We start from the raw sequence: 144,179 nt of genomic DNA, 5'->3' as shown, positions 1-144,179 counted from the left end.
CATTGCTTGATGTGTTTGTGGGTCCCTTGGCAATGGGACCAGGACTTATCCTGGGTACACAAACTGTCTTTTTAGAGTACATTATCTATAGTGCCATACCTTACTCAGCCTTGATGCAGGGGGGAGGGACTAGGTCCTGCCCCAACTTGGTATACCAGCATATGTTGACTAACCTACCCAAGGGAAGACTTACCTGCTATGAGGAGGGGATGGAGTGGGATGGGAAGAGATGGGGGAGGGGAGCAGGAGAAGAGGAGGGAAAGGGAACAGGAGTTGGTATGTAAAAGGAAAGAAAAAAATTTTAAATAAAATTATAAAATTAAAAAAAAGACTTAGAAGGTATACGTATCTACAGATGCTTCCTCAAAGGACCACATACCGCTTGGTGGCAAGCTCTGACCCCCAATTTCAGAAGAACTGAGTCAGAGTAGAAAGTTTCCTTGCAGAGATATGTATTCTACCCTCTGATCCACCATGCACATGTCATGTCCCCTACTAGCCTAAAAACTGAAGCAGCAGAGGCCACTATGCGAGGTTCTCCAGCTCAAGAAATGTGCAGCTTTCAGGATTCCTGTACTGACCAAGATGATCAGCCAAAAACTTCAGCATCAAGATACATGGGGATGTGGGATACCTCTAGTTTCAAATCACAGGACCATCTTCTATTTAAAGGCTCTGATTTTGCTACAACATTGTCCTATGGACGTCAGACAATGTAACTTGCTAAGGTAGGTTGTGGCAATACATTTGGGCTGGTGAACTATAATTCATTTTTACCTACAACATAGGCTTGAATCTGAAAAAAATTCAACAGATACCTGAAAGGATCTAGGACACAAATGGTGAACTACATAATGGGTATTAACCCTTTCTTCTACCTTTCACAGGGTTAGGAAGTAGGTATAGTTTCAAGTTTCTTGACTGTAGAACCTAGACAAGGGTCTTAATCCTTTTCCATCACAAAATTCTCAATAGCAAGCAAAGCCTTTAATACAGAATATACATTTAATGTGTTTAATAAATGTTACTGATTATGGTGGTTTAATTATGAGTTTCTTAGGTTGTTTCTCTCTTTTTTTTAAATACAAATTATGTTTTATTTGCTAGGTTGTTTCTCTTGAATAGAAAATTGCTGGTACCATGTCACAACAAACACCAACTCTTAGACCATGTAGTTTCTCTTGGTAAATAAACACAGGTAGAAGCACAGTTGAGGGAGCCAGTTTTCTGGAGCTTTGACTTAAAATCTGACCTGCAACCTAAAGTCCCCATTCAGCAACAGGTCCTTTCTGGTGCAGGACCCAACAGTCTTAGCCTGAAATTACAAAATGATTCTAATCTGCATCATTTTAACTTTAAAATAAAATAGAACAAATATGAACTACCAGTCTTCAGATGATTGGTGATCCTGGGGAAAATGTTCCCATATGGGAACACATAGAAAGAGATCACAGCCGGGAGAGAGGTGCTCACCAGCTAGGACACAGAACCTGGATACATCACAGGACTATGCAACAATCTAATTGGTTCCTCAAGAAGACAGTGGTTCGGTCAGACAAGCCCCTCACCCTCTCACCACCGTATTGGCTCACAGAGACATCAATGATCTGAGCAGAGAACTTGCTGTAACAGCCCTGCTAGCCCTCATTGTTCCATCAGGCACAGTCTGCATTTATTCTGAATCTGCTCTTTTAATCCTCTGTGAACCATCCACATGTGTAAGGCCTCTGCTCTATTAACAGACTGTAATCTTTTCACTTTTCAAAATAGCTTCTCTGTGGAGCTAGAAAGCTTAAATAGGGCACCAGAGTGCTATTCAGCTCCTGTTGGGGTATGGAGTGGCAGGCATCCATGTAACAGCCACAATACAGCAGCAAAGAGAGATTCCCTTGTTCTGACCCAGGGACACAGTAATGCTACCTTCAGCTCCTTTTCTATAGGCATTGGCCTGTATTATAAATAGTATAATAGGCAGAAAATGGCGGTGAGAAGATGACATACACTTCAGTAGATTTTGTGCCCTTTAAGTTCCAAGTGGAAGTTTCTAGACCAAACTTCTCATTGTGACATGCAAGAAAAGAATTCTGAAATACCTATTTTTTTTCTTGCTATGGAAACACAGGTTCATTTTCCTGGAATGTTTTCCATCAGGATTTATGTGCCCATATTCATTTAATGATCATACAAGACTCTAAGCATCAATCCCATAATCAGGAAAAAATGCTACATATGTCTATAGAGTTAATATTGTTTTCCTTAGATTGATACACATTTCAAAACATAATGAAAGTCATTTAAATTAGAACTTATTTTAAGACAGAAAATATATCTCTAATTCTGTAGCAGAATTGGAAAAAGCCTAATAGAGGCAGTAAGAAGGCAAATGCCACAGTTCGGTACCTGTATTCTTAGCAGAGTCAGAAGAGTTGGCCCCCAATGTGTTCAGAAGTAAGTAAAAGCAGAAGGTAAGGAAAACTGTGTGTCAGAGGGCTCTGTTGGCTCCTGGCAGGAATGTTCAGTCTCCACTCTATACTCCACATCGAATCTAATAGCCAGTCCCTCCAGCCATGTAACAGTCAGAATGGCCTCTCTTGCTTCTAACTCCACTCCTTCAACCTGGCCTAAGCCACAGACAACTCTTTCCCAGTCTGCTTGTCTACTCTGATTTACTCCCAGCCTCTTTTCCTTCTTTTAACTTTATCCATTTCCATTCCAAGCTTAGTCTTTATATGACAGTCCACAGTAAGCTGTCAAGTCATACCAAATCTTATCAGCTGATAGCACTTTCCTGCTCAAAACCCTCCAAGATCTCAGTCTCAAATTGAAACCAAGGCTTGCAAGCTGTACATCTCATGCTCCCCAACCTCTTATGATCTCTGATCATGCTTCTTTACTGACTGTGTGCTAGCCTAGGCAATGTTATTACTCTATACTGGGCTGTCCTTCAAGCCTGACACAGCACGGCTCTCACTCACAATTCCTTCCATTTCTGTTCAAGTGTAACCTTATTTTAGATGACTTCCCTGACAACATACATAAAATAACCTCTCAGTACCCCATCTTTCCTATACTGATTTATCTATCTTCACCACACTACTGAACACCACATGTATTTGTTACAATTTTGTCTCTACTATCATGACTAGTACCAGAAGTTCTATTCTGATAGAAACTTCTACTCTCTGATGTAGCCCCAGAATCTAACATTTGTTGAATGAATGAATGAATGTCATATTCAGCATTGTATTAGAAAACAAAGTCCAAATTATAACTAAGAGACAAATCTAAGCACTAGAAGCCACAGAAACACCTTAGCAGCATGACGAGGCACTAGAGCAGTGGTTCTCAACCTATGGGTTTTGATCCCTTGCTAACTATCTGTCTCCAAAATTATTTACATTGTGATTCACAACAGTAGTTATGAAGTAGTAACAAAAATAATTTTATGGTTGGGAGTCAACACGACATGACATGAGTAATTGTATAAAAGGGTCACAGCATTAGGAAGTTTGAGAACCACTGCTCTAGAGCAATGCTTTAGTTTCCTTTCTGTTGCTGCGATAAAACATCCTGAGCAAAGTAACTTGGAGAGGAAAGGGTTTATTTTAGTCTACACTCCCAGGTAAGAGTCTATCACTGAGGAAAGTCAAGGCAGGAACTCAAGCAGGAACTGAAGCAGGACCATGGAGCTAGGGTACTACTGACTTTCTTTCTGGCTCATTCTCAGCTAGCTTTCTTATACAGCCTAGGTCCATCTGCCTATGAACGGTGCCACCCACAACAGGATGGGTCCTCCCATATTAATTACCATCAATCATGATAATCTCTTATAGACATGAGCATAGGCTAATATAATTATGGTAATACCTTAACTGAAGTTCCCTCTTCCCAAATATCTCTATAGTTTATTTCAATAAAGTTGACAATACAAACTAATCTGTAAAAGCAGAGTAAGTAAAGAAAAAGAATCCACTATCCAAAAGTCTAAATCTCACGTTTACTGTCCACCAGAGAGTTGATATGGACTGTGACTCCCAGTTTGGAAACTTCTTGACTAAATCTGAACCTATCCTCAATTCCTGGATCAGTCACTGTGATTCTTCAAGCTTCCAAAGAGATTATCTTGTATTTGTTTCCTATGTATGCCCAGTGTCTAAATGGTATTAAGAACAGGGCATGTAAGTTAATAAACAAGGGCTGAGTGACTGAACTTTAAATATGTTATGTTTGTAACTTCTAGGAGTTGCAAGCTCTAATAAATTGTGGAATATAATGCTGGGGCTCTATGAAGGTCATCCCACACTATACCTTTGTCATCTTCCCAGGGTCTTTATAACATGACATTGTCCAGTATTTACCTGAGAAGAGATCATGCTGAATCAAGAGAAAGAGGTCTACTCTATGTTCTAGAAAGCACTAAACCTTGTAGGTTAAAAATAAAGCATCCCACCCTTTTCACCACACAAGATTTTTTAGCAAATACTTGAATGTAACTTTTCTAGACAAAATTCTTATATATTTTTCTTTCATTTCTATTTCAGTTGCATAAGTCTGTGGTGATATTATGTTCCCCAAAATATTGTGCACTCTAATAAACTTATTTGGGGTCAGAGAACAGAACAGCCACTAGATATAGAGGCCAGAAAATGGTGGTGCACAAGCCTTTAATCCTAGCATTCCAGAGGCAGAGATCCACCTGGATCTCTGTGAGTTCAAGGCCACACTGGAAACAGCCAGGCCGTGGTAACAAGAGTCTTTAATCCCTGGAATTGATGGCAGGAAGCAGAAAAGTATATAAGGTTAAGCTTTTAGGCTTTTGAGCAGCACAGTTCAGCTGAGAGGCATCCAGTCTGAGGAAACAAGATCACCTGAAGAATTGGCAAGGTGAGGAAGCTGTGGCTTGTTCTGCTTCTCTGATTTTCCAGTATTTACCCCAATACCAGGCCCTGGGTTTGTTTTTATTAATAAGAACTTTTAAGGTTTGTGCTACATCTGGCGCCCAATATTTGTGGTATGAATTCTTGAAAAAGCTACTTTCCTGTGGCCTTTCGGGCCCCTGCTCAGACCTGAGCTACACTTTGCCAGTTGTGGTGGCGCACACTGGTAGGATTTACTGAAGGAGGCAGAGGCAGGAAGATCCTGACTTTGAGGCCAGCCTGGGAGGCTTTCTAAGAAGAAGCTGTGGCCCAGGCTGGTGGTGGTGGTGGTGAGACCATGGAGGCAGTGGCTATTGCTCCTCAGCTGCTGTTCCTCGTTCCTGGCTACTTCTCATTGTGTTGGTGACTGTGGTGATGCTGCTACCTGGGATGAAGGGTTTACTGCTGCTTGTTCAGAGACGAATTGCCAGGACCATTGTGTTACAAGAAAGCACTGGCAAAGGTCAGTTTGGAAAAGTTTGGCAAGACAAATGGTGGGGAGAAATTGCTGTGAAGATATTCTCTTCTAGGAAAGAATATTCATGGTTCCAAGAGACAGACAGACATCAGACTGTGATTGCTCCAAACAACAGAGGAAAAAAAAAAAGAACTAAACAGAGAATTTTCAACAGAGGAAACTCAAATGGCTGAAAGACATTTAAGGAATTGCTCAACATCTCTAATCATCAGGGAAATGCAAATCAAAACAACTCTGAGATACCACCTTATGCCTGTCAGAATGGCTAAGATCAAAAACACTGAAGACACCTTATGCTGGAGAGGATGTGGAACTAGGGGAACTCTCCTCCACTGCTGGTGGGAATGCAAGCTTGTACAACCACTTTGGAAATCAATATGGCGCTTTCTTAGAAAATTGGGAATCAATCTCCCCCAAGATCCAGCTATACCACTCTTGGGCATATACCCAAGAAATGCTCAATTATACCACAAGGGCACTTGCTCAGCTATGTTCATATCAGCATTGTTTGTAATAGCCAAAACCTGGAAACAACCTAGATGCCCTTCAACTGAAGAATGGATAAATAAATTGTGGCACATATATACAATGGAATACTACTCAGCAGAGAAAAACAATGACATCATGAGGTTTGCAGGCAAATGGATGGATCTAGAAAAAATCATCCTGAGTGAGGTAACCCAGATTCAGAAAGACAAATATGGTATGTACTCACTCATAGGAGGATACTAGATGTGGAACAAGGATGACTGGACTGCTACTCACATCACCAGGTAGGCTACTTGGAAAACAGGACCCCAAGAAAGACACGGGGATCGCCCAATGATGGAGAAATGGATGAGATCTACATGAACAACCTGGACATGAGTGGGAGCAATGAAGGGTGAGGGTCGAGGGAAAGAGAGTGGGAGATCCCAGCTGGATCAAGAACAGAGAGGGAGAACAAGGAATAGGAGACCATGGTAAATGAAGACCACATGAGAAAAGGAAGAAACAAAGTGCTAGAGAGGCCCACAGAAATCCACAAAGATACCCCCACAATAGACTGCTGGCAATGGTCGAGAGACAGCCGGGACTGACCTACTCTGGTGATGGGATGGCCAGACACCCTAATAGTCGTGCCAGAAACCCCATCCAAGGGCTGAGGAATCTGGATGCAGACATCCACGGCTAGGCCCCGGGTGGAGCTCCGGGAGTCTAATTAGCGAGAAAGAGGAGGGTTTATATGAGCGAGAATTGTTGAAACCAAGGTTGGACAAAGCACAGGGACAAATAGCCAAACGAATGGAAACACATGAACTATGAACCAAAGGCTGAGGGGCCCCCAACTGGATCAGGCCCTCTGAATAGGTGAGACAGTTGATTGGCTTGATCTGTTTGGGAGGCATCTAGGCAGTGGGACCAGGTCCTGTATGATTTGGCTGTTTGAAATCTGGGACTTATGCAGGGACCTTGGCTCAGTCTGGGAGGAGGGGACTGGACCTGCCTGGACTGAGTCTACCAGGTTGATCTCAGCCCTTGGGGGAGGCTTTGCCCTGGAGGAGGTAGGAATGGGGGGTGGGCTGGGGGGAAGGGAAGGGAGGCAGGAGGGGGGAGAACAAGGGAATCTGTCACTGATATGTTGAACTGAATGGTATTGTAAAATAAAATAAAAGGAAAAAAAAAGTCTACAGGGAACTATGACCACGCCTAACAGCAACTTTGAAATCTTCAAAAAGATGACAGGAACCCACAGTAATGATTCCACATGGACTATGATAAAGCCATTAAGCTGATTAACACCACCAAAGATCAACTTTGGACTACAAACTACTCCGGGCAATTTTGGGATGGCTAGCTGAAATGATCCAGATTCATAGACTACTCGAACAAAGACTTGAAACAAGCCCTGCACTTTCCCCTTATGCAGAGACTGGACAAATGATGTAGCTAACTCTCTTAGGACTTGACAATTAACCCCAAAATTTTTTTCTTTTCAGGATTTCCTAAAGATGCCTTCACCCCCAGAAAGCAGGAAGTAATTTTAAGAAAATGATGGTCACATTCCCAAGAAGTGGGGTGGGTGTTTTTGGTCATTCAATGGCTTATGGATATTGTCTTTGTTTATGATGGTTGGTTACAAGTTGTTAATTGTTAATGGTGAGGAAAAAAAGCTGAACAAGGAGATTAGATTAGAGTTTTTGTTTGAAGAAAAAGAAAAAGAAAAAAGAGAATATAGATATGAGGTAGATCACTGAATCTACTGAGGAAAAAGACAAATAATAGGATAAATGGATAGATCATTAAATCTACTCAAAGAAAAAGGGGAAGATATAAAAATGACAAAAGGTAGATTGAATCTATTATAAAAAGAAAAAAGAGAGAATATAGATATGGTATGATAAACAGGTCAATTATTGGATTTACTTTTAAAAAGGAACTACTTGTTTTAAATAGGATAAATAATGAAATTTTTTGTCTGAGTTTATCAAATATTACTGGACTGGACATTGTTAATATATATATAATGGAGGTTTTCGTCTGAATCTGTCAAATGTTAATGGACTAGACATTGTTAATGTATTTCTTGACTGTATATATTGTATATACTTATTGGATATAGTTTTTCTTGTATTAGTTATAAGCTTTTTTTAAAATTTTAGACAAAAAAGGGGAAATGTGGTGATATTGTGTTCCCCAAAATATTGTGCACCCTAATAAACTTATCTGGGGTCAGAGAACAGAATAGCCACTAGATACAGAGGCCAGAAAATGATGGCACACATGCCTTTAATCCTAGCATTCCAGAGGCAGAGATCTGCCTGGATCTCTGTGAATTTAAAGCCACACTGGAAACAGCCAGGCATGGCAACAGGAGCCTTTAATCCCAGGAAGTGATGTCAGAAAGGAGAAAGGTATTTAAGGTGTGAGAACCAGGAACTAAGCTGGTTAAGCTTTCAGGCTTTTGAGCAACAGTTCATCTGAGATCCACTTGAATGAGGACCCACAGGCTTCTAGTCTGAGGAAACAGGATCAGCTGAGGAAATGGTGAGGTGAGGCTGTGGCTTGTTCTGCTTTCCTGATCTTCCAGCATTCACCCCAATACCTGGCTCTAGGTTTGTTTTTATTAATAAGAACTTTTAAGATTCCTGCTACATAAGTCCTCCTTCAAGAACAGTGTAGTTTCATGTTTTTTCTTCAAGTTGGTCTTTAATATCTGAGCTGATCAGACAGCTCCCTCTACAGTCTCCCTGGCACCTTCGTATCTTTCTTCTTTTATTTTTTCTTCTTTTGTTCCTGTAGTAGTATATTGTATATTTTTGGAACAACAATTTTCCAATACATTTAAGGTCAACTTTCCATTTAAAATCTCATGTGGCAGAACTGTCATCATCCTGTTTTCTTGCCTTTCCATTACCTACTATATTATAAGAACTTATCTCTTGCTACTTTCAAATCTAATATAGCCTTTTCAACCTTTTCTAAATTTTCATATCACTAACAAATTTCTCTTACTGGAAAAAACTGGGTTCTGTATTTGTCAGATTTCTGGAGAAAAACAAATAAGAGAACATATGTACATATATTTTTATATATGCATATATACAGGATATGGAAATGTGTGTGCATCTGTGAACAGATTCAGACACAAATATTATGGGACAGACACACAAAAATGGGGACAAAGAGAGAGAGAGTTCTTGGCTCCCCTCATTATAAGGCCAGACAGTTACAAGGTCTGCATTGGCAAGCTGGAGGGAGACCCATGAGAGCCAATTGTGTATTCTCCAGTTTGAAAGCCAGCAGCTGTTGAGATCCAAAAACTATGTTTTAACTGGAATCTGAAGGCAGGAAAAGCTGGTGTCCTAGCTCAAGTCTTAGAAGTTCCTGCTTGACCACAGCACTTTTGTTCTTTTCAGGTATTTAAATTGAGGGGCACAGACCGATCCACAAAAGGAGAGTGTGTTTTACTCTGCCTACCAATTCAAATGTTAATTTCACTCACAAGCATCCCCACTTACAAACCCAGAAAAATGTCTCACCAGGTATCTGGACACCAGAAAAGCAGTCTGGAGGTAGCTGCTGAACTGAGTAGATTGTTAGAGAATCTATAGGATGTGTGTGGTGGTGGTGGTGGGGGATCGGCGGACGGGACAGGGGCCCCAAAGCAGCTTGAGCACACAGCTGCCATGACAGATTTAGCAAGTTTAGAAGCTGAGACACAGCTCTTGTGACAGGCTTACTGGCAGGCAACACCCAAATCCAGGAAAAGCTATAATCTCACCCCTCCAAGGGAGGTCCTGCATCTAAGGAGAAATACCTGACATTCCAAACATCCCCAGCACACACTTATACTCCTAGACAAATTTCAGTTAATCAGAGTCCTGAACCCTGGAAATCTCCTATCCTCAACCTCTGCTATGATAAAAACCCCAACCTGCCCGGGCTTGGGGCTCTCTGCTCTCACCACCACTATATCAGACAGAGAGACCAAGCTCTGAGCTTGAAATAAAGGCTCTTTGCTTTTACATATGGGATTTGTCTCCATGGTAGTCTTTTGGGGGTCCCCTTGATCTGGGCAAAGGGACAGAATTTGCAAGGTTATAGGTGGCTTTATTTACGTTCAAGGACAAGACCATGGGTTCTGAAAAGAGAAGTCAAGAGCAAGGCCTGACCTTGCTGGTTAAGAATATACATTTTGAAGCCAGAGTCTGGGGCCCAGAGTCTTGTGGCCTAAACCAAAATATCTAGAACCAAAATATCTTGTATTACTGATTTTCTCTTCACTCTGGTTTCTTCATGTATAAAATGGACAGGGTAATACTTCTTATTTCATAGGACTGTTGTAAACCACAAGTTAATTTATGTAAGTTATAATACATATACTAATTAATATAGAAAGCAATGCAAAAAGTAAGCTTTCCAATGTAGTTGATATTTTCCAGATTATCTAAATAGAAAACAATGCAGAAGAGTAATTACAGGAATAATTCCTTCCAAGATCACTATATCTTAATAAATCTTTGGCTTTCCTTCCAAGATCACTATATCATAATAAATTTTGACTTGCCTTCCAAGATCACTATATCATAATAAATCTTTGACTTCAGAAAAACAAAGTCTGATTTTTAGAATAAAAGAGCTCTCTTTTTAGAGTAGGGTAGATGGCTCAGCGGTAAGGAACACTTGCAAGAGATGCAGAGATCCACGGCTGGGCGCCAGGTTGAGCTCCAGGAGTCCAATCAATGAGAGGAGGGATTCTATAAGCAAGGGACTTCGAGATCATGATAGGAAAACTTACAGAGACAGCCAGCCAAACTAGTGGAAACTCATGGACTGTGGACCAATTGCTGTGGATGGAACTGGACTAGGTCCTCTTGATACACAAGACAGTTGTTTAGCTTGAATTGTTTGAGTGACCCCCAGCCAGGGGTATTGGGATCCATCCCTGGTGCATGAGCCGGCTTTTTGGAGCCCAGTGCTTGAGATGTGACACTTTGTGCAGCCTTGGTGCAAGGGGGCGGGGCTTGGACGTGCCTCACCTGAACGTACCAGGCTCTGCTGACTCCCTAAGGGAGACTTTGACTTGGGTGGTGGGTTGGGGGTGGGAAGGCTGAGAGGTGGGAAGAGGGAGGAGGTGGGGGGGGGATCTGTGGTTGGTATGTAAAATGAACAGAAAATTTCTTAATAATAATAACAAAAAAGAACACTTGCATGCAGTGCCCCCAGGGAGGGAGAAAAGGGTGATGGATTCCCAGGAACTCAAGTTACAGATGCCTGTGAGATGACATATGGGTACTAAGAATCAAACCTGGGTCCTCTGTAAGACCAACAAGTACACTCCTTCTCTGAGGTCAAAGATTTATTATGACATAGTGATCTTGGAAGGACACTTTGGTCAGGGGCAAGAGAGATTTCACCTTTCATCATACTTTCTCTTCCTATCCCTGGTAACAACAGTGATTATTCCCTCAAGGCCACTTGCATATAAGACTGGAATAGTCAGCACCACTAGTCAATTCCTAATTGAATTCCACTATGTGAAATGCAGAGAAAGGGATCAGTCCTCCTGGGAACTGGGATTCCATAAAACATCTGATTGCTTAGAGGATGAAGAAAACTTAGAGAGAATGGAATGACAGCAAGGAAAAGACAGTGAGCCCATTGGCAAGGCTAGAGTGAATGAGAGCCAATAGCCCAAGAGCTCTCTTGAGCCCATAGCCTACATTAACTGTTTCTAAGTGCTACACATTAGCAAATACACAAAAAAGATACTATATTAAAGACTTGAAGTTCAAAACAGCAGACTGATCCAGTTCCATGGGGGCTCCAAAGCCATTGGTTCACAGTTCATGCGTTTTCACTAGTTTGGCTATTTGTCCCTATGCTTTTTTCAATCATGGTCTCACTCATACAATCCTTCCTCTCTCTCACTGATTAGACTCCTGGAGCTCTACCTGGGGCCTGGCCGTGGATCTCTGCATCTGCTTCTATCAGTCATTGGATGAGAGTTCTACCACGACAGTTAGGGTGTTCGAACATCCAGATCACCAGTGAGATAGTTGATTAGCTTGAACTGTTTGGGAGGTCCCCAGGGAGTGGAGCTGGGACCTGTCCTTAGTGCAGGAGGTTTTGGAGCCTGGGACCTATGCTGGGACACTTTGCTTAGCCTTGGTGTAGGGAGGAGGGGGACTGGACCTGCCTCAGCTGAGTCTATCCAGCTGGACTTACTCCCCAGGGGAGACCTTGCCTTGGAGGAGGTGGGAATGGGGGACATGGATTGGGGGGGAGGGCTGGGGAGTGGGAGGAGGAAGGACAGGGGAATCCGTGGCTGATATGTGAAATTAAGTTAATTATAAAATAAAAATATTAGAAAAAGATATATATATATATATATATATATATATATATATATATATAGAGAGAGAGAGAGAGAGAGAGACAGCAGATTGAACTCATTTTTGCCTTCTTTATTCTCTAAAGTTCATAAAAAATCAGTGTGTGTGTGTGTGTGTGTGTGTGTGTATACTTTATGTATATATATTTAAAGATGATGAAAATGGCAACAAGAACAAAAGGAAAGTATGAGGATGGTGGCCCAACAAAAAAGTGTTGGAACGTGCTTCTCCAAATTCACACAGGGAGAATTGTGCTCACATACTATGAGGCACTCAGTCTGCAGACAGTTTTAAGGAAACACTAGACTAATACACCTAGGCTTGACAAAAGCCTATCCCCAGGGGGTAAGGGAAGTGAAGGTTTAAAAAAAATTGAAGATTTGTATAGAGAACTGTCTCTCAGCCTTCCTTATCATAGGACGGGGTCTGATAGTCCAGTACTTACTACCAGGAAAAGATGTGTCTAAAGAAATTAAGTGAACTGGCAAGGGAGAAACAGAGTGCCTAATAAAACTACCCTAATGATAATGTTAGGCTCTACTTGGTCCAAAATTTGGACTTTCTAAAATTCCTTTTAAAAGAAACCTTCCCATCAGCAAGCTGACCACACACAGAGAGTGCCTATCTATTTTTCCCAATCTCCCCTAACCCATCCCGGTTCTTAGCTAAGAGCAGGTGCTTCGGTTGCCTGCTGCTATATAACAAGTTATCCCCAAACTTACAAGAAACAACAGAAATACATATGAGGAGCTCCTAAGTTAATTCAGGGAAGTGTGAAGTTAACTCTTAAAACTGATGCTGTAGAAAAGACAAACTCTTGTAGCTATGACTCCCCTGGGAGAAAGATGCTGTGCTCCATTCAATAGTTCCTACCATGTGCCCTTGTCTGGCCCATCAGAGTAAGTACATTATGTTTTCAATATTATTCGACTAAGCCATGCCATTATTGATGGCCTAGGACATGCCAATGAGGTTATTCCCAGAGCTTTCCTAGGATGCATATTTGCCCCATTTGTAATGTTTTCCATAATTTCCAGAAAGCTGTTTGAAAACACACATTTTAATTACTTGCTATGGTTTGGATGGGGTATAAATGTGTAATGATGAATAGTACATGTGGCTGTGTACAATTACATTCTGTTCTGACTTTACTAACCCCTCCTTTGCTATGTAAGGGTAACGATAGTGCAGAGGCTAGAAGCTTGGTTCGTGTGATAAGGCTGAGGTGGTGGAGCTTTTAAGAGATGGGACCTAGTGCAAGGGAAGAATGCTGATCTCACAGAGAGATTATTTGAAAGAGGCCATCCAATACTTGCTCCTTTTGAATGTGGCCGATTCTCCATCTGTTTCTCTGTCATGTTTGATGCAGCAAGGGGCACACCAGTGAGAAACCAATCAGATGGGGCCTGATCTTGGGATTCTTCAGCCTCCAAAACTGTGAGCTAAATGGGCCCTTTTTTCTTTATAAAATATACATCAGGTATTCTGTCATGGCAACAGCAAACAGACATCATTTAAAATATTTCAGTGGCTTCCCATTGCTCTTCTAATAAAGGTAAGTTCCCATATCTAGCATGCCAACAAACTTCATTTCTCCCACCATCTGACACCTCTATTTGTTTTCATTCTTAACCCTGATGCTGTAGAAAAGCTGCACTCTTGTCAGCTCTGACTCTTCCAGCAGAAAGAAGCTTTCCTGGGGAAAGGACCAGCTCTCGCTTGGCCTGTGGTGTTAAATGTTTCTAATTTTAGCAGGTGTTTCATAGGGAGAATAGTAAGATTCGCTTCTGGGAGAACTATACACTGAATTTTAAGCTCGTTTTAATGGTTTCTACAGAGGAAGTCAGAATAATCCTGACCAAGACTGAACCAAACTACACCAGATGTGTTAATTCATGTCAAAACATGATCATCTTTAAAAGGTTGTTAGCAAAAGCAACCTAGAAAAGAGAAAGGTACATATTTATAGTTTTTAAGAAAAATCATTTCTACAGTTACAGTAAAGGATGTCTTGACTCAGTGCAATGACCACCAAGCCAGAAGTGTAACCTATAGGGGATATGCACTTAGCTGTTTCCAGGGCTCAGTAACACCAGACAACTTCCAGCTAACTTCTTTCCTAATTAGACTCACTAAACAGCTTCTTTTTGGGAAAGTGTTCCATTTTCATTTGCTAACAAAAAAAAAATCAATTAAGTCAACCAAATGATTAGCTTTCTTATTTGAAATTATTTAAGCAAATTGGTATTTACTGGACATGAGTTCATTATGAGATTCATATTTAGCTATAATCATGCTAGACCATCAGGTCCATCATGAATTTGATGATGGAGGGCTACCTCAAGAATCATTCTAGATGTTAATTAACTTCCCAAAGGGATATGTCAGAATGATCTTAAAGTATATATTGCATTAAAATGGAAACACTAATAGAAGAGAAGCCTGGACTTCTACTCCCACCAGGTACTTACAAGTTGTTCTCTTCCTACTTCTTTCAGAGGACAGAGGAAAGGAGCAGTGGACTCAAACAGGAATAGAATCACCTAATTGGACAATGGGGGGAAGTTAACCAAATCAACCAACAAACAGCACCTCAAAGACCTATGAGACCATAACTAAAGAACATGTGTTTCATTGGGGTTACAGAGAAAGAGAAGAAACTGGGAGGGACTGAAAAAGTCCTCAAGAAGCAATGGGTGAACTCTTCTGAAACTGGGAAAGAGAAATTAATCATCAGAATCAAAAAGCTAAGTACCCAAAAAGATAAAATCTGAGAAATCTACCCCAAACTTAAACTTCTGAATACTAAAGATACTGGAAATAGCCAGAGGGAATGATGCTTTCCTAAAGGAAGAACTAATTCAAATGACAGTGGATTTTCACTCAGAGACCACAAGGTCAGAGCAGTTCACTAAATACTTGCCACTTGCCTGAAAGGTCAGCCTAGAGCTCTGTTCCCTGTCAAGGTTTCCTTTAGGGAGGCAAGAGAAATCAACATTCCCAGATACAGAAAAACAGACTGTTGCTAACAGACCTATCTAAAGCAAAAGCTAAAAGTTCTGTAGACAAAAATAAAATGATACCAAAGAATCTTGAGAGATAAGGAAGAAGCCAGGTAAGCAAAAATATCAGTCACCAGGCTCTTTCCCCTCACACATTTTCTGCATCTGTTTGAAAATTGAAGCAAAAAGCATACTATTGCCTGAAATATGGTTGTAAGCATATTCAGATGAAATGTTTAAGACAATTACAATATAGAGAGTGGGAAAGGGATATAAGAGAAAGTACTTTATACTTTATTCAAACCGGCAGTAAAATCTCAGTAGAAAGTTTCAGGGAAGCACATCTAAGGAAATATGTCTTCGATTTCTAGCATGACTGAGAGGAAAAAAATCAATGACTTGGACTTGATGTCATTGGGATGGCAAGCTACAGAATAGGAGAGAGGTTTTGCAAGTGATATCTCTGACAAAGTCCTAACATCCAACATATCTAAGTCAGTCAGGTGTGATGGCTCATGTCGATGACCCCAGTACCTGGAAGGCTATGGGAGGAGAATGACTGAGAACTAAAGTCCACTATGGTCTGTGCAAAGAGCTTCAGGCCAGTACCTGCTATATCACCCAGGAATTCCACTCTTGAGCATTTATCCCACAAAAATGAAAACTTGTATTCACATGAACACATCAATCAATGGGTGAGGGTTATTGAGATGGTTCAGGGGGCAAAGGTTTTGCAGCCAAGCCTAATGAACTGAATTCAATCCTTGGGGACCACATGATGAAAGGAGAGAACTGATTCCCACAAGGTGTTCTCTGACCTTTGCCACACCAACACTATGTCATGTGCATGTACACATGAGTACACCTGTACACACACACACACACACACACACACACACACACACACACACACACACGAGTAACAAATTGGAGCTATCCTAGTTGGCTTTCTATTGCCATTATAAGCACTCTAACCAGAACTTGGGGAGGAAAGGCTTCATTTTATAATGTCCATCATGGTGTGAAGCAGGCAGGAAGTCAAGGTGAGAACCTAGAGACAGGAACTAAAGCAGAGGCCACGTAATAACACTCCTTACTGGCTTGTTCTCTATGGCTTGCTCAGTCAGGATTCTTATACAACCCAAGACCACCTGTCTATGGGGCTGGGCAGTATTTTCTCAACTGATGTTCCCTATTCTTAGATGTCTCTAACTTACGTCAAGTTGCCAACAACAAAACAAAATCAACACAGCCAGGAAGAAACAATGGGTGAACAGTTCAACTGTGGTATATCCACACTTTGAAATGCTATTTAGCAATAAAATATAAGAAACCATTGAACCATGCAACAAAACCTGGATTAATCTCCAAAGAACTGTGTCTAGCAAAAAGAAAAGGAAAAAATAAATAAAAGCCAGCCCTCAAAGCATACATATTATGTGTTTGACTTCAACTATGTGGAATCCTTTGTCATTTTGTTTGTTTTGATTTTTCAAAGCTAGACTCAACCTAGGTACTCATATGTTTGCTATTCTACAACATTACAACATTCTTTAAAATACCAAACTACAAAGAGAACAAATTAATGCTTCCAGAAGCTGAAGACAGGGTTCTCTAAACTGACTCTAGGGAACAGTGCTTTAAATGGGGCAATTTCTCTATTATTCTGCAGGTATGTTTACAATTATAACAAAAAGAAAACAAAGAATACAAGAATATTACCCATCAAAGATGAATGGAAATTTCTTACAAATTTTATCAATTGTTTCCTTATGTTTTCTATTAAAATAAAAATAATAGTTACTGAACACATCATGAGCATTTTAATACTGTCTCACTTGATGTTCACAGAACACCCTGAGGCAAACAGCATCATCCCATTTGTACTTGTATCCAGGGTTTAGAGAAGCTATGCAGCTTATCTAAGGTCACACAGTTGGTTATCAAATGACAAAAATGAAGACTGACATGAAATTCCTGGTTCTGAAACTGTGGTCCTGATGTCACAGTATCCTTTAAAGGTAATGTGTTGAACATCACATGGGCAGGACTTTATTTTGGAGTAATAGGGAGGAACCTCAGATTTTAATTGTTTTCCTTTCAGGTAGTTTTTTTTTTCTTTTTTGAACATATCCTTTCTATACTGCTCACATGCTTGAGTACGGATCCATTTCTTGTATTCCAGAAGCATCACAGTCAAGTTGAGCCTTTTTGGCTTCACCAGCTGTCCTGATAAAATCCAATGGTTCCTAAAGTAAGTTTCTAAATAGTTTGTAGAAACACTGGCAGCCCCTGCCTGCAGTATCCAGGCATGTTCTAGTCTTCTGACTCTCAGGAAAGAATATCTGCCCCTCCCCCACTTCCATCCTCCTTGCTGCCTGGGGTTTCTGGGCAGTGAAGGCAGAGGGGTTCAAGTTTCATGAGCAAGGAACACATTCATTTTAAAATTCTCACATTGTGTGACTCCTTAGCCTGCCTTACCAAACATCTCACATTTTCAAGGCTTGGGGTTCTGCATGGATATAGAGAGTTTTCTAGACTCCTTAAACACTGGAAGCATCACAGATATTCCAGTAAAGAAAAAGTTATACAAATCAGCACTTATTCACTAGGAATCTTTCTCTCAGTCTTTTTTAAAAGTTTTGACTATACCTTAACTTAGTTATTTCCTAGGTACAGGCTAACTGAATTCAATACGCTAAGTGACTTAATCTCACCCAGTCACAAAGTGAGCATTTTTATCATTTCCATCTTCTATGAGACACAGACATGTGGAGTTAAGCCATCTGCCAGCTTTAAGCTACACATGGTATGGAATTTCAATCTAAACTAGTTTTGACTCAAGAGTCAAAAAGCTTAACCATCATACTTCACTACTGCTTCTTCATTTAACTACAATACCTATTTTATAAAGTTATTTCCATATGCTTTAGGGAACATTAGAAAATAGCTGGTCAGAAAATAAATGTAAAAAATGTCAGAGAAATAGTGGCTTAAGTTTTTTATAAAATAATTTGGAAATTACAGAAAAGATGCAAAAAAAGTAAAAAGAACTCTCCTCTGCCTCCAGCTTTGTTCCCCACTGGTTAGCTTGATGGTTACTGTCTCTCCTGTGCTCTTTCTTTCCTCTGTCTACACACAAATGTGCACACACACTTAACTTACACATTTTTTTCTCAAAACAATCGAGAAAAAGTTACAGGCTTGAGAATCCATTATTCTTATTTCCTAAGTAAAAGGACACTCTCCTTATAGGAACTCAAAATTGGTAAAATTTATACTGAAACTATATAATTTATAAATCCCTTTCAAAGTTGTAAAGGGTCCCAATAACATACCTTAAAGCAAAGCAGACTATAATGCATTCTGCTACAAGGCATATCTGAAAGCAAGGGATACATTTCACTGACATTAAAATTTCTTCAGTCTGAAATAGTTCCTCAGTCTGCTCATGATGTTCAAAAATGTTAAGAGCTGGACTACTTATTTTGCAGAGTTCACAATTTGAGTTTACTTGTGCTTCCCCAATATTAGATGCTGTTACTTTGGCAAGAATAACATGAAATTATGTCCTTGTCTTCTTGGAATATCAAAATTACAATGTTGGTGTTGGCAAGATAGCTCAGTGCATAAAGACACTTTCCACTAAGCCTGATGATCTGAGTTCAGTCCCTAGAATCCAAAACTGACTCCTACAGGTTGTCCTCTTTTTTTTTTTTTTTTTTTTTGTGTGTGTGTGTGTGAGAGAGAGAGAGAGAAATACTTTTAAAAATTAAAAAAGAATACAATGTTGATGTGTACTGTTCTTACTTATGTTAATTTTCATCACTAAACTAAACTGGTAAGTACCAAACTTTTCATTATTAGTTTACATAGTCCTCAATTTATAATCAATTAACTATTTTATAGACAGTATGTGAAATTATGTAAATATTTTGTTCCACAAACTTTGCCTATTTTATTTTTATGAAATGATGCTTGATATCTAACTTTCTATAATTCCTTCCATTTTTATTGGTTGGTATTATTATATTAGAGCAGTGTTTCAGATATCCCACATATTAGATATTTATATTATGATTCATAACAGTAGCACAATTATTATTTTTATGTATTAATGTATTAATGAAATAATTTTATGGTTGTGGGTCACCACAACATGGGGAACTGTATTAAAGGGCTGCAGCATTAGGAAGGCTGAGAACACTGTATTTAAGGGAGCTTATCCTGTATTTTTTATTTATGTATCTCACTATTGACCATTAGCCCTCATTTAAATCAATGGGTTGTGATCCATTACTGTCATTGAAATCGAGGGTCAAGTTGTCCCTCAAACTAGCTACTGTCACTTCTTAACCAAATCCATAATTAAAAAAAAATCACTTCCTCACTTTATGATAACCATGATTTTCTGGTTTACCTTGTACTTTTCTTGCCATTGCCTGGAATCAAACTTTTGTTTTGCTAAGAAGTTTGTATGTGTGAGGGTGTGAGGGGATATGGGTGCATGCTTGTGTTCGTAGGAAGCCAGAAGTCAATGTCAGACGTGCTTGTTAATCTTATGCCACGCTGTTTTCTGAGACAGCGTCTCTCAAATCATAGTTGGCTAGTCTAGCCAGCTGTCAAGCACCCATCATCCTGTATCCACCTTTATAGCACTGGGATTGCAGATGCACACTGCTACACATGGCTTTTATTTGTATTGGCTCTAAGGATCTGAATTCGGTCTTGATGCTTGGAGAGCAAGCACTTCATATATGTTGTCAAGTCACAGGTTACTCCGTTTCTCTTACTGAAGAAAACTATTGGTTTCTCAATAGATCCTGGGTACTCGTTACAACCATTGCTATTAGGGCTCTGTGGCTTTTAGGTTCTCTTATAACAGAACTAGGAAATATAGAAACAATATATAGAAGTACTTCTGTCCATCCAACCATATAATACAGAAGGTCATGTCCATCTTTCCTTACTCCATGGTGTGTGTGTGTGTGTTAAAACCTCTGAGTTCATCATAACTGACTAATTTCAATTTAACACCACTCTATTCACACTGAACTCTATTTTCTCATTCTTCAAGACCCTTCTCTGACAGTGAGAAACTTGGTTCTCATTACCCTTGATATATTTCTTGTGTGCACAGGCACAAACATGCAGTGTGGACACACTTGAACACACATACAAACATACCCAAAGTGGGTGCGGGGGAGGAGGGAGGAAGAGGAAGAGGGACATTATCAGACCACCAAAGAGTATCAGGTGAATGAGAGAATGATGACAAATTTAATTCTTGTGAGAACACTGTGTCAGGGCTGTGCATTGTTCTTTTGGAGATAAACCAGGCTTTACATGCCTAAGACAGGATTCAAGACAGGACACTTTCTTTGTTGCTTTTTTCCTTATGAAATCTTTGGGTATTTTTAGAATGATGTAGAAAGAAAGTGTCAATTCTTTAATATCTCCTTACATTTTTTTTCTGGAGTAATAAGACAGAATAAGGTCAGGAGCAAATATTTTATATTAGGCTATAAGCTTTTAAGGAATAATTAGAGTGAATCATGGACTCCAATAGTTTGAAATCCAGCCTTACCAGGAAGTTAAGGAGTCATGAAATGTGTGCTATTGGTTACTGAGACAGGATCTCATGACTCTTTGGCTTGTCTCCAACTCTATATAGCCAAAGATGACCTTGATTTTCCAATTTTCCCTTCTCTACTTCCGGAGTGCTGGGATTACAGGCTTGTACCACCATATCCCGGCTTATGGAGGTGCTGGCGATCAAACCCAGGGAGTCTACTAATTGAGCTTCATCCTCAGCTCAAAATTTAAGATTTTAATGGCAAAGGGAACAAGAATTTGCTTGGAAATCTTTGCTGTTTATTCTCTATGGGAAATCTTATTTCTTTAATGAAACTGTAAGTAACTGAAGTTCAGATTTTTCCATTCAAAACTAGTTGATACATACTGTAAAGTTCTTATTTGTTTACATAAAATATACTGAGCAGCAGCAAAAGCATAATGCCTAAGATAGAGTGAGAATAGCAAGATACGTCTGATGTAGGCTCTGCTCTTATATGCACTCACTATGCTGAAAACTACTAGAGTGTACTACTGAATTCCAAAACAGTACAGTAGTTAAAATTTACTAGCTCTGGGTTCAAAGTGACTTGAGTCAAATCAGCTCTACACTTTTGAAACCACTGACTTCCAGTGCTGAATATGTTTGTTTTCTTATCAGCTAAGTTTTGGTAAAAAAAAAAATATATATATATATATATATATATATATATATATAGTACACACTGTAAATTTAAAGTAGTTCATAGACTTTTGCAATGTTACGTATAGAGGTTGGAGGAGGTCCATTCCCATAGTCATTAGTTTAACCAGAATTTATTATTCCTATTTGGTGATAATAAAACCAATATTTTATAAAGATTTAATAACTTCTAAAAGAATTCATAAATAAAACCAAAGATGGAGCTGAACATTTATTCAATTTTCACATTAACAACAGTGTCACGGAATTTTCTGGGGTTGTCACTTTTCAGACATTCTGTCCCATTGACACTGTCCCAATTTTGGGTCTATAAAATATAATCTCCACAATCCTCACTGCCTCTCATGAATAACTGGGATTTTTAAAATTCACACTCCAGAAAGTAATTAGAGGAGGAAAATTTTGGGAAAAAACTCAATGCCTCCCTCTTCTGGGGACAGTGATGAGATTTTCAAAGGCCATATGACTACATTCTCTTCAGTCCACAGATCTGTCTTACACCATTGATGTCACTTGGTATGGCTTAAGGGGAACCTCCCTGCACCAAACTTCTTCCCTAGAAGAGTCAATGGACCAACACTCCTGGAAACTGTAACTGGATTTCAGAAATTACTCCCCTAGTGTGACTTCACTTCAATGAGCCTTCCTAATGCAAAGCTGAGCTCTGTTGGAGTAAAGTGATAGATGAGAGTAAGGTTAGGACAATGGCATTATTGAATATAAGAATCAAAATTACAGATGTGTGGATGATAAGAGGAAATGAGTACAGACCACAGTGAGGGTGAAACAGACACCAGTAGAGAAATACAGAGGCAGAGATTAAGGAGAACATACACAGGCAGCTGTGGTGCATACATATGAATAGATGAGTGAGAGCTTGCACATGGCTATATGACTGCCACTCACTGACTGCAGGATTAAGCCACAGGGCATCGCCTGGAACTTGTTAGAAATGCAGTAACTTGGACTCAACCCATAATTAAAATCTGCATTATATCAGGACCTGAATGATTTGAATATGCATTAAACTTGAGAAGGGATTATAACTGTATACAAAGTGATGAGAACATGTGGTTGGGTGGTGGAAGGGGGCTGTCTAGTGGATGAGATAGAGATGTGAATTCATAGTCAAAAAAGCCAGGAGAGTGTATCTACAGAGTAGCCTGGGGATAACTGAGCTGATTGTGAGTTTCATATTAGTCTCCATTCAGGCTCAGTGCTATGAGACAGAAGAGTTTCTTTAAAAAATGAGGTTGTGATAGATTACTACAAAATTCTAATATTATTGTATATTTGTTTTAACTTTAAGCTTTTGGCACTAAATGTATATTTTTCTTCCCTTGGTGCTGTTTAATTCATCTAGGAAAAATACAGGAAGGTATCCAGAAATACTCTAGGGTAAGAAGCCAATCCAAGGAGGTTGGCATCTGAATATCCTTAGTTTTCTTCCATATTCTTCAGTAGTTTTCTCATTGACCCCTTTACAAGCTCCACTGTTTTGGAACATCCTTTGGATATTTTTGTTCCAAGGCTGTCCTTGAGCACAACTATATTACTTAAAAATAAACTTCTATTATTAAAATTCAGAGAAAGCAAGAACTTAATTGTTTTTAAGTCAAGAAAGTGGTTCCATCCAGGAAGAGAGAGTTGCTGCATTGGGAGAGGTAATTCAGACCTTCTGGGCTTGCTTTGTCTAGTGATTACACATGCATCCATATAATACTTTTAATTATTAGACGTGATACTGCTTCTGAATGCATAACTGTTTTTTAACTAAAAATAAGAGATACCTAAATGCAGATGATATTTGAGGAAGAAAGAGATAGAGTACTGAGCCTTCCAACTTTACTTGTCACAATAAATACAAAAACCTAGCTTTGAGCACCAACACAGTACTTCCTGTTTTTGGCTGCTTGTAATATTAACTGAGCAATCTTCACAGCCAGAGTCATCAGAACTGATTAGAAAAAGACTATACCTATCTTGAACACAAGATGAGTGCTTACTGCAATAGTCCTGGATTAACCTAGACAGGGCAGTGCTCTACTAATGTCTTAAATTTAGTTACTATTCTGCTTGGCTAACAATTGTGCCCTTGTAGATTGGGGGCTGGTTATCTTCATCTTGCCTGTGTATCAGTGCAGATTTATGAGCGTGGACGTTTATAAAATGAACATCCATAAAATCCAATGTATTTTAGCAAAGCATACCCCTCCCCCAAGGCTCATGAATCTAGCTTTGTTGCTAATCCTTTCCAAAACAAATGAAGTATAGGTATTTAATCCAAATATATTAGTTACATGTTTACCCCGATGAAAATAATAAAGATGAATACAGCAGTTTTATCACTGAGGCTATAAAATCCATTTGGTAAAATCTAATTTTTTTTTTAAAGATTTATTTATTTATTATGTATACATTGTTCTGTCTATACATATCCCCACAGGCCAGAAGAAGGCACCAGATCTCATTACAGATGGTTGTGAGCCACCATGTGGTTGCTGGGAATTGAACTCAGGACCTTTGGAAGAGCAAGCAGTGCTCTTAACCTCTGAGCCATCTCTCCAGCCCTAAAATCTAATTTTCTGCTGAGCAGTGACGGCGCATGCCTTTAATCCCACCCCTCAGGAGGCAGAGACAGACGGATCTCTGTGAGTTCGAGGTCAGCCTGGTCTACAGAGTGTATTCCAGGACAGGCTCCAAAGCTACACAGAGAAACCCTGTCTCACGGAAAAAGAAAAAAAAAAAAGAAAAAAGAAAAAAGAAAAAGAAAATAACTAATCTTCTTAGTTTGCAATTTCAGTATATCAAACTGTTCATATTTATTTATATATTTTGTTTTTCTAGTCAGGGTTTCTCTATGCAGCCCTGGCTGTCCTGGAACTTTCTTTGTAGACCAGGCTGGCCTCAAATTCATAGATCTATCTGCCTCTTTTTCAATTTTCCATTATGATGCATTTTTAGAGTTTTATATAAAAATATTGTATTGCACATAAAAGAGAAAACACACAAGTTTATCAAACTCCTAATTCACTTTGCATTCTCTTTAGGCTCATTTTTAGTTTTCAATTTTTCTATGACAAAGCAAAAGCTTGTTTCTGTTGCCAGTGTAAGTGTTTTCACTTGTAGTCTTACATGCAAGCTGAAGTGCAATTTTGTTGTAGTTTCTCACTGGGATGAGAAATACTAAAATGGAGACCAAATTAGTCTTGGCTGCACTCCTGCCTTTTGAAGAATGGCTGTATAAGGAGCTAATGTTCACTAAATGAGTGGAGAGTGGCTAAAGGTAATGCTAAACACACATTTGGCCTCCTGTCAAAAGGCCCCTGGACTCTGTTCTTTGGTAGGCTGGACATTTTCTTAGAAACCAATGAGCATCTGAGAAGTAGAATTGTATTCCTAAACTACATAGACAGCTAGAATGATTACTATCTCAAGAATAATGCCCACAGATTGATTGATGGCTACAATGATAGTCTCTTCTTTCTCTCTGTCTCTCTGTCTCTCTCTCTCTCTGTGTGTGTGTGTGTGTGTGTGTGTGTACAAGCACTCTTGTGTGGTGAATGCATGTGCATGAGGTATTAAGAGCTCAAATCTATGCATGATAGGCAAGCAATTTACTAAATGAATTACTTTCCCAGGCTGAAAACCACACACTACGTGTGGCCTCAATATTGAGATAAAGCACAAAAACAAGACTGTTGTTGTAAAGATTGAATTTTCTGGCACAAATTCAAGATTGGAGGCAAAACTGTTTTATATGTAAATGTTACTGAAAAAATATGACAGTAGATAACATGAGAGTAGACGGTGTCTTCACGCAATGGGGAAACTAGGATATATCTTATACAGACTGGAGTCAATAGGTTGATGTCTATGAAGTAGTTTGAAAATTCAAATATCAGCATGATTGACTTAAGGAACAGTAAGAGAAGTTTCAATTTACATTCAGACAAATGACACCAAAAAGCAGTCATCATAAAGGCTGTGTTCACCACATCGTAACAAATATGAACTTGACTCTGGATTTGGTAATAAAAATTCACTATGTTCTTTGTTTACTCATTTGAGACATGTCTCAGGTATCCCAGAGGCTAGCCTCAAGCATATTATGTAGTGGAGTGCTGGGATTACAGGCATGTGTCAGCAAACTCCATTTGTACAGTGCAGGCAATGGAACCCCAGACTTCGTGTGTGGGAGGCAAGCACTCTACAAATTGAGCTATAGCCCTAGCCAAAAAACACTGTAGTTTTAAACATATCAGCTCCAATTCAAGATTTATTGTGAGATTTCTTAGTCTAAGATGCTGCCATGAAGACAAGATTGAAACCATGAAGAAGTTGTTCATGATAAACAATCAAAAAGAGGCTAGGGCCTGTGATGCAGCTCAACAGGTAAAAATACTTACATAAATTTGACAACCTGCTTGACTTTGGATCCTTGGAACCCATATAAAAAGCCAGACAAAGAGGCTGGTGACTAAAACCCAGCATACCTACAGTTGATAGGGGTGGAGACAGAAAAATGCCATAGACACTCACAGGCCAGCTAGCTTGGAGTACACAGGCAACTTAAACAACAAGAGACCCTTCCTCAAAAAGAAGGTGAACACTGACAGCTGAGGCTGTCCTCTGACTTCCAAACGCATGGCAGAGCATGGCATGAACATACCCTCACATACAAAGATTAACATATATGCATGCATGCAAAAATAATTTAAAAATAACAGACTAGACCCAGCTAAGGATGTCATCACTGATACTCAATGTCTTTTTACTCCACCTATTACTGTTTCCATGATGTGCGAATTACCAACACTTTTTGGAAACCAAGTATTGTGTGGGTCAGATATTTGTTAAATTAATCTACTTATTAATATTAAATGTATTTCTGTCTGTTCAATTTTTCTGTAATTCTATCAATGCTCTTATTTTGGAAGAAGATACTTCCTACTTAGAGTGAGGAACTGAGTTATGTGCATGGATATAAAATAGAGAGCTGGGGGCTGATGGTATAACTGCTCTAGTACAGGTGGCTTCTGGTGGAATAGCCAACCAAAACTCCAGGCTCTAGAGACCAATTAATCAGATTAAAATCATTAGTTTACTAAATTAAGAAGAGCTTCAGCTCTGGGAAAATTATTCACTTCTTTGGCCCTAAATCTTATATGTAATGTAGGTATAAAAATGACACCTATTTCAGTCATTGTGAAGACTAAACTAGGTATTTCCTCATTGCCTGCTCCAATTGTCATCAGAGAGGTTTCATCCAGTAACTGATGGAAACAGATGCAGAGACCCACAGCCAAACATTAGGTCAAACTCAGGGAAATCCTGCTGAAGAGAGGGGGGAAGGATTGTATGAGCCAGAGGGGTCAAGGTCATCACACACACACACACACACACACACACACACACACACACACACACACACACACACACACACAAAAAAAAAACAAAAAAAAAAAACAAACAAACAAACAAACAAAAAAAACAAAAAAACCCAGAGTCAACTAACCTGGGCTCAAAGGATCTCAGAGTCTGAACACACAACCAGGGAGCCTGCATGGGACAACCAAGGCCCTCTCTATATATGTGACAGTTGTATAGCTTGGTCTACTTGTGGGATTCCTAACAGTGGGAGCAGGGGCTGTCCTCAAAGCTTTAGCTAGCTGCTAGATACCTATTCCTCATACTGGATTACCTTGCCAGCCCTAATATAAGGGGAGGTGCTTAGTCATACAGCAACTTGATATGCCATATTTTGTTGATATCCATGGAAAGCCTGCCATTTTCTGAACAGAAATGGAAGAGGAGTGGATTGGGGGTGTGTGTGAAGGGGGCAGAGAGGAGGTGGAAGAAGGGAATGGGATGAGAGGAGGGAGGGGAAACTATAGCCAGGATGTAAAATAAATAAATTTAATTAATAAAAATAGGATATCCACATAGTGAGTTTAATGAACTTAATTTTAATGAAAAGGTTTTTTTTATAAACAAGTATGTCACTATATAACTCTCATGATTCCTTTCCTGTTGGATTACAAAAATCTTCTCAAACTTGATTATATAAAATTATACCTATATCTTCTCAACTTTCTGGGTTTTTTTTACATTTAAGAAAATACATTTTCAAGATGAAATAATTTTATGAATGAATACATGGTGGTTAGCATAAAAATATGAATGTTTTAACGTGACTAAACTTGGTCTTGAAGAATTTAAAAAAATAAAAGAGGGCTGGAGAGATGGCTCAGAGGTTAAGAGCACTGACTGCTCTTCCAGAGGTCCTGAGTTCAATTCCCAGCAACCACATGGTTGGCTCACAACCATCTGTAATGAGATCTGGTGCCCTCTTCTGACCTGCAGTCATATATGCTGTATACAAAATAAATAAATAAATCTTTAAAAAAAAAAAAAAAAAAAAAAAAAAGCCGGGCGGTGGTGGCGCACGCCTTTAATCCCAGCACTCGGGAGGCAGAGGCAGGCGGATCTCTGTGAGTTCGAGGCCAGCCTGGGCTACCAAGTGAGTCCCAGGAAAGGCGCAAAGCTACACAGAGAAACCCTGTCTCGAAAAACCAAAAAAAAAAAAAAAATAATAAAATAAAAGAACACAAGTACTGGGCAAAAAAGAGGAAAGTGAGTTGGGGTACTGGGCTAAATGCAATCAAAATATGTTGTACGAAACTCTCAAAGAATGAATTTTCAAAAGTTAATGATTATGGTAGTAAATTTTGTCACAAAAAGAAAAAATCTATAGGGGTTATTAAGATGGCTCAGCGGGTAAAGGTACTTGCTGTCAAGTGTGATGACCTAAGTTTAATCCCCATTACTAATATGATGGAAGGAGAATATTGACTTCACAAGCTGTCTTCTGACTTCTGTAGGCATTTCACAGCACATACATGTGTTCACACTGAATAAATGTAATTTTTTTAAAAAGTTATTTAAGCCAGTAAGAGATCCCTAACTAAAGCAAAGCTTCAAACAATGATGTTTACATGTGCTTTACTATTACATACTACTTTTTTCAAAGGCGTTAGCCAGTTTAATTAGCATAAATTCCCACCTTTTCCTATTAATTTTAATATTTATATATACTTAGATATATTTCCATTTTCCAAGTGACACAGTGTTCACCTCAGGTGAGTTGAAGATTCCACTTGCCTCTATTTCATCTCATCCAATCTAGAAGGAAGGTATCTGTACCATCCCAGGCATATGCCTCAGGCCCTGTCTCCACAATTATGGTGCAGGTGCATGGAAGGAATTGTTAAACTTTTGGTGACATCTAGTGGACTATTCTTGAAGGGCAACCTTTGTTCAGTGTCGGGAAGCACACCTAACTACTCAGCTTCTTCAGCCTGTAGGGCAATTTCAAACAAAATCTAGCCCTTACTGCATACAAGATAGCTCTCTACCTCCAATCATCCTCTGGTCCATAGTTCAGGGGCCAGCGATAAAACACTTAGGTGCAGCTGACACTGCCACACCTGCCTTCTGCCACTGAGTGCTGGGAATACAGGTATGTGCTACTGTGCCTGCATCCATTCCGTTTTTTTTCTCACTGGCCCTCATTTGTTGATTTGTATTTTGGCATTCCTCTTTTCTGCTTTCCTGGTAATCAACCTCAATGTATGTCCTTAAATTAAATTAAATTAATTACTTTTAGTGATTCACATACATGTCTTTTAGCTTCATCTCTAAGCTCTCAGAAAAATTATTCTCGTGTTCAGAGCTAGAGAAAAGCAGTAAGAAAACTTCCTATGTGCTACATTTAAAATGTATTCTTGCTGGGCGGTGGTGGCGCACGCCTTTAATCCCAGCACTCGGGAGGCAGAAGCAGGCGGATCTCTGTGAGTTCGAGGCCAGCCTGGGCTACCAAGTGAGTCCCAGGAAAGGCGCAAAGCTACACAGAGAAACCCTGTCTTGAAAAACAAAAACAAAAATGTATTCTCATTTAATTCTCATAGCTATCTGGCACTCATCTTTACATCTTATTTCAGTTACTACTTCTGTAAGGTAGCACTTTCTGGTGTCCTGTGCCAATCTCTTACTGCTATTACCTCATAGTTAAATATAACAATTAAATCTGTATGTATTTGTATAATTTAATCAGTCTATAATCCCTTTTGAATCTAAGTTATGGCTACCAGGTTAACTCAGTTGGTAGAGTGCCAGCCCAGCATGCTCAAAGCCCTGTCTCATTGTCTGGCTAAGGATTACTTTCTCCAGAATGACTCCCCAACAGATTGGCCTTCTAGAAGACACGATTTTTGTAAAGTTTCGTAGGAAAACTGTTAGGCTCACTTTTTAAGACAGTTCACAACTCACTCTGTTTTAACAGTTGCTCACAGCTCTATCAGTGTGTTCCCAATATTGAATGCTGATAAGAGGGACAAATTTCTAGACTGAGGATGGCACCAGTGAGCAAATGTTGTCTCCACTAAGCAAGTGGCCTCCAGGCAAACAGGGGAAGCTGTACTGCTGCTCCCTTGCACTGCCCCCTAAAACTTCCCAACAGGTCTCTTCAGCTCCATGGGGTCATTGCTCACTGTAGTTCCTCTAGAATTAACTTTTGCACTGGATAATGACATTCCACATACATATAAATGACACATATATGTGTGACATACATATTTATTGTTGGGTCTTTTAAAAATTATTCTTGAAAGGGCTATCCTGGGACAGAGATTATCTTTAGAATCAGTATCACTGTATATACAACAGGCAGATTCTAAAAAGAACTTTTTTTTTTTTTTTTTTTAACCTCCACAGGGAATGCATGTATGTATGCAATCAAGCCTGATTCTGCTTGGTAACTTCTACATTCTGCCCCAAGGAGGAAAACATTGAGAGCAGAGTTATTGTCCCTGAAAAGGAGTATTTTAAGAAAATGAACAACACATTGCTTTTAAAATAGAAGCTAAAAGGAGGGTGGGTGTGGAAACCGTATAATTTAAAGAAAAGTTGCAGGGGCTCAGCTAGTTATAAATGGCTTCAACATTAAGATAACTATTCATTAAGTAATATTAACTGTGTAAGTTTTTCATTGCTTCCAGAATAAGTCTGGACCTAGCATGGGTAAGCATGCCTGTAGCCTAAGCACATAGGAGATAGTGACAGGAGGGACAAGGAATTCAAGGTCTTCCTAGTCTACTAGTGAATTTGAGGTTACTCTAGGATCTAAGACACTGTCTCAAAAGACAAAACTAAGCCCTAAAGGGGAAAACCTGCAACTTCCTAAGATTTGGAATTCAGATATGCAAATTATATGAGATTATGATAAACTAGCTGTAAGCCCATCCAGGGCAGGAAGGTTCTAGAAACTTAGTCAAATGCATCACCTCTACTTGAGAACAAAGGAAAATCACTGTAAAAATGTTTCATTTTATTGTTTGGTTATACACCATGTATTGTGCAATCCTCTAATTATCATATTAAAATTTCTACTGTGAAATGTTTTAAACTTGTATGTTAATAAATAAACCATAGAAATAATGTTTTTTTTTTTTTCTTTTGACTTGTCGAGGCAGGGTTTCTCTGTGTAGCCCTGTCCTGTCCTGGAACTAACTCTGCAGACGAGGATGGCCACAAACTCAGAGATCTGCCTGGCTCCACCTCTGCCTCACAAGGGCTGGGATTAAAGGCCACCATCACCCAGTAGTTTTTTTCTTTTGAATTGGACAAAAAAAAAATTTTATACACTATATTCTGATCATGATCCCCACTCCCAATTTCTTCCAGACCCTCTCCAACTCCCCATATATCTTAATTATTAAAAATTTAGTTTTGAGACAAGGTCTATGTAAAACTAAGGTGGCCTCAATTCATAATCCTCTGCCTCCACCTCAAGGGGGGTACCATGCTCAGTAAAATGTCATTCAGAAAAAAATCATAGAGCTAAGATTGACCTGAAACTTACTCTTTATCCCATCTCCTCCTTTTCCTCTGCACACTAAATATCCCTATCTTGTGTTATCACTCCAATAATGCTTTTTGGGTTTTGTATATTTATGCAATTTATACTTGTGCAATTTCCCCCTTCTACCACATACTTTATACTTACCCATGTTGATCATGTGGATCTGGTCAATTCACCTTTGCCTCTGGGTGGACCTTCATCCTCTGTGGAACCATTCCTGATAAGCTGTTTACACCATTTAAACGCTCAAGAGGGCTCTAAAACACCAGTTTTGTGCATAATTCCTTGTGTACTTGTACGTTTTCTAGGGTCTTGTCTTGAAATTTCTGGATCATGAGATACACACCTTTCAGCTTTACTAGGCACTGTCAATTTACTTCCAAAGAGTCTGTGTCAACTTCTACACCTACCAGGAAAGTATGAGTCCTTTTGCTCATTTATTCCTTGTCATTTTTTAAAAAGTATTTCCAAAGCATTCTTTTGGAAGTTATTTCAATATAAAAACATGCTTCCAATTTATTTGACATTTCACTGTTAATAGTACCTTTTATCACAAAATATCTTAATAGTGTGGAAATTATATCAACATTTTCCTTGTAGGTTTGTACTTTTGTCTTTAAGAGTTCTTTACCCACCTATGAATGCATTTAATTGTTTCACTTTTCCTCTTCAGAATTGTTTTCAAACCATCTAGAACATATTTCTGTGTATTGTGTGAGTTAAAGAATCTGACTTTATCATTTGCAAATCAACAGTCATTTTTAAAATGTCCATCCTTCCACCATTGACTTATAAAGCTACTTCTATCATACAACAATGCTTGTATCTGTAGGTGGGACTGTTTCTAGGCTCATGATTTTGGTCTATTGGTCTATTTTTGTCTGTTGATAGTAATATACAGCTTAGATTGCTAGAGCTTTGTAAGAAATCTTGATATCTGATTATACTTGATATCTCCTAATACTTTTCCTCAAAACTATTTTGGCTCTTCTTGCTCTGTACTCCATCATGTAAATTTTAGGATTAGCTATATCTTCCATTATCTTAAAAAAAGTTCCTTCATAATTTGTTGATAAAATAAAGTTACTGTCTTGTTTTGGGTTTGGCTTACCAAATATTAACATTGCATCAGTGATCAACAATGAATGGTGTTGTTATTAAGGAGGGGAGGGGAGCTATGAGAAAAATATGTTGTGACTTCAGTTCAAGTTGTACTGCTTTTTCAAATTAATTTGGCAAGATTGAGAAATTATGGTAAGTTTTCTCAATCATGAGATAACATGACTTTCCATTTGTTTAGTTCTTCTTTTTTTCTTTAGTAAATAACTTTTCCCCATAAAGATTTTAGGTAGTTTTGCTAGAATTCCTGGATTTAAAATTTCTATTTGCTGTTTCATCTTCTGGGCCACTAGGTGGCGCATCCTTTAATTCATCTACTACATTGTCAAAAAACCCACGCTCTAGGATTGTGTGTGTTGCATTCAGAACTCAAGACTTTTGTTGTTGTTGTTCAGGTGTCCAGCTGTTTCCTCGAGCAATATTACACTGAAAGTAAGTTCTACACCTTTTTCTCACATAAGCAGGGGAACTCCACGGGTATTTCTTGACCTAAGTTTAGGGTGAAAAGAGGAGACCTATGTCTCTCCTGAAGTATCTTCAAAGAAGCCTCTCTGGTCTTTCTCTGCCCAAACCCCCCCTCTTCAGTGGGGAACACTCAACAAACCCTTTGCTTTTTTCAGAGAGTTGACCCTGCCCCTTCAAAGCATTTGAGATTCTCAGATGTTGAAATGGAATCTTTCGGGGATTCTCTGACCTTTGTTCCTGAGAGGCTTCACCCCAGGGGGAAGAAGCCCAATTCTCTCCACCTGAACCAGTATCTATCTCAGGAATGGAAGTCATTATAATTCCCAAATCCACCACTGGCACATTTCTTTCTTAATTTGTTAATGGTAAAAATAAATGCTATCAACAGATAATTTTGGGTTGTTTTGTTTTTCAGCTTTGTGGTTGGCCAAATTTTAAATTTAGTATTCCATCGCTGTTCCAATCAGGTAAATGCTATTTTGGGGAGTGAGGAGACAGGAGATTCTGTAGATCCCCAAAGAAAAGGCAAAATTGGCAAAACAGTCAAACAAGTTAAAATAAAGGCCAGCATCCATTTGCTTTAGACTCATTGAGCATTGAGTGAATGGCACCTTCTTTACACAGCGTCTGGTCTAAGTGGGTTTGGTTGCTGTTTGGTTGGCTTTTAGTACTTTTAGTACAAACAGAGATTCAGTTTGAAAGACACTTTGGAATCCAGTAGCAAACACCAATTCCCCCCAACGCTTTCTCCCCGAACCCCAGTTTGGTCTGAAGGGGTAGCACGATCCTTTTTCCACTTTAGGTGGGCAAGATTTCTGTGAAAACACCTTAGAACCGCTTGCCTCATTTATCAGGCAAATTTGAAAGGGAAGAAGCCTTTAAGAGAACTATTTTGAACGACAAGGAAGACTACTACTCAGGTTCAAGTCATACTTTTAACACGAGCTTGTTGAAACGTTTAACAATTCCAAAATGAAATTAAACGGGTTTTAACTTTTTTTTTTTTTTTTTTGCCTCTCAAAAGCATAAAAATGCAGAGGAAGTTAACAGGGGTGCAAAAATCTTAAAACGGTAAAAAATAAGAAAAACAACTCTTCTTAGCACTAGTCCTTGGGTGAGTTACCAGGAAACTGATTTCTTCTTTTCTTGACTTCGGACGTGAGTCCTGAGCCCCAGCGGCCTCAGTACCTGCTCCGACCTCCCCCTCGCTCCAGGCGGCTTCCCACTCGGCCTCCTCCCCGGGGGGGCGCCCGGCGGCCCGAGCGGCTGTAGGAGTCGCGCGGGGTCGGGCAGCTTCGTTCCACAGACGGCGGCAGCCCGCGCTCCGGCCTGCCCACGCGCTCGCGGCCGCTCGAGTAGCGCTCGCTGCGGTAGCTGTCGCGGCCGCCGTAGCCGTCGGGCGAGCAGCCGCGGTACTCTTCGTAGCGGCCTCCGCCGTAAGATGGCGGCGGGCCGCGGGCAGGGCCGGCGCCGCGCGGGTCGCCGTAGCCGTCGAAGGGGTCTCGGTAGGAGCCTCCGCTAGGGTGCTCGGCGTAGTCGCGCTCGCGGGCCCCGTAGCCGTCGCGCTCGCAGTAGCCCCGGGAAGGGCATTCGTCGCGCGCGCTCGAGTGGCCGTAGTCGCGGTAGGTGTAGTCGCGCGGCGAGGGCGCGAAGTCGCGCGGGTCCCGGGCGCTCGGGTAGTCGCGGCTCGAGTAGCTCTCCCGGGGCGAGTAGCCCTCGTCGCGCGGGCCCAGGTACGGGTCGCGGCGCGGCGGCGGCAGCTCCCGGCGCGGGGGGCCCCCGTAGCCGTCTCGCCCCCGCGAGCCCGCGGCCCGCCCGCGAATTCCCGCGCCGCTGCGCGCCGGGCCCGACGGCGCGGCTCTTTTTGGCGGAGGCCCGGCCCGGCGCGGCGGTGGCCCGCGCTTCAGCGGCATCGGGGCCCGGGAAGGGCGCAGGTCGAAATCGCCCGTGTAGCCGCCTTCGTCGGCCGACCCGCCCCGGGAGGGAGGGCGCCGCGGGCCGCCGCCGCCGCCGCCGCGGCTCCCGCGCAGGCCCCTCGGGCGGCCGCGGCTGCGGGGAGGCGGGGGCCCGCGCCGGCTGCTCTCGAACACCGGCTTGGTGGCCTGGGCCACCTTGATGGCCTTACCATCCAGGGACTTGCCATTCATGTCTCGGGAGGCGGCCTTGGCGTCCGCGGGGTTCTCGAAGGTGACGAAGGCGAAGCCTCTGGACTTGGAGGTTTCCCTGTCCTTCATCAGGAGCACCTCGATGATGCGGCCATACTTGCCGAACGCCGCCTCGAGGGCTTTCTCGTCGGTTTCGAGGTTGAGGCCTCCGATGAAGAGCTTCCCTGGACGGTCGGCTTCCACCATGTCGGCGGTGGCGAGGGCTGTGGCGAGGGCTGTGGAGACACGGAGCGAGACGCGGCGAGGCACGGAACTCCCCGGCTGGTCGAGACCGCCTCCTACCGGTCGGGTGGCGCTGTGCGCAGGCGGGAGGGCGGAAGGATGGGCCGGGCGGCCCCTCAGCCACGGGCGGCTCCTGGCTGTGATTGGTCGGCAGCTCCGCACCTCAAGCGGGTGTCGCGGGGATGCGGAAACTGGTTTGTGGCCTCCGCAGACCCACTCAGCGGGCCCTGGGGCTGCCCGTCTGGGGCTCCCTCCCTGAAGCGCGGCTGAGTAAGGAGCCGTTAGGGGAAGGGAAAAATAAAGTTCCATTGCTTTTAATGAGAAGAATTCCAAAGGCATTCCAAGCCTAGTGACCAAAACGATTTTCAAAAGCAAATAAACACAAAACTCTGGGAAATGAAATTAGTTTAAAGATTTAGAACGACGTGTATATAAAAAGTTTATTAATAAGATGACAGAGTTCGGCCTCATTTTTTTTTTTAATCTTGTTTTTGCTTTTGCCCGCATGGGAAGGATGTGTTGAAATACGTGAAATAGCAGTGAGAGGAAGTCATTATATGGATTTACTCTTTTTCTTGTTTTTGACACAGTCTGCTATTTTGTTTTGCTTACCTTAGGCTGTTTGGTCTCATATGTATATGCTAAAGTAGTTTTCACGTTCCTTCTTGCCAGTTTGTAATATACTTTGTAGTAACTATGATTATCTTTTCTATTTTTCTTACTTATAGAATGATTTGTCTTTATTTTTCCTCAGCAGTGGAAAAAGTTATTCTTCTATTCTTTTTTTTTTTTTTTTGATTTTTCGAGACAGGGTTTCTCTGTGTAGCTCTGGCTGTCCTGGAACTCACTTGGTAGCCCAGGCTGGCCCTGAACTCACAGAGATCCACCTGGCTCTGCCTCCTGAGTGCTGGGATTAAAGGCGTGCGCCACCACCGTCCGGCCATGCTTCTATTCTTATTCTGTTTTCTCTTAATGTTCTCTAAGTTTATAAATTTGTTTACCAAGCATTAAGTTTATTGCTTAATCTTTCGTGTATGTACCAATATAACCATGACCCACACATCATGATGCCTAACATTCGCCTCACTGAAGCCCTCTCACCTGCTCCTGTCAGGATAGTGCCTTCCTGCCTCACAACTAGCGTCACTAATTTTTCATCTATCACAAATGAGTTTTGTTCATAGTTGATGTAGTGGTTTGAATGAGAATGGACCTATAGAATCATATATGCTTACTCACTAGGGAGTGGAACTGTTCGAGAATGATTAGAAAGTAGCCTTTTGAAAGAAGTGGAGCCTTGTTTGGAACAGTTGTGACACTGGGCACGAGCTTTAAGGTTTCAAAAGAGACATGCCAGCTGTCTCTCTCATTGTCTGCTACCTGAGGATCAGAATGTACTGTCACCTAATTCTCCAGCGCCATGCCTGCCTGCCTGCCACCACACTTCTCAGCCATGATGATAATGGACTAACTCTTGGAAGCTGTAAGCTAGCCCCTCAATTAAATGCTTTCTTCTATAAGCTGCCTTGGTCACAGTGTCTCTTCACAGCAATAGAATGGTAACTAAGCAGCTGAGTTTCTGCTAATGAGATAAATGCTGGTGGGAACCTGGATGACTATAGTGTGAGAGCTGACCACTTAACCAATGCAGTGATAAGAACTGGAGAACTCCTGAGGAGTAGGAAAGGATCAGAGGTTGAGCTACTTCTAGATTTAACTCATGCCAGGGAATGAAGAGAACCTTGTGTACCTGGAGCTTTTGTTCTCAGGCTTCTCTTAGGTAGACTTGTTTGGGTGCCTCAGTAGCCCCAAAGAGGTCATTGTAATTCGGTAGTCTTTACTAGAAATTTAGTGAAAAAGAAAGCCAACTGATTCTATAGGGGCCAAGGTGGTCAAGGTTATATATAGCCTAGAAGGTTGTGAAAGAAATGGCATCTTGCAAAAAATTCTTCTAATGGTACAGACTTTATTCCTACCTCAAGAGTGTACTCAAAATTTAAAAATCAAAACGTGTTTGTACTGCTTTGAGAACACTGGTTCAGGAGTTGGACTCAAATGGCCAAGCAGCCTAGAAGCAGAAGAAAGACTTACGGGATCATTAAGGTCTAATGCTTGTTCAAATCGGAAGCACAGATTTAAGTTTAAACTATATCAATTGAGCTCAACTCCAAGGAAGACAGAAGTGGTAAAATTTTAAAAGAACAGAACTGGTAGGAACATAAGTGAAAACCATTTTTGTATGATTTAGAATAATGCAATGCCTGTAAGATAGTCGCTTACCAAGCAGTTCAGATAGGCTAGCAGCTACACCCCCCCCCCCCCCCCCCCCCCCCCCCCCCCCCCCCCGCTCCCAGCCCTGCCCCAGGCAAGCTCTGTTGTGTTAATGGACCTTCCACCGGGCAGCTCAGTTACAAGGGAAGCTCCAAAACAGGTCTTGATATGCTAATGAACTAACCCCAAGGTGATGTTGATATGTTAGTACAGCCACAGCCAATTGAAATAATAGAATAATTGTAACTTTTAAAAGTGGCCCCTATGATCACATTACCATGTTCCCCAAACATGGTTTCTCTAATCTTCTGTGTTGATATCCATTGGCAAGGAGGCTTTGAGACTGGCCACTGTGTGTGGCCCTGGCTTTTGTGACCCTTGAACTTCCAGCACCACTGCTGGGCTTGTGTTGCAGTAGGAATATGGAACTGAAGGAATACATACTTGCTTAGTAGGCTTACCAAGAAGACTCTTTTCCCTTAGAACTGATTTTGGAGTAGTATAAAATAATGCTCGATTATATTGCATAGATAGTGCCTTGTACACAGAACTCAATTGACCAGTAAAGAGTTGTATAGTTATATTTAGGAGTTCTGAGGCTACTGGACAGCATCCTGCTTAGAGAGCCATCGCTGTGTTTAAAGAAAGGAAAAACAGCTCTGGGTGTATGGTAGTTTGAATAAAAATGGCCCCCATAGGTTCATAGGGAGTGGCACTATTGAGAGGTATGGCCTTGTTGGAGGAAGTGTGTTTCTGGAGGTAGGCTTTGAGGTTTCAAAGCTCAAGCCAGACCCACTGGTTCACACTCTTTTCTGCTGCTTGCTGATCTGGATGTAGAACTCTTGGTTCCCTCTCCTGCATCATGTCTGCTTGCATGCCACCAAGCTTCCCACCAATGCTGACAATGGACTAAACTTCTGAACTGTAAGCCAACCCCAATTAAATGTTTTTCTTTATAAGAGTTGCTGTGGTCAGGGTGTCTTATCACAGCAATAAAACCCTAACTAAGACGGGGTGTCTAAATAAAATGCTGTTTTCCTAGCAGTCATGGAAGAATTTTAACAATGGCAAAAAGTCTTGTGTGGGTTTTTACTGACACCATGATGCTAGTCAATAGCCTGGCTATATGGTTAAGTAGAGGAACAATAAAAACCTGGGGACACCTTTAAGGTAAACATTACCATGGGAATTTTGAAGGTAAATTAAATTAGAACATGTTGATATCCATAAGAGGAACTTACATGAGAGCCAGTTACAGTGGTATAGACCTGTAGTCTCTGTTTGGGAGGTGGAAGCTAGAGAATCATGTGAAGCTTACCTCAAAGTGTGGGTGTGTGTGTGGGGGGGGGCTGAGGGGGGCACAAAACTACCTGTAGCTTCAGAAGGTGGCTGGAATTTACCAACAAATATAGCTATATATGTGTTTGAAGTGACCATCTAAACTGTGAACTGACTCAAATGAGTGGGGGATTATGTTATAGGGAGCCCACTAGAGAAGATGACACAGGCTTAGTTTATAGCCAATTGAAAGGCTTTATTCCATCCAATTGGCTGGGACTACACTCAGATATTTGGGACCTAAGCATAGTCTGGAGCATTTAGAGCAAGGGGTTTTTAAAGGCAAAACCCACATCTTGGTATCTATTCTGCTGTTGCCACCAGGGGAGGTTTTGTACAAACAAGTAGTTTAACAGATGCAAAGATAAGCAGTTAGCCTGAGAAGGAGTTTTGCACAAGCAGGCAGTTTAACAGAAGCTAAGGTAAGTTACATGGGGCATCTTGAACTAGAGTTTCTACAATAGAGTTAGGTAAATTTTCCATGGGAGTCTCCATCAAGGAGATCAAATTCTACTTAAATCTGAAATGACCTCAGCAAGAATACAAGAAGGAGAAACCTCTGCACTGTCTTGCCCTGACATAATTACAGTAATGTAGAAATTGGAGAAAGCTAGATCTTTTTATCTTGTATTGCTGAGATATAAACTACTGCTAAAGACTCTTCTGCCAGTAGAAGAGACAGAGCTTACCCATGGTATATGGGTATATGCCACATTCCATGTAAGGAGTACCAGAACAGTTCATAGGTAGGATTGATTTGGGACAGAAGTGTTTTTTTCTTTCTTCTTGTTTTTATTTTCCTGGTGTTTGAGAATCCAGAGCCTCACACATGCTCAGCATGGCCTTTACCACTGAACTATATTCCTGGCTTCTACCAACTTGTCTCTACAGAAAGAGATGCAAATTCTGAGAATGCTATCAAAAAACTGAAACGTAAGACCTTAAAGCAATGAGGACCTTCAAATTGCATTTCTTCAATCAAGGAACATGCTTACATCACATAATTTCTACAATGAACAGAGAGATGCTCTTTTAGAAATACCAGTTTAATAGAGATTAAAAACAGGCATTTCAAATATTGTGTAAAGCAGAAGATAAAGACATGAAGAGCTGACTTATACTTATATGCTTAAGCAAGGCTGATGGAGAGGCCACACAGAGATTCCACTGTTTTGTGGGTGGATATTTTAGAGAAGGATGGGAACACTTGTTATGCTATTCCCCCACTCCATCTCTTCAACTTTGTTTTCACTATTTGATGGTCACAGGGATGCAAAACCAAGTTTTGGAGGATGGATGATTATGACAGAAGTCACTGTAAATGTATTTTAAAATTTTGTGTCAGAATTCCCGATGGCCCAGTGAGCAGGTTGTACCTTCATTCTACTTAATAAAACTGGGACAAATAACAAAAATAGCTGTATTTTCTAAAGGAATTTAAAAACTAAATATTTACTACCTGTGTGCATATATGTCTTTGTGTGTGTGTATGAGGTATGTGCATGTGAAGGCAGTATCCATACAGGCCAGAGGAGTTGGATGCCCCTGGAGCTGGAGTTACAGTGGTTGTGAGCCACTTGATATGGGTGCTGAAAATTAAACTTGGTTCCTCTAGAAGAACAGTATGTTCTATTAACTACTGAGCCATCTCTTCATCCCACAGCTATATTTTCTGTGGGTAAAAATGGCCTGTTGCTGCTTGTTATGTATGTAACCCTACTTTACTGTAGTACCTTGCCAATTCCTCAGCTGATCCTGTTTCCTCAGACTGGGAGTCTCTGAGGCTTCATCCAGAATGAATCTCCACTGAACTGCTGCTAAAAGCCTAAAAGCTTAACCAGGTTCTAGTTCCTGGTTTTCACGCCTTATATACCTTTCTGCTTTCTGCCATCATTTCCTGGGACTAAAGGCATATGTCATCATGCCTGGCTGTTTCCAGTGTGGCTTTGAACTCAGAGATCCAGATGGACCTCTGCCTTCCAAGTGATAGGACTGAAGGTGTGTGTGCCACCATTTTCTGGCCTCTATGTCTATCTAGTGTCTGTTCTGTTCTCTGATCCCAGATAAGTTTATTAAGGTGCACAATATATTGGGAGACACAATATCATCACACTCTACCTTTAATAGGAATGGATTGAGGCTGAGTGTTTGCTAGTCTAATATTTTTCACTGAAATCTAGTCCTGAACAGTAGTTGGTTTCTTTTTTGGAGGAGGGAGGATTGCTGGGAACCAAACCCAGGGCCTGGTGCATTCCAGACAAAGACTCTACCACTGAGCTAAATCCTCATGTCTCTGCACAGTGGTTGAACCTCAGGTGACTACTACTAAAAGGGGGAGACCTTAACTGTGAATAGAAGAATGGATAGTAAATGGGGATAAAGGAAGGAATAAATGGGTTCTATTATGTTTTGGATTGGGGGCTTAAGAGAACACTGGGGTTGGGGATTTAGCTCAGTGGTAGAGCACTTTCCTAGCAAGTGCAAGGCCCTGGGTTCGGTCCTCAGCTCTAAAGAGAGAGAGAGAGAGAGAGAGAGAGAGAGAGAGAGAGAGAGAGAGAGAGAGAGAGAGAGAGAGAGAGAGAGGAGAGAGAGAGAGAACACTGAGATGGATGACTGGACAATAAGAACTTTATTAAAAGTTATTAAAGCCATGGACACACAGACAGAGCAGGCAACATAGTACTAGATACTCCGATGAGAGTTCAGGCCCAGTGCTAGAGATGGACACTGTGGTAGGGTATCTGGAGAGGATCAGGCCCTGATGGCAGAGGAGGGACCCTCTTCTTATTTATACCTTTTAAGGATGGTGTGGGGGACCAGCCCCACAATTATTTACCCCAGGGACTCTTGAGGAATAAGGAATAAGAGACTTAGTTAGAAATAGAGGGGAGAGAAACAGAGAGAAAACACGGGACAGACTCAGATGGGCCTGGATCCTTATCCACTGGCCCTGACTGTCTGTGCCCTAGGGTATTTATAGAAATGCCAAGGGTGGAGCAAAAGACCTTCCCCCAGCACAGCCAAGTACAGACCATCTCAGACACCTGCACTAAGGCCCATGATCCAATCACCCCTTCTATACAGACCTGCTGGGTAAGCACTAGGAAACCTGAAAATGGGCTCCCACAGGATGGGATGAGGTTCTTTGATTTCTAGGAGGAACTAGTGTGACATAACCTTAACATCAATACTCTTTGATGCTAACTCTCTCCAGTGCAGTGTACCAGTGAGGTGCATGTTGGTATCTGTGAGATGGGGAGAGCTGCTGTAAAGCAGAGGCTAGATTCTAACATTACCTTTATAGGTTCTAAGATGGAGAAAACCTGTAGTATCCTAACAGCCTGAGAGGTTTGGAGCAAGGGATGATATCGTCTTTATTTAACTGTACCAGAAAAGATGAAGTCATCTGTTTCTGAGACCACCCATAGGATCAAATGTGAACCTGTAAACTGGAGTGGGTACAGATTCTCTCACCATCCACACTGGCCCCAGCATCCTAAAAGGAACTCTAAGGTACAGAAGCCCCAAGATGAGGAAAGAAATTTAATCACTATCAAAAACAGAGGTAATACTTCAACATTACTCAAGAAAGATTAATTATCCTCCCTAAACACACACACACACACACACACACACACACACACACACACACACACACACAGAGTAGTTGGGGGGAGGGAACCTCTGTAGCAGGCTGTATCCTGACAGGAAAAATTGGAGAACACATGGAATAACCTGCCAGGTTATTCCTGGGTTGAAAGCCCCAGGACAGTTAAAACTCCACCCTTCTCCTGTGATCTGGAATCTGCTGCTTCCAGTTTATTCTGGGACTGAGCTGTGGTCTAACCATCTAGACATACAAGCAGTATGGCCCATTCTGTGCCCCAAGTTCACTGACAAGGAAGAGAGCAGCCCTTCCTGTTTAAACTTAATTTTTAAAGTTCTAAAATGCCCACCGCACAATTTACTGGCTTACTCATTTTAGGTATAAAGTCCAGTAAGATTAAGTGCATCCACATTGTGTGTACTTTTGAGAACTCTACCTTGCAAAATGAAAAGTCTGTCAAACAATTTTCAACCCTGGACCCCCAGCCTCTGTCTACTCCATTTTATGCTTATATATTTGACTACTGAGCACTAATGAAAACTTTTAATGTTTCCCTTAGTCTGAATACATTTGTGTGTTGTCCGTGAACACACAAATGTTGTCTACCTGCCTCTAGGAAATAGCTTTAGACTGTTTTAAGTGGCAAGCTACCATTTAAAACTCCTGGGGAAAACTGCAAGCGCTGTCCAGGGTCCTGCTCTCTGACAAAGGCAACCCAGCTGGGGCCACCTGCTCCTCAGGGGCATCCCCACTCTTTCCAAGTGCTCCTTCTGAATCTAGAGACTCAAGGCAGCAGCAAACCTGCCAGTGACTGGCTCTCCTCTCGCCAGAAGCAGGCCGTGCCCCTCCCTCTCTGAGCTTCCCTTCCACAAGGGCTGCGGTTTGCTCAAGGCTTGTGAGCCACCTCCACAGCCCTGCCCTTGGCCACCTCCAGGTAGGCTCTGCTCTACAGGCCCTCCTGGCTAGTTACTCCCTACTCCCCTCCAGGCTCAGCTTTGACAGTGCTCCCAGGGCAGAGCTTAAACTGTTCTAACTTGCAGACACAGAGGCCTTGCAGGCCATCCAATTTCCAGCCATCCTTGCCAAGTGGCCTTCAGAGCTTTCCCACTCAATACCAAGGAGCCACACGTGATACCATGCAGAAAAAAAATGCTTGGCTGAGCCCTTCCTGAATTCTTGTCTGCCATGTCATGAGTTATTAAGATAGGGTCTCATAACTTTTTTTGAGACAGGTTTTCTCTGTATAATAGTCCTGACTGTCCTGAACTCACTTTGTAGACCAGGCTGGCCTTGAGCTCACAGCGATCCATCTGCCTCTGCCTCCCAGGTGCTGGGATTAAGGGCATGCACCACCACCTGGCCCCACTCACCATATAACTCTTGGTGGCTTGGAACTCAGACCAGGTTGAACTTGAACCTAGAGATCCACCTACTTCTGCTTCCCAAATGTTGAGGGTTAAAGGCATGCACCACTACACCTGGCTCACTACACCTGGCTCCAGATCGCTAAATGGTTGGGGTTTTTTGTTTGTTTTGCATGCCACAGTTCTGGGATGGTTCTACAGCTTTATTAAATAACTCCTAACAATCTTTCAATCAAATGAATCTTTTTAGTTTTAACCCCAAAAGCCTTATGTCCTTTTTAAATTAGCCTTTTTTTTTTTTTTTTTTTTTTAAATCAGGAGGCTACAGGATATTCATTGCAGAATTGCATTCCCACATCTACTGGAACTAGTGACTCAACTAAGAAGTTATTTAAATCCTCACATCCTCACTCCTAGGGAGCCTCACCCCAATATTCTTTATTGAATCTAGAAATCTACATTTAAAGATAGACACAAGTGACTGACATTGGCAGTACTCAGTACACATGTGGATGCCATTCTAATAGGACAAGCTAGAGCACAGCTATGAACTAAGCCAGGGTTGTGGGAATGTGAAGGGAAATTGAGGCTCATGAATCTTCTCTAGTGCTGTGCTGCCGAGTTTGTCAAGTCCTCCTCTCTCCACCCCCACCATTTGAGAAGAGGAAACCTCAGCTGAGAAAATGCATTCATAAGATGAGACTGTAGGCAAGCCTGTTGGGCATTTTTCTTAGTGATTGATGGGAGAAAGCCCAGTGGATTGTGGGTAGGGCCATCCCTGGGCTGGTAGTCCTGAGTTCTATAAGAAAGCAGGTTGAGCAAGCCATGTTGAGCCAAGTCAGTAAGGAGAACCCTTCCATTGCCTCTACATCAGCTCCTGACTTCAGGTTTCTGCCCTATGTTGAGCTCATGCCCTTACTACTTTTGATGGTGAGCCATTCATTATAAACCCTTTCCCTCCAAGTTGCTTTTGGTCATGGTGTTCCATTGCAGCAATAGTAGCCCTAAATAAGACAAGTCCCATCATCAAGTTCATTTCTCTACTTCTTCCAAAGTTTTTAAGCTCCATAGCCAATAAAAACATTTGACACAGCATTTTGTGGGTTTTGCTTTATTTTCTCAACACCCGTGTGAAATACAACAAACATTTTACAGAGAAGTGTGTAACCTATCCCTACTGGAAATGCAATTCAGTATCTCTGGATATAGGCAAGTATTTCATATATGTTAAAGACCATGCCATTGAAGATGTTTTTTAATTTTTAAAGGCACATCAGGTTCTTCAGAAATACTTCCACCAGCGCTCACTTTCTGTGTTGTAATAGTGTGGCTTAATCACCAATTGTGGGTTGTTAGTTCTTACATCATTCACAAATTTCTTGATTTTCTCTCCAAGAATTTCCTTGTTGTCCAACCTGAGAAAAATAAAAGAACATCTTTTCTACCTTCTGGAACTTCAAGAGAGGAAACAAAAACAAAACAGAATGGTTTCTTTGCTAAAGTGGGAATTTAACATTGGTGGGGAGTAGGAATGAGAGAGATGTTGAAGGAGATGCAGCAAAGTGAAGTGGCATATAGAGAAAATTACAATTAACAAGGGCCCCTGGGAGCCTTTTTCTAGTGAGAATAGGCAACACATTCCTGTTTATTGTACTGGGCACTGTGTCAGCTCCAAGTCTAACAGAGCCTCATAATAACCCTGTGAACAAATATTTTTCAATTTATCCATTTTACAAGTGAGACTTGTATGCAGGGATATTAGAGAATATCCCGAGTTGAACAGAGGTGGGGCCAGAATTCGAACTGAGGTAGTCTGGTTCCAGACCAATCTACCCAATGTAGCAGGTTGATTCTGAGGACATCAATAAAAGAATGGGTACCTAAATCCATCAACACAGGACATGTGCCATCTGAGGAGCAACTGAAAACTTACGCTAAAAATTTTATTTTGCATGTTGGAGACCTCAAGACTGTACATAAATTCTTAATTGTGTCATAATTGAGAGCATTCTTCATTAAGTTCATTTGTATCAAACTTTGGTTGCCAGAAAAAAGACTTAAGAGATCCTGACAGCAAACGGGGGTTAATCCACAGTTTTCCAGTCTATAGGGTGGAGAGACAAAAATAAAAATGAGTTTATTCCATGACATAGATCAAGCACTTAAGAGATCTGTAAGCTTTGAAAGATAATTTTAGAAATTAAATAGACACATGAATATAGCTAGAGTAAATTCAAGGACTATAGGAACTTACATAATTAGAGAGTTATGAGTTAAACATACCTTTTCTGACATGAATTATAATTGATAACTACAAGTCCATGGACTTATGCAAGCATAATACTATAAAACAGCTGAATTCAATTTGTGTGTGTGTGTGTGTGTGTGTGTGTGTGTGTGTGTGTCATGTGCCATGGTTTATGTGAGGTCAGAGGACACCTTTATGGAATATATTCTCTACCTCTGAAGCCTTGAGGGATTACAGGGATGAAACTCTGGTTGCACGATGTGGTAAGCCCCTTTACTTACTGAACCATCTCACCAGCCCCAAGAAGTTAAAATCTTGATTTCAAGATAAACTAAAATATATCAACAGAAATAGATTTTTGAAACTTAGTACTGAGTGCTTAAAACACAAGAAATAATAAAGCTTCAAGCATAGTGTCACTTATGTGAACACGCATCCAGGGTTAGGTGTCTTTTTATTTTATTTTTTATCATATATACAGTGTTCTGCATGCAGGAATACCTGCACGCCAGAAGGGGGCACCAGTTCTCATTACAGATGGTTGTGAGCCATCATGTGGTGGCTGGGTATTGAACTGAGGACCTCTGGAAGAGCAGGTCATGCTCTTAACCCCTGAGCCATCTCTGCAGCCCCAGAGATAGGTATCTTAATCAGGGTTCCTATTGCTGTGATAAAACACCATGAACAAAAACAATTTAAAGAGGAAAGGGATTTTTTTTTTTTTTTTTTTTTTTTTTTTTTTTTTTTTTGGTTTTTTCGAGACAGGGTTTCTCTGTGTAGCTTTGCGCCTTTCCTGGAACTCACTTGGTAGTCCAGGCTGGCCTCGAACTCACAGAGATCCTCCTGGTTCTGCCTCCCGAGTGCTGGGATTAAAGGCGTGTGCCACCACCGCCCGGCAAGGAAAGGGATTTTTCATCTTAAATTTCCACATCACACTAAAGGAAGTCAGGGCAGGAACTCAAGGCCAGAAATGGGGCAGGAACTGAACAAAGCAGAAGCTGTGGAAGAATGCTGCCTACCAGCTTGCTCTCCATAGCTTGCTTGCTTTTCTGTACAAGCCAGGGTCACGTGTCCAGGGATGGTACCACCCACAATAGGTTGAGCCCTCCAATATCAATCATTAATAAAAAAAAATAAGATTCAGTGGTTAAGAGCACTGGCTGCTCTTCCAGAGGACCCAGGGTTCAATTCCCAGCACCCATATGCTACAATTGTCTATAACTCCAATTCTAAGAGATCCAACATCCTCACAACATGCACACATGCAGGCAAAACACAAATGCACATACAAGTAAATTATATGTATAAATAAATGTGTATATGTGTGTGTGTGTGTGTGTGTGTGTGTGTGTATGAAAATGCCCAACAAACTTGCCTATAGGCCTATCTGATGGAGACCATTTTCTCAGTAGAGGTTCCTCTTTACAGATAATTCTAGCTTGTGCCAAGTTAATAAAATACACAAATGAAAACACCACCAACCAGGATGGTGGATAATAATTCTTGCTATGCAAGCATTGGGATCCTATTTCTAATCTCCAGAACTCACATAAAAAAAAGCCAAGCATGTAACTCCAGGACTATAAAGCATAGAGACAGGAAGATTTCTGGGGCTGTTCACTAGCTGCTAGCCTAGCTCCAGCTTCAGTGAGAGACTGTCTCTAGGAAATAAGGTAGAGGTTGATGTCTTCCATTGGTCTCCAAGCACTTGTAACACACACACACACACACACACACACACACACACACACACACACACACAAAGAAATTACACCTTTTGTAAGGATAGCCATAATATTTTTTTTGTTTTTTTGGTTTGGGTTTTGGTTTTTCTAGACAGGGTTTCTCTGTGTAACTTTGGAGCCTGTCTTGGAACTTGCTTTGTAGACCAAGCTGGCCTTGAACTCAGATATGTCTACCTCTGCCTCCTGAGTGCTGGGATTAAAGGTGTGCACCACCACAGCCTGGCCCTTAATTTTTTTACCATACATTTCAAACTCACTCCCCTGCCTCCAGATCAGAAGAGAGATAATTAGATCAACCAACCATCTAATCAAGAACCCTTACTCAAGCCAATAATAATGAAGGAATTGACAAAATAACTGAAACACAACCTTCTGCACATGACAGTCTCTCAACCAACTTATTTGAATTTCACTTTCACCTCCTGTTTACCTGGTCATAGAATAATTTCATGGTTATATTAAGTGCTGAGCATATAAAACTGTTTCAAAGTTGCTGCCCACATGGAAATCACACTAGTATGATTACATTAAAAGCAAAATGCAATGTGGGAAAAAGACAGACTGATTATAACACAAGGTACAGGAATCACAGCAAGTACACCTTAAGACAGAAAACACTGAGACAGAGCTATCAGTAATTCATTCTCTTACAGTCACTTTACAATTAGGTTCCTAGGTACACTCCTATAACCACAACACTAGGAATGGCAATGGAAGGTGGGTTATAGTAAATTTCAGGCCAGCCAAGACTACATAGTGAGATCCTGTCTCAAAGCAAAAATCCCACACTGTGTATAAAATAATTGTGCAGGAAAAAGCTAATGCAGTAATTTGAGGGAAAACTGTAGCCTTATATACCTGTGATAGGAAAGAAAAGCAAAATGTATGATCAGTACCCCACTCAAGAATTTTGAAAAGTAATGGTAAAATAAACCTATGGGAAGGTGTTATAGATCTAAAGATGAAAGAAGTATCATCAATGTTACATTCTTTGAAAAAGAATGAAACAAAATACAAAAGATCAAATTGCCAGTATTAGAGAAAAATATCAGTATAGATTTAGAATTTTAGCAGATAAAATATTGAAAATTTGCCAATAAGTTACACAAGTTAGGTAAAATGGATAAAATATATCAAAAAGAACTCACTACTGAAAATCCAAACATAAATTTTTAAATTTAGATCTAGAACCAAAATAATGTAAACATAAAATTAGTTTTGCCAGAAATTTTATTAAATTCAAAGAATTGTAGTCTTAGAAAATTTCTCAAGAAACAAAAGGGATAAATATTTTTAGCTAATTTTATGAAATTAGTGTAATCTAAACAAAATTTAATGAGAACTGCATAAGAAATTAGAACCTAATCTTTTATAAGCAGAGATGTTGAAATGTGTATTTTAAATAAATCTTAGCCAAGTTGATTTTAGCTCCAAAAATATAAGGATTTGGTTCTAATATAAAAATTTGGAAAGTACCAAGAGAGAATGAAAGCCAAAATTATCTTGAAGAGAAAGACAGGAAGACTCATTTTAGCAGGTACCAGAGCTCACTGCAAAGTTGTATTCATCACAGTGCACTACTGAGTGAAAGCCTGACTTATGGACAAGCTGTCCCTGACAAGCAGGGATGAGAGAAAAAAATCATTAAAATCCTGCTTGAAAAAAGAGTATGTATAGAAAAACACTAGATTGGCTCCTACTGCTAGTCATTTTAAACATGTATTGTGTATGTGTGCATGGGTGGAGGTGTGTGCATGCTACAGTGCTCAGACCATGTGTGGTGGTCAGAGGAAAACTTTTAAGAATTGTTTCTTTCCTACAGCTTGGGTTCTGTGGGTTCTAACAATTGAACTCAGGTCCTTGGCAGCAGGTGTCTTACACACTGAGCCAGTTCACTAGCCCTCCAACTTGATTTTTTAAAATTCAATTAAAGACCCCAATGCTTCAAATTTGTGTTTGAGATTTAAGTATTTGGCATTTCTGTTTCCTGCCCATAAAGCATAATCTTTGACTCAGATCAAAGAAGTGAAGCAAATCTCAATGTCAACTAAGATATTGAACAATCTGGAATTGAAAGAACACAAGCATATAGAAAGGATGAGATATTACAAGCTCCTTAAGAACTTTGCCTTCTACAGAAAAAGTCTTCAGTTTAATATGAAAAAGTAATTCAAGGACAATTGGGATATCTGAACAATGGAAGACCCAAATCAGGTACTATTTAATATTTACCTATCTGAGGTACTGAGAAAAACAAAAGGGTGAAATGAAGATCTATAGCAAAGTACATACAAAATACAGGCCCATATATTTGAAATTCAGATCCTTATTTCTCAGAGTAACTTACATTCTAGCACCATTTACTTTTCACTCCCTCACAAAATCACCTTTATCTTCACCAACAAGACCTCATTTTTATCATGGAAAACTGAACTTACCCTAGCCTCTGAATGTGGCAGTTTGGATCTTTTAAAGCTTCACACAAAATATGCAGGCCAGCATCCTCTAAGTTGTTGTTCCCAAGGTCTAGGCTCCACAGGTTTGGGTTATTCACAATAACAGGAGCCAGATCCAGACAACCGTCACTGGTGAGAATACAGCCCATCAGCCTACAAATACATTAAAGGAGGAAAGAGTTATTGAGCAGCAAAGCTGAATTAAGTTCTTCTAGGAGAGTTGTCCAGGCAGTTAAACCTTTTTTCCATGTATTAATACAACCCAGGACACACCTGAGATGGCTGAATTACCAGTAGAAACAGAAGGAATTTCTTAATGAGCAGAAGAAACCAGTGTGTGAACAGTTGTCTCCCATAAACAATGCTTCCAAAGTCAATAGTATGTTAATTTTTCTCCATTTTTAAAAATTTTCCCCAATTTTAAAAGATTTTTATATGTATTGGTGTTTTGCCTACATGCATGTGTACAATATGCACTCCCTGTATTCAGGGAATCCAGAAAACTGCTGGATCCTCCCAGTACTGGAGTATGGACAGTTGTGAACTCCAGTGGGAGTGCTGGCTTTAAACTCTGGTCCTCTATCAGAGTGGCCAGTGTTCTTAAACTTTGAGACATCTCTCCAGGCATTAGTAATTTTTAAAACATTTATAAACTTTCTCAAGAAGTCTTTACGTCTGTAGGACTTCAGTTTATGTTTTTGAAATAAGTTTGGAGGTCTTGGGGTATAATAGGTCAATTGTAAAGCCCCTAGGTTCAATCTACTATTACTGCTGCTTCTCTCTCCCTCCCCCTCTCCCTCTCTCCTCTCCCTCCCCCCTTCCCTCCCCCCCACATATTCAGACACAAAGCAAATCTCAACAGACACAAAAATATTGGAAAAACTCTGTTTTATAGGATCACCATGGGTTAAAGTTAGTTCAACAACAACACCTACTCCAGAAAGCCTATAAACTCATGGAAACTGAAAAATGGTCAACTGAATAACCACTGGGTCAAGGAAGAAATAAAGACATCTTAGATTTCAATGAAAATAAATGCTCAACATACCCAAACTTACAGAACACCATGGAAGCAGTGCTAAGGGGAAAGTTCATAGCACTAAATGCCTACATCAAGAATTTGGAGAAATCTCTAACAGCACTCCTGAAAACTCTAGAACAAAAAGTAAACTCAGGGGGAGTAGATAGCAAGAAATAAACTCAGGACTGACATCCACAAAATAAAAACAAAGAAAACAATACAAAGAATCAATGAAACAGAGTTCTTTGAGAAAAGTCAACAAGATAGATAAACCCTTATCCAAACTAACTAAAAGGCAGGGAAAGAATATCCAAATTAGAATTAGAAATGAAAAGGTAGACATAATAGCCACTGAGGAAATCCAGAGAGTCATTAGGTCAAACTTCAAAACCATATACTCCACAAAATTGGAAAATCTAAGAGAAATCGACAATTTTTTGATAGGTACCACATACCAAAACTAAATCAAGACCAGAAAACCAATTGAAATAGACCTATTGCCCCTACAGAAATAGAAGCAGACATTAAAAGTCCCCCCCAACCCCCCCCCCCAGGGCCAGATAGTTTCAGTGCAGAATTCTACCAGAATTTCAAAGAATAGGTAATACCAATACTCCCCAAATTGTTTTATACAATAGAAACAGAAGGAACATTGCCAAATACTTTTTATGGGGTCACAGTTACCCTGATACCCAAACCACACAAGGATGCAACAAAGAAAGAGAATTATGAACGTTGATTCAAAAATACTCAAAATACTGGCAAACTGAATCCAAGAACACACAAAAAAAATCATCCACCATGTTCAGGTAGGCTTCATCCCAGAGATGCAGGGATGGTTCAACATATAAAAATCAATGTAACCCACTATATAAACAAACCAAAAGAAAAAAAAACCACATGATCATCTCATTAGATGCTGGAAAAGCCTTTAACAAAATCCTACATCCCTACACATAATAAAAGCATATACAACAAGCTGATATCCAATATCAAATTAAATGCAGAGAAACTTGGTGATTCCACTAAAATCATGAACAAGACAAGGCTGTCCACTTTCTCCATATCTATTCAGTATAATACTTGAGTTCTAGCTAGAACAATAAAACAAAAGGAGATCAAGGGATACAAATTGGAAAGGAAGAAATCAAACCTTCACTATTTGCAGATGATATGATAGTATACATAAGTGATCCCAAAAATTCTATCAGGGAACTCCTACAGCTGATAAACACCTTCAGTAATGTGGTAGGATACAAAATTAACTCAAAAAATCACTATTCCTCCTATATACAAATGATAAATGGGTTGAGAAAGAAATCAGAGAAACATCACCCTTTACAATAGCCACAAATACAAAATATCTTGCGGTAACTAACCAAACAAGTGAAAGACCTGCATGACAAGAACTTTAAGTCTTTGAAGAAAGAAATTGAAGGTATCAGAAAATGGAATGATCTCCCATGCTCTTGGATAGGTAGGATTAACATAGTAAAAATGGCAGTCTTACCAAAAGCTATCTACAGATTCAATGCAATCTCCATAAAAATCCCAACACAATTCTTCACAGACCTGGAAAGAACAATACTCAACTTCATATGGAAAAACAAAAAACCCAGGATAGCTAAAACAGTCCTGTACAATAAAGGAACTTCCTGTGGTATCACCATCCCTGACTTATATAGCTCTACTATAGAGCCACAGTAATAAAAACAGCTTGGTATTGACATTAAAAACAGACACGTGAATCAATGGAATCGAATCAAAGACCCTGACATAAATCTATACACCTATGAACACCTAATTTTTGACAACCCCAAACTGTGTAATGAAAAAAATAAAGCATCTTCAACAAAGGTGCTGGCATAACTGGATGTCAACATGGAGAAGAATTCAAATAGATTCATACCTATCGCCCTGCACAAAACTCAAGTTTAAGTGGAACAAAGACCTCAACATAAATACAGTTACATTGAACCTGACAGAAGAGAAAGTGGGAAGTGTCCTTGAATGCATTGGTACAGAAAACTACTTCCTGAATATAACACCAGTAGCACAGACACTGAGAACAACAATAAATGGGACCTCCTGAAACTGAAAAGCTTCTCTAAGGCAAAGGACACTGTCAGTAAGACAAAATGGCAGCCTATAGAATAGGAAAAGATCTTCACCAACCCCACATCTGACAGAGGTCTGATCTCCAAATATATAAAGAACTCAAGAAACTAGACATCAAAATGTAAAATAATCCAATTTTAAAAAATGGGGTACAGATTTAAACAGAATTCTCAATAGAAGAATCCTTAGTCATCATGGAAATGCACATCAGAACGACTCTGAGATACCATCTTATACCTGTCAGAATGGCTAGGATCAAAAACACTGATGACAGCTTATGTTGGAGAGGATGTGAGGAACACTCTTCCATTGCTGGTGGGAGTGAAAACTTGTACAGCCACTTTGGAAATCAGTATGGTGGTTTCTCAGAAAACTGGGAATCAGTCTACCTCAAGACCCAGCAATATCACTCTTGGGCATATACACAAAGGATGCTCAATCATACCACAAGGACTGTTGCTGAACTATGTTCACAGCAGCATTATTTGTAAAAGCCAGAAGCTGGAAACAACCTAAATGCCCCTAAACTTAAGGATGGATAAGGAAAATACAGTACATTTTCACAATGGAGTATTACTCAGCTGTAACACAACAACAAAACAAACAAAACAAAAACTATGACCTCATAAAATTTGCAGGCAAATGGATGGAAATAGAAAACATCATTCTGAGTGAGGTAACCCAGACCCAGAAAGACACAAACATGGTATATACTCACTCATAGATGGATATTAGGAGTAAGGTATAGGATAACCAACCTACAATCCACAGCACCAGAGGGGCTAGACAACAAGTAAGGCCCAAAGAGGGAGGCATGGATTTCCCTGGGTAGGAAAGAGAAATAGAAGAGATCTCCTGGGGAAATTAGGGGCAAGAGCAGGGGCATGGAAGGATGGGAACCTGAGGGAGCAGTTTGGGCCAGCTGGGTGTGGGAAGTGGGTCGGGGGTGTGGAACAGAAGGGGAGAATAACGAAAAAGACATCTTGATGAGGGCATTTTGGGATTAGGGAGAACCCTGGTGCCAGAGAAACCCCCAGAAATCCACAAGGATAAACCCAGCTAAGACACCTAGCAATAGTGGAGAGGGTGTCTGAACTGGCCATCCACTGTAATCAGATTGGTGACTACCCTAATTGTCATCAGATACTCTTATCGAGTAACTGATGGAAGCAGATGTAGAAATCCACAGGCAAGCACTGGGCTGAGCTCTGAGAGTCTTGCTGACAAAAAGGAGAGATTGTCTGAGCCAGGGGGATCATGATGGGGAGAACCCACAGAGACAGCTGACTTGAGCTTGTAGGAGCTCATGGACTCTGGAGCAACAGTTAAGGAGCCTGCATGGGACTGATCTGGGCATATGTGTGACAGTTGTGTAGCTTGGTCTGTTTGTAAGGTTCCTAGCAGTGAGATCAGGACCAGTTGCTGGCATTTAGCTGGTTTTTGGGAACCTGTTCCCCATGCTTGCCCAGCCTTCATGCAGGGAGAGGAGCTAGGTCCTACCTCAACTTGATATGCCCATGGGAGGCCTGCCCCTTTCTGAATGGAGATGGGGGAGCAGTAGATGGGGAGAGGGGAGAGAAAGGAGGAGGGGCAGACTAAGGCCAGTATGTAAAACAAATGGAAAAATGTTAAATAAAATACTTTTTTGTGGGAACCTTCCAATTTCACACTATAACAGTTTTCATTATTCAGTTCAGTTAGGACAATTCTTCTGGGTATGTCAAGAAGCTTAAGCTAATAGTTTAAGAAATGCTGGGTTTATGGGGCTAAAAGATGGCTCCGTGATTAAGAGCACTGTTTGCTCTTCCAGAGGACCTGGGTTCATTTTCTGGCACCCACATGGATGCTCACAGTTGTCTAACTCCAGTTCTAGGGCTCAAACATCCTCTCTTATTGTTCATGGATGCCGGGCATACATGTGGAACACAAACATACATGCAGGCAAAACATCCATACACATAAAATGAAAATAAATGCTGGATTTAAATGTCTAAGAACTTAATCATGAGAAGATCTCCTAGGGAAGTAGGCTGAGATTGCTGACACCTCAGTCCTATTTTACTTTGCACTTAATATTTACATGATGAAGTATTAAATATCCCAAGTCATTAAAGTAATTTATGGAATGATTTAAAGTAGTTAAGGATTTCTGGAATAGTACCAAGAAAAAAGGAAATCTCAGTCATAAAACACACACACACACACACACACACACACACACACACACACACACACACACACACACGCCATGCAAGTGCTTGCATACTTGCTCACAAAAAGAACTTAGGAATGAAAATGGCTGTGTAAAACTGGACTTTAGGGCAATGAAGTGGTTATCTCCCTGTATCCAGTGCTCAAGAAACAGAAGGAAAAGATGGTGACTTTTAAGATAGCCTGGCTACACAGTGAGACCCTGTCTCAAAACTTTTCAGGCAGTTTTTTATTTTAGTTAACAGGAAAGGGCCTCATGAGAAGGGAGGTAGAGATTTTAGGAGAGGTCAGAAAGGAACCAGAAGGCAGAGACTAACCAGGGGAGGCAAGGAAACTAACTAGAGAAGGATAGGGCATTTGGGAGGTCAATGGGGGCAAGGAAACAAATGAAAACAGAATAGAATGGTACATACATATCAAGGCAACCCCATTACTTTGTATGGGAATCTAAAATTTTAACTTAAAAAGTTAATGTAGGATTAAAAAGAATATATAAATTATAATCTCAAGAAAAAAATTTAAAAATATCCCCTTCTATTTTCTTTGGATACTGACCTAACAGGAAAATTACTTTAAATATAACCTGAGGGATGGAAAGATGGTTCAGTTGTTAAAAGCACAGGCTGCTCTTCTAAAGGACCTGGTTCAATTACCAGCATCCGAATGGAGACTCACAACTGTCTTTGACTCCAGTCCCAGGGAATCTAGAACCTTCTGGCTTTTGTGGGTACCAGGCATGCATATAGTACACACATATTTATGCAGGCAAAACATCCATACATATAAAACCATAAAATGATAATTTAAAAAATTAAATACCTTTTGAAAACAAACTTGAAAGGAAACTAGTAGAAAAATTTTAGCTTTGTAGATATAGCTGATAAACAGATCTACTAGGGCACAATCAAAACTAAAATGGCTCCTATTCAGTCTGATGCCAATGGACCCTTTACCCAAGGGAAGCAGATCATGGGGGCCATAGTAACTGTGGGTTTCACTTTTGGTTTCAATCAAACAGGCTTCTTTAGCTCATCTCCAACAGAATTAGAGAAAAGTCAGGTCTATCCTCTTTCTCTGATATTCATATATCACTCAGTTCTTCCTTTCATCTTTTTCCTGCCCTCCAAGACAGCTCCTAGTTAAAAGCACACAACAATAGAGTCACAGAAAACCTACTCCAACTCCTGAATAGTGCAGGTTGGCTGCTGAAGGATGTGACACAAAAGCTTGATCCCACTGTCCTGAAGCTTGTTTGATCCCAGGTCCAGATGTATCAAACTCCTGTTGTTCAGAAGAGCATCGGAGAGAAACTTACTACCAACCGAAGTCACACAGCAACACCTCAACCTACAGGGAAGCACAGTATGAGGAAAGAAGAAGTCAGTATCAACCACCCAGAAAAGGTCCCATATCTGCTCAATACTCCTCAGATCCGACCTCTTTTTGCCAGCCTGTCCCACATGAGGCACTCATGTCTGCATCAAACTGTTACAAACTGGGTTTATGTTCTTCAGAGCCAATCCCAATGATTGTCTCTGTTTCCAGTTTTCAGAAACAGGGTCTCAACTCTGCAGCAGAGCTGGCCTACTCATTGTAGTGCAGCCTGGGTTTGAAACTCAGTAATTCTCCTGCTCAGTCTCCCTAGTTCTAAGATTACAGGTATGAATCACCACAATTGGCTCAGCTTTTCATAGTATTAATCAAATGGTGATCTATTTTCCTAAAAAAGCACACAGAACTCTTGCAGAAGTAGTTACATGGATTAGAGAGGCAGTTATGAGAGTGCAATAGGAATAAGCTAAGTATTCTTTCTTTGTATTTACTAGTGGCATTTAAATTGTTTTTCATTTTTCTTTATTAAGAAATTTTCTACTCACTCTACATACTACCCACAGATCCCACCTCCTCCTTCCTCCCACCCCCCAGCCCTCTCTCCCAAGCCATCCCACATTCCCACATCCCCCAAATCAAGGTCTCCCAAGGGGAGTCAGCAGAGCCCAGCACACCCAGCCTAGGCAGGTCCAAGCCCATTCCCACTGCACCAAGGCTGCGCAAGGCATCATAACACAGGCACCGGATTCCCACAAGTCTGCCCATGCACCAGGGATGGATCCTGATCCCCCTGCCTGGGTGCCCCCCAAACAGTTCAAGCCAAACAACCATCTTCCATATCCAGAGGGCCTAGTCCAGTCCCATGGGGGCTCCATAGCCACTACTAGTGGCATTTTTAATCAAAAGACATGTTGTACCATTAATAATTTTGGTATGACATGCCTTATATATGGGGATAAATTAAGTATAACCATTGCAACAAAATTAATTTAGAAAAACTTAAAATGTAAATATTAAATTCAGAATAAATTGGAATAATTTAACATGTAAATGCTAAAAAGTAAAAAAAAATATGGGATGACAAAATTACATTTCAAAAAGGTATTTCTAGTTATGATAAAAATGTCAGGATTCATGAGGCAGAATGACTTGCAAAAAAAATTAAACATCTGGGCTGGGTTAAGGTAGTACATGCCTATAATCCCAGCACTTGGGAGGCTGAAACAGGACAATTGCCAAATTCAGGACTAGCCTAGATTACATAGCAAGTTCAACACTAGCCCAAGCAACACTAGACCATCTCTTAAAAACTATTTCAAAATTTAATAATTTGTAAATTATCATAATGGAAGTTAGAAGTAAAGAAACAAGTTAGGAAAATTATCTGTAGTATGTAAAAGTAATCATACGTGATAATAATCAAGTATGACATTTTTAATAGAAAATACCTAGAAGAAACTGGAGCCTTTGAAGAAGCAATTCCTAGAATATGAAAAGCCCTACATATCTGCAAACATGCTCAAAGTCATTTAAAAGTTGTGTTCTTAAAGATTTTATTTTAATAGTGTATATATGCATATGCATATGTAAACACATATGTATATGCATTCATTATAAACTATGTTGTATTGGGAAGGTGGCAGCAAACACTCACACAAGGCTCTGGAGAGTACACTGTGGATATCTCAAGGCATCACTGAGAAGCTCTATCCCTTCATCTTCCAAGATGTTGTCTGCCAAACATAAGTGTGTCAGTCTCTTGCTTTTGGTGATAGCCAAGGAAAGAGCCTCACACACAGCTTTTGTGATGCCACAGCTTGCTAAGCTGAAGGGAAAACAGATGAGAAAAGACAGATTCATCAGTTTCCAAACATTTTGCCTTACTTCGGGAGGAAATTACCTGATGCTTATACTGTTCACTTTTCCTGTAGAATTATCCTCAACAGACATTTAAATTGTGAATTCCATTGTATCTAGGTACAGGAGAGAATGAAACAAAACTGGAGAAATCTAGAAGAGTATGAACATAAAGTAAAAAGAAAAATAATTTAAAAATCCAAGTTAAACATGAAAAGGTGGGGCTGGAGAAATAGCTCAGTTGGGAAGTTTCTGCCAAACAAGCATGAGGATCCCTGATCATCAGCACCATGTTAACAGCCGAGTATGTTAGCATGTAGTTATAAACCCAGTTCAGGGAGGGTGGAGATGGGCAGATCCCTGGGGCCTGTGCTGGCCAGCAAGACTATCCTATTTGGTAAGTTCCAGGCTAATGAAAGATTGTCTCAAAAAATAAGGTAGATGACTCCCAAGGAACAATACCCAAGGCTGACTGACCTCTTGGGTATCATCCGAGTTGACCTACACACACACACACACACACACACACACACACACACACAAATTTATATATAGTACCTATGCAAACACAAGTATTGAAAATGCCTCCCCATGTAACACATACATATAGGCACACACATACACACACAGACAGAGAGAAAGAGAGAGAGACAAAGAGAGAAACAGAGAGAGGAACAGAGAGAGACAGAGAGACAGACAGAGAGACAGACAGAGAGACAGACAGAGAGACAGACAGAGAGACAGACAGAGAGACAGACAGAGAGAGAGACAGAGAGACAGAGAGAGAGACAGAGAGAGAGACAGAGAGAGAGACAGAGAGAGACAGAGAGAGAGAGAGAGAGGGAGAGAGACAGAGACAGAGACAGAGACAGAGACAGAGACAGAGAGACAAACATGGAAGACGGGAACATCTGCTCATCTAACTTAGTATTGCATGCTCACCATGTTCAAGATTCTGGGTTTAATCCCAGGATCAAAAGAAAAGAGAAAAGAGTACAGGAAGAACTCTGAAGATCATTCAGGAATGATAAACATGCCAGCTAACGTTAAGCCACATATTCCTATCCAGTTCATAGGTTATAAGCAAACCAACTCACGACAGTCTCTCTAGGTGACAGTTGGGGTTTTCTAAAGTCTGACACAATGACTTCACTCCGTCGTTTGACAGATTGTTGGTGGACAGATTCAGAAATACCAGGCTCTTGTTGCTCTTGAGAGCCTCTGCTAGTTTTAGACAACGGTATACATTCAGGTCACAGGATTCCAGCCTGGAAAGCAACACAGAAAAAAGGAAATGACACATTTTGGAGAATTACAACCTCTGTTCACTCAGCTAGAGGGTGGCAGTCTCCCACTTTTGGAGATCTTGGCTGAGCATTCAGCTTCCCTACATAAAACAAAAATATTTAAGTGAGACTGGAGAGGAAACATCTTTCCCATCGCCCAAGGCCTTAAAAATATAAAAGAAACTGCTTTAAATCCACTAAATGGTTTTTTTATTTTCATCAAGAGTAGAGGAATTTCCTCTACCTACAACTTAGAAGGCAGAGGATGACTGCTGTGGTGGTGCTGTGCACTGACTTCTAGAGCAAAAGTGAACCACAAGTCAGGGGCCAGAGTTGTGCCTCCCATGGGTTTGATTCATGAGTCAACCCACATTTTTTTTATTCATTTTTCATACCAACCACAAATCCCCCTCTCATCCCTCCTCCCACTACCCCCAGCCTTCCCACCCCCATTCCCTTCTCTGACAAGGTAAGGCCTCCCATGGGGTGTCAGCAAAGCCAAATCCATTCAGTTGAGGCAGGACCAAGCCCCTCCCCACTGCATCAAGGCTGAGCAAGGCATCCCACCATCAGGAATGGGCTCCAAAAAGCCAGGTCATGCACCAGGACTAGATCCTGATCCCACTGCCAGGGGGCCCCTTGAACAGACCAAGCTACACAACTGTCTCCTGTATGCCGAGGGCCTAGTCTGGTCCCATGCAGGCTCTACAGCTGTCAGTCTAGAGTCCGCAAGTTCCCACAAGCTTCAACCCACATTCTCTAAAGGACCTAATTTTGTTTTAATATTGAAAACTTTATTGTAGAAGGACTTGTACATAAAAAGAAACATCACCCAGTGAGGATAGTGATACCCAAAGTCTATACATCTCAGTGAACTTCCAGAGTTAGAATAGGACTTGATTTTTGTGAATGAAAACAAGGGGATACTGCTCAGTTGGCAGAGCGCTTGCCTAGCATGCACAAAGCCATGGGTTCTATTCACACCACCGCATTATAAAAACAATGAAAAAAAAATCAAAAATAAAATTGCTTCTAAAAGAGAAAGTGCATGTGGGGTTCTTTTAAATTCCTGCACAGAAGCCTATATAGAGACAACATGGCTGTGTGCCCAGGTATGTGTAAGAGTCAGGTGACAGCATTCCAGGCATGCCCTTTATTTTGTTCCCTTTTTTTTTTTTTTAAAGCAGGGCCTACATTCCTAGCCTTTAAGTAGTCTCTTAACTCAGTGACAAGGTTCCCTTCATCAAAAGTCAGGGTTTGTATCAATAGGAACAGGAGCAGCTCTGTGTCATCCTACCTTTTGTCACTGTGACAAAATAACTAACAACTACATGGAGTAAAATTTATTTTGCTTGTGATTTCAAAAGATTCAGTCCATCATGGCAAGGAGGGGGTGGGCAGAGGCCTAATGTGGTGGCCAGGAAGGAAGGGGAGGGAGAAAGGAGGGAAGAAGGGGAGAGAAAAAGAAGAGGGAAAGAGGGACACATTATGTAGCTTTGTTTGGCCTGGAACCCTCTATGTTGGCAAGAATGACCTTGCCACTCAAGAGATCTGCCTGCCTCTGCTGGGATTCAAGGTGTGCACCACTATACTAGGCTTTCCCTGGATATTTTAGGGCTAATCTATTATGAAATATAAAGTGCTGTGGGATGTCTTCATGCTGTGAATGTGTGTTGCTCCAGCTGGCTAATAAATAAGCTACTTTGGCCTATGGAAGGCAGCTTAGAGGCAGGTGGGGAATCCAAGCAGAGATATAGAGAGAAGGGCAGAGTCAGGGGAGATGCCAGCCCACTGCCCAAGGAGCAACAAGACGCCAGCAGACTGGTAATGCCATGGCCATATGACAACACGTAGATTACTAGGAATGGGTTAAGTTATAAGAGCTAGTTAGCAAGAAGCCTGAGCCATAGGCCATACAGTTTATAATTAATATAAGCCTGTGTGTTTACTTGGGACCGAGTGGCTATGGGACTGGTGGGACACAGGAAAACTTCTGACTACATCTGGCATTCTAACATGGGGCAAGAATTTCCACCTAAAACCTGAGAAAGCTTTAAAAAGGGGTTCTAAAATGGAGCCAGGAGCAGCTTCCTGGTTTGTCTCTCATGTGGGCCAAGGCACAGAAACGCTATGGCATTTGAGCTGGAGCACAGCATGGCAGATTCCTGCCACAATATGCAGTTGTGTCTCCAAGATGTGCAGCATACTGAGTGGTGGATTTAGCTTTTGCTAGTACAGACAAAAAAAAGGTTTCTAGGCTACATGCTGCTTGATGGAGGCATAGACCCACTGCTTCCGAGTTGTCAGTGAGCATGGCTCCCAGAGCTGGCAGTAAACATACCTCCATCATGTTGGGAAACTGAACAGGGTGGAGTCAACAGCCAAATCCACTGCACAGCTTAGCAGTTTAAAATCTCTCCTGGTCAGGAAAGGATTACAAATATACAATAGGACAGATATAGATTTAAAAAAAAAAACCTTTAAATGGCTTACAGTGTGTATAAAAATGTATGTAGGCCTGGAAGAGAGGAAAAGGAATATAGGCAGTTATATAAAGTAATAGTTTTAAAAAATAAAGTTTTTGCCGGGCGGTGGTGGCGCACGCCTTTAATCCCAGCACTCGGGAGGCAGAGGCAGGCGGATTGCTGTGAGTTTGAGGCCAGCCTGGGCTACCAAGTGAGTTCCAGGAAAGGCGCAAAGCTACACAGAGAAACCCTGTCTCGGAAAACCAAAAAAAAAAATAAAAAAAAAAATAAAAAAAAAATAAAAAATAAAAAATAAAAAATAAAAAAAAAATAAAAAATAAAGTTTTTGAAGAGACAATAGAAATATAAAAAAAAATAAGCCACATAAAGATGGAAAATATAGTCTGGATTATACATATTTTGTTTTCTTTAAATTTTTTGAGTGTTAATGAGCTAACTGCCGAAAGATATTTGTAAAGGTTGCTAAGTTAAACATATATATATATATATTTGTGTGTATATATACATATATATGTATATATATGTGTATATATATATATTTTAAAGGTATCTTGACTTCAAAATTTGGTTATAAGGATGTGTTGCTTTAGAAAGGAGGCTCTGTTTTTGTTTCCACAGGAAGCAAGAGGCTGTGGATTTGTTCCAGGTTAAGATAGATCAGATTTGATCAAGTGAGACCTCTTGACCCTTGACAGATGGTATCTATCAACAAAAGTTACAGCCAGTCTTCCCAGGACTTGACTATTATCTCAAATTTTCTCAGGATCCCTCTAAGATTGTCAGTGCTCCCAATCAGCAGGAAGTAGTATGAAATGCTACACCCAAATTCCCAAAATATTATGTATAAATATTTTTTATATAAAGGGAGTTGATTATAAATGCAATCTCTTTCTAAAGAAAAGGGGATATAGATATGATAGGATGAAATGGTAGATTATTGAATCTACTTTTAAAGAGCAACAACTTGTTTGAAATGTTTTACATTGCTATGGATTTTAGTTTATTGATACAAATTTAAAGTTAATTTTGTTTTACTGTATACATATTTCTACTCTTGTTTAAGATATTTTGTTTATGCAACTCATTTAAAATTGTAATGTATCATTAAGAAATACAGATTAATAGTCATCTATGATAGCCAAATTTATAGTCATGTTAGTTAAGTTTTCTAGGTACAATGGACTTTGCCAATAGTTGAGACAATCTCTCAACTTTGCTGCTTCACTAAAAAGTCTGCCAGAGACTCTAGGCCTGTAGGCTGAAAATGGATGCCCCAACAGTGCTGAGAAATTTTGGGTGACTGTTCAGGCAGCCAGATCTGTCATTTCTGGAATTTTGGAAGTTGCTTACATTGCACTTCTTATCTACTCAGATAATATTATATCCTTCTAGGGTCTTCAATGGAGTTGAAGACTAGATATAGTTTTTCTTGGTTACAATAAAAGAAAAATTAGATATGAAACTTTAGATTCACAAAGATAAGATAGATGATAGAGTATTTTATTTAATTTGCCAAGCAATAGACTAAATATTGTAGCTGTAATTCTTGCTTGATACCTGTTTTGTTTTATGTAATTTTACTATGTTAAAATGAAAACCTTCCTTTTTGATTAGACAGAAAAGGGAAAGTGCTATGCGATGTCTTTCTGTATGCTGTGAATATGTGTTGCTCTAATTGGCTAATAATATAGCTACTTTGGCCTATGGCAAGGCAGATTAGAAGTGGGCAGGAAATCCAAGCAGAGATGCAGAGAGAAATAGGGCAGAATTGGGGGAGATGCCAACCTGCCACTCAAGGAGCAACAAGATGCCAGCAGACCAGTAATGCCATGGCCATGTGGCAACACATAGATTAATAGGAATTGGGTAAGTTATAATAGCTAGTTAGCATGAGCCTGATCCATAGGCCAGAGAATTTGTAATTAATGTAAGCCTCCGTGTGTTTATTTGGGACTGAGTGGCTGAGGGACCAAGTGGGACACAGAAAAATTTCTGACTACATAAAACATCTACCATGAGAAAGAATAGGTCTTTCTTCTCTTGAGATAAAATTGAATTATAGTGAAACATTCCCATGAATATTACTCATAATGTGTACCTTTTCAGTATGTCCAGATACTGAAATGAGACAAGATCTGAAATGTCTCTCTCTACAAGTAAACTTTTTTAGAATATTTTTCCCTACATTTGCAAAATTCTTACAATAAGGGATTCTAGTTAGCAAAAAAGCCTGGAAAGTATTGTTTTTCAGTACTTTCACAACTCATATCATATAAAATCAGAGTAAAATATCAAAATGCAATTCTAAAAAGTTATGCTTAGCATGATCTATGCACCAACTGGACTATTAGGGGCATTCATATTGTCCAAATCTGATGAGATCTAAAGCAAATAGGAAATTGGATACCATCCTACACGAACTATTTAGAGGAGGCCTACAAGACTAGTGATTATAACACCCATGTGGCCACCCACATTTGGAGAACAACCACCCTTCCATAATGTAGTGTTATATTATTGCAAACTTTGAGAACTTCCAACAGAATAGTCACTGCTGGCCCTACTAAGTCATGTCACAAAATATCCCATTTGAAAGCTTACTATCTAGATCTATATCAAGCATCATCATTAGAAGACATTTTTCAGATCAACAGAAAAGGGCTTTTTATCAAGTCCTGCTACTTTCAGTGCCAAAGCTTTTGTTTTAGAACTACAGCCAAAACTAAGAACATATTTCCTACCAAATAACACTGGGATTTTTGCTATTGATATTTAATTTTTAGACACAAGAACCAGTGGTATACATCTCACTTGACTTCCACATAATACAGGTTTAATTCTAAATCTATTTGCCTGCTGGTTGAGTTTCTATCTCAGTCTGACCCACTCACAACTGTATACAACCCATGTTCAAGAATCTCCCATCAACTCCCAAGTTGTGCTATATTAAGTGTATTTCATCTTTTAAAATATGGCTAAGAAGCCGGGCGGTGGTGGCGCACGCCTTTAATCCCAGCACTCGGGAGGCAGAGCCAGGCGGATCTCTGTGAGTTCGAGGCCAGCCTGGGCTACCAAGTGAGCTCCAGGAAAGGCGCAAAGCTACACAGAGAAACACTGTCTCAAAAAACCATAAAAAAAAAAAATATGGCTAAGACTTAAAAAAATCCCCATTGGTCACAGAATTTACCTATTTTAAAAAGGTCTTACTCCAGGCGTTGCTATTTTTCCAGTACTTGGATTTTAAATCTTTATTTGTGGGAAACAACTTACCTTGGCCCTTCGTGCATTAAGGTTCAGTTTTGACTCACAGATCTTCAGGGATTATAAAAACTTTTAAGATGAATCTATTTTTCTGGTTTTATGTGAGAAACTGACTTAACTGACTTTCACTAGAAAATAAAGAGTTTTCTTAAAAGCTGTCATCCAATGTGCAGTCCAGGTATAATGGCTAAGGCTCTCCTATTTCTAAAGAGCAGCTGAGTGCCACCAATAAGAGGAACAGCACACAACAGTGAGTGCATACTTTGACAGTTGACAGTTGCCACACTGTTCTTTCTCAGCCTTCTAGGCTTGTTTCTGAGCCACATTTGAAGATGGTAGGGATTCATTATCAATAATCAAGTACAGAACATTTTTCTAACATGCTTTCCTATTACCACTAATCAAAGATAGAATATATCCCAGAATTGAAGTGAGAAAAATGTTAAATGTTCATCAGTTCTTGGTCTATTCCTTCACTTCATTGGGAAGATAAAGACACAGAATCATACAATTAAAAGTGTTTCATGAGGAATGAGTGAGCAGTCTTACTGGGGAAAAATGAACTAGGAAAATAGGTTTCCACTAACTACACAGCACTATGAACACCAAGTTGACTTCAAATTTTTTATTGGAAAGACAAAAGTTATAATGAAAACTCAAGCTTACCTCAGCACCCGTAATTTACATCGTTGGGATATCAAGTTTTGGCATAAGCTCTCTAACCCATTGTCTTCTAAGTCAACATTTTTCAGGTCAAGATGTGTCAGGGTATGGCAGGTAGTCAAAAAACTAAAATCCTGACAGTTATTCAGGAAGCAGACAGATCCAAACCTTCATAAGAAATACATACAGAGTGGTTATACAATCATCTCTACTCCCAGTTTCCTCATCCGCTTTCAGTTCTTACTCTCATCTCTTATCTGGCTCTGGGTTTCTCATACTGCAGGTAAGGCACCAAAAGAATTTCAGAGAACTATTGAGGAAAACAACAGATGTTTGGATTTGTAACATGAGAGCTGACAGTCTTAACTATTTTGACCTCACAGGAAATGAAGATGGTAATATTGGGAAAGGTGGAGGGAAGCCTCTGAACTTTTAGGAATGACTACCACAATTATCAAGGTCACTCCAAATACTTCAGTGACAACATGAACTTACAATGCTTAAATCCTTTCTATAATCAAAAGTGAATTCACAATTAAGATCAACTATCAGATGTATGTCATTAGCAACATATACTGTTGCAGACATGCTATTATCCTGTGGGCTTCAGTGAGTATACAGAAGCAATATAGAGAGTAAATACAAAGGTCATCTTCCAATTTTTCATTACTTTCTTGTAACTGCATTTGTGTTTTGACATACTTGACTCTCCTGTAGTGCCCAGTCTTTGGCCCTGAATTCAATCTGTCCATACTGCATCCTTACTAACTGTCTAGAGACCACTTCCCTCCTTTTCATCTCATTACCTAGCATTCTTCTTTCCTACATTGCTTCTATCCCCAACTAAGCACCCACAAGAAAAGTTTCCTCTATTTACAAAGCTAACCATCCTCCTAAGTCACTATGTAAATATAAATTGGAAGCAGTTTTTTTTTTTTTTGAAGGGGAAAAGGAATTATCACTAAGGAGTCTATGACTGAGAATAGTCACCATGGTGTCAATTCCTTGGAGGAAATCTTCTGTTTTAAAAAGAAGCCATTAGCCAAAAGGCAGCATTGGTTATTAACATTTGCACTGATGACATCTGGGGAAAGACAATGTGAAGGAGATGCTTAGAGATGAGTAAAAAGGTCACACATCCAGTGGCCTCTTATCTACCTACAGGTTTAGATAATGCTTAAAATCTGAGGTCAGAGCTCATAACAATGAGATTCTAAGAAAAAATATTTGGCAGGAAGCTAGTCTCTAAGACAGAATCTATTTTGGTGATACTAGGAACAAGGATGCATTATTTGTTTGGTGCTAAGTATATACAACTAACCAGAAAGTAGACATTAAGCACATGACAGGCACTAAATACAGAGGAACATATAGATGGTTCCAGTCCCCAGGACAGCCAACAAGAAGTGATATGCAAACATGCATATTTTAAATGGAGAAATTCTGGAATCAAATTAAGATTTTAGGACTGACAATAAGCATGGGTACAGGTGAGGAGCAGGTGGAACATTCATATGCTGTGGGTATAACTGTTGTAAAACTGTTTAGCATATATATATTTAACAGGTACATCTATGAACCAGACAACTCACATTTTAACCAAAGATGTAAAAAACTCATAAACAGCTAAACAATATTCATAGAAGTCTCATTCTCAATAACTGAAAATTGAAAAACCCACAAGGGGGTTTTATTAACAAGACAATGAACTAAAAATTGTAATGTAGTTACACAATGCCTATCAGCAATGAAAACAAACTTAGTCAATATGCAACAAAGATAAAGTTTTACAGCATTTTATTGAAAACCGACATAAATACACACTGTGTTTGTTAAATGGTTTCTATAAACAAAGCTAGCTGGACTAGAAAATGATTTTCCTCAGACTAGTGACATAAGAGAACTGAATAGGAAGGTGTAGATGGAACATTTTCATCTCAGTGTTCTACCTTATTTTGAGTGTTGGCTATAAATATGTTTATGATTGTCATTAAACTTGTTTGTCACATTTAATATAATTGATTTTTATCAAATATAAAACATTCAAAAGAAAATATAAAATAAGTTCTGTGTCATGTCTTTGTAAGTGATTTGTGACCTCAATTTAAGGTCATAGTTCTATGCCATGCTTCATCTAGAAAATCCCTAATGGAGTCTTAAAACCACATGCCAACAGCTTCTACAACCATTGCTATCTTTCCCAGAACAAATGAAGTCATGCTCCTATGTCTTTAGACATCTCCATTATTCATGTTCTTAGAATATTTTGCACAATGGTTGTTATGTATAATCACACATCACTTAATGAAGATTTTATTTTATAACATTTTGTGATTTCGATCTTGTGCAAACATGAACGACTGTCTTTACACATACTAACTGGGTCTATTAGGAAACAGGGTGCTATGGGACCACTATCACCCCTCATTGACCAAAAACTGTCATATGACCATTTCTATTTACTACTGATTTTTCCTAAAGTAAGGGTGGAAGGTAGGGCAAAGAAAAACAATGGGAATATTCCATTAAAATTTCCCATGTGCCCGGTAGTGTTGGCCCATGCCTTTAATCCCAGCACTTGGGAGGAAGAGGAAGGTTGATTTCTGAGTTCCAGGCCAGCTTGGTCTACAGAGCAAGTTCTAGGACAGCCAGGACCATTACACAGAAATGTTTTGAAAAACCGCACACACAGAACAATTCCCCATGTAAGACTTACAGTAGTTTTTGTAGTTTACACCTTGGATGACTTAATTCTTCACTTAAAATATTCATCAATGATTTATTAAGTCTGCTTTCATACATATCCATTTCTTTCAGAGATTCATTTTTATGAAGCACAGAAAACAGATCTTTCCAGCAGTGAATGATTCCAGCAATAGCATCGTCGAAGCTGTGTAATTGGAAAAAGGAAAGACCATCTACTTTTACCTTAGAAGATGCTATTGGATAAAAACATGCTATGAAAGAGCATTAGGTGCATTTTTGCTATGGGTAGTCCACCAGGACATCTTCTCTTGGCTACCCCAAGGTTTTATTTACCCAAGCCCTCCTCCCCCAAATTCTCATCCATTTGCTCAACATATATGTAATAAGAACTACAGAGACTTCACTTTGGAGGGAAAACCTCAGGATGAAGAAGTCTGATTCACATATCTGTATGTTCTGTTTATTTTGTTTTGGATTTTTTGTTGTTCTTTTAATTTTGAGACAGGGTTTCCCTGTATATCCCTGGCTAGTCAGTCTAGAACTTGCAACATAGACCAACCTGACCTCCAATTAACAGATCTACCTCTGCCTCTGGAGTGCTGAGATTAAAGGTGGGATCAACCACATCCAACCTTATGTGTGTGCTTCCTCCAGGTGTATGTGCATGTGTATGCACTCATATGTGGAGATCAGAGGGCAACCTCAGTTGTTGCTTTGTTTCAGTTCTCAGGTGTAGAACTTTGTTTCTGAGACAGGTTTTCTCACTGGCCTGGGAATTGCCAAATAGGCTATGTTGGCTGGCTAGTGAGTTCCAGGGATCTGCTTGGCTCTGCCTCCCCCAGCCCTATGATTACACATACATGTCACTCTGCAAATGTGTTTTTTTAAATGTGGGTTTAGGTACTGAAATGTCTTAATGCTTTTAAGGCAGGTGCTTTCCCAACTGAACTATCTCCCCATCCCTCTGTATTGTAATGAAATTGAAATGAACGAGGCTAGAATGTCACTTCATGGTAATATCTAGCATGTTTTAAGTGGAGCAGTTTTTTTTTCCAACACAAAAGTTGAAAGCCAAGGACTTATAATCTGATGGTGACCTCAGTCATGCCTATGCCTTCATATAACTCAGCTTTTTCTTAAGCCAAATTGAGGAAAGTGGGAGATCAAATACATCATCCATCCATCAAATGACTAGTATTTCTGAGCAACAGTTGCTGCCTAATAGCTATTGTTCAATAAATGTTTGAATCAATTATCTACTTATTTTCTAGATAAACACCCATATATCTCAGTTTTGGAATTTTGGAATTGTAACCTCATAAGTAAGTTACCTATGTAAGAGTTGACAATTCTGTTGGCATCAGAATTAAACTGGGCAATACATTAAGCATCTTGTCCACTATATAACTATATGCTACAGAATACACTCTTCATTTTAGTTAAATATATAAATTCAAGTATTTTCACAGGTTTAGATGGAGAGAATCAGAAAAGCCAACTTGATGAAAGGGATAGGGTAAAGTCATACATAGAGGAGCAGAGTTTAGGGGGCAGGACAGATAGAGGACCTGGTATATTAGCTTCAGAAAGATTTCTGGATGGATTTTCTAAAAAATTATTACTTCACCTTAGTTAAGCAAAGGTTCCTTCTGTAAAATCTACTTCCTTCACTACTAGTAAACTGAACACTTACCAAGTTTTAGCTATGGGTTTTAAGTCCAACATAGTCTTTAACTCTGCCATTGCAGTCAGTTTAATAGCTTGTAGAGAGTAGCAGTGCTTAAGGCAGAATGAATATATACGCAACTGCGCTTCTTCATCAACCTTCACAACAATCTTTGGGAAATAGCTCAGTGCCTGAGTTATAAATTCTTTATCTTGAGTCTCATACAGACAGTGAAGCAAGTCCATAAATCTCAGCTGTGATAGATAAGAATCACCCTTTTCTAATGCTTCCAAACACATAAGTAACTCCCTTTTTATGTCCATGGATATTGTAAATTTGAAGGTTTCCTCCAGTTGTCGTACTCGTTCTTTATTCAGTAGACCGAACAAAAAGCATTTCATCTGTTCCAAATGAGGGTCATGAAAACAGTTGCTTTCAAGTAACAGATGCAAGTTTTCAAACCGTTTGATGGGATAGTCTTTTTCTTCTGGATTCTCTCTTAAGAAGTAGAACAAAGCTGCAAAAAACTCCTGGATATGGAGGTGAGTAAATGCAAAGCAGTTTCCATACTCCGTGTCCTTCTGAAGAACCTTCACATGCAGGAAAACTGAGATGTCATCTCTAGTTAACTCATGCTTTCTGAGATTTTTCTTGTAGAGTATATGATTCATAGTCCAAATGCCTTCAGCAGCTGCCTGGCACAGGCTCCTCACTAGTGTTTCATTGGGCAGAGTAGTAACACTCCAATCTATCTGTGAAAATAAGCTGCAGATATAGCATGTGAACAGAGCTGTTGTGGTTTGGCAGATCACAGCAATATTGCCACCATTCTTCACTTGCTCCTTCAGACAAGTACAAATCACCTTGCACACATGGCTGACATGGCACATGTTGAAAAGCCTCTCATTCTTTCTAATTGAACAGATCCCATCCATAGCCCATGTCTTATCTTTCAACAAATGGTGAATGTAGTCCATCCTTGCATTCTTAGACAGTCCTGGCAGCTTTACACAATGAGGTTTATGTAACAAGGGCTTCAGTCTCTTCCAAGCTGTGGGTCTTGCTGTTACCAATAAGAATGACTCAGGAAGCATCACTTTCCTCAGCAAACTGCTAATAAGAAAGGACACTGGCTGCTTCTGGGTCCAATCATTACATAGTGCAAACTCTGGCTCTTCAAAGGAGAAGTCCAGCTCATCAAAACTATCGATTATAAAAAGGAGATTGCTGGGCTTGGACAGGATCCGTTCAATGGGGCCTTCAGAGCGAGGCCAATTCTTGGATATTAACTGAGCAAAGCTTTTCTCTTTCACTTGGCTAATTTCTCTCCCACTGAGATAAAAAGCATAGGTAAATTGCTGGTAGAGATTGCCATTTGCCCATTCTAACATTGCCTTTCTCAACAACATTGTCTTCCCAATTCCAGCAGCTCCCTGAAGGATTACGGTTTGTGGTATCTTGTAGGTTTTAATATCCACTTCAAAGATACGGTCCAACAGCTTTTGGTCTTTCTCAGTGATTACATGATTCAAAGTTGCCGATTCTCCAAGCAAAGAGCTCTTATCCCATATAATATAAAATTTTTCCTTTATTATAGTTCTGTAGTCCCTTCTATCATCTAAGTCAGGTAGAATGGAAAAGAACCAAAGACACACATGATCAAAGCATTGAATTCTCTTTAGATTCACAATGTTAAAATTCTCACTGCCCACTCATGCCCTTCTCTCTCTGCCCCCCTTCCTCCTTTCTGTCCACCTTCCCTCCTTCTCAGCTATACAGGTATTTGGAAATGGACCCAGGACTTGTGGAAGAGCAGTAAGTGTTCTTAAGTACTTAGCTATCTCTTCAGCCCCCTAGGCTAACTTTTGACTAGGCATTTCTAAATACTGTTTGCTTGATATCCTGAAGTCAATATGGTTTTGATTTTGACTAGGTCATAAATCCAGTCTTATTGACTTTGAATGACTGAGAACAGTGGCCCATTGGAAGTAAACTGTTTAACTTATTAACGGTCCTTAGGAACTAACCCTGCCATCATAAAGCTATAAAAACATAGAAAAGCTGACCAAAGTCTTTGTCACCAGAGAGAATTTCCTCTTCAGAAACATGGTCTTCGATCATCTCAACATCCTCTGATTCCATGGTCCTTTTTGTCCCTGAAACAGGTGCCAAGAGGATCATGAGATTTACCAGTAATAGAGTGTTAGGAATGGTTAGAATGGGAGCCAGAATTTTTCTGTGTTGTGATTCTATGGCAATCTGGATTTAGTAAAACTAGAGTCAAGAGCTTCAAGCTGCCACAGCTCAGCTGAGAAGAAAATGTGGTACAAGCTTTGGGTGGACCTCTCACCCTCTCTCTGCTCTAACATCAGGCACAAAGTTCCCTTGCTAATTCTGACTTCAGAGGGGTTAAATGAAGTTCAAAGGAGATAATGTATATGTGCGCGCGCGCGCACACACACATACACACACACACATACACACGCACACACACTTGTAAGTATAGAGCCTTACATATGGAACCTGGATGCTACTCATGCATTTTCAAAATCTGGAATTTCACATAAGAATCACCAACAGTACTACTCATTTGAGTTTGTTGGCCCATTACTCATTTCAGCAAATAAGTTGATCATATCTGAGATTCCTCAAAAGTTTTGACTTGGTTTGTAGTTTAGGCTCAGGTATACTCAGTAGGCATCATCACTCAGTTCCTTAAATCATTTTAGTAGATACATGCAGGCGCATCATTCCCAAGACCTAGCCAGAGTAACAGCATTCAACCCTGTGCTGCTCTTCAGTGTTCCTCAAATGATCCAGTGTCCAAGAAAACAGTTTGTCTCAGTTCCTAAGCAACACAGTTGGACTCTGTTTTACTCTTTTCACACATATCTCTCAGGTTTACATTGCCAAAGATTTTGAGGGCCATGTTCCATGCCTGCCTTCTTGGGTAGTATTTCTTCATCAGGTAAACCAATTTCCCCCATTGGCCTTCAGTGTGACCTATGGTATTGAGCAGTGCCCAGGATCTACATTCCCCTTTAGGAGTAACTTGAATTCATTTAATCTCTCATTGTTCAGCTGATCCAATTAAAATAGCCCAAATTTAGAAAAGGAAGAAAATAGCATCAATGTGTCTGCCATCTTATTCTTGGGTCTGGATTAAGCTTTGTGGGGAAAAATAAAGACAGAATTAATGAGACCTGTGGAAGAGTGTGAGTAGAAAATGAACTCTCTGTACATACAGATTAATCCAACATGTATTTACTTTGGTCCACTGTATAGGACCAATATTGACCTCAAATCTTTTATATGTTTTATCAAAAAACAGCCTACCTGCTTCTCTGTCTGGAGGGCAAGGGCTAACTGCAGATCTTTACCTCTGCCTCTTCTCTAAATCCATTTCCCCCAGTCTCATCCCTAGCTCTGTGTCTGACTACCTGCTGTAGCCTGCCCCTCCTCTCTGCCTCCATGTCCAGTGGATCATGAAGATCTTTTCCAGTCTTCCTCCCCACTCATCCTGTTATCCCAACTCCCACCTCTAGAAGACACTCTGTGGGAAGCTTCCAGCTAAGAAGCAAGTAGGCCAGTGAGGCAGAGAGTCAAGCATCAGGTCTTCACTCTCCCTCTTCTCCGCTACATTGAATCTCCCAGTTTCATACCCATCTTCTTAGCAGATTACCTGTTGGGGCCTTTCATTACTCATCTTCCCCCATACCCATGGGACTAAGTAGATCCTGGTGGAACACTCTGCTTTCCCCGTCCTGTGGAACCCCTCATCTCCCTACCTCAGCCCATCATAATTCCTAAGTGTCAGTTCCCAATACCTAGAAACAAATTTTACCCAGACCCTCTGCTCCACCCAGTGGCTACACCTAGCAGGATCTGAGAAGAATTCCTTCCCAGTCATTACACCCTCCAAAGAAAGAAAGAGCTCAACAGAAACTAAGGAACAAAACACCAACCCAACAGAGACCAGACCAGATATCAACACCTACAATTACAATCACCCCAAAGCAGATTCCTAGACTACAACATAAAACATGACCAATAACAGCCAGGACAATTATTCCTCCACTAGATCCCAGCAAGCCTACCAGAGCAGACTCTGCGAACTGCAACACAGTTGAGACCCAAGACAAAGACCTTAAAGCAGCCTCTATGGATGTGATAGAGTTCCTAAAAGAGAAAATGAATGAATCTCTTAAATCCATGAAAACCAAAAGAACAGTGGAAGGAAGTGAATAGAACAGTCTAAAATCTGAAAATGGAAATAGAATCAATAAAGAAAACTCAAGCTGAAGGAAATCTGGACATGAAAAATTTAGAACTCAAACATTAGAGGAAAGCCTCACCAACAGAAAAGAGACAGAGAATCTCAGACACTGAAGACATGGTAGAAGAAATGGATAAATGGTCAAAGAAAATGTTAAATCTAAAAAACATTCTGGCACACACAATCTAGGAATCTGGGACACCATGAAAATAATTTAAGGATAATAGGAACAGAGAAAGGAGAAGAAACCTAGGTCAAAGACACAGAAAATATTTAACAAAACCATAGATGAAATTTCCCTAACCTAAAGAAGGAGATACCTATCAAAGTATAAGAAGCATACAGAACACTAAATAGACTAGACCAGAAAAGAAATGCCCCTCAGCACTTAATACAATGTTAAATGTACATAACAAAGAATATTAAAGGCTTCAAGGGAAAAAGACCAAGAAACATAGGAAGATGTATTATAATTACACCTGACTTGTCAATGGAGACCCTAAAAGCTAGAAGGGCCAGGACACATGTTCAGTAGACTCTAAGAGACCACAGATGAGAGCCCAGACTACTATACCCACCAAAACATTCAATCACAATTGAAACTAAATCATTGCATGATAAAGACGAAATTTAAGCAATATTTAGCTACAAGTCTAGCCCTACAGAAGGCACTAGAAGGAAAATTCCAATCAAAACAGGTTAACCACATGCAAGAAAACATAGGAAATAATCCCAGACCAACAAATAACAAGAGGAGACATGGACAGACACAGACACACAGAAACAGAGACCAAGACACACACACACACACACACACACACACACACACACACACACACACACGGACACACGGACACACGGACACACGGACACACGGACACACGGACACACGGACACACGGACACACGGACACACGGACACACGGACACACGGACACACGGACACAGATGGACACACGGACACAGATGGACACAGATGGACACAGATGGACACAGAGAGATGCACAGAGACAGAGGCACATACAGACACACAGAGAGAGACATGCGCGCGCGCACACACACACACACACACACACGCAGAGACGCGCGCGCAGAGTCGCGCACACACACAGAGACAGACACAGAGACAGAGACAGACACACGCAGAGACAGACACACGCAGAGACAGACAGACACACGCAGAGACAGAGACAGACACACGCAGAGACAGAGACAGACACACGCAGAGACAGAGACAGACACACACACACACACACACACGCACGCAGACACACACACACACGCACACAGACACACACACACACACACACACACACGCACGCAGACACACACACACACACACGCACGCAGACACACACACACACACACGCACGCAGACACACACACACACACACACACGCACGCAGACACACACACACACACGCACGCAGACACACACACACACGCACGCAGACACACACACACACACACGCAGACACACACACACACGCAGACACACACACACACACACACGCAGAGACGAGACACACGCAGAGAGAGACACACGCAGAGAGAGACACACGCAGAGAGAGACACACACCCCCACACACAGACACACACACCCCTACATCAATGGTCTCAATTTCCCAATAGAAAGATTAACAGGATGGATTAAAAAACAGGATTTATCCTTCTGCTGCCTCCAAGAAACACACTAGCACTGATGATAAAGATCACCTCCTCAGGGTAGATGGATAGAGAAAGATCCATTTCAATCAAAGCAAATGGCCCTAAGAAGCAAGCTGATGTAGCTTAATATTTGACCAAATAAGACATCAAAACTAATCAGAAGAGCCGGGCGGTGGTGGCGCACGCCTTTAATCCCAGCACTCGGGAGGCAGAGCCAGGCGGATCTCTGTGAGTTCGAGGCTAGCCTGGGCTACCAAGTGAGTTCCAGGACAGGCACCAAAACTACACAGAGAAACCCTGTCTCAAAAAAAAAAAAAAAAAAAACTAATCAGAAGAGATATAGAAGGACACCACATATGCAAAGGAAAAATCCACAAGGACGACAACAAGGAGGACATTGCAATTCCTAACATCTGTGCCCCAAACACAAGTACATCTAAGTTCACAAAGAAACATGACTTCTGCTTAAATCACATATTGAACCTCATACGCTGATAGTGGGAGACTTCAGTTCCCCACTCTTGCCAATAGACAGGTCATCCATGCAAAAACTAGGCAGAAATGCTGGAGCTCACCAACATTATAAACCAAGTGAACCTAACAAATACTTCAGAACATTTCACCTATACACAAAAGAATATACCTTCTTTTCAGCACCTTATGTAACTCTTTCCAAAGTTGGCCACATACTCAGACACAAAGCAAGTCTCAACAGATACAAGAAAATTGAAATAACACCCTGCATCCTATCTGAGCACCACAGATTAAAGCTGAGTATCAACAGAAATGTTACAAACTCATGGGAACTGAACAGTTCACTACTGAATGACAAATGTGTCAAAACAGAAATAAGGAAATAGAGACTTTCTAGAATTGAGTGAAAATAAATACACAACACACCCAAACTTACGGCATACATGAAGGCTGTTCTAAAAGGCAAGATCATAACACTAAGTCCCTACGTAAAAACAAATTGGAGAAATCTCGTACTAGTAGCTCAACAGCATACCTGAAAGCTGTAAGACAAAAAGAAGAAATTACACCCAAAAGTAGATGGCAAGAAATAAAAATCAGAGCTGAAATCAATAAAGTAGAAACAAAACATAGAAAGAATCAATGAAAAAAAATACAAAGAATCAATGAAACAAATATTTGGTTCTTTGAACAAAATCAACAAGGTTGACAAACCATTGTGCAAATTAACTAAAAGGCTAAGAGAACATCTAAATTAACACAATTAGAGATGAAAAGGGGGGCATAACAGACATGGAGGAAATCCAGAGAATCATAAGGGCATACTTGAAAAACCTGTGCTCCACAAAATTGGATAATCTAGAAGAAATAGATAATAATCTTGATTCACAAAACTTAAGGTAAATCCAGATCAGACAAGCAATTTAAACAGGTCAGTAATCCCTCCTGAAATAGAAGCAGTCATGAAAATTCTACCCACACCCCCGCTCTCAAAAAAAAAAAAAGCCCACCGCTAGATGGTTTTAGCTCAGAATTCTACTAGACTTTTCAAAGAAGAGTTAATGCCAAAACTTCTATTGTATAGAATAATTGGGGAAAAGAAAGAACATTTCCCAATTCGTTTTTGTGAGTCCATGGTAGCCTGATACCCAAACAATGTAAAGGCCCAACAAAGAGTTTCAGACCAATTTACCTTATAAACATAGATGCAAAATTCCCAATAAAATACTTGCAAACCAATCCAAAAACATATCAAAAAGATAATCCACTATGATCAAATAGGCTTCGTCCTAGTGATGCAGGGATGCTTCAATATAAGTAAATCAATAAGTGTAATTTACCATGTAAAAAAATTGAAAGACCAAGATCTACAAAATTGTCTTACTAGGTTCAGAAAAGGCCTTTGACAAAATCCAACATTCTCTCATGATAAAAGTCAGAGAGATCAGGGATATAAGGTGTAGCATGAATCTTAAATAGTCTTATTAATAAAATCAAACCTGGAGCCAGATATTGTGGTGAATGCTGGAAGATCAGAGAAGCAGAACAAGCAACAGCTACCTCACCTTGCCAGTTCCTCAGCTGATCCTGTTTCCTCAGACTGGAAGCCTCTCAGTCCTCATCCAGAATGGGTCTCAGCTGAACTGTAGCTCAAAAGCCTAAAAGCTTAACCAGCCAAATGCTTCTAGTTTCTGGTCTTCATGCCTTATATATCTTTCCTTTCTACCATCACTCCCTGGGATTAAAGACTCGCTTTCTGGGATTAAAGGTGTGGGTCACCATGCTTGGCTGTATCCTTCAACAGATGGATTTCTGCCTCTGGAATGCTAGGATTAAAGGCATGTGCTACTACTGCCTATCTTCTATGTTTAATATTGTGGCTGTTCTGTCTCTGACCTCAGGTAATTTATTAGGGTGCACAATATTTTGGGGAACACAATACCACCACAATAAAGGGCATCTGTCAACATAATAGAAGCACTTTACAGCAAGCCCATAGCCAACATCAGATTAAAGGGAGAGAAACTCAGAAATTCCACTAAAATCAGGAACAAGACAAGATTGTCCACACCATATCTTTTCAATATAGTACTTGAAGTCTTAGCTAGAGCAATAAGACAACTGAAGGAGATCAAGGGGGCACAAACTGAAAAGGAAGAAGTATCTTTATTTGCAGATGATACAACAGTATATATACCTGACCCTAAAAATTCCACTGTTGGGAACTCGTACAGCTGATCAATACATTCAAAAAAGTAGTTGGATATGAAATTAACACAAATCATTAGCTTTCCTAAATAAAAATGACAAATGGACTGAGAAAGGAATCAGGGAAACATCTTTGACAATAAAACCCCAAATAGTATAAAAATAATTTGGAGGTAACTCTAATAGCCAAGCAAGTCAAATGAAGATATCAGAAGGTGGAAAGGTATCCTGGGCTCATGGATCACTAAGATTAATATTGTAAAATGGCCATTCTATTAAAAGCAAACTACAGATTCAGTGCAATTCCCAGCAAAATTTCAACACAATTCTTTTCAACACAATTCTTTACATACCTAAAGGACAATTTTTAGCTTCATATTGAAACAAAAAATCCCCCCAAAACAAAACAAAAACAAAAAACCAAACAACCTTAGGATAGATTAAACAATCTTGAATAATAAAAGAACTGTTGGCAGGATCACCACTCCCAATTTCCAGAGCAATAGCAATAAAAACAGAATGGTGTTTGCACAAAAACAGAAATGCTGACCAGTGGAATAGAATTTAAGACCTAGACATTATTCCACACACCTATGGACACCTGAATTTTGTCAAAGATGGCATAAACACACTAAGGAAAAAAGACAGCATCTTCAACACGTGATGTTGGTCAAACTGGATGTCTGAATGTTGAAGAATGCAAATTGATCCATATGTATCATTCTTCACAAAACTCAACTCCAAATGGATCAAAGAAAGACTCAACATAAAACACTGAACTTGACAGAAGAGAAACTGGGGAATAGCCTTGAACTCTTGGCACAGGAGAAGACTTTCTTAACAGAAAACCATTAGCACAGTACTAAGATCAATAAGTGTGACCTCATACGCCAGGGATGGATCCTGATTCTATTGCCAGGAGCCTCCTTAAGCAGATCAAGCTACACAACTGTTTCGCTTATGCAGAGGGTCTAGTCCAGTTCCATGAAAGCTTCACAGCTGTTTGTCTAAAGTTCATGAATTATCACTAGTTTGGTTTGGTTGTCTCTATAGGTTTCCCCATCATGATCATGATGCCCCTTGCTCATAGAATCTCTCTTGTCTCTCTTCCATTGGACTCCTGGAGCTCAGCCTGGTGCTTGGCTGTGGATCTCTCTGCGTCTGCTTCCATCAGTTACTGGATGAAGGGCTCTATGATAACAGTTAGGGTATTCACCCATCTGATTACTGGGGTAAGCCAGTCCAGGCACCCTCTCCACTATTGCTAGTAGTCTAAGCTGGGGTCATCCTGGTGCATGAGCTGGCTTTTTGGAGCCCACTACCTGTGGTGGGACACCTTGCACAGCCTTGATACAGGGAGGGGAAGGGCCTTAGACCTGCCTCTACTGAATGTACCAGGCTCTGCTGACTCCGCATGGGAAGCCTTATCTTGTTGGAGGAGGGAATGGGAAGGTGGGTTGGGGGAGGGAAGACTAGAGGGGCTGGAGGAGGGAAGAGAGGGGGATCTGTGGTTAGTATGTAAAATGAATAAAAATTCCTTAATAACAAAATAGTAAGTGTGACTTCAAACAGAAGCTTTTGCAAGGCAAAGGACACTTTCTGGACAGAGTGACAGCCTGGGACAAGATTTTATCAACTGCATATCCAAGAAAGGTCCAATATTCAAATTATACAAAGAGCTAAAAAAATTAGATATCAAGAAAGGAAATAATCCAATTAGAAAATGGGGTGTAGATCTAAACAGAATTCTCAATAGAAGAAGTTCAAATAGCTGAGAAACACTAAGAAATGCTCAACATCCTTAGTTATCAGGGAAATTCAAATTAAAACTACTTTGAAATTTTACCTTAGACATGTCAGAATGGCTAAGATCAATAAAACATGTTGGTGAGGATGAGGAGTAATGGGAACACTCATGTCCATTCCTGGTAGAACTGCAAACTTGTACAGTTACTATGGACATTAGTGATGGGTTCAGCAGGAAGATGGGAATTGGTCTACCTCAAGATCCAGCTAGGGTGTGGTGTTTTGAATGAAACTGTTCCCTATAGGTTTATAGGGAGTGACACTATTAGGAGGTGTGGGCTTGTTGGGGTAGGTGTGGCATTGTTGAAGTGTGTCTCAGTTCACTTTCTGCTGCCTGCAAATCAAGATGTAGAACTCTTAGCTCCTTCTCTAGGATCTTGTTTGCCTGCATGCTGCTATGTTTCCCACCGTGAGGATAATAGAATAAACCTCTGAAAATGTTTAAGCCAGCCCCAATTAAATGTTTTCCTTTATAAGAGTTGCCATGGCCATGGGTGTCCCTTCAAAGCAATAAAACCCTAAGATATACACCACAGAAGTTAGGCATAGAATAAGGGCCTATGTGGTGGTGGAGGAATAGATCTCCTTAGAAAAGTGAAATAAGATAGTTACAGATGGATGGGGCATGAACTGGAACAGGAGGATCAAGCAGGGAGCAGGAATGTAGTGTAGTATTAGGAACAGAATGAGGGAGACAAAGCTAAAACTAAGGACTTGCTTCATAGTTTTATGTCAACTCGACACAAACTAAAGTTACTTGAGAGGAGGGAACCTACATTGAGAAAATACCTTCATATGAACTGTAGATGGCCAGTTCAGGCCGCATATGTGCTCTTGCTGGGAGTCTTAGCTGGGGTCATCCTTATAGACTCCTGGGAGATTCTCTTGTACCAGATTTTTACCTGACCCTGAAATGAGCCCCCTCATTCCAGTTGTCTCCTTCAGTACTCTCCTCCTACATACCCCTCCTCCAACCTGATCTCTCACATTCCCATCCCCACCTTCCCGAAGTCCACTCATGAAATCTCTATTTCCCCTTCCCAGGGAGATCTGGGTGTCCCTCCCCTTGAGCCCTCCTTGTTACATAGTCTCTCTGGGTCTGTGGGCCGTAGCATAGTTATCCTTTATTTACAGTTAATATTCACTGATGAATGAGTACATACCATGATTGTCTTTCTGGGTCTGGCTTACCTCACTCAGGATGTGTTTTTTTTTTTTCTAGTTCCATCCATTTGCCTTAAAATTTCATGATGCCATTGTTTTTAACAGCTGAGTCACACCCCATTGTGGAAATGTACCACATTTTCTCCTGTGACTAGGCAAAACTTCAAGTGAAGGTGTAGGAAATCAACCCAGCCATATAACCTTCAACTTACAGTCCATCCTGCTTATGGGATGTGCTGGGATAAGGGTGGTCTAGAGATTGAGGGAGGCTCATGACTGGTCAAGCCTAAATCCCATGCCAGGAGAGTAAGCTCATCCCTGACACTGCCTGGAACACCAGGACTCACAGGCTGGATAACACCGTGACCTAAGACAGAACCAAACAAGACTGGAGAAAAAAATGTCAATGTAATGATTCCTAATAATATTCTGCTATACTCATGGATTGGTGCCTAGCCCAGTTTTTATGAGAGGCTTCATCCAGCAACTAATGGAAACAGATGCAGACCCACAGCCAAACATTAGGCAGAGCTCAGGGAATCCAGTAGAAGGGGAGAAAAGATTGTAGGAGCCGGAAGTGTCAAGGACACCACAAGAAAATGTAGTGGGTAGTCATTCCAGCTTGGATCTGGAAGCTCCAACCCCCATTGAGACTCTGGCAACTGTCACGCCTACGAGGCGGGGCGAGGGGAGGTGCTGGAAACCTGAGAGCTGGATGGGCAAGCACTCGCTCGGGGCGCTCTCTCTGCGCCTGGACCCTGGATGGTGGAGATTGATTGTGCAGAGCTCCAGAGAACACCGCTGGATTGCTAGACGCCTTCCCCAGACCCCCGCGACCTATCCATTCTTTCATTTGTAAGTCATCCACTAAATAAATCTTCCTTTTAACTACGTGGAGTGGCCTTTATAATTTTCCCCAATATCTGGCGCCCACGTGGGTCAAATTCCAAAGGTCTGGGCGGCTCCTGCCCTCAGCCTGTTCCCCGGCTGGCGGGTACCTAAACCCGCCTGCAAAGTTCCATATAACCAGTCCATTCCCGAAAAGGGGAGCAGCTAGTCCGGTCTCAGCTCCCTAGCTTAGCCCCGAGACCAGTGAAAAACCGCTGCGAGTGAGGTATCCGCACCCGGCTCCCGGCCATCCCGCCATCTGCCTCCAGCTGCCGCCAGCCAAGGTCGCCAGCAGGCCCTGCTTTGGAGCTGTACCAGCACCGCCTGCTGGTTGAAAAGCGCTACTACACCCCCCATACCACAGAAAGGTAAGATAAGCAAACCAGCATTTTATTTCAAGTAAAAGTACTTGATAATTTTACATCTTAAAATTGACTAACAAATTTTGAGTAATTCTTGTAATATGGCTGACAACATTACCTCACAAGAATTTAAAAACCTTTTTGCCTGTATGATGAATGACATTCTCCTGGAAATATATGACCTTCCTCAGGCATATTTGGCCTGTACCATTTTGGCATTCATCGTAATAATTCACACAGTGTTCAAACACTGCTTTAATAATAAGAACAAAGATGAGTCATTATTGGGACTGATACAGGCTTTAAAAGATAGCAATGAAGACTTACAGAAAAAGAATCTCTTTCTGGAATCTGCTTTCAAAGATAGCAATGAAGGCTTACAGAAAAGGATTCTCTTTCTGGAATCTGCTTTAAAAGATAGCAATGAAGACTTACAGAAAAAGAATCTCTTTCTGGAATCTGCTTTAAAAGATAGCAATGAAGACTTACAGAAAAAGAATCTCTTTCTGGAATCTGCTTTCAAAGATAGCAATGAAGGCTTACAGAAAAGGATTCTCTTTCTGGAATCTGCTTTAAAAGATAGCAATGAAGACTTACAGAAAAAGAATCTCTTTCTGGAATCTGCTTTAAAAGATAGCAATGAAGACTTACAGAAAAAGATTCTCTTTCTGGAATCTGCTTTCAAAGATAGCAATGAAGGCTTACAGAAAAAGATTCTCTTTCTGGAATCTGCTTTAAAAGATAGTAATGAAGGCTTACAGGAAAAGATTCTTTCTCTAGAATCTGCTAATCAGGATTTACAAAACAGGCTTGTACCCAAAATTGATTTTATTGATAATAAATATGAATATCTAATGGATAGAACACTAACTCTCCAGAGTGAAGTTATGGCTACTCAGACATTGCATAAGGAAGAAAGATTATCATTAATTGATAAGATAAGGTCCATGGAATCATGTGCTTCTGAGGAAAATAAAAATGTCTATGATTCCATGAGAAATCTGGAGTCCCTTGCACGAGAGGAGGTTCACTCCCTAGAACAGACCCTAGGTGCTCGTTTGCAAGCCCTAGAAGAAACTCTCAGTAAACATGACAAGGGAACTAATAAGCAGAAGGTCAAGACCATAGAGGTTGTAACATCTCCAAACAGCTCTCATACAATGGCTTATCCTGTTATCGTCCATGAGAAGCCAGCAGATGACACACACCCAGAGCCATATATGACATATACATTACAACCAATTTCAACAAGGGACTTTAAAAATATAAAGGAAGCAGTAGTTACGTATGGGATACAATCCACATACGTAAAACAGATGTTAAATTCATGGTCTACCTCACATAGAATCATCCCAGATGACTGGCATCAGTTAATTTCAGCTGTTCTAGAATATAGCCAGCAGCTACAGTGGAAGAGCTGGTTGAGAGAAGAGGCAAAAAATTTAGAACAACAAGGTAAACTCAGAGGTTTTGTGATCTCCCAAGATCAAATACTTGGTGAGGGATGTTTTGCTGACAGGAATGTACAAGCCACTTATGATGAGCATACAATATCCCTATGCCGTACAGCAGCTCTAAATGCTTGGGAAAAAATTCCAGAACCTGGAAAACCAACTGAGGTATACACAAAGATATTTCAGGGACCACATGAATCTTTCACTGATTTTTTACAAAGGCTGAACACAGCTATAACAAAAGCTATATCAGATAAAGAATTAAGAAAAGTATTAACTGAGTCCTTGGCATTCGACAATGCTAATGCAGAATGCAGAAGAATACTTACACCACTAAAGATCAGATCAGCTCCTTTGGAAGAATGGATTCAGTACACTAATGGTGTTCAGTCTCTTAACTACAGTAATGAGGCTTGGATAGGAGAGACAAATCCCAGAGGTAAAAGAAGGCCCCGTGTTACCAAATGTTTTAAGTGTGGTACACCAGGGCATATAAGTAAAAACTGTACGTGGGGTACTCCTAGGAGTAATACTCCTTCTAGGAATAGCCTAAACAGGAGACCCCAACCACCTCCTGGATTATGTAGAAGGTGTGGCAAAGGCCAACATTGGACCAATGAGTGCAGATCAAAAATAGATATACGAGGCAACCCTTTACTGGCGGGAAACGCCTCAGGGGGCCTCTTGCAGGCCCCCAAATCAAATGTAGTACGAACATTCCCAGCCACTGTGGAAGAAATTCCTCTCCAGGACAACTGAATAAACCAATGCTTAATGTAAAAACCGATACTGCAATGGATGATAAAACAGCTTTGATAGATGGATCACAGTTTACAAAGAACACTGTAAAACAAATATTTTGACAGACTTCCATAAATGAACAAAGACCAAAGCTTAGAATTCGAATTAATGGCCTGGTTCTGGAGGGCCTGGTAGACACAGGTGCAGATGTGACTATAATTACACCAAAATCATGGCATCCGAATTGGCCTCTTCAAGAGGTAGATGTCCAACTGTTAGGGATTGGCACCCTATCTCAGATAAAACAGAGTTCGAGATGGGTTGAATGCATAGGGCCAGAAGGACAGAGAGGAAGGCTGAAGCCATATGTAGCAAATGTAGCAGTAAATCTTTGGGGCCGAGATCTGTTACAACAGTGGAATACCCAGATTAAAATTCCTACACTTTCAGAAAAGGAATACAGACCAAGGCATGTTTCTAGGAATAATATCATAACATGCTATAAAAATCAGTCACCAACCATTCAGGCTGTTCACAAACAGAGCACGACCGTTGTTGAACTCTCAGAAGTACCAACTGCCTTACCTTTAAAATGGCTAACTAATAAACCTGTCTGGGTTGGACAATGGCCTTTGACAAAAGAGAAGCTACAAGCTTTAGAACAGCTGGTTCAAGAGCAGTTAAATGCTCAACACATTGAAGAATCTACCAGTCCTTGGAATTCTCCTGTATTTGTTATTAAAAAAAAATCTGGTAATTGGAGAATGCTGACAGATCTGAGAGCTATTAATAAAGTAATTCAGCCAATGGGCTCCCTACAGACTGGGATCCCCTTGCCCTCTATGCTACCAAAAGAATGGCCTATAATAGTTATTGACTTAAAAGACTGTTTCTTCACCATACCCTTACAGGAAAATGATAGAGAAAAGTTTGCCTTCACAGTACCTAATTATAATAATTCTCAGCCAGTCAAGAGATATCAATGGAAGGTCCTCCCACAGGGAATGTTAAACAGCCCTACTTTGTGTCAATACTTTGTGCAGAAACCATTAGAGATAATTCGTGTAAAGTTTCCACAATCCATAATTTATCACTATATGGATGATATCCTATTAGCTGATCCAAAGTTAGATACATTAGAAAGCATGTTTGAAGAAGTAAAAAAAGTTTTGCCTCGCTGGGGACTGCAAATTGCTCCTGAAAAAATACAAAGAGGAGATTCTATTAATTACTTAGGATATAAGATAGAGCTACAAAAAATTAGACCCCAAAAGGTACAACTAAGAAGAGATAGATTGAAGACTCTTAATGATTTTCAAAAGTTATTAGGAAGCATTTCCAACTTACTGGGTATCATGGGAATACCCAAAGATGGACTAAAAAATTTGGCTAATACTCTAGAAGGGGACAAAGAATTAAATAGTCCAAGAGAATTATCAGCCGAAGCTGAGAAGGAATTGGCTCTAGTAGAAAAGACAATTCGAGAAGCACATGTGGATCGTGTGGATCCAGAACTTAAATGCATTCTTGTCATATTCCCTTCCAGACATTCCCCAACAGGTATTTTGATGCAGAGGGAAGATATTATATTGGAATGGATATTCCTACCACGTAAACCAAATAAGAAATTAAAGACTTATATAGAAAAGATCTCTGATTTGATTCAAAAGGGTAAATTAAGACTTCGTCAGTTGACAGGAATGGACCCAGCAGAAATTGTAGTACCATTAACTAATGAGGAAATTTCATCACTATGGAAAGATAATGAATACTGGCAGAGAGCCTGCAGTAACTTTTTGGGAGAGATTAACAACCACTATCCCAAAAGCAAGAGAATAGAATTCATAAAGAAGACTGAATGGGTCCTTCCTCACATTGTACGACAAAAGCCAATTTCTGGAGTCCTCACATTCTACACTGATGCAAATAAATCAGGGAAAGCAGGATATAAATCAGGAGACTTAAGTAAAGTGGTACAAAGTCCATATAGCTCTGTACAAAAGGCAGAACTGTATGCCATTCTTATGGTACTGATGGACTTCACAGAACCCCTCAATATAGTCACTGACTCTCAATATGCAGAGAGAGTTGTTTTACATATTGAAACTGCTGAATTTATTCCTGATAATACAGAATTAACTTCATTATTCATACAATTGCAGGAAATCATCAGAAAAAGGGAACATCCTATATATATAACACATATCAGATCCCATACAGGTCTACCAGGACCTTTAGCACAAGGTAATGATGAGATTGATCAGTTACTAATAGGTAATGTACTAGAAGCTTCAGAATGTCATAAGAAACACCATGTAAATAGCAAAGGTTTGAAGAAGGATTTCTCCATCACTTGGCAACAGGCTAAGGATATTGTGAAAAAATGTCCTACTTGTTCCATCTATAACCAAACTCCATTACCTGCAGGGAGTAATCCAAAAGGTATACAAAGAAATGAAATTTGGCAGATGGATGTGTTTCATTTTGCAGAATTTGGAAGATTAAAGTATGTACATCATACCATTGACACCTATTCAGGATTTCAATGGGCAACTCCTATGAGTTCTGAAAAGGCTGATTCTGTGATTACACACCTATTAGAAGTTATGGCCATCATGGGAATACCTGTACAAATTAAGACAGACAATGCCCCAGCATATGTCTCCAATAAAATGAGACAGTTCTTTGCTTATTATAATATAAAGCATGTTACAGGTATACCACACAATCCCACAGGCCAAGCAGTCATAGAGAGATCCAATCGAACTTTAAAGGATATGCTAAATAAACAGCAACAGGTAACAATGACTCCTAGAAATAGACTGCATAGTGCTTTATTAACCTTGAATTTTCTCAATGCTAATGAGAAAGGGACAACAGCTGCAGAGAGACATTGGACGATAGACAAAACTCCTGAGCTAAACCAACCAGTTTATTTCAAGGATGTGCTGACCTCAGAATGGAAACCTGGATATGTTCTACGTTGGGGAAGGGGTTTTGCCTTTGTTTCTGCAGGAGAAGAAAAGCTATGGATACCAACAAAATTAATAAAAATCCGATTCGAACAGGAAAAAACCCTTGATGAAGAGAAGTAAAAGATCATCCACCAATGTGACATCTCTACAAGTTGTAAGAAAAATTTAACAATCAAAGGGTGGGGTAGGGTTCTGTTTTTGTCTTTCCAGGATAATGGAAATACCCATCTTCCAAAACTCATAAGGCCTTGGATATCCGGATGTTTACAGCAGAAAGGAAGAATCTATTGGTACCAATCTACACATGGTAAAATCTCACTGTCTAACATCTTTCTCTCTATCAATCTAGAAAAGTTGTGGTTCCAATTCAATTATAGCCAAGCTGGCTTTGGAGATGGAATTGGCTCACTCCTTCTCTAAACCCAAGCATATTGCTAAAAGAAAAGTTTAAGAGATTCTTCAGTCCCACATCAGAAGAGCCCTCTGGTGTGAGACAGAAGGAAACCAATAAAAGGGACCATTGTCTTCTAATTCTAATTCTCTCCATGCTTACTCTTGATTTCTCAGAATCCTTTCTTACATGCTATGTCCTCTTTAAATCCAAACCTCCCATTTTTGATAACAAATAAGTTTTCCCAATAGCAATCTCAGAAGTCACAAGAAGGAAGATGGGGCCCCAACAACAACAACTCTACCCAATCCAGAATGATGCCATGGTAATCATCATCATACTACACTTCTTGCCAGAATTTCAGACAATCTTACCCATTACTCTAAAACTTGCTGCAGAACCTACAGTTAGTCTAACTGAGATTTAACTATCTGAGCTTTCTCACAGTACCCAACAGAGATAACATCACCCCCTAAACGGCAGGAAGCAATTCTAAGAAAACAACGCCCCTTCTCCCTTAGGTTTCATAATTCTCAGGGTTATGGATGACGGTTGTAGGGTTGGGGGTGGAAGTAAATATTAACACAGTATTGTAAAAAAAAAAAAAAGGGGGGGGCGGAAGAAATGGAACGGATAGGTATAAGATATGATGGTAAATCATTGTATATACTAGTAAACAAACTTGGTAAAATAGCAACCTTAGACAATTTGCACTGTAATTTGTACTGTTACAGATTCTTATATGTTGATACAAATGTAAACTATTTTTATACTCCTGTTTAAGATAATTTGTATATTGATACAAATACAGAACTATATTTGTTATAATGTACATATATTTCTACTCTTATTTGAAACATTTTTATATTGATACAAATGTAAATTTATATCTGTCATACTTTATATATGTTCTACTTCTGTTAGGATATTTGGTATATTGATATATATTTAAGATTATTGTCATATTGCATATCGTACTATATATTCCTACCTCTGTTATAAATATCTTGTGTATTGTCACAATTTTGAAGTCATCGTTCTTCACCATACATTTGCTTATAGACTGTTTACCTTATTTATGTGAAGCCTTAGTCCTTAGGTTATTTCGGTAGATAAGATTTATAGATTTATAGTCGCCTATGCCTGTCATCTCTATAGTTACGTTAGTTAGGTTATCCAGATTTACAGATACATAGGTCAGATGGACAGGTAATCTTCAAACACTTCATAGACCTAGAGAATATGGCATTTAAATAACTTAGAATTCTGTTGACGTGAGGCACAATTGCTCCTGGCTGCACCAATTGATCCCGAGAGAATGTTGGGCTTCTAAGACATTTCCATTTGGAAGTTTGTCTTTTTGGCACAAAATGGCCTACGGGGCAAAGAACTGCCCTTGCCTTGATGGCTGACAGTACAAATGCAATGCTGTCCTTTCTGGACAAGCGGGACACAAGGAAAGCGACCACTGTACTCTGCCAAGACAGGGTAAGATGGTCTTTCAGAAATCCTGCTTCTGAAAATGGTCTGTCAGATACTCTAGGCCTGTAGCCAATTTGAATGCACCAACAATGCTGATAAACATTAGGTGACTATCCAGGCTGCCAGCTGTCTTGGTCTACTCTTGCAAGACTCCCGAAGTTGCTTGCATCCGTCTACCATTTCTCAAGTACCATTATGTTCCTTCTCAGGTCTTTGATGGGATTGAAGACTAGCAGTTATAGTTACAACTTAGTATATATAATATCTTAGATAGAACATATTAAGTATTAGATTCAGGTTCTTTAGGATAGGACACCTTTGAATGATCTTTATAACATGCCGTTTACCTATGCTCTATACTTCTCTGGATTTTAGAATGTGTTTCTTGCTTGATATTGTTTGCATTGGTTGTAGTTACATCTTATCTAGGTCATTATCCCTCATTATTTCTGGACAATATTTGATAACCATTCCTTTGTATATAGTCTTGTATTAGTTTAGAACCTTCTTATTTAGACAAAAAGGGGGAGATGTAGTGGGTAGTCATTCCAGCTTGGATCTGGAAGCTCCAACCCCCATTGAGACTCTGGCAACTGTCACGCCTACGAGGCGGGGCGAGGGGAGGTGCTGGAAACCTGAGAGCTGGATGGGCAAGCGCTCGCTCGGGGCGCTCTCTCTGCGCCTGGACCCTGGATGGTGGAGATTGATTGTGCAGAGCTCCAGAGAACACCGCTGGATTGCTAGACGCCTTCCCCAGACCCCCGCGACCTATCCATTCTTTCATTTGTAAGTCATCCACTAAATAAATCTTCCTTTTAACTACGTGGAGTGGCCTTTATAATTTTCCCCAATATGAAAACCCAGCGAATCAACTAATCTGGGCTCATAGGGGCTCACAGAGACTGAACTGACAACCAGGGAGCCTGCATAGGACTGACCTAGGCCCTCTGCATATATGTTACAGTCCTGTAGCTTGGTCCTCTTGTGGAATTCCTAACAGTACTAGGAGCAGGGGCTGTCTCTGACTCTTACTAGCTTTTGGAACCCTACTCCTCATACTGGATCACTTTGTCCAGCCTTAATACATGAGGGGGTGCTTAGTCTTACTGCAATTTGATATGCCATATTTTGTTGATATCCATGGGTGACCTAACTTTTTGCTGAACAGAAACAGAGGAGTGGATTGGGGGGTGGGAATAGAGGGGGGAGGGAGGGGTTGGGAGAGGAGGGAGGGAAAACTGCAGGAGGATAAATAAATAAATAAATAAATAAATAAATAAATAAATAAATAAATAATAGATTGGTGCCTGGAGAGATGATTCAGTGGTTAAGAGCACTGGCTGCTCTTCCAGAAGTCCTGAGTTCAATTTCTAGCAACTACATGGTGGTTCACACATGTGCTGGGATCTGATGACCACTTCTGGCATAAAGGCATACATGCAGATGGACTTACTTATTTTATGTATATGAATGCTCTAACAACAACAAAAAGATACATTAAAAAAAAAAGATTGGACTAACAGACTGCTATCCAAATCATAAGCCAAGACCTGCCTAGGCTCAGTGTGCTGAGCTCTGCTGACTTCCCATGGAGACCTCGATTTGGGGATTGTGGGGATGCGGGGTGGCTTGGGAAAGAGGGCTGGGGGGCAGGGGGAGGGATGAGGGAGGACCTATGGATAGTATGTGGAGTACAAAATTTCTTAATAAAGAAAAAAGGAAAAAAAAAAGATTGGACTGTAGGCAAACCTATAGGGCATTTTGTTAATTAGTGATTGATGGAGGAGAGCCCAGTCTATAATGGGTGGTGTTATCCCTGGGCTGGTGGTCCTGGGTCCTATAAGAAAATGGGCTGAGCAAGCCATGAGGAGCAAGCCATGAGGAGCAAGCCATGAGGAGCAAGCCATGAGGAGCAAGCCATGAGGAGCAAGCCAGTGAACAATACTCCTTTATAGCTTCTGCATCAGCTTTTGCTTCCCATTCCTGCCCTGTTTTGAGTTCATGTCCTGACTTCCATTGATGATGAATAGTGATATGGAACTGTGAGCTAAATAAAACTTTTCCTCCCCAACTTGCTTTAGTCATGGTGTTTTATAGCAGCAACAGAAACCCTAACTAAGACAGGACCATTTGATAGGTACTATGGAAACCTAATACAGTTTCCTAAAATATATACATATATGAAAGTGATCTAAATAAAATCACCAAATAATGTGGAGATAGCCCCAACTTGACATCTCTTGTCACCAAATGAAGCCAGTGCCAGGAGTGGGTTATATATAATTGACTTGTTGGCCAAAGTGTTCCCAGGGAAACCCCCAAACAACCTAGGCTTTTGCTGAAGAGACTGAATTGCTCTCCACAAACCTTTGGCAAGCTTCCATTACTGAAGACAACACCTACACAACTCACTTTACATAGAGAAGTCATAGAGAAGCTGGTATCTACACAGAGTCTTCACCCCTGTGTTCTAGCATCTTCAGCACAGGAAGTTACACTGCATACTGCCAAAGGAGAAACAAACACCAACCCAGTTACAAACCCTTTCATCTACAATCTGTCCTGACTGTTGGACATGTTAGGGCAATGGTAGCACAGGGCTTGTGGAAGTAACCAGCCAATCTGATTTGAGTTAAGGTCCTCTCCATGAGATGGACCCATACCTGATACTTGAGTGACTAGGCACTGCTTGAGTGACTAAGGACATGAGACTTGATAACCTAGGATAATAGAGTGAAACAAAACCCCTCTGTTCTAAACCAAAAAATGTAGCAATAAAATGACTCCTATAACTTCCTGCTATATTCATTAGTGCCTTGCTCAGCCATCATCAGAGAAGATTCTTCCTGCAGCGTATGGGAACAAATACAGAGACCCATAGCCAGGCAACACAGACAGTGAGAGACCTTAGGATACTCAGGCCTAAGCAAGATGTCTCCATCAAAACCCTGCTTTCAGGGATCAGGGACCCTGTGGAAGAGGAGACAGAAAGAGTGTAAGAGCCAGAGGGTTGGAGGACACCAAGGTAAGACCCTCTAAATCAACAGGACTAAAGCACATATGAACTCACAGAAACTGAGGCAGCATGCTCAGGGCCTGCACAGGTCAGCACCAGATGGGTCCTAGAGCTGAAAGAAGTGGACCTATGCCCCCATCTTTAACCCAGAAGCTCTCCCCAATTGATAAGCACTTACAAATGAAAATTTAATTTTCTCCAAGGAGTCTAGTGGAGAAACAAACTACTCTTAAGGGTAGGCTGCAAGTCCAGCAGAAAACCAACTCAATGGCATCTTTGGAGATTTCTTGTCTCATAATGTTATATTAGGTCTTTTAAAAAATGTTAGCTTATTTTAATTTTAAATTGTAATTTATACATTTCTCTTTTTATCCTACAGGTTCTTTGCATATATATTGTGGCTTCTAGTTTAGTATTTTGATGGGATCCCTGAGTGTGAATAAGTGGGTCTCTTCATCTATCTGTTTCTTGTACCTTTTCTTGGGCTCTTTTCCGTCTTTCTTTTGACCTATTTAAATGTATTGATTTTATTTTATCTTATTATATTATAATTTATTTTATTACTATCCCTTAGAAGTCTGTTTTCAATTGAAAAAAAGAAAAGGGTGGGGTGGATGGGGATGTGTAGGGGGTGGGGAGAAACTAGGAAGAATAAAGGGAGAGGAAACCATTATCCTCGATTAACCGTAGATTATCTAAGAAAAACATTTTCAGGAAAGGGAAAACCCCCCACAAAATTCACTTTTCTAAAGAAAGAATTTAAATAATTTAAAAATAAATAAATAAAATAGCCCTTGACTATATTGCACCTGACTATACTTTTTCCATTTTTCAGGATTTATTCACAACCCTGCCACTTCCTAATTAGAAAAATTTAGATAGGCAATTCACCTTTCTGACTCTCAGTCTACCCTTCTTCAAAGAAATGACATCAGCACCATCTTCAGAGGACTGAACATAGTAGTGTGGATCAAACATGATAGATTCCATGTATCTCCCAGGATACAACAGGTTCAGTGTTGTATAAACATTGTTATTGCAACACTATCAATGGGTTATTATTCTTGAAATGCACTCAATTGGAATGTGTTGCCATCTTCTCAGATGTCTTTTCTTGTAAAAAAAAAATAAAACCCATACATAATCACTGTGGGTCTGTTGCTACCTCACACTTTCTAAAGCTATTTCTAAACATCAAAATTTTCTGGGTGAATTCAGTCTTAAAGTTCACCATAAAAAGCCCTTTTACATCCTTGACATCAATTCCCATATCTTTTTGTTTGTTTATTATGTATACAGTGTTCTGCCTGCATGTATGCCTACAGGCCAGAAGAGGGCACCAAATCTCATTATAGATGGTAGTGAGCCACCCTATTGTTGCTGGGAATTGAACTCAGGACCTCTGAAAGAACCTCTGAGCCATCCCTCCAGTCCAGTTACCATGAATTTTATGTGCTCAGAGTTTCTGGTGTTTTTACCTTAGGCTTGATTAGTAACACCACTCAAATTCTTAATTTTCAAGCTTCCATAACCTATTTCCTACTACCATCTAAAATTAATTAAATGATTGCTGTGGGATGGTCTGTATGTCAAATTGCTCTGATTGGTTAATAAATAAAACACTGATTGGCCAGTGGCCAGGCAGGAAGTAGGTGGGACAAGGAGAGAGGAGAATTCTGGGAAGCAGAAGGCTGAGGCAGAGAGACACTGCCAGCCGCCACCATGACAAAAAGCATGTGAAGATGCCGGTAAGCCACAAGCCATGTGGCAAGGTATAGATGTATGGAAATGGATTAATTTAAGATATAAAAACAGTTAGCAAGAAGCCTGCCACAGCCATACAGTTTGTAAGCAGTATAAGTCTCTGTGTTTACTTGGTTGGGTCTGAGTAGCTGTGGGACTGGCAGGTGACAAAGATTTGTCCTGACTGTGGGCAAAACAGGAAAACACTAGCTACAAATGATCCCATGCCTTCCCATTGTGTTAGCTCTTCAAACCCTGCTAAACCATAGTGCCCTGAGGCCTACCCTCTCACTTAACAACTTAACAGCCTTATTCAATTACTTATTCAGCATGAGCACCCCAGATAAAAACTTAACCCATACTTCTCCAGCACCCCGATTCCAGCTCCTCTTTGATGATCTGCCCATCTTTCTCCAAAAATTTCTGTCAATCTTTCATAATTCTCCTTCTATTCTTGGTAATTGTATTAGAAAAGAAACACAGTGGAAGTAAAAACATACAGGAAGATTTACGTGGAAGGTAAGCTACCTCAGAGTTACATGTCAAATTTGTACTTCATTGTTCAGAACAATGGTCAGTTTCAGGATTTTTTTAAATGGTATTGTAGAAATACTTCATACTAAAGAAAAATCTGACAAAGATTTTTTGTAATTTAAATAAGTAGAAAGGAATAATGAGGAAACTTTAAAGGGATGCTAAATTTCTCCCAGGCCAAAAGAATATGGTCAGGGAAAATGAGACAACATAACACTGTCTGCTTCCTGCCTTCACTACATCTGGACCTTTCTCTTTTTCTTTTTGTAATCAGCAGAGCTCTCTACCCTTTTCTATAGCTCGTGCCTTCACCTGTGAGCTAGAATCAATAGCAACTGTCTTCAATGTGATTCACCCATGATGACATCTTTATCTTCTCCCTGGTTTCTAGGTCCTCCCATTAGCATTTAAACACAGGAAAATTCAGTTTGTTTTATTTATTTTTTTAAACAAACATCCCCTTTCCTCCATAAACCCTGCATCTTCCTAGTCAGAACTTCTTCAGAATCGTCTATTCTTCACCTCCTATTTTGCCTCCTCAATTTACTGCCAACAAAGGTTACTTTTATCGACAATATTCCATATCACTTGGACTTATTGCTGAAACTGACAGGAAATTTTGAATATAACCATTTATCTGTGAGCAGGAACTAAAGGAGAAACTACCATTGTAATGATTAAGGAAGGCAAAGGCTTGCAACCAATTCATAGTGTGCTATATGAATGCATTTTATCAAAACCTTACACATGGGTATTTTATTTCTTGATTCTCAATTCTATAGTCTATTTTTATCCTGCCTTCCTAGATATTCCTTTGACCCAAGACCTATAGAAGTCTAAATCTTAGAGTTTCTACTACATAGTATTAATACGTACAATTGTGATGAAGTACAACACATTATAGCTTCCTTCCCAAAGATTAGATGACACTGACATTGAAAGAATTTTTTCTTTCATTTTGTGATATTTTATTTGTATTAAAAAAAAGATACAGTGTTGATTCCATTTTGTGAGGACATTACTTCATTTAAAACATTCTCAATTAAAAATAGGCACACATTTTTAATCTAAAAGGATTTCAATTTGCAAATCTTAATACTGGCTATATTCTTAACCTATAAACCAGAGGACAAAGACTGCAGAAATGTTCATTACACCTTAAAAGAAATTGATCAAGTGAGCCATGGTGATTCCCACTTTTAATCCTAGCACTTGGGAGACAGGCAGTTGGACCTCTGAGTTTGAGGCCAGCCTGGTCTACAGAGTCAGTTTCAGGACAGCCAGAGCTACACAGAGAAACCCTGTCTTGAGAAAAACAAAACCAACAAACAAGAGAGAGACAGATCGAGACAGACGTAGAGACAGACAGACGCAGAGACGACGGACAGAGGCAGAGACGAGGGACAGAGGCAGAGACGAGGGACAGAGAGAGAGAGAAAGGAGAGACAGAGAGAGAGAGAAAGGAGAGACAGAGAGAGAGAGAAAGGAGAGACAGAGAGAGAGAGAAAGGAGAGACAGAGAGAGAGAGAAAGGAGAGACAGAGAGAGAGAGAGAAAGGAGAGACAGAGAGAGAGAAAGGAGAGACAGAGAGAGAGAGAAAGGAGAGACAGAGAGAGAGAGAAAGGAGAGACAGAGAGAGAGAGAGAGGAGAGACAGAGAGAGAGAGAGGAGAGACAGAGAGAGAGAGAGGAGAGACAGAGAGAGAGAGAGAGGAGAGACAGAGAGAGAGAGAAAGGAGAGACAGAGAGAGAGAGAAAGGAGAGACAGAGAGAGAGAAAGGAGAGACAGAGAGAGAGAGAGGAGAGACAGAGAGAGAGAGGAGAGACAGAGAGAGAGAGAGGAGAGACAGAGAGAGAGAGAGAGGAGAGACAGAGAGAGAGAGAGAGGAGAGACAGAGAGAGAGAGAGAGGAGAGACAGAGAGAGAGAGAGAGGAGAGACAGAGAGAGAGAGAGAGGAGAGACAGAGAGAGAGAGAGAGGAGAGACAGAGAGAGAGAGAGAGGAGAGACAGAGAGAGAGAGAGAGGAGAGACAGAGAGAGAGAGAGAGGAGAGACAGAGAGAGAGAGAGAGGAGAGACAGAGAGAGAGAGAGAGGAGAGACAGAGAGAGAGAGAGGAGAGACAGAGAGAGAGAGAGGAGAGACAGAGAGAGAGAGAGGAGAGACAGAGAGAGAGAGAGAGGAGAGACAGAGAGAGAGAGAGAGGAGAGACAGAGAGAGAGAGAGAGGAGAGACAGAGAGAGAGAGAGAGGAGAGACAGAGAGAGAGAGAGAGGAGAGACAGAGAGAGAGAGAGAGGAGAGACAGAGAGAGAGAGAGAGGAGAGACAGAGAGAGAGAGAGAGGAGAGACAGAGAGAGAGAGAGGAGAGACAGAGAGAGAGAGAGAGGAGAGACAGAGAGAGAGAGAGAGGAGAGACAGAGAGAGAGAGAGAGGAGAGGCAGAGAGAGAGAGAGGAGAGGCAGAGAGAGAGAAGAGCCAGAGAGAGAGGAGAGGCAGAGAGAGAGGAGAGGCAGAGAGAGAGGAGAGGCAGAGAGAGGAGAGACAGAGAGAGAGAGAGAGGAGAGACAGAGAGAGAGAGAGAGGAGAGACAGAGAGAGAGAGAGAGGAGAGACAGAGAGAGAGAGAGAGGAGAGACAGAGAGAGAGAGAGGAGAGACAGAGAGAGAGAGAGAGGAGAGACAGAGAGAGAGAGAGGAGAGACAGAGAGAGAGAGAGGAGAGACAGAGAGAGAGAGAGGAGAGACAGAGAGAGAGAGAGGAGAGACAGAGAGAGAGAGAGGAGAGACAGAGAGAGAGAGAGGAGAGACAGAGAGAGAGAGAGGAGAGACAGAGAGAGAGAGAGGAGAGGCAGAGAGAGAGAGAGGAGAGGCAGAGAGAGAGGAGAGGCAGAGAGAGAGGAGAGGCAGAGAGAGAGGAGAGGCAGAGAGAGAGGAGAGGCAGAGAGAGAGGAGAGGCAGAGAGAGAGGAGAGGCAGAGAGAGAGGAGAGGCAGAGAGAGAGGAGAGACAGAGAGAGAGGAGAGACAGAGAGAGAGGAGAGACAGAGAGAGAGGAGAGACAGAGAGAGAGGAGAGAGAGACAGACAGAGAGACAGACAGAGAGACAGACAGAGAGACAGACAGAGAGACAGACAGAGAGACAGAGAGACAGACAGAGAGACAGACAGAGAGACAGACAGACAGACAGAGAGACAGACAGAGAGACAGACAGAGACTGATCAGTTAGCCCATAAGGGCACTGTCCAAAGGCAGGCAATTAGGAGATACATTGTTAACTGTGTTGAAATTAAAGCCTCTTGGTCATAAGAATTCCATACAAAGGAAACCAAGAACATTAAAATGTTTGCAGTTAACAGGGCCTAAAGGAGCTGGAGTGTAAATAAAATCACTTTAAAACTATTGGTATTAACTAAAAAAAAATTTTTTTAGAGACATACCCAGACAAAAATCTGTTTCTAATATTATTCTGGATCTATGACTGAGGTAAGTGATATACAAGAGAAATTGATGTTATGTGTTGGAAAGGATGGGCATGGCATACCAAGAAGATAGTATCCAAACAGAACTCCCAGTATCCAAACTAAATAATATTGGATTAAACTCAAAATAAGAGTTAATATCCTATATTGGTACAAATGATTCAATGCATAGCATAAAAGAAACAAATCTCCCCCCAGAAAAAAAATTCCACTTTCTTTATGAATGATCTCTTTCCCCTAGGAGGGAGATATTAACACATATGATCCACTATACCCCTTGGTTGTGTTTAGCTGTTTTGCCCCCAAGAGACTGTATGGGTGATCTGAGTAACTGTAGAGTGAGAAATTTCACATTGTGCACAGCTGCCTGATCCAGGTCAGTGTCAGCCACATCAATGATGATACTATAGTATGACTGACGTGACAGGAAAAGGAAAACTTGCTTTGTTTGCTGTATTTGGTTGATATCCCTGAGAGGCCTGCTCTGTTTTTTGGGGGTAAGGGAGATAGAAAATCAGTGGATCTTCTCCCATCATGGGAGGTCCTAGAAGAGTGGAGGGAGGGGAAACTGTGGTCAGGATGTACCGTATGAGAGAAAAATTTAAAAAAAGAAAAGAGAATCACTGATATTCCTCCTCCAGCCCATAATCCCAACATAACCATGGGAAAATATCACAAAAATCCAAATTGAAGGATATGCTGCAAAATAACTATTTGTCAAAACTGTCAAGGCCATTGGAATAAAGGAAAGAGTGAGAAACCATTGCAGACTGGAAGAGACAAAGACCAACTAATTCTTATCTGGTATCTTTGACAGAATCTGGAGACAGAAAAACTAACACTGGGAAAAAGCCAGGGAAATCCAAATTCAGAGCACCTCAGTTGTTGTAATCACATCCTCTTTCTTGTGACAGATAGGCCACAGGTGCTAAGAATAGGAAATCGAGAGGAAGAAATACCATAACTCTTTCTGTAACACACACACACACACACACACACACACACACACACACACACACACACACTATATTAAAACTTTTTCGTTGGAGACATGAATCCTCAGAATAAGTCAGAAGTGTATATTCAAGAACACATGAACAACAACAGCACCACGTAATTTCTAAGTTCTGGATAAACATCTCAGAAGCCCATCTACTCTAGAATTAATCAGCTGTAAAAAGCACTAGAAGAACCAAACAAAACAAAACCCCTAGTATTAGAAACCGAAACCCGGGCCTTTCAAACGCTAGGCAAGTGCCTAGCCTCTGGGCTATTTCCACAGCCCTGGTAAAAATTATACAGTGAAATCCTATGAATTAATGACATTATAGGACCTGCATCACCAGGATGAAGCTTACAATGAGCGAAAGCAGTCAAATACAACAAAATTATATATGACATAACCCCATTTTAAAAGATCAACTCAAGGAAAATTCTATCAGGCTGCACTGTTTTTAAATGTTCTATATTTTAAATGGGCTAGTGGGGAGGGACATAGCTACTACAAAAGTCATTTTATGAGACCTCCCTGGTGAGTGGGGGAGGGGGAATGGAGATGTCTCCATGCAGGTCTCAGGTGCTGGCATTTTATCCCTTCAACTGGCCATGGTTTGCAGGAGTCATCACTTGCCAATCACTTACTAAACTTCACACTTGCGTTCCAAAAGCACTTTTATAATTTCTACCACACTAAAGTATCATTTTAAGAAGCTTTATGGAACCAGAAAGGCCTGAAACAAACAAGTCAGGGCTTTCAGGAAAACAAGTTTATTTTGAGCAAGTGAGAAAGAGCTATCATACACAAGCCACTGATTTGACAAGCCTAACAAGCATTCCAGAAAATGTTCAAACTCTAAAATTCCGACAGATGATAAAACTAATGCTAACCAATAGGTATCACTTCTCAATGATCAAATGGTAAAAAACATGCCTTAAAAATGATAGCCAAGTGATAAGAAATGGTGAAGCAGATACTCTAGCATAAATGTTATTAATTGCCAACGTCTGGGAAAGTTGAGTGCCCAGAACTACTGAGAACTTTAAAAGTGTGACTTTTCAATCAATACTTTGTTTAGGAATTTATCCAATGAAAAGAATCCTACATACAGAAAGTTTTTTTTTTTGTTTGTTTGTTTTTCTTCCGAGACAGGGTTTCTCTGTGTAGCTTTGCGCCTTTCCTGGGACTCACTCGGTAGTCCAGGCTGGCCTAGAACTCACAGAGATCCACCTGCCTCTGCCTTCTGAGTGCTGGGATTAAAGGAGTGCACCACTATTGTCCAGCTACGTTTTATCTTTTTCATCATTAAAACCTCACAATCGAGCAGCAATATGGTAAAAAGGCAATGCTCAATTTTCAAGTCCCAAAGGGATAATGAATATTTGCCATAATAAACTTGTAAGGAGCACTGTCATTATCAACCACCAACGCGAAGGCAATTTCAGTCAGTGTTGGACTGCTGAGAGGGTGAGGGACAAGGCCTTGAATCGCGGCTTTTGCTAGAAAGAGAGACATTCTGGAAGCATGGAGCTCAGGGACCACGTTTTGAAGAGGCTTATTTTGCTAACAGTAACGAAGATCAGCGGAGCAAACTCTGGGTTGAGAACCACCGGGAAACCTCAGACTAAAGGACGGACACCCGCACTTAGTCCAGGAAGAGAGGAAGTGGTGGCTTGGGTCTCTCAGGACTGCTGAGCAGGACTGTATATCATTTTAACCCAACCTCAGACTGAGAGTTACTAGCGATGCCAGTTACCCTTAATGTAAGAGCTACTACATAGGTGCGAACCCCAGTTCGAGCTTCCTGTCCCACTTGACCCCAATTGCCTGCAGACCCTCCGGCAGCAGCTGCATATTCCTGCAGGATGGTCACCCGCACTAAGGCTGTAGGTGTCAGGCACTCCAGAGGTCCTGGCAACCCTTTTTCTCCATCCTCAGATACAGGCCACATTCCTTTCCTAGTCTGTATGCACAATGTGGGCATTGGAAGGATTCCCATTGAGTCCTAACTAGTCTAAGAGCTCACAAATTACACATTCAAGAAGGTCGTTCCATACCTTTGGTCTGAGTCGGGGAGTTGGTGATGAAAGTTAAGTTTATGTAGAGAAACACGGGGTAAACAGGTAAAGGAATACCTTCTTGAGAAGCGTCAGAAGAATCGGTGAGGAAGAGGGGCTCATCCTTTAGCCCTTAAGACCTGTTGCCGCCTTTGGGCGGGGCGGGCTCTCCAGCAGGGCTTGGTGGGCTGGCTCATTTGAGCATCAACACCTGTCCAGCAGGTTTCTCTTCTGATTGGCTGGCTGGGTAAGACCTCTGCTCCTGAGTGTCTAGGCCTCCCACTCTTCCAGATGCAGTTCTTACTCAGGAGATAATTTCTGTGCCTGGCACAAGTGTAGAACCATAAACATGTACTGAGCTACAAAATTTGAATTTATATTATTATGAAATATTTTTCATTTTTGCTTTACCACTTAATCAACAATTTTACCTGTTGACTATTGATGATCTCTTCTTGCCTTCCAAAGTTGGTACCCCTGAGGCTTTCCTCAGTACATAAGAGCCATCACTTTGTATGTCTCTTACGTTAGCCTTCAGTTAGATGAAATTTCTGATGTTTGCCTGTGATCATTTTGTTAAAGCAACTTCACAAATGTTTCCTATAAACTATAAAAAGATGGATTTTACTCCTTCACCCTCTCTGTTCCTGCCCTTATATAAGAAACTTCTAATTTCATAGTTAACACAGCTTGTCATATTCTTTACATGTTACATTAGAGTGTTTATTTTGTGGCCTTCTGTTTCCTTTCCCTTTTTTTGTAGGAGTGGAGTGTGTGTTTTGGGTTTGTTGTTTGATTACAGTCCTTATTTGATTTGTTCTCTCCCGTGAGGAGACCTGACTGATGCAGAGTGACTTCCTACAGACTTTCAGGTAGTTCTATTACCATGACAGGTGCTTACATTTTGGCTGATGGACTGCAACGGGTTTATTGAGATAGCCTGCTCTGTTGAACAGACTTTTAACTTTTCCCGTTACAAGTAGGAAATCAAATGTCTCTGTCCCCCCCCCCCCCTTTTAGTTAACTTACTCTTTTTGCCTGGAAGCTCATGTTTTCTCTTTCCCTTAGAATGTAGAAATTATAATTCATATATCCAGTGCGCCTTTCCTCATTAATCTGGGTAAGAATTAAGAAGGTTCCTTAGATCTTCAGAATCAAGCCTTTAGAATAAAAAAATTCAGCCACGAGAAACTTGTGTTTTTCATCACCCCCACCAATTCTTTTCTCCTTCAGGATTCCAGTGGGTGCACAGACCTCTTACACCTACCCTTTTAGCATTTTCTCTTTTTTTCTTCCATTCTTATCTTTCTATGCTTTGGGATGTGACTTAAATTTTTACTTTTCATTTATTTGTTATATATGTGTTTGTACCACAGTGCACTTGCAGAGATCAGGAGAGCCACTGGTTTCTATTTCTACTGTGTGAATTCTGGGGCTCAAATTCAGGTCTTCTGGCTTGGCAGCAAATGCTTTTACCTAATGAAACATCATACCAGCTCTGGGATTGGACTTTACCTAAATCATATAGCTTATCTTTGGGGTTATATAGCTATATTTACCTAAATCATATAGCTTATCTTCTTCAACCCAATACTAAAATGATCAGGAAGCTACATAGAATTTACTTGACTCCCAAAAGCTTTGCTTGCCCAATACTTCAATATTTTCATTTTGTCCTCTGCCTTTTAGCAGTTTTATTTCCTCAGATGTACATTCTGTTTCTCTGACAAATGGCTTTTCATATGTATTTGTTTTTGCTAGTCAGTTGAGACCCAGGTATGGTTAATTGAATATTTTAAGTGCAAGCAGTTCTATACCTGGGAAACCACACAGCAAGGTCTCAACCTTTGCAGCCATTAAGTGGGACTGTGGTACCCACCATTGTTCTCTAAGGACACCTGGGGAAAGCCTCCTTTCTCTCCTCTTATAATTGCTCAGATTGAGCACAGGAGGAGTCAACCTGCACGTTCAGCTGCTTCAGCTTGTGGAAGACAAGAAAACCAGTAAAAATTTACAGGTCTAGGCTAGCCAAAGACCTGGGGTCCATGCTTTTCTCCTCCTCCTCCTCCTTCTTTTTAAAAGAAACACCACATTTCAATCCTCCCAGCTGGGTTCTCTTCTGCTATTCTCCACATTTGTGTGCAGTCACGGGGAAGAGGCTAGGAATACGTCCCACATAGGTCTCTAACTTGGGCTCAGAGCCCAAGGATGATCTCTATAAACCCCAGTTCCCTGGTTTAGAAGTTGTTAGCTGTGACCAGGGAGTGCAGGAGTTCATTTAAGTAGCCTTTTCCTAGGCTGTCCTCCACACTGTGCTCATATCTTTAAGAAAGAGTCTGGTCTTTCTGGTGATTGATCTTGTGAGATAGGAGACCTATTTACTTTGTTTGTTTTAAAGATGAAAAAGCTGTTTTCCCCTCCCAGTTTTCATCAACTTTGGTATGGGGAAGATAGTATCAGTCTTATAGATGGGTGTTCTTAATTAGCAATCAGTTCTTTGAAGCAAAACCCCAGGGCCCACTTAAACTCTTAAAATGAGTTTAAAATGCTCAAAAGCCATATCCCCTGATACAAAGTATATATTCTTTTTTTTTTTTTTTTTTTGGTTTTTTTTTTTGGTTTTTTCGAGACAGGGTTTCTCTGTGTAGCTTTGCGCCTTTCCTGGAGCTCACTTGGTAGCCCAGGCTGGCCTCGAACTCACAGAGATCCGCCTGCCTCTGCCTCCCGAGTGCACAAAGTATATATTCTTAACACATGAGAATGTAGTCATATAACTTTGCTGGAAATATTTGATGTTTCTATGTGCCAGGAATGCTGAAAATCAGTTACACACACTATAGTGTTTCACAGATAGGAGCAGAGTGGTAGAACAGCCCAACTCACTGTTCCTTATTGGCTTATGTCAACACATTCAGGAATATAGACAAATCACCATCTTGGAGATGAGAAGAATAAGGTGAGAGGTTAAATTACATCACCGAAATTATGATGTCATTTCTGTCTTATATCAAATAGTGAGATGCTATGTTTATATTGTCCCTGAATGTTTAGACCAGAGAGTAGTCCCATAAACTGATTTTCAAAAATGTGATCTTTGGTATCTAAGAGCATTTGAAGTGTGCTGGGATAGAGAAAGTTACACTATGGATCACTCATCCTGCTCTACACTTGTATAGATAACATATAGAGTGCTTCCTATGTTCAAGAGACAAATTTAACCATTTTAATTGTTCAAACTAATCTTTACATTATTATTGTAATGATTAAAAAAGAAGAAAGGTGAAGTGGGTACCTTTTGACAGGTTCTGCCAATGTATGCCACTAAGTGCACACGCCACAAGCATCAGAGTTAGTACAAGAGGTTTACTGGGGGAGGGGAAGAGTGAAAGAAGGAAAGGATGGATGTCTCAGAGTGGGGACAAGAGAGGCAGGCAGGCAGGCAGACAGACAGACAGACAGACAGACAGAGAGGACAGGGAAGAGATAAGAGGAAGATTAGAAACAAGAGAGATAAGAGAGGAACAAGAGGCTAGAGGGCCAGCTATGCCTGATGGGCAATTTTCCCCCTGCCCCACTAGGCAATTTTAAGGGGTGACGGGAGCCATAAGCCTAAGCGACCCTTGACACACATGCTGCTATATTTAGGCTTCTTTCCTCTTTTCTTAGATCTAGGCCTTGCTTAACTCTCCATAGCACCAGAACCTCTTCCCACAGATACCAGAACCTCTTCTCAGATATCAGGTGAATGAGCTGCAGTTAAGCAATTAGGCAGTTAGACAAGGGTAGATAGATAACCTTCAGAGCAACATTTCCTGATGGCTGAACAGCCCATAATTAAGTCCCTTGCTGCTGGCAACCCCCATTACTAAGTCCCTTCCTCCTTGCAACCCCCTTTGCCTGCCTATATATGCCTTGAGAGAAAAATAAAATTTTGGAGCTTGATCAGACGTCCTGTCTTGCTCTCATTCTTTGTGTCTCTTGTCCCTCTCATTTGCCGCTGGCCCTCCCTTTAGGTCCCCGTTGAAGACCCCGCTGGCCAGGGCAAAGGGGTGCACATGTCACATAGCTCTTGGGGGAAAGGCACCTGGCAACAGGTGATGATGTAACTAACTGCCTTGGTGGCAGAGGCAGGCTGCTGCAGCAGCAGGAACTAACTATTATTATTATTATTTGTGTGTGTCGTGTGTCAGAGGGCAACTGTTCTCTCCATCTACCATGTGGGTCCCCAAAACAGAACTCAGGTTATGGTGCAGCGCTGCCCCTCGTGGCTGGTCGCCACTCACAGCAGCCATGCCAGAGCAGCGGGCTGATTAAAAGAATCATAGCCATGGTTACCTCTTTAGAGCTTTATTGGGGGGGGGAGAGAGAAAGAGAAAGAGAGAGAGAGAGAAGGAGAGAGAGACAGAAAGGGGGGAGGGAGAGAGGGGCGCCGACGGGAGGAAGGAGAGGGGACAGAGAGCCCACAGAGGGTCCACCCGCTTTTTAGGCTGGGAAGCTGGCGAAGGTTGATGTCTTAATTAAGGATCAAATCCTTACACCCCAGACTTTCCCTTATTATAAAAAAGCAGGTAGATGGGACTAGGGGCGTCGTTCCTCTCAAAAACTGCTTCCAGCTGACTTTTGGACGTTGGTTGGCTCTGGGGGGAATGGAGAAGGGGAGTTTTCTGAGGTAGACAGGCATTGTGGGATGCTGTCTGTCATCCGTTTGTTCTGGAGACATGTATTCCTCTTGGCTGTGTGGCTGGGAACTCTCTGTTTGACAAGATGCTTTTAGCTGTTACAGTTTCTTATTTGATGATCTCTTGACTCTGGTTCTGTGGTGGTCCTGTACCATTAGCTGAACAGTGAGTTAGAACAGGGAACTGGGAAGAGAAAAGCTTATGGTACATGAGAATTTATTTATTTTTTGGAATTAGGGACAAGGCAAAGATCAAGACCCTGTCTTTATGCACATGAGAAACACAGGCAGTGGATCTGGAGTGAAACAATAAGCTCTTATTTTAGGTGGAAATCTTTTTTCATTAAGTAACTCTGAAAGTGCAATTAAATCAGGTGAGGTGGTAAGGCTGTCCTCTGTACCCGAAAATAAAGGAGAGGTGGCATCCCAAAACTCCCAGGACTGAGTCAGTGGCTCTGGTGTCTAGAAGGAAAGAAACAGATTGCTTCTCTGTTGTGTTCTGGGTTCCCTGCCATGTCTGTAGCTAAGCCTAGGTCTGCTGGAGGTCTTAGCTTGATGTACCCATGCATCTTGGTGCCTGGGGGCAGTCAGCTGACTCTGTCTTTCTAGGCAGCACTTTTAACAAGGCTGTTGATGGTCTGGCAGGGCATTTGTTAGCTCATGGCTTTTTCCTCACTTAAAACAGGGACCCAACAGCTTTTGGGAGTCAGCGAGTGCCAGCACTTGGCAATTTTGTTTTCGGGCTTTTATCTCTTCTCTGGCACACCTTAAATGCCACAGATGACTCTTTTGCCTGTGGGGTCAGGAGCCTTGCTCTCCAGATGCTTAAGTTTTAGTCGGGGAGGTCTGGGGAACAAGAGACGGATTTTACTCTATGTCCTGAATTTTTTTTTCTTGATGATTGATGGCTTAAGGACAGCTTTTGGAAGATCTGTCAGTAGGCTATAAGCTGATTTTTTTTTTTTTTTTTTTTTTTGGCTTAAGAGCCATCCTGATTATTGTAAACTTATTTGTATGGATCTTAGCCGCTTCCAGACTCCTCTGTGTTTCTCAAGGCAGTTTGAGAATGAGTGGGTGGAATTAAGGTGAGTTAGGGCGAGTCGAGTCGTAGAAACCGCCCAAGCCCGCCCATTTGAGCCCGCCCACTGCCGGCGGAAGACAGACAGGAAAGTTTGCACGTGGAGACTCAGAAGTGGGGAAGGAGAAGGGTTTAGTTAGAACTTTAGTAGAAAGCTTGGAGATAAAGTAACTTATTTGCCCATTTGCTGGCAGAAGTTCCCGCAACTCTGTTACGTGGCCAGGTTTACGCTGTTATGTGGCCACGTTTACCGGTGCCTGCCCCTATCCACCAATGTATCCGCCCCTTTGTCCCATGACTGTAGCTGAGAGAAAATAAAAATAAAAAAAATAAAATAACAAACCGGGATCAGACTACAATCTTGGGCGTCCCCAAAGAGTGGAGAGAGATCCATGAATCAGCTCAACTTCACCATCCTCTTAGTCAAGGGATGGGAAGGGCTGCAGGTGCACTGCAGTTTGGTTCACCCGGTAGACCAAGACAGCATTTTCTCATCAGAAATGAAAATGTGCTGTTGCCAGTGCAGCCTGAGGACAACCCCCGGGGTGTCCGTCGCAAAGAATGTAGCTCAATCTATAGGCGCAAGAACAGTGGACTTACTGTGGTGAAGAATCATGGCCGTAGCGGTGTGGGGGTCCAGAGGAGGTGGCTAGGGACGCGCATGCGCGTGCTCGCAGTCTCGAGGTCTGGATGGATGGGGGAAGAGGCAGCAGCAGTCAGCAGGTCCTCGGTGCTTGGTGGTGTATCCGAGTCTGAATGGCACCAATGTTGGTTATGCTGTGGCGCTGCCCCTCGTGGCTGGTCACCGCCTGGAGCGGCCGTGCCAGAGCAGCCATGCGGGAACAGCGTGCTGATTAAAAGAATCATAGCCATGGTTACCTTTTTAGAGCTTTATTGGGGGGGGGGGAAGAGAGAGAGAGAGAGAGACAGAGACAGAGACAGAGACAGACAGAAAGGGGGGAGAGAGTGAGGGGGGCCGACAGGAGGAAGGAGCGGAAAGAAGAGGGGACAAAGAGCCCACAGAGGGCCCACCTGCTTTTTAGGCTGGGAAGCCGGCGAAGGTTGATGTCAAAATTAAGGATCAAATCCTTACAAGGTCATCAGACACCTTTAGCTGAGCAGCCATCTTGCAAGCTCCTAACCAATCTTTTAATTTTAACAAGCCTCTGAACTTGATATTGTTACTATGTCTTTTAGTGTTGTGACTATTCACTGGGCATAAAAATATTAAGTGAGTCAGCCAAGGTCATATCAATAATAGGATTCATAATCCAAGAGGTCTGTAGTTTTTACTGACTACCCTAACCAAAGCTCCTTTGCCTTCTAAAGTCTTTAGCCCCTGCTGATTGAGTCCAAGTTCGAGGCAGAGTATTGAAAGAATAACTTTTAACTACATCATAGAAGCCAAGGCTCTTCTTAGTCTTTCTGAGATCTCAGGATACTCTGAAGGCCCTTTCCACCATTTCAAGGACTAGCTATAGCAAGGGTCCTGGTGAGGGTCCAAAGGTGCAATCACCCTTGCCACATAAAGATGGCTCAGCAAGTGTTTTCTCCAGCTTTCAATGTGCAGGATGTGAGTGTCTGAAAATTCACTCCTTTACTCAGGACCCCAAGCACCTAAGGCTAATTTTACAACTGCCTCACTCCATCCTGGGTTCTTCACTGTCACAGAGCTCAGCCCTCCAGAGGTGTGTGTGTGTGTGTGTGTGTGTGTGTGTGTGTGTGTGTGTGTGTGTGTGTGTTGAGGTGGGGTATGAAAGAGGCCTAGGCAGGGATGAGTCATGTTTTTTCTGGCCAGTCAGGAACCATGCCCTCTCTTTGTTCTTTAACACTCTGCTTCCACCCCCATCTCTCCATCCCCCAACCCCCCACCATGGATACACCTTGGGAGTCTATAAGCCTAGGCCAGGACTTCCATTCTAGTTGGTCAACAACAGAAGTCATTGTTGTGAAAAGTATTTGGATTTATCTCCATGTCTCCCACAGGTGCCAGTATGCAGAGTCTTGGAAGAAGCTCAGAGGTCTCCAAAAGAGGGGCCACTGAAGCAAAAGGGTGGCAGGAAAGCCAGACCTGCTACAGAGAAGAATATGATGAATATGGCAAAGGGCTTCAGTCTGAGCTCAAAACTTTGGATTCATCAGTTAGTCCACACAGGAGAGAAATCCTGGAATGAGTAAATGAGTTGGTCTTAAAGGAAAATGGGGTGGAAACAATGAGAAAAGAGAGATATGAGGAGCAAGGAATGCAAAGGGAATGCAAGGATTAAGGATGTTTCTAAGAAAACACTTGAGAGGATGCAGTGATTGTGTCATCCCAGATACACAGGAAGATGAGGCAGGAAGAATGTGGTTTTGAGGCCAGCCAGATTAACACTGGGAGACCATGTCTTAAAAGAAAGAAAAGAAAAATCCAGACACCTCCTGCACTGATTGGACCAAGAGGTGAAGACTGGTCTCCCAGCTGGACAGCCCAATCTCTAAGCCCTAGGCCCCAGGACATACCCTGTTCTCCTCCCCAACACATCCCAGCCCAACTAGCCAATTAGGCAAGGTACCATGCCCTATCAGACCCTGTAACCTACAAGGCTCACCCCACCCTCCAAACACAACCATCCACCAAGTGGCTGTGGAGGCACAGACACTACCTGCACCAATTGGAGGACCAATTGAGCAGCCCTCAGAGGCACCATCTACACCGACTGGAGGAAGAAATTAGTAGACACCAGGGCAAGAATACATTCAAGAACATAAAGAGCAATACAGCAAGACCTGAACACCCCAACGTAGAAGAAGCAGAAGAAAACGACCTTAAAAATAACTTTATGAAGATAATGGAGGCCCTTAAAGAGGAAATGAAAAACTTCCTCAAAGACATTGAGGAAAAGACCTCTGTATATAGGCCTAGATGAAATAAAACAAGCAAGCATAAAGGCATGGGAAAAGAAGCATCAGTGAGTAAGAGTTGACTTATGAATTGAAAATTCTATAGGTAGAAAAGCCCTGAAGAGGTGTAATTAAATACCAGAAAAAAATGAACTATGGCCCCAGTACTTTTTAAACTAACATTAAAAAACAGAAAGAAGTGTGTGTGTGTGTGTGTGTGTGTGTGTGTGAACTCACAGTTCATATATTAACAACAACAACAGCAAAGCAAAGTTAGGCATGGTGGCGCACGCCTTTAATCCCAGCACTTGGGAGGCAGAGGCCGGTGGATCTCTGTGAGTTCAAAGCCAGCCTGGGCTACAGAACAAGTTCCAGGACAGCCAGGACTGTTATACAGAGAAATCTTGTCTTGAAAAAAACAAAAAACCAAACAAAGCAGAAACAAAAATATAGGTGTAATAGCATATGTTTTTAGAGAGTAGAGATAACAAAGATACTTATTCTCTGTTGTAAATCAGATCAAAATTTAAGCTCAAGTGTATACAAAAAAAAATATCAAGAGGCAGAAAATACAAATGAACTCCCCAGGCTGAAAACAAAAGGATCATCCAAAAATAAAAGATCAGATGACACAAAGGGTGCAAGTGAACTAAGATACAGAGTGAATTAAAAGCATAAATTCATTAGAGAGAGGATTAAGTGACGAAGAGAGTAACTCCTAATGAAATATAGCTACCATTAAACATGTCAAATAACACACCTAAAACACATGCATAGCACTCCCCTAAGCAAGAAATGAAATCAACAGTGAATGATACAGCAGAGATGGGAGACTAAGCAACTTTCAGAAACCTTAACAGAGAAGTTAATAACACAGAGGACATAGGAAATATGCTCCCTTTATAGCTATCTAAAATTAGACAGAATGGACTACTCAAACATCTAGGGGACATGGGGCATTAAAAAGAAATTAAATAAAAAACCCTCACCACATAGAACACAAGCCAAAGTAGTGTAGTAGAGGTCACTTTTTTTTTTTACCTTAATGCAAACTCAGGAACTAACACCAAGTATTAAAAAATATTACTTCAAAATTTAAAATTCTGTTCCTCCCACAAATAAAAACCTCATTAAAAGATTCAAAGGAACAGTGGCAAAATGTCTGAAAATTAAAGACAATAAAGCATTGCACATTAAAAGCTAAACGTTATTATCCAATGGCTAAGTTTTAATCTCACTAAGCAACACTGAGATGATTAAACATTAAATCCAGGGAGTGGAAACCATGCATGTGTGTACAGCTGGAAGGACCCAGGATTTAAAAGCACAAACCAATGACGCACCCCATGCAGATCATTATAGAGGCAGCAGGCCAAGAGGTTCAGGATGACATGCTTGCATTTTACATATTGGCATTTAAACTTTATGAGAGAGAACAGTTCTAAGATTAGAGAGTAGTAAAATGGAACTCCGGCACTGCAGGAGCATGTCTAGAAGCAGCTGCTCTGCAGTCCACTATCCCTCTGCAGCTCACATCTCACATCTCAGCTCAGCACCCAGGACAAAGCTAGAGGCCTGAACCTCCACTTAGACTGAGACTACACTCCCTACCTGGACCAACTGAGTGTGATCCCAAACTCACCCGAGTTCCCACTGCAGCGACTCAGAGACACTTGTGAGCACAACTTGAGTCCAGGGTTCCCTTCCCTCAGCCAGGTCCCATAGACTAGTCAAGGAAACCAAACTACACAGCCATTAGGAATCTCTGCCTTCACTTCGCGCTTAAAACACAGGCTCATCACTCACCACCGCGCCCTCTTGTGGATATAAACAGATCTGCAAGAAGTAGCCAGTACACTGCTCCTCCCCACCTCAATGCGGCTCAGGCCAGAGTCTGTCTTTCAACTCTGCCTTCTTTAAGGCCCTGATCACTTAACACAGCTGTCTGGCATTCATCTGGGTCTTCTGGCAGGTTGTTGAGCTTTATCAAACACGCTGGTGTTCCCTTCCCCATCTGGAGAAACTGACTCCAACCCAAACTTTCTCTACTTCTTGCTGCCCTTTATTTACCTGGAACTGAAAAACGGATGTACTTTCCACTGACAAACTTTTAAATATGGAAGGTATTGATGTATTAATTCACCAGTTCATTCAGTTTGGCATGGTGGTGAAAGATTTGAGGTATGAGTTCAGTGTTGGCTTGCTGCATGTGAGACGGTTTGTGACATTTATGAAGCCTTGTCACTAGCCACTTGGATTTTGTGGTCTGGAGTGTGAGTAGGTCTAGGACTGGATGTGAAATGTGTATTGATTCTGGGTAGGTGATGAGTAATGCTATGAGGGAGGAGGGGAAAAGGAAGGTGTGAGAGGGAGGAGGATTGGCTCTAGGACAAAATACAGATAACTTGATAGGGGAAGATCAGCCTGAGACTTAAGATAAAAGAGGCCACATGGTAGGTGTGGGGACATAAGGGCAGGGAAGTTTGCTCAGGGGAAGAATGCTTAGTTGTATTGTCTGATGATGTGACTGGTGCTTGGATGGATGGATGTACACAGTGCTGCAAGAGCAGCGAGAAGTCAAATTAGTAAACTGGAAAATGCTTTCTATGGGTGGTTACAGATCTAGGCCACGAGTCCACTAAGGTAAAAGCAGAATGGTACTTAAGAGTGAGTGAGTGAAGAAGTGTGTTTTGTGTGTGTATACACCAACATTCTCTGCATGCATTATTTAATAATTGTAGACATCACCATTCCATTAAATCATCAGCACAATACTTAAGATAGAGATTATCATTCCCAAAAATATTAAAAGAAAAAAAATGGCAAAGCTAGAGTTCACATTCATTTTGCTTCATGCTTGCCCAACACCCAGTCAGTGTTTCAAGATTTAGATCATCATTAACAAGATACACAAGGGATGTAGAATGATATTTTATAAAATTAGGGATATGATATATGACTTCCATTGTTCACGAGAGGAATAATCTTTACAAACATATTTAACAAGCTGGACAAAATTGAAAATTCCAACTCGTAAATGTTGTGAGTAAACAGTCTTGGGTATGGTAATGAGTTAAGGGCACAAAAAAAGGAAAAGGCACAGACAGTAGGCAAATGACCAGTCTTTCTATCAAGCCTCTTCTGGGAGTGAAGTTTCTCACCAGGTAGCCTCAGATGTTCCCTGACAGTCTGGCAGTGCTTTTTGAGGCTTAATTTCAGGTGGCAGTCACCTCATGGTCCAGCTATCTTAGGGGCACAACTTGATCAGGTTTCTCTCTGCAAACGACTGCCTGACTGTCACTATAAACGTAAAGGATCCTGGAGTTCATGGGATGCTTGCAGTTGTTTGCTGCAAACTCTATTTCTTTCTGTCTTCATGAAATCATCTCTTCTGGGTTGGAACCTGCCTATATTTGTCTAAAAAAAACAGAAAAACTTGATTCAAGTCAATGGTTTTTCTCAGAGCTCTTACTTATTCATTTTTTTTTTTTGTTGAGACCCTAATTTGTGGCAGGTATTATGCTAGACTTTGGAAATTCATTAGTGAACCCAACTAGGAATGAACAGCGGGAGCTGATAAGAAGCCGTGGAGGAGTGCTGTTTACTGGCTTGCTCTTCATGGTTTGCTCAGCCTGCTTTCTGAGAGAATCCAGAACCACCAACCCAGAGGGTGTCTACACTCACATTACACTTCCCTCAGATGACAAGAGCTTCTGCCAAATTACATAAAACTAGCCAGTACACTGGGATTTGAGGTCTGTGCTAGTAGATTTGGCTGGGCTTATGCCTAAAACAAGTCCATGGCAGCTGAATTACCTATGTACACATTAAAATAGTACTTCTCACCTTTAGTAATAATAATAATAATAATAATAATAATAATAATAATAATAATAATAGAACCCAATTTTTCACCTTTTTCCTTTTCTTTGTGCTCTGGCTTAGAGTGGTCAAATATCCACAGTGTGTTCTTTTGTTTCAAAATTCTTCCTGAAATGAGTTAATAATAGCCTCCCAAAATCCTACTCCATTATCAAAGATGCTACATTGGTGAAAAAACCCAGACCCATAGGTCATTTCTTGTGAATGAAGGACATTCTTGCAGCCAGTCTCCTGAAGGCACCTTTGACATCCTTGTTCCTCAGACTATAAATTATGGGGTTTAGCATTGGAGTCACTACTGTATAGAACACAGATATTATCTTATCCTGCTTTTTTGTGGTTTTGGTGTTTGGCTGCATATAGTTAAATATTGCTGATCCATAGAAGAGGACAACAACAATGAGATGGGAACCACAGGTGGAGAAGACTTTGAGCCTCCCCTCCCCAGACTGCATCTGGATCACAGTGGAGATGATGTTCCAGTAGGAGATGAGGATGAGGGAGACAGGTGCTAGGAGGATGATTACACCCATTGCAAAGATGGCCATTTCTGTGCTGTAAGTGTCTGCTGAAGCCAACTTCAGGAGGGCAGGAAGCTCACAAAAGTAATGGCTGACTGTGTTCTGCCCTTTATAGGGAAGATGGAAAGCAACAGTAGTGTCTATCAGGGATACTAGGAGCCCACTAGCCCAGGACCCTAGAGTCAACTGGAGACATAGTTGTTGGGTCATGATGGTGGAATAGTGCAGAGGCTTACACACAGCCACGTACCGGTCATAGGACATCACTGCTAGCAGAGCACACTCTGTACATCCAATCTGAAGGGTGACAATTACCTGTGTCACACAGCCCCAAAAAGAAATAGTTTTCCTTTTTGTCAGGAAGTGGGACAGTACTTGAGGAACAATGCTATTTGAGAAACAGAGATCTGCAAAAGAGAGGCTTCTGAGAAAAAAGTACATGGGGGTATGAAGTCGAGAATCCATGAAGACGAGGATAATGATGAGCAGGTTCCCAAGTACAGTCAGCACATAAATGATGAAGAAAAGAACAAACAGAAGGATCTGAGTCTGTGCATCTTGTGAAAGACCCAGTAACAAAAACTCATCTACAAAGGTCTGGTTTTTCCTTCCCATTGAGCTTTATGCTTGTTTACCTGTTTGCCATAAACAACAAGAACACAGTATGACTGGGTTTATAACATTAAGTCCTGTAGAAGTGGCTTATGTTAAAACTGACATCTAATTGAATATTTCTAGGATTATATATTTTTTATCTAACATGTTCTAATTAACATATATGTTTATTTTTATTCTAATTATTTGTCTATAGTTTACATCAACCCCTTTTCCCCCAGATCTTTCTTATAACCACTGCAGTTTTTTTTTTAAATAGATAAAATACAATATAGTTTAAAGTGTTCCTTGGAGTTCTGGAGATATGGCTCAGACACTAAGAGCACTGGCTGCTCTTCTAGAACACCCAGGTTCAATTCTCAGCACCCACATGGCAGCTCATAGTGTTCTTAACTCTAGTTCTAGGGGTATGATGGGTGCCTTCTGCTAGTCTCTTCAAGCACTAGGCACGCACATGGTGCACAGACATAAATGCAGAAAAAACACTCAGAGAAATAGACATTAAAAGAAAGTCTCCCCATCTAATTTTGATATGAGGGTTAAAAGTTATAAATGAAAAAAGAAGTTAAAAATTGTGATACCTTGTTAGGGCTACATCTGAAATGATGAAGCAAATATGAATGATGTTTTCGACATGTGTAGAAAGGTATCTGTGAAATAATATTAAGACAGTATTGGAAGATAAACCCACAAAATGAGAATATTTGAGGAAGATGCTAGATAAAAGTTAACTATGACATTCAGGCCATTTGAAACACAATAAATAATTAAGCTCAAAAAGTGATGTTCCAAAAAGCACACACAGACTATGAAGAAGAAATTGTGGTGTGGGACATGTACAGAGATTTAATATATCAAATATTAAGAAATTATTAAATTAAAGTAATTTATTTATATCATAGCAGTTCAGATAACAGCATCTTGGTGAAATTAATAGAGAATTCAGAATCAAATTGGAGAATAGCCTGGGAATAAGTGATAAAGGGAATAAATGATAAAGGATCATCCAAGTCAATAGGGGAAAGGCATATTAAAGACAGCTATCTGATTAGAAACAAAACTTTCTCAAAATTACTCTAATATAAAACAAGGCAAAATAAAACACCCTATAAATGATCCAAAATATAATTTTTTTTGGTAATTTTTAAGGGGGGAAGGACCTTCTTAGGGCATTGAAAAGCATAACCATTAAAGTAAGATTGGCATGTTTTATTGCACAGCCGCTTAAAAGTGAATGATTGACAACATAGACAACATGTTGTCTATAGACAACATAGAAAATCAAATTATCATATTAGAGGGCTTTGAAAATCCAATAATAAAAGAACTCTTACCTAGAAAAAATGGAAACCATGGGCCCAGTCAGGGGGTGCTTGCTTTGCAAGCATGAGGCCTTGAGTTACATCCCCAGAGCCCACACCAATAATCCAGGCATGGTGGCACCCACTAATCCCAGCAATGTGGGACCAGAAAAAGGCAGATCCCCGGGGCTCAGTTCCCAGTCAGTCTAATCTACATGGCCAGTTCCAAGCCATTGAGTACAGGGAGCTTTTCATTTCTGCCTTCACAGTGCTGGGATTATAAACCTGTGTCACCACACCTGGTTTAAATTGCAATGAGTTCTGGGGATTGAACTCAGGTCTTTATGCTTCCAAGGCAAGTACTTTATTGACTGTTTTTTTTTTTTTTTAAACATTCAACCTGAAAAAGAACTTTAAACATGCAAATCACAGAAAAAATACAAATGACAAAAGAATTGATCATGTCCTTACTTAAAACCATAGAAATGTAAACTGAAGCAAGGATTTGCTGTTCTTTCTCATTTAGCAGACTGGCAGAGATGTAGTAGAATTAAGTCACTCACTAGAATATAGGCATGAGTGTTTATAAAATATCTCTCAAAGGACCTTGAAAATCTAAGAAATCACAAAATGAATGTTTCTCTAGAAAAGATCATCTGGAGTGAAGTAACCCAGACCCAGAAAGAGAAATGTTGCATGTTATTTCTCACCTGAGGTTCCCTAACCATATCTTTAGATGTGAGTACATAGTATGGAGTAACTGCTGATACCAGGAAAGTAAAAAGAGACCATTTCAGAGGTAGGGGTTGGAGCAATAGAGAGCAGAATAGCAGGGCAACTGTGATCTGAAGAGAAAATGGGAAAACAAGGGGGATCTAATTAGTGAAGTTGGAAAAGTTAAATATAGAAAAAGTTATTAGCTACCTACCTCAAAATACTTATAATGCATGTAAGTCAATGTATAAATATAATATATGGTTTAAATGAAAATATTGCATCTTGACTGACAATGTCCCAAAGAGCCAAAGACCACCTAAAACATAATCCCAGCACCTGGCATGGGAAGCTCTCTTTGTTGTTGACCAGCGTTATCTAGGAGACTTCCAAAACATTATAGGCTATTACTATAGCCCTTGGTTGCCCTGCCTCCTGGAGATAGAAGGTAAGTCCCTATCACTAAAGACACCATGTACTTTGGACACAGGACCCAGAAGCCCAGAGCTGGATCTAGTCTTTTTTAAAGCCTTCCCCTCAAGAACTAGCTTTCATGGTACCAAAGTCTCTGTGCAAGCTTCCGGAGGACAGAAAACAGCCAACAGTCTTACCTACCTATGGTGTCAGTGAACCACAATTATGACTGGCATGTCACAATAACTTGAAGACTGCAGCAGTGGCACACATAAGTTAGCAGTAATCATCAGTTCTCTGATTGGACTTAAGACCTGCTCAACAAGAGGGAAATTATGCTTGGTACTGGAAACCTAGCCAATTACTTAAGGCTAATGAAGTCATAGATCTTGGAGGAGATGCTACAATTACCTCCACCACTTTACTAAACCAGCATAATCCCTAACTACATTCTAAATATTTGTCTTATATCTACAGATAACTAGTTCTTACCCCTCACCAAGGAAACCTCTCTTTGCAACAGGTAGAGAACATTACAGAAAACTACAACTGATCAAAATGCAGGGTTGTGGAGGCCAGTCTCAATGGATAGATCTACAATAACAACTTCTGCACCAAGTTCAGGGATTACTGTAGAACAGGTGGTGGGAAGACTGTAAGAGCCAGAGGAAGAGGGAGTTTTCTGTGAGATTGTGTCACCTAGAAATGTCAGAAACTACACCCATGAAGTCTCAACAACATGGCTTTCTAAATATGACCTGAACAAGGTAGGTAAATAGGCATGGAAGGTGGATATCTCAGGAGACTTCAGCTTTTAACAAAGAATGACAGGTAACTAGGGAATGCTGAGAGATGGAGAAATAGTCTTCCCCATGGAGGAGCACATACATTGGTATTCAATACCAAATGTCAGACCTGAAAACATATACACCATAAATAATAGTACAAGGATTGATCAAGTTGCATGTACATATACACACATGCATATGTACATATATATGCATGTATATATGTATATGTAAAAACAACTGAAAAAAGATGCCATGAATTTCGAAGAAACAAGGGAGGTATATAGGGGAGGGTGGCAGGGAGGGAAGGGAAGTGGGAACAGATATAATCTCAAACAATAAAAAAATTATAATAACTGTTCCATTTTTTCTCTGAAAATCTCAACTTTTGGCATTTGGTATCTTATAAATAACTACAGGCATGCATGGTACCTTGTTTCAAATATTCACATAGGATTATAGCAAAAGAATCTAACCTATAATTTATAAGTATGTCAAGTAAAATTATAGTTTTTCTATAAAATATAATTTATGCAGTATAATAAAGAATTAGGAAGAGTATAGACATCTGAATTACACATATGTTCACTGGGTTTTCATTTCTTGTTTTCTTAGTTTAATAGCCCTGGAGAATCCTTTTTGTCAACCAATACAATTAGTATTTTATCAAAACTGTGATACAGATGTAAAGATTAAATAAAAACTTAATAGGAAATTTGCATAATTTCTGGAAACTACATTAAAGAAATGGTAACAGTGATAAAGATAATGAAGATATGATTATATTAAATAAATTGATTAATTAATTGTTAAGTATTCTATATTTTCCATTAAAAGATGTCTGACATATGCCAAGTTAAAAAATAGGCTGCCCCCACATTAACATATAATAAAATAAATAATAAAAAGTAAGAAGTAGATTGAGAGATAAAATATATGGATATAAATTTTGTATTTATGGAACATATACAGAAATGATACCTTTATCACTATGATGATTTCAACACCAAGCACAGAACAGACACTTAGAATTCTGATAGAATCTGTAGTAGATATAGAGTTCCCTTTTATCTACTGGGAACTTATTCTAAGACCCTTAGTGAATGCTTGAATCTTGGGAATCAAATCCTATAATTTTTATTTCCTATGCATACATACAGATGATAGAGATTAATTTATAAGTTAAATACAGCAGGGTATTAACAATAATAACTAATAAAATAGAACAGTTATGATAATATAGTATAGTGAATATTAGGTGAATATGATCCTTCTCTTTTGGAAGAATGAAGACAAACAATATTCATGGATGGATTGTGATCAACAATATGTGTCTGAAGTCAGAGATAGTGAAATCATGGATAATGTAAAATTGTTCCATTAAGAATATGGGCTACAAAATAAAGAATGTAGAATTTGTACATACACACATATGGGAAAGTGTAGTTTAATATCAAAACAGCAAAGTGGGCAGTAGAGTATTAAATGAGTGAGAAGGGGCTGTCATGAAACATAGTGCCATTTGTATTTCATAGAAGGACAGGGACACTTTCCCCTTCACTCTAAAGATTTTATATGACCATCAACTTTTCTGAATGAGTCAATAGTGGCATCTCTGTCTGTTGTGGAGAGAACATGAAGAAGAATCAATAAGAGTAAGGAAAATAGAATAAGGAGAATAGAAGTTATAAGAAATAGAGAAGAACCTAAGACCACAAGTATCCAGATATACAGAGAAAAGACAGGAGGTCAAAAATCCAGGAAGAGGTCAGTAAATCTGGAAGCTGCCTCTGAAAGGATATGTAAGAAGTTTTTATCTCTTGTTTTCTAATAACACTGCATTAATAAACTCTTTCCAGACGTCCTTTAATTTTTCTCATATAACTCACTAGAGATTGGCCTCAAACTCATGACTCTTTCCTTCCTTGGTGATGGGATTACAGGTACATATCTCTACACCTGGCTATAGATGTCTTTATTTTTACTGATTGATTTGTTGTTACAATGTCATACATATATGTCTTAATCACTCTCTCTCTCACACACACGGCTGCACAATGAGACTTCTCCATACACACACTCTACAAAGTGCATCTGTTAATTCTGCTTTACAGCTATCTGATACAACATATCAGCATTCAAGATATACTCACATAGGAAGCACATATTCTTTTATATAGCACCTGGATACCCACCAACATTTCCACTATGACAGAGTAAGTGCAAAGCATGAGTCATGCAGCAACTCACCATGCCTGTTGTGTATGAGAAGGAGAAGAATATTTAAACATTGAGTTCAAGTTTGATGGTATCAGTAGTAGGGTTACTACCTCTTCTGCACTAGGGGGACCATCTTGGTTGGACTTTCTCCTCCATGGTGTCATCAGAGGATTGGAGCCAGTAGTGTTAGTTCTTTCCCATCTACACACAGAGTAGTGCTTAAGAAAAAAAAAACATTCTTTTTTTTTTTTCAAGACAGGGTTTTTCTGTGTAGCCTTGGCTGTCCTGGAACTCACTCTGTAGACCTAGCTGGCCTCAAACTCACAGAGATCCACCTGCCTCTGCCTCCCAAGTCCTGGAATTAAAGGAGAGCACCACCACCTCCTGGCTGAGAAAAACATTCTTGATGAGCTCTTCTGATTAGTGTTCTTTCTGCTTCCAATCTATTTAGTGTGCCATTCATAGAGGGAGATGGAGGAATATGTACAAATCTAGGGAAGCATTGAAAAGCTGGAGACTGACAGCTGAGGAAGGGGGAAGCCAGACAGAGCTGCCTTCCACACCACAGAGAGATCAATATTGGCAGGTATGGCCTCTGTGCCCTCTGTGCCCCTGTGGTTACTATGGGATCAGCTTCATTCCTGAAGGGGATAGTTTGGACTCTAGTTTTCAGACTGGGATTCTGGAGAAGAATGGGAATAGAATTTTTGCCTGGGAACCTAACAAGGAAAAACATGAATGAGTCGGAAGGCTAATAACACAGGTTATCTTTTTCAGTCCAATCTCCAGCCTACCCTACAGAATGCTACAGACTAGACCTTTAGCAGCCTCCCCTGTCTCACCTCAGGGCAGACATGAAACAGAAACAGTGTTGGAGGTATCTTGCATGAAGGAATCAAGCATGAAGGAGAGACTTCAGTTGTTTGAAGTTCCACACTTGAAGGACAGCATTGGCTTCTGGGAAATTTTTTCTCTAAGCCCGCACTGACCTTAGGAATTTTACCTTTATTCTAATATGCCTTTCTGTTTTACTTCCCTGAGTATAAACTCCAAGTCTCCTAGGTCTTGCTTAAATATTTTCCTTTAAGGAACTATTTAAAGGTGAGGCCTTGAGAGTTGTGTAAACAGGGTATTCCCTGGAGCATTGAGAGTCCTCAGTCCTTACAGCAACACCCTGGGACACTTTGTGTCGTAATTAAAATCACAGGCTAAAGTTGTCAAATTGCACATGTATTCTGTCCTTCAAATTTTGCTCAAAATAGTATCAGCAGATATATACTTAGGGATTCACAAAGTCATCTAACTTTTGTTTTTGTTTATAGGTAATTGAATAGAAGTTGAAATGAGCAGGCACTGCTCACCTGAGTGTTGGCTTTACAGTTGAGGAAGTTAACCTGATTTCTGGGCTTGCAATTTCTGTTCAGTCTGTGGAGATTTGGGCACCTAAAGTACACAAAAAACAACTTAAAATAGCAAGAATTTAATTTCTTAAACTGTCCTAATATTAACATGGCAATGAGTACTTCCAATGTGTTGCTTACTAAAGTTATATACTTCTACTGGATGTAAAGACAAAAGTTTTTGTTCATAGTGATAATTTGTCATCAGACAATTGTAAAATTTACTTATACACTTATTTGTATGTGTGTATACACAAATGAGCACCACAGAATGTGGAGTCCAGAGGACAACTTGTGGAAATCAGTTCTCCCCTACTATATTGGCCTCAGAAATTGAACTTGGGTTGTTCGGCTTGGTAGTAGATGTCTTCAGCTGCTGAGCCATCTCACTCAATTTTTAGAATGAGACTTTAGGTTTTTGTTTTTTTGTGAAACCTTTCTCCTTTCTCATGTTTTAGTTTTTTGAGAATTTTGTACAATGCATTTGACCATATTTATCCCCCATCCTCCAACTCCTCCCAGATCCACCTTTGTGTCCCTTAAAAAAATTAACCTATTGAGTCCCATTTGTACTTCTCATATTCTTGGGAGTGTGGCCATTCACAAGAGCCAGTTAGATTTTCCAGAGGTCATACTCATACAAAATTGGCTGTTCTCACAATGGCTATCAACTACTAATAGCTCCACAGCTAGGGATATGACTCCATCTGCATTTCCCTTCTTCCATGGTTGGATTTTTTTTTCTGGTTTGTACTTACACAGGTCTTGTGCATGATATTACAACACTGTTAGTTCGTATGTGCAACTTCCCCATTGGACCAGAAAACACTATTTCCTTGAATTCACACACACACACACACACACACACACACACACACACACACACACACATTCTTTGGCTCTTACAATCTTTCTGCCTCTCTCCTCTGAAGCTTTGGGAGGTGAAAAAGTGATACAGATGTCTCCTTTTGAGTGAGCATTCTACAACAACTTATATTCTGCACTTTGTCCAGTTGAGGGTTTCTATGTTAATCAATATCTACTACAAAAAGAAGCTCCTCTTACGAGTTCTGAGAGTTGTACTAGTCTATTGGCACAAAAAATATGTCATTAGTAGCCAATTTAATAGAATGTCCTTTTAGCAGAGTAATGGTAGTAGGTTCTCCACAAGGGCCTATGACTTGTCCAAGCACAGGTTCTTTGCCCACAAAACTGCTCCAGGTGTGGGTTCCATCTTGTGGAACAAGATATCTATCTTATAACTCCCTTTTCCAGGCTCAGGAATCACTTGTCTTTCAACTCTGTCCATAATTTCCCTCACTGAAGAAAAATACCAGATTTTGACCCAATCAAAAATAGTCATCAATTTTATTTTATTGTAATTTGGAAGTTCCTCAGTGAAGGCCAGAAAGAAATTCTTCTACTTTTTTTCCATACAATATTTTCATTATATTTTATATTTTAAGATATTTAATTCATTCAGTATTTGCTTTCATGTGTCATGCTAATGACATGAGAAAGAAAAACATGGAGAAATCCAGTTTTATTTTTCTAAACTTAATATGCTTATTTTACCAACATTAATTTCTAAACTATTTGTTTGTCTGTAAAGAATTTAAGACAACTTTGTTGTACATTAAATTTCCACATGGGTCTATCTATGAGTTTTCAATTCTACTCTGTTTGTTCCTTAATCTCTCTTTCTTTCTCTCTCTGGCTTTAATTTTTGTGGCATGGCTCTTACTGTGTGTATTAGAGAGTTTCAATCCAACTACTTTCAATAGACTAATTGTGAATTCTTATTTTCCTACAGAAATTTAAGAGTAAATCTACTGAGTTACTAAAACCATCAAACTAAGTTAATTTTTATACTTGCTAAACTTATGTATCAGTTTTGTTTTCTTCATACCAGTATGATGTTTTATTGTTCTTTTATATTGCTTCTTTTTATGTTAGAGGATTACTCCATTGTATTTGTATGTCAAACTGTGAAGCTGATGAACATTTGTGTTATCTGAGCATCTTATAGTCTGGGAAGGAATGCTGAGACAGTAAGACTGGAACCAAAAAGATGTGCCTTATTTTCTGGGGACTATTGATGACAACATATGGTGCCAGTACTAATCTAGCAAGGAAACTGAAGCCTCAACACAATTGCAGCCTAGTTCCTCTTGAACATGGCAAATACTCCCACTGAAAGAACAAGGGTGATTAGAAAATCTAACCAATGCCTTAACTCCTAATGAGCAAGTATCAACATAAAAATACAAGAAAGGTAAAAATCAAGGTAACACGACTCTTTAAAAAAGTTTAATCACAAAGCAATGGATTTCAATGAAAGTGAATTAGATAAAATTTCAGAAGAGTTGAAGAAATGATATATAAAATGTGTTAGTTTCTTTTCATTGCTGTGATAAAACACCGTGAACAAAAGTGACTTCTGGAATAGGAGTTCATTTTGGCTTATGGTTTCAGAGTGAGAGTCTATAAGGTAGGGAGACATGGAAAGAGGCATGCCAAGCAGAGAACTGAGAGATATAACAGCTTCAGCCATATGCAGAATTCTGGTAGACTGAAAGTTAAATGAGGTTAAACTCTCAAAACTCTCCCTATATCCTTCAGAAAGACTCCACTTCCAAAGGGTTCCATAAGTTCCTCCAACAGCACCATCAGCTGAGAACCAAGTGTTTAAATATGTATGCTATAGACATTTCATATTCAAATGAGCACTTTAATCTTCAAAGAAATGAAAGAGGGCACAAAACATCCTGAACGAATGCTAAGTAAACAAAAACAATTAGCAGAATGTAATAAAGTCACCACAAGATATGAAAATGGAATTTGACAATGAGGTAGAAATACTGGGAGAGAGAGAGAGAGAGAGAGAGAGAGAGAGAGAGAGAGAGAGAGAGAGAGAGAGAGAGACACCTTGTGACCAGCCAGAAGTAGTTCTGATGAGCTTGAGATTCAATAAAACCAGGGGACTCTAGGGAATATTACTCAAGAGTCCATTACTGATCTCTGAAGCAGGGGCAGAGAAGAAATTATAAACATACAGAGTAGTTCTCACCACTTTTGTCAATGTGCTCAAGGGGCAGATAGTCTCAGCCAAATGAAGGCTGTTTGCGTTATATATTTGAATACATCTTGCCTGTAGTATTCCTAGAGCACGTAGAGACATTCCTTCCATGGGAATATAAACAAATATCTAAGGGAACAGAGTTCACACAGCAGGATAATATAGGAAAGTGTGTATTATATGTAGGCTACAAAAGCCAAATAGAGAGCTCTGGGGAAATCTTCATCAACAGAAGAGTTCAGGGGAAAGACATCATGAGAGTCTGAAGACAAGGTAGAGGAATTGGAAAATTCAGACATGAAAAACTAAATTAATAAGTGTCTATGAACAATATGTTTGAGATTGATGGGATGGTATGAAAGTAACAAATCTATGAAACAGGGTATTGAAGAATAATTTCATGCCAAGACTTAGAAAACATTTCAATAAAATCATAGCAGAGAACTTTGAATCATAGTGAAAGAGATGACCATTGGATATAGGAGGCATTTACATCACCAAGCAGAATAGACCAGGAAAGAACATTGCTAATCATATTATAGTTAAGAGACCAAAGATACAGAATAAACTATATTGAAAACTGCAAAAGAGAAACACCAAGTCACTTATAAGGGAAATTCTGCCAGTATAAGATGTTTGAATAGAAAATGTAAAAGCTAGGTGTGTTTAGAGTGATGCATTTTAAACTCTGAAAGATAACTGCTAATTCAGAGCACTTTACACAGGAAAACTATCTGCAATAATTGAAGTAGAGTGGAAAACTTTCCATGATAAAAACAGGATGAAGGAATTCATCACCACTAATCTAGCTCTATAGAATATACTTGAAGAAATCCTTCAGACTAAGGTATCAGAGAAAGACAAACACATCCACGAATCTACAATAGTTAAGCAAACGAGGAGCAGGAAAATACCAAATACTATAAAATAAGAGAATAATAGGAATTGATAAAATACTTTAGTAACCACTCTAAACACCAATGATTTCAATTACTTGAACAAATGACAAAGCCTAGACTGGCATGGTAGTGCATGCCTTTAATCCCAGCACTCCAGAGGGAAAGGGAAGGTGATCTCTCTGAGTTTGTGGCCTTCTTGATCCACACATTAAGTTCCAGGTCAGACAGGGCTGCGCAATGGGACACTGTCATAAAAATAAATAAATAAACAAAATAATTAAGACCCAAAGTAGAGTGTTAGATTAAAAAACGGGAACTCATAATGTCAGATACAACCTTAGGGGGAAAGATGGTTAAAGGTCATTCAAGCAAATGGAATTAGAGACAAGCAGTGGTTGTTGTTATCACACCTAACAAAATAAACCTCCAATTTAAATTAGAAGATGCAATGAAGGTAATTTCATAGCATTTGGGGGAACAAACCAAAATGGGACATGAGAATATTAAATACATATGTACATACATGGGTGACACATAATTTCAAGTAACAAACACTACTAGCTGTGAAGACAGATTAATCCCCAACACAATAGTAGTGGGATCCATTATCACTAATGGATATGCCATCCTGAGTAAAACAGAAACAAAAACAAAACAAGCAAGCAAACAGAAAGCAGACAACAGAGTTAAATGATATCATAGATCAAATGCAGCCAACAGATAGCTACAAAACATACTATCCAAACATTGTAGGATAAACATTGCACCCTGCATTTCATGGAACTTTCTCCTAAATAGATCATGTAAAATGACGCAAAGCAAATATTAATTAATGAGGAAATTTTAAATAATTTATTGTTGTTTTCTGAACACAATGAGGTAATAGTAGAAATTAACAGCAAGAGAAACTACAGAACACATGATGCTCAGAGAGATTAAATGACAAATGGGTTGTTAAAGAAATGAAGAAGAGCTTCAAATAATTTCCAGGATTGTATGAAAGTGAACACAACATCACCATCTATGAGATAATGTGGCAGCAATCCTAAGAGGGAAATTCATAAATATAAGAAAGTACACTAAAATAATCAGGGATATCTCAAATAAATGATTTACTTATACACTCTAGGGACTTGGAAGTACAATACGAGCCAAACAAAGTCAGTAGACAGAATTAATTAAGGTCAGGGCTGCAATTAAAAAAAGAAAATTACAAAAACAATAAATATAACCAATAAACAAAGAATTTACCCTTAGAAAAGATAAAGAAGATTCACAAACTTTAGCTAAACTAAACTCTCACAAGACAGTCAGAGAATACCCAAATTAAGAGAGGTGAAATTTGAGACACCACAACAAATACAAATTCTATTAAGTTGCAAGATCCCAAAGATATGGATGAATTTATAGATGCATGCGAACTATGAAATCAAATCAAGATACAATAATTTCAATAGTTCTATATTAAGCATGTAGATGGAAGCAGCAATAAAAAACAAATCTTGCTAAATATTGTCCAGGCCCCTGTGGATTTACTGCTGAATTCTAACCTTAAAGAATGAATACCAACAATTTTCAAACTAACATAAAGTATAAAAGGGAAGATTGCTACTAAACTCTTTTCACAAAACCAGTATTATCTTTGTACCACAACTGGCAAATGACACAGTTCCAGCCTACCAAAAATGTATAGCCCAATGTCCTTGATGAACACATATGCAAAACTTCCCAATAAAATTCTTACAAACTAAATTCAAGAACACAACAAAAGATTATTCTTTATGGTCAGCTTTGCTCCATACCAGGCATGAAGTGATGATTAAACATATGCAAATCAATAAATACATAAGATAAATGAATTCAAGAACAGCATCTCCATAGCTTCAGAAAAGGCTTTTGACAAAATCTAATGTTGTTTCATGATAAAAATCCTGAAGGGGCTAGAAATAGGAGGACTGTATCTCAGGCCATAGTTTGTAATTCTTTGCACTCATACCAACCCTAGCATCCAATGTTATGCTTAACTTTTCTTTGTAATTGATTTGTGTTGGATTTTCAGTCCCTCAATCGGACAACTTAGGATTCTGCAAATGCACACCAAATTTCCAGAATAATGTCAAACACGTGATATCTGCCCAAATTCAGACACACTCTCTTAGCCCTGATTATAACAGTTAGAGGTATTTATTGTGCTCTTATCCTTGATTATAACAGTTAGAGGTATTTATTATTCTCTCATCACATGCAGACATGCTAATTATGTTCGTATAATGTAGGACATACTATCTTCATATTCTGCAGGTAAGCTTTCTCAAAATCATACATGGAGTATATGGTGGAGCTAACCTTCAGTTTAATATTCCTTTTCCTCTAGAAACCAAATACTTAATTGGAACCATTCAAGGTCACTCCAAAGAAGCCATAGAGGACCTAATGATAGGATCTATAAGCAAGATGAGAGTCATAACTATGTGTTATTTTTCTGTCCTCTTTACAGCCATTTGGGAGACTTTTGTGGAGAAACACATCTCGGGATCATTTTATACTAATGATTCGGAAGGAATTCTCCTGAGTACTCTAACTGCTCCAAAGGCAGCTTATAATACCCTCACTTCCTACTTAATTCACCTCATTTAAAAGGAGCTACTGCAATACAGTATCTTCTGAAGACAGTGATAAAACTTTACATAGAGCAGGAGGGTATGAGAGACAGTGAGAATCTTCCTTCTTGTTCCATCTTGCTCTTAATTTCTAAGTATTGGCTGAGCTCTCTGCCTTTATGGCAAGATGCCTGCTCTCTCCTTAGATAGTGTTTTAGCCAATATCACTCCAGCACTTTCTCCCGCAAGAATGAAATGCACTGACTAGTTCTGATATGCTAATTTAATCTTTATTTTTTTTTTCTGTAGAAGAGAAATTTTTGACAAGATCAGTAAAGTAATAAGAGAAGGCCTGAGGTGAACTAAGGGGGGTGGGGAATAGATCAGATTGGGAATGTATTGTTTTTATATAGATTTGATTCTTAGGATTTACTTATCTTCTGGTATAGATACATTTATGGATTTGCCCCCCCCTCCCCGGGAAGCTCTATTTTATCAAATCATAATTACAATGTTAAATTCCCAGTGGACAAGAATCCTGATACTCATCTTATGAAAACACAAGCAGAACTTCCATGGAGTCAGGTTTGGTCTCATGTATGTGTATGTTCACTGGAGGGATATTTATCTTTAAAGAAATGGACATTTCCCCCAAAACACTATAGAAAAAGGTAAATGAAATATTAGAAATCTTGACACTAGAAATAATGTTTTAGAAAAAAAAAATTTCCTGATCTTGGGGACAAGCTTGTAGTCACCTGGGAGAACATTTTCACCTTCATATTTGCATGGGAAAAAATTTTTTAAAGACAATAAGGGAGATTGGGAGTATCACCTTGTAATGCCATCCCAGGGACAGTGAGAGCCCTACCATATGCCAAATCATAGTCACTTTAGTTTTGAACTCACAGTCACCTGTCTCCAAATATTTTGACTCAGGTCAAATCAATACAAGAACATTGTAGATTCTTATTATGTACCATAGTTGATCATATTTGATGTGAATAAAGATTCTGATGTGGTCACTGTCCTTGATCAGCTATAGTCACACAGAAAGACAAAAGTTTTAAAATATAATTTAAGTCCTACTATGCAGGTAATTAGATAACGCTGCAGTCATATTTGTGTTTCTGAGAGTAGGTATTTGTGAATGGCTATATTTGTGTATATGTATTGTGACTGGGGGTTTTAGAATGGAGAATGGGGAAAGATATTGTGAGAAAAATTCTATGAGTAAATAGCTATGATTAAATGTGATATGGTTATAAGTTGGGCTTTTGTCATATAGGTACTTCACAATGGTTACTTTTATGCTTTTAGAAATCACCATAGAAACACACCTCTATGTCTTTCCGTGACGGTATTTCCAGAAAGGTTTAACTTAGGAGAGAAGGCCCACCCTGAATGTGGGCAGTGCCATTTTGCAAATGGAGATCCATTACAGAATAAATAGGGAGAACAAGCTAAGTGCCAACATTTATTTCTTTCCCTGCTTTTTGACTATGGATGTAATGTGACCCACAACCTCACACTTCTGCTTTCACAACTTACCCACCATGATGGATTGAACCCTCACACTGTGAGTCAAAGCAGACCCTTCCTTCTATAAATTAACTTTGTTAGGCTTTTTTACACTGTGACAATGAAAATATCTAACAGAGTGGTACATGGTTTGTACCATCTTGTTTGGTTAAGAATGTTTATATACATGTGAATAAGTAACTAAAGCATCAATTAGTTAAACACAGTGCAGTAGAACCTTCCTCCTCATGGCTATCCCAACTTTATTCAAAAGCCTCTTATGAGTTGAAATATTGTGTCTCTTAGACTCACAACTCCATTCAGATGCTAATCACCTGTTAGTAGATCACGTGGGATGTGCTTTTGTCTTTTTCATATTTTAAAGGGAAATGCATACAGCAGTCCTCAATTTGGACTAAAATGTGTTCTTTAATCTGGATGCGAAATCTATATCTTTATTTTACTACTCTCTAACAGAATTTGACATCTTCTTCTAAATTCAGGAATCAACTTAAACTAGCATTAAAATATTTGATTTTTCTAGCAGTAGAAGTCAGAAGTATTTTAATATTACATGTACTTGTTGAAGATGTCTCTCAATACTTAAATATATAATTATTTTGAAATAAAGTTGTTTGGGACCATCATTACAAATAACAATTAATGTGCTGATAAAGTTACACCATATTTATTATCATGATAATAAAGCCCATATGTTGTTTATGTATCTGTATTCCATAACTGTCTTGATAATGTGTTTTAATATAACTGCTTTCCTTAGTAATTATTTACACATTTATTTTTGTGCATTTTAAAACACTATTTTGAAACACATTTCCAGATTAAAGGATTAGATAGCTCAATCCTTTCATAGGACCTTAAACTTTACACTTTAAATTTCCTTTATTCTTGACAAAGCACTAAGAAATTGATTATTATTCAAAATTTATTCAGTCTCTTTAAGGATATTGGCACATCTTCTAAAAACTCTGCTCAAGTATAAATAAAGTATCTTTATTTACTCAATTCATGATCACAGACTGAACAATGTACTATTTGATGTCTTCTAAAAGAGCTGGTAAAAGTGACATAATTTTCAAAGGACATTTTCCAGTCTTTGGAGGGGTAGATGATAGATAATGGGAGGAAGTGAAAAGATGAATGGCTCAGGCAGGAGTTAGTACTGTTTGAGCAGACCAGGAAACAAGCTGAGCTGATGGCTTAAATGGAAGTTCTCTTGTGGTGATGATGTGCCCATTGTCTTGGAAGTTCATACAATTTCCGGTAGAGCTACAGCTGATGCTGTGGACAGGATTGCCAAAGGATGTCAATTGGATTTACCCTTTGAGCTGTTGTCTTCCTTCAAGACAAGTTATTTTCTCTATTTAAGAAAGTAGTGAGTTTGAGAAAGTATTTTGCCTCTTTTTGAATCCTTATACCGTTGTGACTGTGCTTTCAGGGAAGAGACAGCATGTCCAAAATATCTTTTAAAAATTAAACACAATCATACGATGAGTGGAATGTGATAACAGCACAAGCCACAAGGAGTTCGTTGATAATACACTAAGACCTCACATTATAGCTTTGTAGATGAATGCAATCTGATTCATCATTATGTTATTAGAAATCTGAAGTCCAGAATAAAAAAAGGTGATTCTTCTCACCTACTTCCCACTTGCCAGATGATACCAACAACAAATGTTTCATCTCACAAAGCACTGTTGTAAAAGCATTGAACATGTTCAAAGTGCTGCAGCAGGAAAATCTTCTGAAGAACCAATAAAGAGAACTTTTGAAATGTTTCCCAGTGACTGGGGGTATCTCTAAGTCCTCTGAAGCAAATAATTTTATATGACACACACTTGTGTTCATAGAGACTACTTGCTGAAAAAGGAGATGAACTATGAGACAGACAAATCAGACACAGTTGACTGAATTTCTCCTTCTGGGACTATCTGATGACCCACACACCCAAAAGTTTTTATTTGTCTTATTCCTGGATGTCTATCTGGTCACTGTGCTTGGAAACCTACTTCTTATGTTCCTTGTTCGGGTTGACTCTCGGCTTCACACACCCATGTATTTTTTTTCTGTGTAACTTGTCACTGGCTGACCTCTGCTTTTCCACCAACATTGTTCCTCGGGCCCTCATCCATCCCCTTTCAAGGAAAAAGGCCATTTCATTCAGACACTGTGCGGTTCAGCTTCTGCTCTTTCTCATTTTTGGTTGTACACAATTTGCCCTTTTGGCTGTGATGTCCTATGATCGACAGAAAAAGGGGGGTAAAAAGCTCACAGTTCATATATTAACAACAACAGCAATAACAACGAAAAAGCAAAGCTTGGCTTGGTAGTACAGGCCTTTAATCCCAGCCTTTGGGAGGCAGAGGCTGGTGGTTCTTTGTGCATTGAAGCCAGCCTGGTCTACAGAACAAGTTCCAGGACAGCCAGGACTGTTATACAGAGAAACCCTGTCTCAAAAAAACAAACAAAACAGAAGCAAAAATATAGGTGTAATATCATACATTTTTTTTTAGAGAGTATAGATAACAAAGACATTTATTTTCTGTTGTAAATTAGATCAAAATTTAGGCCCAAGTATATAAAAAACAAATCAAGAGGCAGAAAATACAAATGAACTCCCCAGGCTGAAAACAAAAGGATCATCCAAAAATAAAATAACAGATGACACAATGGGTGCAAGTGAACTAAGATACAGAATGAATTAGAGCATAAATTCATTAGAGAGAGGATTCAGTGATGGAGAGTGTAACTCCTAATGAAATATAGCTACCATTAAACATGTCAAATAACACACCTAAAACACATGCATAGCGCTCCACTAAGCAAGAAATGAAATCAACAGTGAATGATACAGCAGAGATGGGAGACTAAGCAACTTTCAAAAACCTTAACAGAGAGGTTAATAACACAGAGGACATAGGAAATATGCTCCCTTTATTGCTATCTAAAGTTAGACAGAATGAACTACTCAAACACCCAGGGGACATGGGGCATTAAAAAGAAAACTCTCACCACATAAAATGCAAGCCAATGTAGTGTAGTAGAGGTAATTTTATTTTATTTTTTTACCTTAATGCAAGCTCAGGAACTAACACCAAGCATTAAAAAAATATTACTCCAAAATTTAAAATTCTGCTCCTCCCACAAATAAAAACCTCATTAAAAAATTCAAAGGAACAGTGGCAAAATGTCTGAAAATTAAAGACAATAAAGTATTGTACATTAAAAGCTAAACTTTATTAGGCAATGGCTAAGTTTTATCCTCACTAAGCAAAGCTGAGATGATTAAACATTAAATCCAGGGAGTGGAAATCATGCATGTGTATATAGCTGGAAGGACCCAGGATTTAAAGCACAAACCAATGACGCACCCCATGCAGATCATTATAGAGGCATCAGGCCAAGAGGTTCAGGATGACATGCTTGCATTTTATATATTGGCATTTAAACTTTATGAGAGAGAACAGTTCTAAGATTAGAGTGTTCAAGCTACAGTCATGACTGTAGAGTAAATAAATGGTATAAGTAATGAATTCTGGAATAGCAAAAAGCAACAATATTAAACTACAGTACTGAATAAAGCCCTCTGGGCTGGGGATGTAGTTCAGTTGATAGAGAGCTTGCCCAAAACGTGCCCCAAACCCTGCACTCAATCACTTAGCACCTAATAAATAGGGTGAGATGGTGCTATCCCTAAATCTCAGCCCTTGAAGGGTGGAGGCAGAGATCAGAAATTCAAGGTTTAGAGCTGGAGAGATGGCTCAGTGTTCAAGAGCACTGGCTATTTTTCTGTAGGACCCAGGTTCAATTACCAGTAGCCATATGATGGCTCACAACCATCTGTAACTCTGGTTTCAGGGGATCAGAAACCCTTTTCTAACTATTGTGGGTACCAGGTAAGCATGTGATGCACATATATTCCTGCAGGCAAAATATTCTTCTGAATATAAAATAAAAACAAGTATTAAAAAAAAGTACTTCAAGGTTTATATGGAAACTTGGTCTCAACAAACAAAACAAAACAAATTCATTGAATCAATGCCCTTGGAGATGATAGTGAGACTTGAGAGAGTGAGGTAAGCCAGTGCCTCTGCGGGAGGACCAGAAGAGTTCAGGTGACAGGAATTTGGTTAGGTAAATACAACCAGCTGACAGAAACTGGATTTTATGGCCTAGAGAAACTTGAACAGTTGTGTGTAAAGAATATCTTTGAAAAAGGATACTGATGTAATCAAATTGGTCACAGGTGGGGCAATTGAGCAACTAGTCTACTGAAAACCAGAACATTTGTAAAGCAGAGTATTTGAAAAAAGCAAGATACCTGAAAGCTTTGGATGTTTGTCAGGGATGGCTACAAATGTCCGAGGAGGCAAAGCATGATGGGAAATAGTCTTTCCCAGGGAAGAACAGACAACTAGTTATCGAATACCAAATGATCCACACTGAAAACACAATACAAGTGCAGACTGAGAAGGCTGTAGTTACATATTTAGGGAAAAATATGTAACAACAATTAGAGAAAAAGAGATCATGAATTTGAAAGTTAGCAATGGAGGTAGATATATAGGAGGGTTTGCAGAGAAAGGGAAAATGATGAAATTATATTATAACCTGAAAAATAAAAGAAATAATAATAAAAACGAAGGTTCAATTTCCTTTCTCAGGTGACCTATCCAGTCACACGTGGTATTTTGGTCAGGCATCAACACTAGACATTCGCAAACCATCAGTCATTTCTGATCCATCAGCTCAGAACTATTTGTACCAGGGATGCAGGATACCTGTAGACTGCGCCACTGCAGAGCCACAGAGGGGACAGCAGTGAAATTGAAGTCCCGGCACTGCAGGAGCATGTCTAGAAGCAGATGCTCTGCAGTCCACTATCCCTCTTCACCTCATGCTATCTCTCTAGCCACATCTCAGCTCAGCACCCAGGACAAAGCTAGAAGCCTGAACCTCCACTTAGACTGGGACTACACTCCCTACCTGGACCAACTGAGTGCGATCCCAACTCAGAGCATCCGAGTCCCCACTGCAGCGACTCAGAGACACTTGTGAGCACAACTTGAGTCCAGGGCTCCCTTCCCTCAGCCAGGTCCCAGAGACTAGTCAAGGAAACCAAACTACACAGCTATTAGGAATCTCTGCCTTCACTTCGAGCTTAAAACACAGGCTCATCACTCACCACCGCGCCCTCTTGTGGATATAAACAGATCTGCAAGAAGTAACCAGTACACCGCTCCTCCCCACCACAATGGGGCACAGGCCAGAGTCTGTCTTTCAACTCTGCCTTCTTTAAGACCCTGCTCACTTAACACAGCTGTCTGCCATTCATCTGGGTCTTCTGGTGGGTTGTTGAGCTGTATCAAACACGCTGGTGTTCCCTTCCCCATCTGGAAAAACTGACTCCAACCCAAACTTTCTCTACTTTCTGCTGCCCTTTATTTACCTGGAACTGAAAAACGGATGTCCTTTCCACTGACAAACTTTTAGATATGGAAGGTATTGATGTATTAATTCACCAATTCATTCAGTTTGGCATGGTGGTGAAAGATTTGAGGTATGAGTTCAGTGTTGGCTTGCTGCATGTGAGATGGTTTGTGACATTTGTGAAGCCTTGTCACTAGCCACTTGGATTTTGTGGTCTGGAGTGTGAGTAGGTCTAGGGCTGGATGTGAAGTGTGTATTGATTCTGGGTAGGTGATGAGTAATGCTATGAGGGAGGAGGGGAAAAGGAAGGTGTGAGAGGGAGGAGGATTGGCTCTAGGACAAAATACAGATAACTTGATAGGGGAAGATCAGCCTGAGACTTAAGATATAAGAGGCCACATGGTAGGTGTGGGGACATAAGGGCAGGGAAGTTTTCTCAGGGGAAGAATGCTTAGTTGTATTGTCTGATGATGTGACTGGTGCTTGGATGGATGGATGTACACAGTGCTGCAAGAGCAGTGAGAAGTCATTAGTAAACTGGAAAATGCTTTCTATGAGTGGTTACAGATCTAGGCCACGAGTCCACTAAGGTAAAAGCAGATGGTATTTAAGAGTGAGTGAGTGAATAAGTGTGTTTTGTGTGTGTACACACCAACATTGTCTGCATGCATTATTTAATAATTGTAGACATCACCATTTCATTAAATCATCAGTACAATACTTAAGATAGGGATTATCATTCCCAAAAATATTAAAAGAAAAAAAATGGCAAAGCTAGCGTTCACATTCATTTTGCTTCATGCTTGCCCAACACCCAGTCAGTGTTTCAAGATTTAGATCATCATTAGCAAGATACACAAGGGATGTAGAATGATATTTTATAAAATTAGGGATATGATATGTGACTTCCATTGTTCACGAGAGGAATGACCTTTACAAACGTATTTAACAAGCTGGACAAAATTGGAAATTCTAACTCATAAGTATCGTGAGTAAACAGTTTTGGTAATAGATTAAAAGGCATAAAAAAGGAAAAGGCACAGACAGTAGGCAAATGACCAGTCCTTCTATCAAGCCTCCTCTGGGAGTGAAGTTTCTCACCAGGTAGCCTCAGATGCTCCCTGACAGTCTGGCAGTGCTTTTTGAGGCTTAATTTCAGGTGGCAGTCACCTCATGGTCCAGCTATCTTAGGGGCACAAGTTGATCAGGTTTCTCTCTGCAAACGACTGCCTGACTGTCACTATAAACGTAAAGGATCCTGGAGTTCATGGGGTACTTGCAATTATTTGCTGTAAACTCTATTCGAGTGAACCCAACTAGGAAATGTCTGCTTTACTATTTATTTGTTGAACACTGTCTTCACAGCATCACAGCTATTACAGATTTCAGCAAAGCAGTTGTGACTACTTGCAATTAAACCCCAAGATGAGGCCTGTTGCCATTCCCTGAGAGAAGTGAGTTGAGAGGGTCATTAAGGGAGATTAGAGATTCCAGGCACTCTTGCCTACGATGGCCTCTCAGCTGTGTATAATTCTGCTAAGTTGCTTGTGGTTTCATTGTCTTGTTGGGTGATAAGAGTATACAGAATGTAGAAGGTAAACTGAAATGTGGTGGTGGGGACCCCCATCTATTCAGCTATGAGGAACTAATCCATGTTGGGGTCAGACATTTCAGTGAAGTGACTGTTTGGGGCCCACCTACACTCCCTAAAGCAATGCTTCACTAATACCTATAAATAAGCACAGAAAAAAATCAAGTTAGACTTTCAGGGAATTGTTATTTTGTTTTGGTCTGTTGTTGGGCATCACCCAAGGCATGCATTTCCTATGCTAATCTATTTCATTCCTTCACTTGGTGTTGTGTCTATGTGCTCTCAGAATGCTGTGTTGAATAGCTTGTGGGTTGTACTGGTCAATCTGGAATTCATAGGTAGTTAAGGCTTTAGTATGATTTGGCTTCCTAGGTCACATGTCACAGATATTTGTCCATTTAGCTTCTGACCATCTGAATACTTCTGCTTTTATAGTCCTATGTGAACGTTGGAGGAAGTGAGTCTGCTCCCAAGCCTATGCAGAGGCTAAATGTACCCCAAATTCACTTTCTTTGGTTTGCTGTAGAAAGGCACAGCAAATGACAAGGACTCAGTCAACTAAATACACTTGTATGACAGTAACACAAAAAACAAAAACAGGCAAACAGTTTCAGCCAATCTTTCTGTTGCAAAAAGACTTCATGGAGGATATGCTCAAGGTACAATGAATACCTATAAAAATGTCCTTAACATAGTACTGTGTAAAATGAACATACTCTATGAAAAGTTTAAAAATAGGCTATTTTAAAGAGAACTTTCAGATTTCCAAAAGTTTGAGAAGATAGTACACAGAGTTCCTATATACCCTGTAAGCTGTGTCCACTATTATATTATGTTACATTATCAAGTATAGTTGCTACAATTAATAACCTTGGTCACATTTTTATCTGAAGTTCATAATACTTGATCATATTTCTTTAGTTGGTTTACTTGCTTGCCTTGCATCTGCCCTTTATCATTTTCCTAACGCAGGATGCCTCCCAGATCACCATATTCCGTTTAATTTTTGCATATCTCTAGGTTCTCCATGACTGTTACATTTTCTGAATTTCCTCTATTTTCAAAATAGCCTTATCAGTGTCCAGGAAGTCTGGCCAGGTATTTGTAGGTTTTCCCTTTATTGGAATTTTCCTGGTATTTTTCTCATGGTGAGACTGGGGTTATAAATTTGGCAATAATGGTCACAGGGACAAGGATAGAATGCCAGTTTCATCACATCATATTAAAGGTTCTATCAACATGACTAATTATTGTTACACTAACATATATATCATTGAAACATGTTTAATCAGAGTTGGACAAGATGAAATGAAATAATAGTTCAATAAGTAGCTTTGAAAATGGATAAATGGATTAAGGAAAGAAGTTCGTGTTGATCCAACATAGCACTTCACTGAGGAGAGATGATTCTACTTAAGAGCCAGGCTGAAGTCTGTGGTTCCTTGACACATGTTCATGGAGACATCTATAATGGCTACTAATGGGGAGCTCTTTAAAAATGTGACTTTGAATCTTCCCCAAACATGAAAGTAACTAGAAGTTTGGGTGAAAGAGAGAAGTATTTCCTAGCCTGTTCATTTGGACCAAGGGTTTATGAGAACCTAAAGTGGGCTCTGAAAGTGGCCATTCTAGAGAAGCTAAGACATTGTGAGATGTGGTGTACTAGTACCCAAGCTTGTGAGGCACTGATTTAGGATAGAACCTTCAATTGCTTAAATTCTGATTCCTCTTCAGTTTTGAAAGAAAATGTTTTTATTGGGCTTATTCAGTGGTGGATGACTACAATGCATGCAGGGAAAAAGAGTCACAATCCATCGAGGAAACCTAAGGCAAGAACTCTGTTGGGCAGAAACCTGGAGGCAGGAGCTGATAGGAAGCCATGGAGGAGTGCTGTTTACTGGCTTGCTCTTCATGGTTTGCTCAGCCTGCTTTCTTAGAGAACCCAAAACCTCCAGCCCAGAGGGTGTCTACACTCATAATGGACTGGGTCCTCCCATTTTACTAATTAAGAGAATCCCCTACAGGTTTGCCTACAGCCAGGCCTTATAGAGGCCAATTTTTCAATTGAGGTTCCCTCCCCTCAGATGAAAAGAGCTTGTGCCAAATAACATAAAACTAGCCAGTGCCCTGGGATTTGAGGTCAGTGCTAGGCTGGGCTTATGCCGAAAACAAGTCCAAGGCAGTGGAATTAACTATGTACACATTAAAATGGTACTTCTCACCTTTAATAATAATAATAATAATAATAATAATAATAATAATAGTGATAATGATAATAATAAAATATGCCAATTTTCCACCTTTTTCCTTTTCTTTGTGTTCTGGCTTAGAGGGGTCAAATGTCCACAGTGTGTTCTTTCTTTGACTTAATTAATAATAGCCTCCCCAAATCCTACTCCATTATCAAAGATGCTACCATGGTAAAAAAAAAACCCAGACCCACAGGTCATTTCTTGTGAAAGAAGGACATTCTTGCAGCCAGTCTCCTGAAGGCACCTTTGACATCCTTGTTCCTCAGACTATAAATTATGGGGTTTAGCATTGGAGTCACTACTGTATAGAACACAGATATTATCTTACCCTGCTTTTTTGTGGTTTTGGTGTTTGGCTGCATATAGTTAAATATTGCTGATCCATAGAAGAGGACAACAACAATAAGATGGGAACCACAGGTGGAGAAGACTTTGAGCCTCCCCTCCCCAGACTGCATCTGGATCACAGTGGAAATGATATTCCAGTAGGAGATGAGGATGAGGGAGACAGGTGCTAGGAGGATGATCACACCCATTGCAAAGATGACCATTTCTGTGCTGTAAGTGTCTGCTGAAGCCAACTTCAGGAGGGCAGGAAGCTCACAAAAGTAATGGCTGACTGTGTTCTGCCCTTTATAGGGAAGATGGAAAGCAACAGTAGTGTCTATCAGGGATACTAGGAGCCCACTAGCCCAGGACCCTAGAGTCAACTGGAGACATAGTTGTTGGGTCATGATGGTGGAATAGTGCAGAGGCTTACACACAGCCACGTACCGGTCATAGGACATCACTGCTAGCAGAGCACACTCTGTACATCCAATCTGAAGGGTGACAATTACCTGTGTCACACAGCCCCAAAAAGAAATAGTTTTCCTTTTTGTCAGGAAGTGGGACAGTACTTGAGGAACAATGCTATTTGAGAAACAGAGATCTGCAAAAGAGAGGCTTCTAAGAAAAAAGTACATGGGGGTATGAAGTCGAGAATCCATGAAGACGAGGATAATGATGAGCAGGTTCCCAAGTACAGTCAGCAAATAAATGATGAAGAAAAGAACAAACAGAAGGATCTGAGTCTGTGCATCTTGTGAAAGACCCAGTAACAAAAATTCATCTACAAAGGTCTGGTTTTTCCTTCCCATTGAGCTTAATGCTTATTTACCTGTTTGCCATAAACAACAAGAACACAGTATGATTGGGTTTATGACATTAAGTTCTGTAGACATGGCTTGTATTTAAACTGACATCTAATTGAATATTTCTAGGATTTTATATGTTTTTATCTAACATATTCTAATTAACACACATGTTTATTTTTATTCTAATTATTTGTCTATAGTTTACATCAACCTCATTTTCCCCCAGATCTTTCTTATGACCAATGCTGTTTTTTTTTAAATAGATAAAATACAATATAGTTTAAAGTGTTCCTTGGAGTTCTGGAGATATGGCTCAGACACTAAGAGCACTGGCTGCTATTCCAGAACACCCACGTTCAATTCTCAGCACCCACATAGCAGCTCATAGTGTTCTTAACTCTAGTTCTAGGGGGTATGATGGATGCCTTCTGCTAGTCTCTTCAGGCACTAGGCACGCACATGGTGCACAGACATAAATGCAGAAAGAACACTCAGAGAAATAGACATTAAAAGAAAGTCTCCCCATCTAGTTTTGATATGAGGGTTAAAAGTCATAAATGAAAAAAGAAGTTAAAAATTGTGATACCTTGTTAGGGCTACATCTGAAAAGATGAAGCAAATATGAATTATGTTTTTGACATGTGTAGAAAGGTTTCTGTGAAATGATATTAAGACAGTATTGGAAGATAAACCCACAAAATGAGAATATTTGAGGAAGATGCTAGATAAAAGTTAACTATGACATTCAGGCCATATGAAACACAATAAATAATTAAGCTCAAAAAGCGATGTTCCAAAAAGCACACAGACTATGAAGAAGAAATTGTGGTGTGGGACATGTGCAGAGATTTAATATATCAAATATTAAGAAATTATTAAATTAAAGTAATTTATTTATATCATAGCAGTTCAGATAATAGCATCTTGGTGAAATTAATAGAGAATTCAGAATCAAACTGGAGAATAGCCTGGGAATAAGTGATAAAGGGAATAAATGATAAAGGATCATCCAAGTCAATAGGGGAAAGGCATATTAAAGACAGCTATCTGATTAGAAACAAAACTTTCTCAAAATTACTCTAATATAAAACAAGGCAAAATAAAACACCCTATAAATGATCCAAAATATAATTTTTTTGGTAATTTTTAAGGGGGGAAAGACCTTCTTAGGGCATTGAAAAGCATAACCATTAAAGTAAGATTGGCATGTTTTATTGCACAGCCGCTTAAAAGTGAATGATTGACAATATAAACAACATGATGTCTATAGACAACATAGAAAATCAAGTTATCATATTAGAGGGCTTTGAAATTCCAAGAATTAAAAAACTCTTACCTAGAAAAAATGGAAACCATGGGCCCAGTCAGGGGGGTGCTTGCTTTGCAAGCATGAGGCCTTGAGTTACATCCCCAGAGCCCACACCAATAATCCATGCATGGTGGCACCCACTAATCCCAGCAATGTGGGACCAGAAAAAGGCAGATCCCCGGGGCTCAGTTCCCAGTCAGTCTAATCTATATGGCCAGTTCCAAGCCATTGAGTACAGGGAGCTTTTCATTTCTGCCTTCACAGTGCTGGGATTATAAACCTGTGTCACCACACCTGGTTTAAATTGCAATGAGTTCTGGGCATTGAACTCAGGTCTTTATGCTTCCAAGGCAAGCACTTTATTGACTGTTTTTTTTTTTTTAACCTTCAACCTGAAAAAGAACTTTAAACATGCAAATCACAGAAAAAATGAAAATGACAAAAGAATTGATCATGTAAAGAATTAATCCATTTTTACTTAAAACCATAGAAATGTAAACTGAAGCAACAATCAGCTGTTCTTTCTCATTTAGCAGACTGGCAGAGATGAAGTAGAATGAAGTCACTCACTAGAATATAGGCATGAGTGTTTATAAAATATCTCTCAAAGGAGCTTGAAAATCTAAGAAATTAGAAAATGAATGTTTCTCTAGAAAAGATCATCTGGAGTGAGGTAACCCAGACCCAGAAAGACAAATGTTGTATCTTATTTTCACCTGAGGTTCCCACATCATATCTTTAGATCTGAGTACATAGTCTGAGGTAACTGCTGAAAACAGGAAAGTAAAAAAGGGACCATTTCAGGGGTAGGGGTTGGAGCAATAGAGAGCAGAATAGCAGGGCAACTGTGATCTGAAGAGAAAATGGGAAAAACAAGGGGGCTCTAATTAGTGAAGTTGGAAAAGTTAAATATAGAAAAAGGTGGGTAAAATAATAGGATGTCTGGAAAAGTCATAAGGAATCATATTATTAGCTACCTACCTCAAAATACCTATAATCCATAAGTCAATGTATAAATATACATATATGATTTAAATGAAAATATTGCATCTTGACT

The 144,179-nt window shown here is 40.1% G+C and overlaps 5 protein-coding genes and 1 long non-coding RNA gene across 11 annotated transcripts in view; 1 reads left to right on the top strand and 5 right to left on the bottom strand.

The window, feature by feature from the left end:
- The window catches only part of LOC102910455 (splicing factor U2AF 35 kDa subunit-like), a 67,915-nt gene extending 34,091 nt beyond the window's left edge, over positions 1-33,824 (bottom strand). For 2 of the 5 annotated variants that reach the window (XM_042281465.2, XM_042281471.2), the window contains exon 1: positions 31,618-33,824. The gene's annotated coding sequence lies outside the window, so the exon portion shown is untranslated. Of the gene's footprint in view, positions 1-1,385; positions 1,488-31,617 lie in introns of those variants that run through there. The other 3 variants (XM_076549747.1, XM_042281468.2, XM_076549760.1) reach the window with 3 other exon arrangements.
- LOC121830953 (uncharacterized) lies at positions 6,962-21,474 on the top strand. Of its 2 annotated transcripts, XR_013044006.1 has the most exons (3): positions 8,221-8,426; positions 14,771-15,387; positions 16,477-21,474. It is a non-coding gene; the product is annotated as an uncharacterized LOC121830953 (long non-coding RNA). The 2 variants fall into 2 exon arrangements; XR_013044004.1 differs by lacking the exon at positions 16,477-21,474 and having other exon boundaries at positions 6,962-8,426; positions 14,771-15,362.
- Positions 33,825-33,973: 149 nt separating the features above from the next.
- On the bottom strand, positions 33,974-35,735 carry Rbmxl2 (RBMX like 2). The gene has a single exon (XM_076549741.1). It carries the CDS (start codon positions 35,406-35,408, stop codon positions 34,239-34,241), a length of 1,170 nt encoding a protein of 389 aa, XP_076405856.1. The 5' UTR covers positions 35,409-35,735; the 3' UTR covers positions 33,974-34,238.
- Positions 35,736-45,123: 9,388 nt separating this feature from the next.
- Nlrp14 (NLR family pyrin domain containing 14) lies at positions 45,124-102,681 on the bottom strand. Its single transcript, XM_076561894.1, has 12 exons — positions 102,487-102,681; positions 78,033-78,039; positions 73,147-73,236; positions 71,108-72,698; positions 69,425-69,598; positions 66,712-66,876; positions 60,110-60,280; positions 58,810-58,980; positions 57,000-57,170; positions 50,456-50,626; positions 45,958-46,128; positions 45,124-45,439 (listed from the first exon to the last, which is right to left on the bottom strand). The coding sequence occupies exons 1-12, from the start codon at positions 102,679-102,681 to the stop codon at positions 45,307-45,309; spliced, it is 3,210 nt and encodes a 1,069-aa protein (XP_076418009.1). The 3' UTR covers positions 45,124-45,306.
- Positions 102,682-115,499: 12,818 nt separating this feature from the next.
- On the bottom strand, positions 115,500-116,459 carry LOC102921192 (olfactory receptor 2D3-like). The gene has a single exon (XM_006991767.2). The coding sequence runs from the start codon at positions 116,442-116,444 to the stop codon at positions 115,500-115,502; it is 945 nt and encodes a 314-aa protein (XP_006991829.1). The 5' UTR covers positions 116,445-116,459.
- Positions 116,460-140,871: 24,412 nt separating this feature from the next.
- On the bottom strand, positions 140,872-141,831 carry LOC102920880 (olfactory receptor 2D3-like). Its single transcript, XM_006991766.4, has one exon. The coding sequence runs from the start codon at positions 141,814-141,816 to the stop codon at positions 140,872-140,874; it is 945 nt and encodes a 314-aa protein (XP_006991828.1). The 5' UTR covers positions 141,817-141,831.
- Between the last annotated feature and the right edge of the window lie 2,348 nt (positions 141,832-144,179).

The sequence above is a fragment of the Peromyscus maniculatus genome, chromosome 1 (genome assembly GCF_049852395.1).
Source record: "Peromyscus maniculatus bairdii isolate BWxNUB_F1_BW_parent chromosome 1, HU_Pman_BW_mat_3.1, whole genome shotgun sequence".
NCBI lineage: Eukaryota > Metazoa > Chordata > Mammalia > Rodentia > Cricetidae > Peromyscus > Peromyscus maniculatus.
This window is presented reverse-complemented; position numbering and strand designations above follow the sequence as displayed.

What these genes read in the sequence shown, in the direction of transcription:
- Rbmxl2 (XM_076549741.1), bottom strand. Translation starts at nt 35,408, where the DNA reads ATGGTGGAAGCCGACCGTCCAGGGAAGCTCTTCATCGGAGGCCTCAAC.
- Nlrp14 (XM_076561894.1), bottom strand. Translation starts at nt 102,681, where the DNA reads ATGTGGCCTGTATCTGAGGATGGAGAAAAAGGGTTGCCAGGACCTCTG. An exon ending in TGTCACCTAGAGAGACTGTC is followed by an intron (nt 58,981 to 60,109) that starts GTGAGTTGGTTT and finishes TTTTCCCTTCAG; the next exon opens with CTTAGCAAGCTGTGGCATCA. An exon ending in TGCAAAATAAAATTTTTAGC is followed by an intron (nt 45,440 to 45,957) that starts GTAAGTTTTCAG and finishes TATTTTTCTCAG; the next exon opens with GTTGGACAACAAGGAAATTC.
- LOC102921192 (XM_006991767.2), bottom strand. Translation starts at nt 116,444, where the DNA reads ATGGGAAGGAAAAACCAGACCTTTGTAGATGAGTTTTTGTTACTGGGT.
- LOC102920880 (XM_006991766.4), bottom strand. Translation starts at nt 141,816, where the DNA reads ATGGGAAGGAAAAACCAGACCTTTGTAGATGAATTTTTGTTACTGGGT.